We start from the raw sequence: 117,023 nt of genomic DNA, 5'->3' as shown, positions 1-117,023 counted from the left end.
ACATATATAGATAGACACACACACACATACACATGTATCTTAAAAATAACATCACATATACATTCTGTTTTAAAACTTGTGATTTTCCTCTCAGTAAATCACTGAAACATATATTTTAGGTAATATTGTAACACTCCAACCCACATGGAGATACTCAGACTTTCGTGGAAAAGAAATCAAACAAAATACATATATAAAAATACTAAAGACAAATCCAGGGAGAGACCATATGTAAGCTGTGAAAATGAGTTCAGAGTATTAGAAAATTACTTCCTTCTAATTCAAATTTTTTTACTCTGGTAAACTTTGAAAAATATTTTTCACACCATAAAATTTTTATAGGAACACAGCTAGGAAATTCTCCTATTGTCATGCAATCCTAAGCTTAAAGTTCGCAAAATCTAGTTTTTGCTTCTTCTTTTTCTTCTTCTTTTTTTATTTTAAGCCTTTTAATTTAACTTATTGACCCCAGTATTTTTGCTACATCCATTGCTAGGATCAAATCGTTATTCTTTTCAAAAGCATTTCTTTAACCTGAGGTCAAACGAATGTGAAATATGAGGAAGTTATAAATAGACTGAAATCTAGAACAACCATAACCTTGATGTACTTTATCTAAATTTTTATAACTTTGAAGTGCACCGAATACAGAAAGAATGCAGAGCTTTTCTTTTCCAGCCAGAGAAACCACACACACAAAAAGAATAAAAAATGATCTCTTTCTCATTTCTGTAGTCAATTTCTCAATCCAAAAAAAGAAAGTGGGGGAGGATTTAAGTCAATCCGACAAAAATAAACTGTTGCTACTGTTTATTGAGAAAATAATTCCTTGAGATTTCTTTTTCCCCAAAGAACTACAAAAAAAAAAAAAAACCAAAACCATAAAGAAGATCTCTGGCTTAGTTTATTTCCTAGAGGAAAAATTGTTTAACATCTGTTTATTTTGTAAAACCTACCAATAGCAAGTGGGCCCATAAAATTCCCCCCTTTTTTGTGTGTGGTGGGAAAGAAGCAGGGGGCAGGCTAAGTTTGGCCTGCAGTTGGAATATAGTTTGCTGTCTGGAATTGCCCAGTCTTGTTTGGTTTCTATAAGATTCCCAAGGTCCATGAACTCATGTGTCCCAGATGAATAGCCCAAAGGGAGGGGCTTGGGTTGGACGGTTGGAGTGAGACCAGACAGTGGAAGACTCCGAAATCCAGGCAGTAGAGTCTAGACTTGACTCTCTGTGCAGTGGATTGGGTTGACTCCAGTTCTCCCCCCTCTCTACATTTACACCTTTCCATAGGCTCAGAGTAGGTAGAGTATCTCTCCTTGTCCCTTGACTTTGCGCTTGGCCAATGATGACAGTGTATCAGTTCCAGCTCTAGGCCTTGTGAGGCCTCACATCTTTCTGCATCATTGTGAGAAGAGCACACCCTGGCAAAGCCCACCAGGAAGAGGAGGAGGGGGAGGAAGGACCTGTGGAACAGAGCTTCCCCACAGACCTGCAGTAGAAACAAAGCTGCCCCAGCAGAGAGCAGAGCCCCCAGCCCAGTCCAGACTGGCTGAACCTCAGCAGACACATAAACGCTTGCCAGTAATAAGTACCCATCGTGTGACACCCCTGAGTTTTGGAAGGCTCTGCTGTGCTGCATCATTGCACTAATACAAACTGATACACACCTTTAAACAAAATAAAAATCATTAAACATTTTTTTAAGAACCTGTACTTTAGGGAGTTTAATGTGTGGCTGTGTACAGGATGGACGAGATGGGGAAGAGATAGTATAGTAATCCGCATGTCAGGTGATGAGCCCAGAACACGTGTGGAGGCAGCAGGTACAGGATGAGGTCAGACACTGACAAAGGATTCACAGTTAGAGAAATGCATATTATGTAAAACGAGATTCCCCTTTACACCCACAACATAGGAAAAATTAGAAAGTCAGATGATAGCAATTGCTGAGAATGGTGTAGGGAGATGGAAATTAGCATGCAATGCAGATGGGAGTGTAGACTATGCTATCTTCCCGAGAGCAGCTCAGCAGAACTCAGTAAAATTCCTATGTGTACACCCCATGACCCAGCAATCCCATGCCTGGGTGCAACTCAGGAAGTTTACCCAGGTCCGTAAGAGGAGGTAGATAAGGATGCTCATCCCAGCAGTTTGTGGGAGCAGGTTGTTGGCGACAACCTAGTAATATCAAAGGGAAGGGCAGACAGCAGTTAGTAATGAACAAGAGGTACGTATAGCTGCATGGGTAGGTCATGCTGTGGAGGAGAGAAAAATGAAAAGAGAATAAGACCCATAGCCCAATACTGTATGTATGTACATATGTAGGGATGTATGTGTATATATATATATGTATATGTAAGTATATGCCTGTATTTTTCAGAATTATGTACATATGGACATATTCAAGGACATACACCAAACATATTACAGGAGGATGGAGTAAAGTGGGAATGGGAGCGAGGTTTGGAAATTAAGAAAAAAATAAGAGAAGGGTCTTACATATACAGATGATACTAGTGGAATTAGCTAAATTCTGGTACCTGAATTCCAAACATATGGATGTGAACTTTCATCAGAGAAAGTGGTGGCAGCTTCCAGACTGGAGGAGAACTTGAGTGAAGGGACAGGACTACAGATGGTTTGAGAGCTCTCCATAGAGTGTTACCACTGGAGCTCTAACATGAATGAACTTTCATTCGTATAAATATGTGACTTCACTGGTTCTTCCATTGCAGTATATCCCATTTGTGCCAGCTATCGATTTATTGCCTCAGGGCTCCAAATCCACCTTACTTTGCCCTGCCCTGTGACACTGGAGCTGGAACCCTGTAAACATGTCTCCTTTGCCTCCTGTCCCAATGGTAAGTTTTATCAGTAGCAGGGACGGGAAGGACACTGCAGGTGAAAGGGACTTTTTTTCCCCTAGTTTCAGTGTCTTTTTTCTTGTTGCTACAGCGTAAAAGCCAGTGGGGCCAGCGGGAGACCCAGTGACACACACAGAGTCTGAGAAGTTTCACTGTCACTCCAGCAGGTAGCCTCCCAGGGTATTTCACCAGCATCCCAACTGCTTTGCCAGGGGGACCCAAGCACCCCAGCAAAATGCTACCCCATCCAGTGGCCTCGGTCATACCCTCCCCAATAAGTTCTTAACCTGTATGTCTTCCTTGGATAATCTGCCTCTGCTCTAGAGGTAGTGCTTTCTCCCTACAGCTGTGATTCCTGTGTCTTCAGAGTTCTCTTTACAGTTAATTCTCTCTTACCAATTTAGTCATCTCTATGCTAAATTTTCCCTGTTCAAATTACTGGTGTGGTTTCTCTTCCGACTGGACCCTTCGAACAGTAAAGCAGGAAACAGCACAGCACAAGCCTTTCCATGCTTCTCACCCTTCACAGCTGACTCGCACTGTCTCCTCTGTTTGTCTTCTTGATTCATTGCAATCAGAAATTTCATTGATAAATTCCTAACCGTCCAAAAGTCATCATTCAGACCTTTTCTCTCTTAATTGCTTCTCCCTGATACCTACCATGTTTCAGACCATTCCTTTTGAATATACGGTAGCAAGAGCTAGCATGTTGGAGTTGGACAAAACTGCTTTGAAGTCTCAGCTCTGTCAGTTACAAGCCTGGTGACCGTAATCTTTGTGAGCCTTGGTCAGCCTTCTCATCTGTAAATTGGGGAATAATGATGTTGATACACAGGTCACAGATTATTTTAAAGAATAAATATGGTAATTTATGTAAAGCATCAAAGCATAGGGCCTGGCAAATAGTAGGCACTCAACAAATGCTGGTTCCCGTATGTTAATGGCCCTCCACCATCCCCTCCCCAGTGGATTCTAGGCTCCCTTCTACAGCACCTTCCTTGGGCAATGTTACCACACAGGAGACTCTAACTACCACCCACTTACTCGGTCATGCCTTCTAGATCTATCTTCCTCCGAGACCTCTCTTCTAACCCAGCGAGGGGTCTGACGTCACCTGAGCACCTAATCACACCTACAACCCCCTTGCGAACCCCCCAACACCAAGCACTTTCTCGCCTGCACCTCCATGTGTCCTGGTCACAGCTGACCAGCCAGGGACAGGCACTCCAGCAAGAGCTACACCTCGAGGCCGGCCACAGCAAGCCTCCACCCAAAGCTGGGGGTCTCTCTACTGACACAGTGACCCTGGAGACCCAGTAGTCCCTCTCTGTGGGCTCTTTTAGTGTGAGACAGAGAGGAACATGGTATGCGCAGCCAGAACTGAAAGAAAACAAGAAAAGCCAATTTGCAGATGCCTCATGGCGATCACGCCTAGGGGTAGGCAGTGGCATTGAAGAGAAGGAGAAAGAGTCACAGAAGAAGCAGAGATGTAGCAAAGCCCTGTCATCAGGAGTGGAGTTCCTACAGAGCCAGCAGCAAAGGACACCCCGTGCCGGGCAGCTGGAGCGGCTGGGAGCTCCTGCTTGTCGTGAAGAACATGCCAAGACTCCAGGGAGCCTAGATGCTGAGATGACTTCCCGTCTTTCCTACTTCCCATTGCTTCACTTCACTCATTCATTCTCTCTGTCTCTGTCACTCTCTCATAGAAATAGCTTCATATAGCTTTACATAGCTTTTCCCCCCCTGATTGTAGTAGGAGATGCTCATTATCATGGTCTTTACAATAAATGCTGCCACCTGAAAAAAACCTGAAAGCGTCTTTGCTCCTTACAACCTGAAGGGGCTTAACAACATCCCAACAGAGCTTCAGACTTGTCTAGATCCTTCTGCCAAACTGACCATAGGAGACCCTTTCCTGGATGTCTGAACGTGTGCATGAATGCATACACACACACACACATGCACGCACACGCACACACACACTAGCAGGGGGATACAGGAAGAGTGAGCCAGGATGGGACACAGTAAAGAAGCAGCTAGAAAGGCAGGTAAGTGCCTTAAGACAAGGCATTGAGCAGATGCCAGTAGATTCAAGCTCTGGTTCTCAGACATTAGGGGGCATCAGAATCACCTCAATGGCCTGTTCAACCTCATCTTGCTGGGTACCTCCCCAACCCCTGCAGAGTTTCTGATCCAGCAGGTCTGGGTCCGGGCCTGAAAATATGCAGTTCTAACAAGTTCTCAAGTGCTGCTGCTGTTGTTGACCGGGGAACCACACTGAGAGCCACCAGAGTTTCAAGAAGAAGCGAATGGCTAAGAAAATCGAATACCTCAGAGGCTTGGCGTGAAGTACTGGACAGATTGAGGAAATGTCTATGCTGTCAGTTCAGATAGTAATTTCCAGAGAACAGCAGATTGGTGGCTTCCTGTCCCCTGAAAAAATACCAAAAAAGCTATTCCTGTCCCCTGGGAATACCCCATTGTCAAAAGCTGCAGGCAGCGTGGGTGAGCCCTCTTCATTAAGGCTGTCATCAATCACACTGCCCCAGTGCCCAGCCCTGACTAGGACAGTCGCAGTGGGTTAGCGGGTCAGTCAGCATTTGTCACCCTCAGCATCCTGCACTTTTAACCAAACCCTCAGGTCAAAAGCCTTCAGTGCGATAAAGGCATTCGGGGTCTGAATCCACATTTCAATAGAACAGAAACTGAAAATAAGCAAAATCACTTTGAAAGGTGATTAAGAGACTCACCCCTTGAAAACAGCTATTATTTGTCCATCATGCAGGTTAGAGGTCAAAATAGGAACGAGGAAGCAAAGGCTCTAGAGCTCCCTCAGATGGACATTTTAATTTCAATTCTGTCCCCACTTTAGAGCACATTTCATTACTTGCTGAATACGGGAAGTTATTGGTTGCCTACCGTTTAGTTTCCTAGAGCTGCCGTAGCAAATTACCACAAAACAGGTGGCTTAAAACAACAGAGGGACTTCCCCGGCGGTCCAGTGGTTAGGACTCCATGCTTCCACCGCGGAGGGCCCAGGTTCGATCCCTGGTCGGGGAACTAAGATCCCGCAAGCTGTGCAGCACGGCCAAAACAAAACAAAACAAAGCCCAAATCAAGGCGTCAGTAGGGCCACACTCCCTCTGAAACATGTAGGGGAGGGTCTTTGCTCGCCTCTCCCAGCTTCTCGAGATTTGCTGGCTCACAGCAGACGTCATCACTCCAGTGGCTCCTAGTCATCACGTGGCATCTCCCTGTGTGTCTCTGCCCTCACATGGCGCTCTCCTCTTCTTTTGAGGACACCAGTCATACTGGATTAGGGCCCACCTAACGCCAGTATGTCCTCATCTTAACTAATTCCATCTGCAAGGACCCTCTTTCTAAATAAGGTCACATTCTGAGGTAGAGGGAAGGGGGAGGAGGGCGGGTAGGACTTCAACATATCTTTTCTGGGAGGACACAATTAACCCATATTATCTACCCAGGACCCTTTACTCTTTCCTGATGAAACCCAAGTTTTCCCAGGATTTCCCTGGCAGTCCAGTGGTTAAGACTCCGCGCTCCTAATGCAGGGGGCCCGGGTTCGATCCCTGCTCAGGGAACTAGATCCCACATGTTGCAACTAAAGATCCCACATGCCACAACTAAGGCCCGGCGCAGCCAAATTTATCTAAAACCAAAAACAAACAAAAAACCCAGGTTTTCCCAAAAGCATGTTAACTGATACAACTATGAACAAAAATATCCAAGCTGAGACTGGGAAGACCCTGCCCATGTGGCAATGGCTTGTCCCAACAAGTCATTCCTGTGTAAAAAATAGGTACCTGGGGTAACCCACAGACTATTCTCTCGAAGGGCTTACAGCTATGGGGACTCTGGGACAAAGTGACAAGCCTTTAAGAGATGGGCACATCAGAAGGCCATATATAGTCGTGGCACGTCTCAGATCATTAGTGTGCCAATTATCTGCTTTCCTGGATTTATCCCCGTTAGTTGGGGGAAGGTCGACCCTTAAAAAAAAAATCTATCTAAGCTCTTATAATAAAGCCTAACATATAATAGGCACTCAAACTGCATAAATGTTTCAAATATTGTTAAATATGTTTATTTTGCTAAATCCTTTTTCTGCCCCATTGTGAGCAGTTATCTGCCTATGCCACAGAACGAGTGAGAAAGTATTTTACTAAAGGAGCAGATATTGGTTTTCCCAACTCGGAACCGAGGAAGTGGATGCAGAGCCTGAGGGACAGCTGTGGGTGATCAGGCTGGGACCACGTTCAGTGTTTTTGCAAGTAGATTAAATAAGACAAAGTGGCAAATGCTGAGGCAGAAAATGCTGGAATGTTGGCAGAGAGTCTGTGTTTTTCCTCAGGCACCAAGTAATAGTGGGTCCCCAGGGATTTGGATGTGGCTCAAGTGGGGCTCAAGTGGCCTTGGAAGGAGGTCGGGTAATAGGATGACTTTAGCTCAGCCCAGGAAAGACAGCGTGGACCAGACCTGCAGGGGTTTGAGTTCAGGTGCAGTCAGGATTTAGTGACAGTTTCCTTCCCATCCATCCCTGACCCACAAAGTTGGGTGCAAACTCAAGGAGACTTCGATGGACCCACTTACACATTGCAAAACAGATGTGCTAGGAAAATTGTTAAAGATTTGGAAATGGGCAAAAAAGATTATTAGTATCCTTCCAATAAAATGCTGGGGTGTTTCCCCCTGACCATAAAGGAGTACCAGATCCTATAAGGTGTGTGCACCTCTGACTGTCTTTGATTGGACTAGTATACACTTCTGTAGAGACGGAAGGAAACTTGTAGAAAATGGATAGTCAGGCGAACGCTTCCTGTCTCTAGCACTGCCAGTGAGTCCTGTTCATAGTAACGCAAAAGAATCTTATCCAGTAGAGAATATAACTCCCTGTAAGTCTCAATCTCATTTGACCTGGTTATAACCTTACTTGTTCTTTCATTAATTAATAAGTTAAATAAAATCTTTAACACGCAAGCAGTTTATATTTGTCTGAGAGTCATATTTTTACCTTTCAGGATATTATACTTTAACAGGTAAAGAGGTAAATAGGAGTAAAGTGAGGATGGCATGGATGCCTGGAGTCTCAAAGTTTCAACACAGATGTAGTAACTATGGAGACAATCAAGCCGGTGTTGGGGAGGGATGAGAAAGGAACACGTTGGGGAAACAATTCAAAAGCGGTGAAGTCTGTCATTGGACCTTTCCGATGCTCTTTTCTCTAACCTCCTAACACCCTAACTTTCCTCATCTTGCTGACCCAAGGCTATATAAATCTCCTCTCTAGAGACCCCACCAGGGTCTGAACCCACCCCTCCATCCCCAAGATCCAAAATTCCTTCTTCCTTTCCCAGCAAGACCCTCTGCCTAACTAAGAGGTTGAAACTGAGTACAATTCCTCAAGGGTATTTTTTTCTTTCCTTTTTGAGAAAAAAAATTTTTAAGTTTAGATTTATGCCAAACTGGTGAAATTGTGGTAGAATATATAACACAATAGTTACCATTTTTTTTTTTAAATTTATTTATTTACTTTTGACTGTGTTGGGTCTTCGTTTCTGTGCGAGGGCTTTCTCTAGTTGCGGCGAGTGGGGGCCACTCTTCATCACAGTGCGCGGGCCTCTCACTGTCGCGGCCTCTCTTTTTGCGGAGCACAGGCTCCAGACGCGCAGGCTCAGTAGTTGTGGCTCACGGGCCCAGTCGCTCCGCGGCATGTGGGATCTTCCCAGACCAGGGCTCAAACCCGTGTCCCCTGCATTGGCAGGCAGATTCTCAACCACTGCACCACCAGGGAAGCCCGATAGTTACCATTTTTAAGAGTACACTTTAGTGGCGTTAAATACATTAATAATATTGTATAAATATCATCACTATCTCTACCTAAAATTTTTTCATCTTCCCAAACACCAACTCTGTAGCCATTAAACGATAACTCCCACCCCTGTAAGTCCTACCCTACTTCCTGTCTCTATGAATTTGACTACTCTAGGTACCTCATATTAATGAAATCATACAGTATTTGTCCTTCTGTGACAGGCTTATTTCACTGAACACAGTGTCTTCAAGGTCTATCCATGTGGTAGCATGTGTCTTAATTTCCTTCCTTTTTAACACTGAATATTCCATGGTATGAATATACCACATTCTGTTTATCTGTTCATCTGTTGGTGATCATTTAGGTTGTTTCCGCCTTTTGGCTAATGTGAATAATGCTGCTATGCATTTTTTCTCTTCTTTTTAAATTACTTGGCCAGAAGAAGTTTTAAAAGATCTCTCACTGGGGCAAGTGTGTGCAGTTTGAAGACTAGGAATTCCACTTTGCCTTGCCCTCATCTCCTCACAAACCAGGATCTGCAACCTGGCATCCCGCTGCTGAAAGCTGGCTGCCCTCCAGCACACTTTCCTGCAGCATATGCCAAGGAATGCTTGCTACCTCCCCTCGCTCCCCATCCTATTAGCTGGTATATTAGTTTTGTACGGCTGCCATAACAAAATATCACAAACTGGGTGGCTTATAAAATAGAAATTAATACCCTACAGTTTTGAGGCCATAAGTCCAAGATCAAGGTGTTGACAGGTTTGGTTTCTCCTGAGGCCTCTCTCCTTGGCTTCTAAATGACTGCCTTCCCTCTGTGTGTGTCTGTGTTCTCATCTCCTGTTCTTATAAGGACACCAGTTATATGGGCCCACCCTAATGACCTCATTTAACTTAATTACCTCTTTAAAGGTCCTATGTCCAAATACAGTCACATTCTGAGGTACTGGGGGTTAGAACTTCAACATATGAATTGGTGGGGGGGGGGCCATAAGTCAGCCCTAAACAGCTGGTTCAGAGTTGAACCAGATTGACAGCATATCACTCTCACACACCCTGAAAGTTTTTACTCTGCTGGTTTGATGAAATTGGGCTTATGGAATAGGTGCGCACTTTTATTGACATAGCCTGGAATCTGCTTAGTGGACAAAAGAACCACTTAAGACCAGACCGAAACTGCAGAAATCCCTGGAAGGAAATTTCATTAACTCACTGACTCAATTGCATCCCAGGACAGGGTTTTCTGGCTGCTTCCTAAGAAGAATGTCAGAATGCTACCAGCGAAGGTGGCACTGGGGGTGGGAAGGAAGCTGGCTGTGGACCTTGTGATTTGGGGTAACTTGCTTAACTTACCGGGGCTTCAGTTTCCTCCTCTGTGAGAGGGAGGGTCTCTTTAGGCCCTTCCTGAGTACTCAAACATGGGCCAGGAACTCCAGGCATCACCTGGAGCTGGTGAGATGTGCAGAATCTCTGGACCCATTCCAGGCCCGCTGGATCAGAACCTGCATCTTAAGATCTCCAGGTGATTCACAGGCACACGGAAATTTGAGAGGCACTGATTTAAGACTTGTTGGGTCTGGCAGCCACAGAGGGAGATCAAAGAGCCAGTCACTATGAAACAATTTCTCCCCTCCTTCGTTTCTTCCCCTCAGATAGCAGGTTGGAGGAAAGATGTTCATCCCTGCTTCTAAGCTGCTGTGAATACAGGTAGGAAAGGCTCCCATCCTATAGGCAACTGTCACCCCATTCAGAGCAGAAAATAAGGGTTCAAATGCAACGGCCCCCCGCCACTTGCTAATAATCCTTGGCTGCGAGATCCAGGGAATGAGCAAAGACCAACAGGATTACTGGGTTAATTTCGGAACTCCCCCCCACCCTGCCCCATCTCCACCCTGCAATCTGCCATAGATTCATGTTATAAAAAGGGAGAGCTGAACTCAACAGTAAAAAACAATCCAATTCGCAAATGGGCAATAGACATTTCACCAAAGATGGCAAATAAGCGCATGAAAAGATATCCATTATCAGTAGCCGTAAGGAAAATACCAATTAAAACCACAATAAGATGTCACTACATGGACTTCCCTGGTGGTCCAGTGGTAAAGAATCTGCCTTCCAACGCAGGGGACGCGGGTTCAATCCCTGGTCGGGGAACTAAGATCCCACATGCCGCGGGGCAACTAAGCCCGTGCGCCGCAACTACTGAGCTCACGTGTCTCAACAAGAGAGCCTGCGTGCCGCAAACTACAGAGCCCACATGCTCTGGAGCCCGTGCACAACTGCAGAACCCACATGCCCTGGAGCCCACGTGCCACAATTAGAGAGAGAAAACCCACACGTCACAACTAGAGAGAAGCCCGCGCACCACAATGAAGACCTGATGCAGCCAAAAAAATAAATAAAATAAATATAAAAAAAGATGTCACTACATACCTATCAGAACATAAAAAAAATAGTGACATCAGCAAATGCTGGTGAAAATGTGGAGAAACTGGATCTTTCATATGTTCCCAGTAGGAATGTAAAATGGTACAGCTACTCTGTAAAACAGTTTGGCAGCTTCTTATAACACTAAACCATTTGACCCTGCGATTTCATTCTTGGGCATTTATCCCAGAGAAATGAAAACTTATGTTCACAAAAAATCTGTATAAAAATGTTCAGAGAGGCTTTATTCATATTAGCCCCAAACTGGAAATAACCCCAATGTCCTTCAATGTGGGTAACAAACTCTGGAACATCCACCCTCTGGAACTTTCTCAGCGATAAAAGAGTGAACTGCTGATGCACAATACAACCAGGATGAATCTTCAGAGACTTATACGGAGTGAAGAGAGCCAGTCCCCAAGGTGACATACTGCTTGAGTCCATTTAAATGATATTCTTGAAATGACAGAATTGCAGAAATGGAGAATGGATTAATGGTGGGAGGAGGATGAGGGAGGTGAGGGTAGCTATACAAGGCCAACCCGAGGGATCCTTGTGGTGATGGAAATGTTCTATATCTTCATGTATCAATGTCATTGTCCTGATTTTGATATTGTGCTATGGGTTTTGCAAGATGTTATCACTGGGGGGGAACTGGGCAAAGGGTACGCAGGGTCCATCTGTGTTGTTTTTTACGATTGCATATAAATTTACAATTCTCTCAAAAGAGAGACAGAGAGAAAGAAAAAAGAAATTATTCTTTAAAAAAAAAAAAAAAAAGACATAGAGACCTGGGTCCTGGTCCTCATTAGAGAAATGTGCTTCAATTCTTTGCCCGCTGAGGAATTCTGGTGCTTCTGCTGGGTGTGAAGTGGGAAGGGAGGAGGTCAGAGAAGGGGAAAAGGAGGACTTTTTTTTTTTTTTTTTAAATAAATTTATTCTATTTATTTTTGGCTGTGTTGGGTCTTCGTTGCTGCCCCTGGGCTTTCTCTAGTTGCAGTGAGCGGGGGCTACTCTTCGTTGCGGTGCGCGGGCTTCTCATCGCGGTGGCTTCTCTTGTTGTGCAGCACAGGCCCTAGAGCGCGCGGGCTTCAGTAGTTGAAGTACACAGGCTCCAGTAGTTGTGGCTCGCGGGCTCTAGAGCACAGGCTCAGTAGTTGCGGTGCACGGGCTTAGTTGCTCCACGGCATGTGGGATCTTCCCGGACCAGGGCTCGAACCCGTGTCCCCTGCACTGGCAGGAGGATTCTTAACCACTGCGCCACGAGGGAAGGCCAAGGAGGACGTTTTATTTATTCTCTAGAGAGCCCTACATTTCTAGGCTAAGTAGACAAGTGCTTGGACCATCCTTCCTCAGGAAATAACTGGTTGCCAAAGCCCAGCCAAACCTCAGAACCCGCCAGAAATCCTAAGAAACCTACAAAACAGATCTTCTGTGCCCTCGTGGGCACCACATGTCAGAAGCCCTGTTTGTCAGCAGGATGGGCCCGGGGGACACTGCTCTGCAGCCTCCAGATGTGGGAGAAGTCTGTCTGGGGTGTTCCTTCCACCACACGCCACCAGGAGGCTAGGCCTGGCTCAGCTGTTCTTGCATCAAGGCCCTGGGCAGCTCCTAAGACCTGCCTTTGGCTGAGGGGCTCATCAAATTCCCCTTGAAGACAAGAGGGATTCTGTGGGACAGGTCATCTCCCTGACGACTGCCGGGTGCCCAGTCGGAGGGTTCTGTAACTTCCTCCCACCACATCCCTTGGCATCCCACCTACTTGAGTCTTGCCCCTTCAGTGTTTACCGGGTGCTCACAGACTAGTGGAACTTCAGCTTCCTGCCCTGCCCGGCGCAGACAAGGATAGTAAAGGCACGAACCAAGGGCGACACCTTGAGCCGCCCTGCAGTGCACAGGGCAAGCGGCGGGATGACGGGAGTCAGGTTCCATAAACGGAGAGCAAGTCACTGTCCTCCCTTTACCTCCCCACCTTTTTCTGTCTCAAAGACGGTGGCCGTTCAACTGCCACACCCTCGCCTGTATTTTATTCATGTTTTCTGTTCACCAGAAAGCCAGCAGACTGGGCTCCAGTCAATGCACATTGCTGGGTCAACCTCCAGTGGTTTCCACCACCATCCGTTGCCTTGACTCGAGGGGCCTGGGGCTCGCCTCCACCGCCCAGTCAGCAGCTTAAACCCTCAGAATGCACCACAGGTTAGCTCCTTCTTGCCGGGAGCAGGATCAGGGTGTATGGGGCTCCCCACCTCCCAGCAATTTCTCTCCTTCCGATAGCGGCCACGTTACGATTTTAAGAAAATAAAGAGTAATATGCTACTCTGGATAACGCACACATAGAACATCTAGAAAAGCTGGTGAAATCAGGATAAAGATTGCAATGCCAAACCATTGTGTTTGCGTAACTAGAACACTGAGAGGATCAGAAGGAACTGTGGCTTAATATAAAATGACATCCTGACCCAACTCCCGTTTAGCCTTTCGTCATTTGCTGACAGAATTTCACATACGTTTACTCACACATACCTCATAGCAGCCTGAAGATTAAATATCTGAATGTAAGTGCAAGTCAGATGGGATCAAAGTAGATTTTGCAGATTTTTCACAGCTCTGAAAGGTAGGCTGCATCTTCCAGTGGAAGAGGGCAGCTCACGGGCACTGTGTAGGGTCTGCGCTTCCTTCCCTCGGGGCGCATTTCACCAGCAGCACCTTGGGCTTTGGTTGGTGGGGGTCGCCACAGCCTCCTGGGACCATCCTAGGAGGCCAGGGCGCAGCAGGGTGAGCCTGGGGAATTGCCGGAACCTGGAGCCTGAGCCGGGAGTGTGTCTGAGGCACCCGTGCGCCTGGGCTTCCGGCCACAGCCTAGGACAGTGAGGGAGAACACGGGGAGTCCCTTCAAACCCCGGAGGGGCTGCTCCAGCGCGTGGAGTCAGCCACCTCGGGGGAGCAACGACGAGGTGCCGAGAAGGAACTACTCCCCAGCTGTTCACACCGATCCTTGGATTTTTTTTCCCCCGGGAAACAAAGCCCATTTCACTGTTACTCACATGGTTAAAAATGCAACCACCCTGACATGGATGTAAAAACAAATGAAATTCACACCTGAGGTAGAAATAAACCACATTGTGGCTTCTCCTGAAATTAAGCTTTGATAAGACTGGGTGGGGAGGGTAGGTGGAGAGAAAGCCGAGGAAGGGCACCCAGCTGCTGAGGCAAATGGTGCACGCGAGTGTGTGTGCACAAGTGCACATTTTAGCCAGGCTTCAGTTTGTTTTTAAGTCCCTTTTCCAGAGATCAGTAACAAGGGGGCACATTTCTGCACAGCAATTCGTGGAATCAGATGCTGCCTCCGTGAGCTGGGATCTTTTACTAGATCTCCTGTCATTGTGTGCTGTCTCTGGGCAGTCGAGCTGGAGCAACTAGCCAGCTATGGGACAAGAGAATTTTCTCTTCAAATTTCTTTCCCCAAACAGGTCCTAAGAGGTGGTCTATACCACTTTACAGATTTATTAAATGTCAATGAGGTGACTTTTATAACAGCGATGCTTTGTACTAATATACCAAACATACCCAGCCCAATAAAAATACAAACTCCACAGCTGCTTTCTTAAAACTCTCACACCAATTCTGAAACCAGATACTATTAATACTGTCAGTTATAGGAATCAAAAAAGAGGTTTCAAGTAGGTAAATTAAAAACGAAGTTTCAGTTTCTGGAAAGAAACCGTTAACAATGATTGTCTCCAGGGGAGAAAAGTCAGTGACTGAGGATGAAAGCAGACTTACTTTTCTCTATATTCTCTTGTCCATTTTGAACTGTTTACCATGTGCATGGATTACCTATTCCAAAGAAAAATTTAAATTAAAGTGAAAATTAAATATTCAGAATCTAAACTGAAACTGTGAATACAGACTATCCCTGTTAAAGTGCTTTTTCTTAAACCTTCAAAATAAAGGGAAACAAGCTCTGCTATTCAAAAAAGCCCTCCCTCCTGCACCCCCCCACATTTCAATCGCTGTGTATAATTCCTTTGAAGAGCAGAGTAACCATGTGTGGGAGTTAAAAATGCATTTAATCATTTCCCCCCAAATTTAACAGAAGTGTGGCAAGGAGGGCCATCTGTTTTATTTGAATGAGAAATGACCCAGCATTCTGATTTCAATTAGCCTCTTTGTAGCTTTACGTTTGAGCTGGTTCCATGGGTAACAGTTCAAACTAAGTGTAGAGAGAAGCTGGCCAAGTTCTGCCAGTGCTGATTTGTTTTAACAACTGTCAATGAACATAGAACAAGTGTACAAGACGATGTTGCTGGAAGCACATTAAAATGCAAAATTTTACAGAATCAAAACCCCACATTCTGGAACCTAAGAGCTAAACAAAATATTGAAATAGTGTCTTTATATCGTTATATCAAATAATTTAAATATTTAAAATCAATATCACTTATTTAAATTCTTAGTTTCAAACGACAAATATACGCCTACGACATGCAAAGTCCTGTTATGCCATGGGCCTGAACCGAAGATGATACAAGTAGTGGTTCCTGCCCTTGAGAAGTGTGTGATCTATTTGCAAGGATAAGCCTGCAAAGTTATACAATAATTTGAGTAATATTTAAGACAATAATAGAACTGTCAAACATCAGTACTGAAAAAATTATTATGAATTCTGAGGATGGAAAGGGAATACTTTAGTCAAGGGCTTTATATTGGAAGGGATCTGCTCATTAGTGGTAGAGCAGGGCTGAAACACACACACCCCATCTAACACCTGTGTCCCTTCCACATCACCTCTACTCCCTTTTTACACACAAGCGCACGCACACACACACACACACGGCAGGTTTACAAAGGTGGGTGCACTCCCTCTAGAATGGTCAAAGGTAACCCAATGATGCAACACTGCATTGGTGATGGTCCAAAGCCACTCCCATAGCTCTAGGGAAGCCAGCCTGAACCTCAGCTCCAGTTGTCACTGCCTCCCAGGGTGTGTTTGTCAAAAACACCAGATTCCTGGGCCCCCATCCTGCACAGGTTGACTGCCCAGTTCTCTGATAAATTCATGTAATGGGTCTCAAGGAAGTCATATGAATGGGGGAGGGGGAGAGTCATTTTTGATGGCAGCTAGTTTGTGCAATTACTGATGTGCAATTTACTGGAAGTGTAACTGATTCACACTTTCCCACGGCACTCAGGTGTTCCCAGTCCTTACCATCTGCTTTCTTGATGTCCTGAAAGAAGGTTCTGTGACCTCGGTTCTGCAGCTTCCACAGTTTCTCAACATGTCCCTCCTCAAGGAGTCGGCCAGTTCTCCAAAGCCACATCATCCAAGGCAGAGGAGTCATGGTGGTGATGGCCACTGAGAGGGGACCCTGTGGCAGGGCCCTGGGTCAGCGGCAGAACCATGGGATGGATTCTGAGTCCCCAGCTCCTTCCACCCGAGCACTGCTGAAGCAGGAAACAGGGAACTCTCCACAGTGCGGCTAACCCAGCCCCACCTGCTTAGTTTACTGCCATACATGAGACAGTCCCAGTCAACATGCTGCAACACGGTTATTTCTTAACTCTAGGAAATCCAAATTAAGACAATGTAATCATAAAGAAGAAGAATCGCTAGTCATTGTTAATGTACAGATCATAAAAACTGACTTTTTAAAAAAATAAAAAATACTGTATTTTGAAAAACAGGTAAAAAATATGAAATTCTTAATGGCAATGCAGTAAGGCTCATATTAACTACTATACTTACATAATTTATCTGGCTAGATCTGCATGATTAAAATTTCTGTTACTGCCCAATAGTGAAAAATTTTAGTTTTGTTACAAAGCCCAGGAGACTGGAATTTCATTTAGCTCAAAACTCAGAAAGTATTACATTAGCAAAAATCAGTAAAATCTGACATAATAGTATAAATCATTAAAAACACCACTGGTAAATGGATTTGTATTTACAGAATCTCCATGAATATGCAATGAAGACGTTTTTACAATATTTATTAAGATAAGAATTTTATAAATTGAAAGACTCAGAGGCACATAGTTTAAAAGGCCAATACCATGGGAATAATGACGTCAACACAGGAAAGAAGATATGAACAGTTACAACCAAGACAAGATTTTTTTAAAAGCCACATCCCCCCAATACATATCATACGAATTATCCTTCAAAATTACCATGATAAAAAGTTACTTCCTTCAAAGAAAAATAATTCTTTCCACCTACCAAGCCTAGAAAATCCTATTTACAATGAACTGTCCTGTATTTCATCAGTATTGTTTAATATGGCCTCTTCTACTTTGTCATTAGAGTACTGAAAATTTTATAGCTATTATATTTACAAATGCACATAATATTTAAATTTGCTCTTCACTGAGAACAACTGAAAATATACTTAATCAAATCACAATACAAATGTTTTAGTGTTGATAATACATTCTGTGGAGACAGGTGTATGGGGAGAGGTGTATTTAGAATTATGTTGTTTCTGAAGGATTACTAGGCCAATAAGTCTGATAAAACTCAAGGTAGTCACAAAAACAGGTCTTTGTTGATGAAGAATTTAATTTATTTCTGTTTTAACTGGACACACGGGGCTTCTTCAGTCAACCTTCACCACACTGTATATTTTGGTAACAAACCAAAAGCATGCAAAGAAGCCAATTGTTCCTATAAAAGAAAAAACAAAAATAAATCCCTTTTCAAAGGCAGCTTCATGATTTACACAAAAATACAGGCTTAAAATGATTGGTTCCTTAAAAAAAGCCACAAAACTATAAATCATTACTTAACAGGAATACACCATAGATCCGTGAACTTTTTTGAAAGATACAGAATTCAAGTCAAATTTCTTTCAGAAATTGATAGAAAAAAACTTTTTATGCTATAAGATTACTGAACGCTTTCCGTAATATAGTCTTTTTCTTATTACATGGAAAAGGCTAAAATTGAAGATGAAAAGGATGCCAATTTTACTTTTCTATTTAAGAATATTTTCATTTTTTTTCCCCACGTCTTTTTTGGGAGTATAATCGCTTTACAATGTTGCTGTATAACAAAGTGAATCAGCTATATGTATACATATATCCCCATATCCCCTCCCTCTTGCACCTCCCTCTCACCCTTCCTTAAAAAACTAAAAACAGAACTACCTTACGACCCAGCGCAGCAATACTACTACTGGGTATATACCCTGCGAAAACCATAATTCAAAAAGAGACATGTACCACAATGTCCACTGCAGCACTATTTACAATAGCCAGGACATGGAAGCAACCTAAGTGTCCATCGACAGATGAATGGATAAAGCAGATGTGGTACATATACAATGGAATATTACTCAGCCATAAAAAAGAAATGAAATTGAGTTATTTGTAGTGAGGGGGATGGACCTAGAGTCTGTCATACAGAGTGAAGTAAGTCAGAAAGAATATTTTCTTATCACAAAATGGAAAACTGCCATTTAATTAATTCAACATATGATATGAATGGCTTAAATATCAGAATATCAGATTCACAGAGTAATTAAATGGGGATATTTTCTAAGTACAGTTAGCGGGAATGATCAGTTTTCAAAGCATTACAATAAAATAACTCAAAAAGATTTTACAAAGTGTTGAAAGTGATATGATTAGAATAGTAACAAAGGCACACCCCCTCTGAAATGAGAGGTGGTGTGGTACTGGAGGACAGAGCAGCTCTGTCATGAGCTGTGTGTATCATCTTTGGATTAGACACCTGGACTCTCCAAGCCCATTTCTTTATCTTATTTAAGAGGGATAATTTTATCTGCCCTATCTCCATAGACCGTTATGTAGAGTAAATGAGATGATTCATGAAAAAAATACATGCCTTAATTTTCAGGTATTTTCATCCCTCTACATGCCAAAAAATCTGAATGCTAGACAGGTGACAAAAATGAGGCTCCAAGGAGTTACCTAACTGTCTAATGGCCTGTGGCTGGTAAGAAAGGCCAGAATTCAAATTCACTTTTTCTGACTTCAAGTGTAGCATTCTTATAAACTATACCATGCTTAGATTTACTAAACATAAATTCAGAGACTCTGTTTTAAGAGAATATATTCTAAATTGTGAAACTAACACATTTTTAAAGCTGAGGCATAGCTTTTTTCCCAAGATTACCCCCTGAGAAATAGTCACTAGGTAGGGGTGCAGAAGAATACAGAAGGAGATACATACATGCCCCTTGTGGAAGTTTTATCTTTAAAGTTCCAACAGTTTTCACCATTGTTTTAAATGTAATATAAACAGAAAGTGTTAAAGTAGATTTTCTAAGTCAAGAGACTATACATGGGCCATTACTACAGAAGTTATGAATGTTATTATTCTCACATCATACATGTACCGAGTACCTACTCTGTGCATGTCATGCACACTGCATGTGTTTTGGAGGACACACAAATACACCTTTTGGATATTCAAAGGGTCATTATTAAGACTTGGGAAGAGGTTGGGGTTAATTTCGGAAAAGTAATGGTGAAAACATAAATATATTTAAACAATCTTATGGTTAGCAAGAACTTCAAGATAATAAAAGGTTATTTTAAGATGAGAAAAAACATTTTATCATCATTCTAGCAACCCTAAGAAAGTTAAGTTTATTTTGTTCTTAACAAAATACTTCTAGTATTTTATTTTGTTCTTAACATTGAATAGATATAGTGTACATACTAAAAGTGGCATCTTTCCTTATGTGACAGAACAATTATTTTGTCTTGTATAATAGACTGACTTAAATAAAAGGTGTCAGTTCAGAGTCCTGAAATAAATATGGATATCCCCACTTCAGAAAAATTCAAGACACTGAAAGGGCTCAGCACTCCTATGTAGAGAACCTTTTCCACAAAGTGAAATACACTGAAAGTTACTGGCTTAACTGGTTGATTCAATTTGATGTGGCTCCAGAATTTAGATTACAAAATTTGTTTTACTCTAAATAAGTAAAAATATGACACTTTAAAAATCAAGAACAATAAAGTTCAGGTGATGGTTAAATTATCATTGTAACATATGCCTGGAAAAACAACAAGACATTCACCAAGATCATTATTTTTTGTGTGTAACAAGGAATAAATTACTCTATATATGCATGCATGGACACAGATACAGATGCACAAAAACAGTAATCCTTGTTTCACAGGCTATGACTGTTTTACAGACATTTATTAAGACTTATGGCTATGGACCTAAATCTATCACATAGCATCAAGATATGCACCCCCCAACTTCTACCCCACTATGTCTGACCAATGAATGACCTGCAGTACAGAATTGATGTAAGTGCCTAAAGCTTGTTACATACTGACATAGCAACAGGGGCACTTCAAAACTCTACCTAATTTTCTTAAATGTTAACAGATGAGTAAAAAATAGAAAAGTTCTAATTTTTTAGAAAGTTTTTTTCTGGGACTTCCCTGGAGGTCCAGTGGTTAAGACTCCGTGCTTCCAATGCAGGGGGCACGGGTTTGATCCCTGGTCGGGGAACTAAGATCCCACATGCCGTGCAGCCAAAAATAAATAAAAACTTAAAAAAAAATTTTTTTTTTAAAGTTTTTTTCTTTTTGACTCCTATATTTCCTGACATAGCATGCAACACAATCTTAGATAAAATTTTAGATGTACATTTTTTATGACAAAGAAAGGTCCCCCCAGTCTTTTTTTTTTTTTTTTTTTTGGTGTAGTCCTTCCACAAATGCTGACCAAGCACCCACAGGGCTCTGAGATACAGAAAACTTATCTAGGTGGACAGAGAAGATATACACATAGAAATACCAATATAAAGCACACTGTATCCCATTAGGTACTTGGATTTTAAAGTGGAGATATAAACCTGTAGTGTAAAACTTCTAGAATAAGGGATGTCCTATGATTATCTTTTCTTGATATCATTTATTCTCAATCTCATCTTGACTTCACCGCCTCAATTTCTACTTACTCCTAAACTTAGGTAGTTAGAGCTTTTTATGCTATTTCTGAAATGAGCAGAAGCAAGACTGTTCCATTAAGAGATTAACAGGGGGGGCTTCCCTGGTGGCGCAGTGGTTGAGAATCTGCCTGCCAATGCAGGGGACACGGGTTCTAGCCCTGGTCTGGGAGGATCCCGCATGCCGCGGAGCAACTAGGCCCGTGAGCCACGGTTACTGAGCCTGCGCTCCGCAACAAGAGAGGCCGCGATAGTGAGAGGCCCGCGCACCGCGATGAAGAGTGGCCCCCACTTGCCGCAACTAGAGAAAGCCCTCGCACAGAAACGAAGACCCAACACAGCCATAAATAAATAAATAAATAAAATAAAATAAAAAAAAAAGAGATTAACAGGGGAAAACCTTGAGAACTACTGGTTGAGATGCCCCTGTACTTGCAGCACAACAATGGACCCCGTTTAGTCTCCTCCCCTTAGAGAACGTTCTGTTTTCTCACCTTCGGTTTACTGATATTCACCTCACAGGGAGGCAGACCAAACTATGCTTAGCTGCGCTCAAAACTAAATACAGAAGCACTGAGTAGCACAAGCTTTCATGTAATTGTAATGTGCCTAAGAGCTTGTAATTTGGATGCAAGTTAAAATAATTGTAATCTGCCTAAAAACTTATTAACTAAAAATAACTCGTTCTAATTCTTACCTGTAAAAAGAAAGAAGATCAAAACCATTATCATGGTATAACCAAAGTACAGAATTGTACTTGCTGTTCCTGTGATTTGCAGTTTTGAAAAGAAGTAGTGTATTGCATATATTAAGAAATAAACTGCAGTAAAGCCACTGGTAAGGAATGAACGCCATTGCCAATGATAATCCTGGGTAGAAAAGAAAAAAATGAAAGATCAAGAATTACTTTCCAATTAATAGATAACGTGCAGTAGAATAAAGTTATAAAGCAAACACAGCTAAGTGAAATAGCGCCCCAAGCCTAATTTTTGCTATTGGTTCCAGTCTCTTTCTCACACTGAACTTTGCCAATTTCCCTCCTCACTAAAGGTGCTGAGAAGCACCCTCTAGCTTTGATGGAACTACTTAAAGACTGGCTAAAAACGTGTAGAAAAATCTTAAACAGTTTATGAATAATGAAGCATTAGGCTATATTTTAAAATGTATGTTTCCCAAAAAGAAAAGAAATATACGAAGAGCTTAGTTACATAATTCAAAATTAGTATTACTTATAGTCATCTCTATATTAGGAAGAAGATTATCCTCAAAAAAAAAAACCTGGTTGAAACCCATTTTTAGTTATTACTAACAATTTACATAAGGTAGGTTTTTAAATACAGCTTCTCTTACTTTTACATAAAGTGGCTTACAGCTTAGCAGGAGATCTTCTAAAAGATACTTCACTATCTTACCCTTTGGAATATGTAAAAAATATATATATATTTCAAAAGCACACCAAGATTAGAAAATCCTAAAGAATCCACACACGAAAACTACTACAACTAATAAATGAATTCAGCAAAGTTGCAGGGTACAAGATCAACATGAAAATCAGTGTTTTCATATACTGACAATGAACGATCCAGAAAAGGAAGTTTAAACAATTATTCCATTTACAGCAGCATCCAAAAGAAAAAAATACCTAGGAATAAATTTAACCAAGGAGGTGAAAGATTTGTACACTGAAAACTACAAAACACTGCTAAAAAAAAATTAAAGATGATTTAAATAAATGGAAAGCCATCTGTTTTCACGGATTAGAATACTTAATATTGTTAAGATGGCAACACTCTCCAAAGCAACCTACAGATTCAATGCAATCCCTATCAAAATTCCAACAACCTTCTTAGCAAAAATGAAAAAGCCAATCCTCAGAGTCATATGAAATTGCAAAGGGCCCTAAAGAGCCAACATAATCTTCAAAAAGAAGAACAAGGTTGGAAGACTTACCCTTCCCAATTTCAAAACTTAATACGAAGCCATGGTAATCAAAACAGTGTGGTGTTGGCATAAAAACAGCATATATACCACTGGAACAGAACTGAGACTCCAGAAATAAACCCACACATCTATGGGCCAATGTGTTTTCAACAAGGTTGCCAAGGCCATTTAATGAGGAAAGAATAATTTCTTCAACAAAAGGTGCTGGGAAAACTGGATAGCCACATGCAAAAGAATGAAGTTGGACCCCTAACTAATACCACATACAAAAATTAATTCAAAATGGATCAATGACCTAAAACTATACACTTGGAAGAAAACATGGGGGTAAATCTTCATGACCTTGGATTTAAGCAATGAATTCTTAGAAACAAAAGAAAAAAATAGATAAATCAGACCCTCAAAATTAAAAGTTTGGTGCAAAAGACATCATGAAGAAAGTGAAAAGACAGCCTACAGAATGGGAGAAAAAATTTACAAATCATATATCTGATAAAGGTCTAGTATCCAGAATATAGAAAGAACTCTAACAGTTAAACAAAAAGATAAACAACCCAACTTACAAATGGGCAAAGGAATTAGACATTTCACCAAACAAGATACCCAAGAAAATATGCTCATCATCATTAGTCATTGGGGAAATGAAAATCAAAACCACAATGAGATACCACTTCACACCTTCTAGGATGGCTATAATTTAAAAACCCAGAAAATAGCAGGTATTGGCAAGGATGTAGAGAAACTGGAACACTTGTGCATTGCTAGTAGGAATGTAAAATGGTGCAGCCACTGTGGAAAAAACAGTTTGATGGTTCCTCAAAAAGTTAAACAAAGAATTACCATATGACTCAGCAATACCACTCCAACATATATACCCCAAAGAACTGGAAACAGGTACCCAAATAAATATTTGTACACGAATGTTCATAGCAGCACTATTCACAATAACCAAAAGGTGGAAACAAGCCTAATGTCCATCAATGAATGAATGAATAAACAAACTGGAGTACATCTATCTATGCAATGGAATATTACTCGGCTATAAAAAGGAATGAAGCACTGATACATGCTACAGTGTGATGAACCTTAAAACATTCTGCTAAGTGAAGGAAGCCAGACACAAAAGGTCACACATAATGTATGATTCCATTTACATGAAATACCCAGAACAGATAACTCTGCAGAGACAGAAGCAGATTGGTGGTTGCCAGGGTCTGAAGGGGAGAGAAGAACGGGAAGTAACTACTTAATGGGTACGGGATTTTATTTAGGGTTGATGAAAATATTTTGAGACAGAGACAGTGGGTGCACAACACTGTATATGTAATAAGTGCCACTGAATTGTTCACTTTAAAATGGTTGATTTCATGTTATGTGAACTTAATCTCAATTTTTAAAAAAGCGTCTCAAGTTTAACAAAGTCAGATTTTATCTCCTGTATAGAAAACAACTATAAAAGAATGATTTAACACAATCTAAATCTTTAGAAGTGACCTAAGGACACCAACACACATCACCATGCTGCCAAGTATATAACTCATAACAATGTAATCTCTGAAATGTTTTAATAAATTTTTCCACTTAAAATGTTTATTTTCACTAAATTTTCAGTCTACAAGTGTCTGTATCACAAAAAAAGAATATTAATTTTAAAGTCAGACAGTTAAAGAATAAAAATTCAGCAAAATGTGTTATTCTCAGGAAATTAACATTTTAAAGTTAAGCTCTAAATAAATAAATATACTGAATTAGGATACTATCTTAATTCAATCTTAAAGAAGGCTACATTCGATTTAGGAATACAGGTCAATTTCTACCTTAATAACACATATTTACAGAAATTACTTCAATTACTGTTAAGTCCCCTACATATGAACCTTCAAGTTGAGAACTTTCAAAGATGCGAACGTGCATCTGGTTCCAGCAAGGAACCAGCACCTGTGCCATCAGCGTCAGGCGTGAGTGAAACTGCAGCTTGCCCTCCGTCTCCTACTGCTGACGATCCTTCAGCTCTACCATCTCCCACCAACTCTCCCTCCTCCAGTCAGTAACTCTTCTTGCCTGTTCACTCGATGCCAGTCCTTGTACCCCAATTGTTGTACTGTACTAGTGTACTTTTCAAGGTGCTGTACTGTAAGATTAAAAATGATTTTTTTGTTTTTTATGTATTATTTGTGTGAAAAGTATTATAAACCCATTACAGTACAGTACTATACAGCCGACTGTGTTAGTTGGGTACCTAGGCTAACTTTGTTGGACTTATGAACAAACTGGACTTACGAACGCGCTCCTGAAACAGGACTCGTTCGTATGTAGGGGTCTTACTGTAATAGTATTCAAAGTGGCCTTATGCCAAAATTATAAATACTGTCCACAAATTAACGTAATTGAATATTGCTAATACATACCTCTGCACATAGGTGGAAATAGCAAAGAAGTATAGTTGCTTCAGAACAGGTAATAACCAAAATGATAAACACCAGGAACAGGAAGCCAAACATGTAATACATCTGGTGTGACCTATAATCAAACATACCAAGATGAAGCTATAAATATTTCCTCTTTGACACAGAAAATGACAAAATCTTCTTCTCATTTTTCTTGAACTGAAAATGTTTGCTTTTTCTCCCAACTAATCAAAGACAAATTCTCGTAGATTTAGACAGTGATGGGGCGGGGATGGGGCAGGGGGAGGAAGGATGCAGCAGTGCTATTGGACTCTGCCTTCCTGTTCAGGGAGAACCTGAAACTCTTATTTATTCAAATATGCTTATTAGCCCATCTGTCTACTGGTGAGTCAGACAAATTTGATAAAATTAATGTGAAGACAGAGCCAAACTAAGAAAAGGTTACATTTGGTACATATTGTTTTCTATCATATATGATAAAAATCAGTTGAATTTGGAAAAAACACTAACAGTCAGGAATGAAAGACAAGTTCTAATCACTAAAAAGCTCCAATTTAGTTCTAACAATGCTACCTGGGACCTTGGTACTTTCTGTAACATATGTCAATGCGATCAAATAAGGATCATAATATACTGCAATGTACACACCCTAACAGTGAGGCTCAAAATTGCCACTAGGTGCTTTCCCATTCAAACAAGAAATCAGAGAGTGAAGGGATCTTGGGATAAGACACGACTTTGTAATTTTTTTTTCCCCCCTTTGGCTGTGCCATGCGGCTTGTGGGATCTTAGTTCCCTGGGCCCTCAGCAGTGAAAGTGCAGAGTCCTAACCACTGGACCACCAGGGAATGCCCAAGAAACGACTTTGAAGGCTGTCTAGCTCAACCCTTTCTCCAATGCTGGCTTGAATCCCCTCTATCAAGAGCTCAGAGTATCTTCTCTGAAGCACTACAGATGACTTATTAAAGAGCACAGGTTTGGAGAGATTTAGGTTAATTTTCTGTCATACAGAAAATGTAGCTGTGTGACACAGGCAAATTACTTAACCTCCAAAATCTCATTTTCACCTCTGTAAAATGGCATAATACCCACCTTACAGAGGTCTGAGAATTAAGTAAGAGTAAGAAATAGTAAGCCCTTGATTAATAATAACTTATCACAATTATTCTTTCTCACACTGAAAAGATAAAATAACCTTTTGTCTCTTAAGATTTCCGATAATTGGAGAATGGCTTACATTTATAAGGTATAAATAGTAATCCATATAAACAAAAAGAGAAAGCTAGTACTACATATAATGGGAATGGGAATAAGAGGACTTGACTTAGTCCTTAGCTTACCAAATACTATTCAGAATGAAGAAAAGCTGTATAAAGATGCACCCAAAGGGCAAAATCCCTCCCATGATAATACCAGGTAACGGCTTTGTGTAGAAGGACTGTTCAGGAATTTGACGTGGAATCTGATTGGTTCGAACTGGGTGTTCAATGGCCTTCAGAAAAAAAACAAAAGAAAGGATTCATAATTATATATCTATAATCTAGTACAGAGAGGAAAAAATTCTTCTCTGTACTAGATTATTTGCCTGCTTTTTCTCAGCTTCCATGCTGACACGAATGGCGATACAAGTCTACCTGAGTCATCCAAGTGACGTTTGTATTTAGAAGCAACAAACCAGATACCACCAGGTACAATATTCAGTCTGTCTTCTGGAACAAGCCACCACTGTTTCCAGCAGTGATCCAATGACTAATGGCTTTAGACAAAGTAAGAAACACACAGGAGGAGATAACAGAGTACTCAGAAAATAGTACTTAATAAAAAGGTAGAGTTAGGTTTTTCCTTTTAATTACATACTTGCTGTAAGAAATCAGCTGCTTCTGAAACTGTGGTCAATGTATTTTTTTGGAGATGGACAATGTCATCTTTATTAAAATTGCTCAATTTTACTAAGACTTAAGAACACGAAGAAGATAATAAATGGCTCTATGAAGCTTTATAATCCTAAGTTATTGGTGATGTTCTCAATTATTCTCTCTTTCGTAACACATTATATGGTAGTATAAAAACAAATGGAACCTAAAGTACCTAAACAGTTACATAAGAGGAAAAAAGAGTACATATGTAGAAATTCATTTCCTTGCAAAAAAGTTCAAAAACATACTTCTATAGTTTTTGTGATGACATATCAAAATTTAAAACTTGATATTCTCATTGAGATTATACTCCTGTGGACTAGATTATTTTACATGTAGGTATATGTGTATATAGGCAGAGAACCACTAAATCGTTCTTCAATTTTTATATTTTTAGAATTTTAAGTACTTAATCTATGTAATTAAAAAAAATTTCAAACCATATCAGTTTACTACTTATGCTATATAGATTTTAAGTCATAAGTTAAACAAAATGCCAAAGAACTGAAAAATCTTTTAGTAGCCTGGCATGGTAGGTGCAGTGGAGACTCTGAAGTCTCTTAAAAGTCAAGGTAGATAAGTTTCTTCCAGGGTTTTTTCAGGTCCCCTCACAAAGTGTACTACACTACGTAATTTCTCTTAACCTTGTGGAGATACTTTCAGAGGAGAGCAAAGATAGTGAAGTGGAATTAGAGGAGGACACTGAAGAATTCTCATTTTCCTCTTAGCCTGAGGGTAGAAAGGGGGCAGCAGAGGTGGAGACTGAAAGACTGAGGAACTGAGACTTGATTATATTATTTCTTAAAATCAAATATTAGCAGGTAAGCATAAAAAATTTATTCCAAAGCTACATTTTAAAAAAATTGCTACTCTTACTGTATAGTCACTTTTGTTACAGCTTCACTTCCTAACCCATACTCAGTTTTACCCAGTTTACTTAGTTAAGTAATATAGATTAGAAACACTTATGGCTAAGAAAAAAATGCATGTACTTTTTAGATTAAAAAAAAGTAATAATTTATTTTTAAATATATTCAAATTTTTCATTAAATTAGCATTTCACTTCCTATTAATCCATTTTAGTTTCCATTTCCATTTACTTACAAAACTTTGAAATCTAAGTTTACATCCATAACCTCTCTCTACCACACTCTTCTGAGTACTATTTTAAGAATGACTGCAATCAAACTAGGAAGTCATCAATTTTCTATGAAATCCAGATCCCACAGGACTAGTTTGTATCTTTTAGATACCTATGTCTTTTAAGGTGGCATATGCTAATTTCCACAGTTGAGATTCATTTGAATAAGTTAACACCTATAAACTTACATTCTTCTTAAAACCAAAGTATGCACCAATAAATGTTAGAGGCACAGATATGCAGAACCAAAGAGCCAATATGGCAACCAACGTCCCAAAAGGAATAGCTGCTGAAGATCCTTCTCCCCAGAGAATCAGATTCATTATAAAGAAGTCAGCAAACACAATCCTGAAAGACACAATAGGTTTTTGGGTAAAACCTGAGGTGGAAGCAAAATGATATAGTAGCAATCATATGTAGTTAATATCATGATTTCTGTGTTACACACAAGGAAAGTGGAACTGCTGAGTCAAAGGGTATGTGAATTTAAAACTTTAGTAGAAACTGCCAAATTGCTCTTCAGATTGGTTTTGCCTGGCTTGAATTCCTATCAGCAGCTTATGAAATTTACCTCTTTCCATATTTTCATCATGCTTGGGATTGTTAACTTTGTTGTTTTAATTTGCATTTCCTATTGACAACTGCAGCTGAGCATCCTTGTGTCTGTTGGCTTTCTAGGTTTTACCTTTGGTGACTTGCTGGTTATATTCACTGCTCATTTTTCATTTGGGTCGCAGGGCTTTTGCAAAGTCACATATGTGAGTTATTTATATACTCCAGCAAATAACTCCTTGTTAAATACCTTTCTCCTAGTTTATGACTTTTAAGAACCCAAACATATGAATGTGTGTACTTCGTCCCTTTCAGTCATTCTTCTATGAGTACATTTTTAAAACATGGCTGTAATAATACTATAATCACTTCTGTATACCCCCCCGCCACACACAGTTTTTAATGTTATCAAAGTGATCAATTTTTTCCTTTACCTTTTGTGTAACTTAAGAAAGCCTTTCCTAACCCGGGCTCGTAAAAACACTCTTCTAAATTTTTGTCTAACTGTTACACCCGTTATATTTAGGTTTTAATCCACCTGGAACTGATTTCATGTGTGTGAGGTAAGAAGAGAATTTTTCTCCCTTCATGTGGACAATCAATTGTCCCAGCATCATTTTACATTGTTCCTCTGGTTGGTGATGCCACGTCTAGCATGCTTCTGTGTATACATGGTCTACTTCTCTGTTCTCTGTCCTGGCAGCCATAGGACCTCTCCAAATGCCTTTGCAATACTTGGTCTTCTCCTCAGGTAATACGGTGAATTTGTATGTATCTCTAACAAGCTTTGTAGACTTGTCATATGGACTGTCCCTATTTTGAGAAGTTACTTCAGGTGTTGCAAAGTTTTTCTGTTGCTAATACTCCTGTGAATACAGTCTTTTCCCCATACAACTACCACTTCCATTAAGATGTTTCACTTGCTACTGGTGGTATTCATAATCTTGAAATATTAGCTGATATCTAGCCATTTTGCCAAACTCTTTTACTAATTCTACAAGTTTATAGCTCAAATTTATGTTCTCTGTATACAAATTATGTCACCAATAAATAATAATATAATCTCCACCTTTTTGTTTCATGTCTTAATGTAACTAGAACTTAAATAACTGAAGCCCTAAAAGTGATTTATGAAAATGTCTCTAGTGTTTCATCATTAAATGATGTTGGTTTTGAATTAGACATGAGATTTTTATTAATAGAAGGGAGCATTTCTCTCTCCATTAAATTCTTTTTAAATCTGGAAACAATCTTTAATATTATCAAATGCCATTTTGCTGTGCCTACTGCAATAATTATATGCAGGTGCTTATTTATAAAAAAAATTTTATGAATTGATTTCATATTATCAAATGATCCTTCTTTTCCTAGATGAACACCAATTCCCTGTGCCCTGGGGACTTGGGTTCTTGGCTCTTCTCCTTCTCTCTACTTACCTCATCATCCCCTGGTGAACACCTGTTTTTAAGGGTGGGATGAAGATGATAAATCAGAGAAGGTCTGATCAGAGATGTAAAAAAGTAGCATAGGATAATTTCTGTGACGGCAAAAAAGGAAGGAGTTTCAAGGAAAAGGTATTCCAATGTTACACAACGTAAAGAGGTAAAGACAGGGAAAATGGTTTCTAGATTTGAAAATGGGAACATCTTTGGTAACCTTAGACACATGTTCACTAAAGTGATGCGGGAAAAAGATTATGTGGGTTTACAATGTAAATATATGCTAAAAAATCAGAGTAAGGGAGTATAGACTATTTCTTCAAGGCATTTTGTTGAAAATTGAAAAGAAATAAAGACAGTAGACTAGAAGATGCTTATAGGAAGCTCTTTTTAGAATATGGGAAACGTAAGCATATTTGTAGGAAGAGATGAAACACATGACCAGAACACAGAGAAAGCGAGAAATGGATTATGTCAGAGATTGGGGGGATGTTTGAAAGGCAAGATTCCAAAGGAAATTGTGGCTGACAGTCTTGGTAAGGAGGGGCACTTCTTCAACTGACAGCAGAGGTAAAGAAGACAAAGGATATGGCTTGAGGAAAGCATAAAAATCTGAATAGAACATGAATGGCTGAGAGGCACGTGAATCTTCAATGGAGGTGAAAATCTGAGACTATTTAACCCAATCATGTATAAAAATGCCAGCTATTCTTTCATTTCTGGCCTGCAAATGGAACAGTCTTGGCTTCAAGATTTAACCCTTGGCCTACTTTATTGCTGCTGATTATTCAGAGGCCAGTTCTTGCCCTCCATTAATCTGTGAGCGGGGGATAAACTGGGTTCTATTTCTAGGACCAGACACACATCAGATACTTGATATCAGAAGCTATCTTCCAAAGCACCACAGATGTTCTGTTTTTTTATGTTGGTGGTTGTTTTTTTCATTTTTGGTATATGTTACTCTAATCTAATTAATGGAATATGCTTAAAAGTAGCTATACTTATGATAAAAATCCGAAAATGTATGCCTGCCTGAACGATCTTCAGGTGAGGATTCATTTCTGTGATTAGGTCAAAAACTTTATATGCAGCCTTACATGACAATATGCCAGACTAAGAAACAGACTTTTAAGAAAAGGAATATAAAAACTTCTCATGTCTAAAGGTACCCTTTCCAGATAAGACATGTAGTTGCCATTCTGCAAATGTTTATTAAATATTCACTTTTTAAAAATTAAATTCATTTTCTTGGGTACATAGAGACAGAAAAAGATTAGACTTACAGGACAGAAATTCTGGGAACTAAAATATGACTATGTCAAGCAAGTTATTATTGAAAAATTCACTTACCCAGGACAAAGAAATGATGTTAATAAAACGTTTGTTTTCCACTTCTCACCTCCAAAGGCTGCAGAAGAAAACAAAAGTGGCATTAACATAAAGATTTTTCTTCAAAGCAAACCAAATATCCATACCTCAGGTCTCGTATTGGACAAATTAACAGACAGCACTGGGTGCCTATTCCTAGAAAATGACACTAGCAAATGTCCTAATACTCCCTAATCAAATGATCCAAATCAGAGATGCATATCACAGGACTGCCCTGGATAAGTCCCGCTCTAAAGATTGTTTCAGCATAAAATAAATCTAGTGTCAAAGGAAAGTCATCCAAACCAGTTTTTCTTTTCTAATCTTTCTTTTAAACTTCAAAACAAAACAAACCCTTAAATTCTAACCCAGTTTTAATTAATGGGACTAGATGGAAAAAGGGTGCACTGCAGATTCTCGTTTATCTTGAGGTCAGTTTCAGAATTCGTTATAAAACTAGGAACCCTCAAGCCTGACATGCAACACACTTCAATGTCCATAGTAGGTCTGAGTCTCCAGGATGCCTCCAGCACTGTAGTTTCAGGTAGGCCGTGGGTGGCGGTGGGGAGACCAGTGTGTAGGATCAGGTGACCAAGAAGAGTAGACGGGTTACGGCCACTCGACAGAACAAATTTACTTACAAACTTTTTACTCTCCTTTGCCCCTCTCTAAATTTTTTCCCCACTTTATTTTATTTTACTTTTTAAAAATTTATTTATTTTTTATTTTATTTATTTTTGGCTGCGTTGGGTCTTCGTTGCTGCGCGTGGGGGCTACTCTTCGTTGCGGTATGCGGGCTACTCATTGCGGTGGCATCTCGTTGCAGAGCACGGGCTCTAGGCGCGGGCTTCAGCAGTTGTGGATCGCGGGCTCTAGAGCGCAGGCTCAGTAGTTGTGGCGCACGGGCTTAGTTGCTCCGCGGCATGTGGGATCTTCCCGGACTAGGGCTTGAACCCATGTCCCCTGAATTAGCAGGCAGATTCTTAACCACTGTGCCACCAGGGAAGCCCTCCCCACTTTAAAAAAACAATTAAAAACTTAAGTCTCTAGACTAAAAAAAAAAAATGAAAATACTCCTCTGCTCCTAGTTTAAAAGTTGGAGATAAAACCAGCTGAGATCTGAAAACCGCTTTGATTTTTAAAAAAAGTTTTAACAACTTATAAGCAAGTTTAAGTACCTCTTGCCCTAAAAGAAAACAACAAATTATATATATATGATTTGAATTCACAGCATTACTGATAGGCTATTGTGAAATTATGAATTTCGGGTTTAATACAACTCTACTCAAAATCCTAATATATTTTTTGAAACATTAAAAATGCTTCTATAAAATGAAGCATGTTTTGACTAGGGCCACGTGACAGTGTCTCTCAGAATGTTCTGCCTGATTAATCTGCAGCTAGGAGAAATGAAGGACGGAGAGAAGATGAAGGGGAGGTGTGTCTGTCGGGCAGAGAGTATGGATCAGAGCTCAAGCAGAGGGAACAGCATGTGGGAAGGCAGGTGCACAGGCTGACTGAGGAACTCAAAGAAACCCAGCGCACAGCAACAGTGAGAAAGGGGGAGCAGGCAGGGGTCCAAGTGTACCTCACATGTGTTAAAATACATCTGACCACCCTAATCCTATGTCTATTAGTAATGAATGAAAGAAAAAAAGAACTCTGACAAAATTCACAGAAATTAAACACACTCACACACACATACATGAATATAGAACTTCACATACTCTATGCATCTAGCAAAGTCTAATATTTCTATTTGGGGTTGAGTCTAGCCAACCACACCTTAAGGCCACCTGTGTAACCCTACCATGTTTTAGGGTTATTCCCTAAACCTTATGCCTATCAGAAGACCTTGGGCAACCCTAGCCCTGCGTCAGCATCTCCCTGGCATTTAAATTCACAGATTACCTACGGGACCGTCTCAACGGGACGACAGGATTCCTGAGCAGGACCCCGGCAAAGCTGCTTTCTAAGTCATCTAATCATATCCCCATCCTTACTCTGTGGCTCTGATCGTTTTTTTCACTGAACTTTATTTTACTTCTGGAAAGCAAGAATACAAGAGAATGCAACAAATCATGCTACAAAAGTAACTCACTTCAGGGCTCTTTAAAACAGTGAGATCTTAATTTACTTTAAGTACAGTTTACTTTTATAAATATTAAACTGATGTAAGTACGACCTCTCTCATATAAGGTATTCCTGTATATACTACTTGTCGGTTTTTTTTTTTAAAGTAGAGGGAAGGATTTTTAATTAATTAATTTTTTTATTTTTGGCTGTGTTGGGTCTTCGTTTCGTGAGAGGGCTTTCTCTAGTTGCGGCAAGCGGGGGCCACTCTTCATTGCGGTGCGCGGGCCTCTCACTATCGCGGCCTCTCTTGTTGCGGAGCACAGGCTCCAGACGCGCAGGCTCAGTAGTTGTGGCTCACGGGCCTAGTTGCTCCGCGGCATGTGGGATCTTCCCAGAACAGGGCTCGAACCCGTGTCCCCTGCATTAGCAGGCAGATTCTCAACCACTGCGCCACCAGGGAAGCCCCTACTTGTTGTTTTTTAAAACTTATTTATTTTTGGCTGCACTGGGTCTTCATTGCTGTGCCGCGGGCTTTCTCTACTTGCAGTGAGCGGGCTTCTCACCGCAGTGGCTTCTCTTGTTGCAGAGCACGGGCTCTAGGCGCACAGGGTCAGTAGTTGTGGCGCACGGGCTTAGCTGCTCCGCGGCATGTGGGATCTTCCCGGACCAGGGCTCGAACCTGTGTCCCCTGCACTGGCAGGCGGATTCTTAACCACCGCACCACCAGGCGGATTCTTAACCACTGCACCACCAGGGAAGCCCTATACTACTTGTTTTAATGAATAAATCAGTGATACTCACTCGTACACTTTTTCCTTTATTAGTCTAAATATGTTTCTATGAATGTAGCAAATCTAAGTTGTTCAGCCAAACCTGTGATGTCAAAACTTAAGAAGGAGAGATGGGATGATGGATAAGCAGCGCCCAAATTTGTTTAACCCACTGTTTAAAGCATGTTTGAACGAGCAAATCTAGGGACAGTCATCCCCTTCACAAGCTTCATGAAATAAGGATACACACCTATAACACGTATTGTTTAAAGAGCATCAACTACCAGACACAAAGGCCCAGACAACTGATGTAGCGGGTTAGACTCCTGATCTGAACACGCAGCAGGGCGGCTTTTACTTACACTTATAGAACCTGGCAGCGACGCAGCCTGCAGGAGTGCCCAGCAGCACCCACAAGACCACAGCACAGGTCATCAGCGCTCCTCTGTTGGCAGGTGACAAAAATCCCAGGCAAGCAAAAACTAAAAAGTAAAGTTATGAATTTCATTATGGTTTCCTTTGAAGTGATAGAAGACCCCTCTCATTTTTTAAACAATAAACTAAATACAACTTCATGAAAATACGCTCTCTTACCAGGCAACCACACTGAAACTTAGTAATGTTTAAGGCACTGTATCTATAGGATCACACATAAAGCAAGCTCCAATTTGGAAGTTTCCTGTCAGGGTCCATAAGACCCCACCTTTCCTGTTATCCGTGGAGGCTCGCTGGATGCTCATGAGTGCTTTCAGCTCTTCTGAGATTCAAGTACAGCTTTTAAAATTAACATCAATAAAAAATATTCCCACTATAAAATATTCTCACTTTTTGTTCCTTGTAAAAACAATACTGAGTCCTCTGGGGTGAAAAAAACCTTATAACATTAAAACATAAAGAGATAAGACAGAATCTAATCAAAGAACAAAACAGGGGAAAAAAGATTTCATAGTACTATTCGCTTTGTGAACACAAGTTACTGAAGGGCTTGGTCAATGACTTGGGAAATTCTGGTTCCTACCCTTATTCAGCTAGTTCGTTTTATTTGTTCTTCCCTATATAACCCTCCCAACTAATAAGAAAAGAAGTACTATCTTATATTTACAGCAATTCCTAGCTTTAAACTGCAAGTCAGAAGTTATGGTTTTCTCAGAAAGAAATCCAAGAACAGATGCAGGTGGCTTTCTAATCCCAGGAGCACCAAAGTTCCCAGTGTTTCCCCTGGGTGCACACAGCCAAGCACACACCACTGCACACCCTCTGATCAGCACCAACTGAAGAGGAGAAGCTCACGATCGATGACAGGAAACCAGACAGGGTAACTTTAGACGGTCTACTGGAATATCAGCTAAGGTGCACCCCCCACCCCCAATTCCTCCCAGGCCTGAGAAATGGATTGTTCTGAAGCAAAACAGTCCATATTCGAGCAGTAAAGGGAAACAATCCCTATCATTTTCTAACCTAGGCTCTCTGAAACGTTCCTTCCTTACAAGTTCACTTTCTAGCTGACCCCAACAAAGATCGGAGAGGGGCAGAAGGCAGCTCTCAATAAAATTTTAAAGCAGAATTTCACCCTCAAGCATCCATTCTGCTCTAACGCCACCTCAGCTCTCTGGGGATTCCGTGCAATCGCCTGTGTCCAAACCTCTTTCATGACCCGTTTTCCCAACGTACCCTCTTCAGTGTAAAATATACTTACAAATGCTAGTCTCACCCATCACACCGGCATCTCCTTATGTAAGTTGTTAGTAGATAAATATGTTCTAGTTAGTCTTCAAACAGAGCCGAAAGGTGCAAATCAGTAAACCCCAAACTTATTCAGGTGCCAGACATCTGGCATTGATAATTCTCTTCCCAAACATTTATGTGGTTAATTGCATCATAAAAACTTAGAACAATTTTACTAGCAGAAAATGATTATAGTATTAGGCATTTAATATGCAATCAAACATAAGAACAAATGTTTGCTAAAAAAAATTATTGAAAGGTCAGTGGTTTCTGAATTCTTCTAGTAACATTCACGTGCTACTGTTCATCAGTAGCACGCAACAATAAAGGAAACATGGGGAAATGAATGCATAATTCAGAAAATTCTTTTCATAAACATTTTTTTCTCTTGTAACTAGGAAAACTGAAAGACCATGGCATTAATATATTTCCAGAGAATAGTCTCGGAGCCACTCCAGCAGCTGATGAACACCTCTAAGGGATTTCTATTTTTAAAAAAAGAGAAGAAAAAGATTGTCCTAATTGACAAAACCTTAATAAAATTTCTGAAGATTTTCAGGTGGCACAAGGAAGAGAGACTTTTTGTGTAGGAAGATCTTTCCTGAACATCGCTAGAGAAAGAAAGAGGTCTTGCTTCCTAAATCCTGCCAAGGTGGAAAGGTCTACAAAGAGCTTCCTGTCCCATCCCCTTCTTCTTTCTCTCTCAGTGGAAGCCAAGAAATCTTACGCTCTGGTGGGACAGGACAGTCAACCTGCGTGACCCTGCTGCCAGGCTGCCCAGACTCAGACCCAGATGGTCTCTGAGGATCTAGTCATCTGCAGCCCAGATGGTCTCTGAGGATCTAGTCACCTGCAGCTGCAGTGCTCCCACAACAAAGGCCCGGTCTCTATGCGGCTGTGAGGGAGACATGAAGAGTCAACTTCTGGCACAGCGAACCTTGCCCCAGGTCACTTACGGCCAAAGATTCTGAGAACCAGATTCTGAGAACCAAAGGGACTCTCAGAAACAACCGAGCCTAGCTACAACTTAGGAAAACTGGATTTCAAATAATTATTTAGAGAAAGTAATTTCTACTTTGTAATTTTCACGGAACACTTACACAGAGTCACGAAAGTCATAATTAAAATCTGTGTCCCTGATCCCAGGAAGACTGACAGCAGCATCCCTTTTCTTGGAGGACGGAATATATCACCATGAACTAGCTTCCAGCCAAATTCTTCCTGGGCATCCTCCTAAAAAGGGAATAAAGTCGTTTAAGTGCCATGTGGTATCACCAAGAAAACTAGACAGTTTGTTCACTGTTGAATATGCGGATATGGAAATTAAAAAAAAAAACCTTACAAATGTTAGTATTTATTTCAGTTTTGAAGTATAAAGCTTGACTCATGGAGCTTTATAGCTTTCTTGAATTATTTTGAAAGGAATGTTGTGTGTTAAGGTCTATAAATATAGTTACTGAGAAACTTTAAGAAGAAACACAAAGATAATGTGATACCTAGTTCTAGTCTAATAAGTCAAGCTTTATGATCCAATTTGATGGCGATTTTAAGTCATACTCTATAGTCTTCTTTTTTTTTTTTTTTTTTTTTTATAGTCTTCTTAACCTACACTTACTAATCTCCAAAACAAGCAAATGGTATTAGGTCTCATAGCTACTTTGCTTGTATAGTAGGCTTGGCTGTGAAAATATTAATAAGCTTGTGTCACCAGCCCAAACTGCTCCCCTATGTCCAGACACACATACACACCTGCCTAATCAACAGCTCCACTGGGTTGTTTAATGGACACCTTGAACAGAGTTATCCACAGTGGAAGTGATTCTCTCTCCCCGCCTCTGCCTGCTCTACCTGCACTCTCCCTCAGTAGATAAAAGCTCTATCCTTCCAGTTGCTCAATCCCCAAAACCTTAGAGTCATCCTTGATGCCTCCTTTTGTTTTTTTCACACTTCACATACAATCCTTTAACAATTCTTACAGTTCTAGCTCTAAAATATATCCACAGGATCCACCACTAGCCCCTGGTTCAAACCATCCCTTCTCACCTGGCTCTCACGGACTTCACTAAACTAGTCTCTGTTTCTGCCCTTGTCTCCATTCCGTTGATTCTCAATACAGAACCAGAAAGATCCTTTTAACTAATCGGGTGGTTCAGACCAGAAGCGTGGGGTCATTCACTGGCTTCTCTCCCTCTTCCACCCTTTCCACAGTCAACTGGTCGATCAGAATTCCATCCCACCTCCTGAACACCCTCTGTATCTATCTCCCCACTTCCCTACTTCTTCCCTGCCACCATCCCCTATCTCTGCGAACTCTCTAACAGCCTCCTGACTGGTTTCTGTGCCTCCAGTCTTGCCCGGCTCCAAACGATTCTCCACATAATGTTCAAAGTGATTTTCCTAAAACATGAATCTGGCTATGTCACTGCTGTTTAATATTCTTCAACAGCTTCTCAATGACCTTCAGAATGCACAGCTTAGAAGCCCTTCAAAATTTGGTCCCTGGTATTTTTTAAGCCTCCTCACTTAACATTTCATCCAGGGTACATCTGTATCCCTCCCCCAAATTCCCAATCAAATTTCTATCTTTGCGAGCAGTAGACAAAATTTTAAAAATAACATTCTAGTATTTCATAGTTTCACATTTTCATTTAGATCATTAATCATTTCAATATAAGCAATAAAGTCGGAATCTACCTTATTTTTTTCTAGATGGCCACCCCCCTAATCCAAAAGTATTCATCAAATCTATTTTTTCTTTGTTGATACGCTTTTGTTAACCTCCAAATTTAGACTCATTATTATTATATATAGAAAATACTTACTTGGAATTTCTTTGTTCACCAATCCTCCTAAATCTCTCTTTAGGATTGTTATTTATTTATTTTCTACTAAAGTATTTCTATAGTAATTCCTTCAGGTCTGATAGACTGATTCACTGCTAAAGTATTTCTACAGACATTCCTTCAAGTGAAGGTCTGTTTGTGGTCAACTGGTTTTGTTAGTCTGAAAAAGGTATTTCATCTTCATTTTTGAAAGACAGCATCTCTGAGTACATGATTCTATGTAAATAGTTAATTTCTCTCACTGCTAATTTAAAAATACTATGTTTTGAGCTTCCATGGCCAATTTAATTGTTTTTCCTTTGCAGATGCTCACTCTTTTTCCCCTCTGGCTGATTCTAAGATCTCTTTTCTCTGGTGTTCTATGGTTTTGCCCAGTTGATCTAGGTGTGGATTTCATTTTATTTATTATACTTTGGATACATTGCGCATCCTTTATCTATGGATTCTTACCTTTCATCTGTGCTGGAAAATCGTAGCTGTTACTTTTTCATATATCTTATACTCTGTAATTAATAATCTTAACATCTGAAATCTTTGGGACCTGGTGTAAATTTGTTGTTTATTGTAAATTTTTGTGAATTTCTGATTAATAGATCATACTTTATTGACCTTAAATGGGGGGAATCCTGCAAATCCAAATTTGAGAGACTTTCCTTCAGAGTATTTCTACTCGATTCTGCTGAGAATCAGAAGGCATGTACTAACCTAGAACCATTTTGCTCCCCTTCAAGAATCCAGGCTTAATACATAGGAGATCGAGGTTCACCACTGACCCAAGGTTTAATGTCCCAATTGGTTAAAAACTTGATATAAGCACGGACCCAAAGGAGAACTTCAACTTCTCATGCTTGTACTGCTTCCTGCTCTGGCCTCACTCAATTTGGGGGGATGGGGTGGATTTGGGGAAGTCCTTGGATACCCATTTTTTTTTTTAACCTATCATAAGCCCAGCAATGCATCAAGTCTGGTACATCAAGGGCTAATTTGTTTATTCATTCATTCAACAAATATCTGTTGATCACCAACTATATGCTTGGCACTGTTTAAAACACCAGAGATACTACAGTGAGTATAACAGAAAAGTTCCTCTTCTCATGAGTACACCTTCTCATTGGAAAGGCAGACAATAAACAAAATAAGTAAAATATATAGTACTCTAAATGGTGATAAGAAGTATGGATGTGGGGTGTGGGTGGAGAGGATGTAATTTTAATGGGATGGTGAGGAAGGTCTCATTGGGAAGATCATATCTCAGCGAAGACCAGAAAGACGTGAGCGAGCTCTCTGAGGGATGAACACTTGAGCAAGACAGAAAAGCAACTGTAAAGGCCTGGAGATGGGAACCCGCCTGATGTGTCTGAGGAACACCAAGGCAACCAGCATGGCTGGAGCAGAGCTCCAAGAGCTACTGCAGAGCCTTATGGGTCACTGTAAAGACTATGGCTTCACTGAGTGCAGTGGAAGTCACTGGAGGGCTGTGATTGGGAGTGAAATGACCCTGAACAGATACGCTCTGACGGCTATGATAAGAGACTGGCAGGAGGGAAAGAATGGGAGCAAGACTGGAATAGGGTTTCCTGGCCTGTCCCCCAAAGCCACCTCTGTACAAATAAAGAAAAAAATTCCATTAACTCAGCAATTATTTGGAATTGCCAATTATGAACAAAGTATTGTGAAATTATTTTAATCAAATATTTAATAAGGCACACAATCAATAAAATCGTGGAAAAGAAACTGTGGAGTACAAGTGCTAAAAAGCTTCTAAACATTAATATGTTCTTTTTTCTAATTAGAACAGGATAGAGAGATGGGGGGAGCTAAGAAGCTGGGGAAGAGAAAACAATGAAAATCTGAGTTTTATGTATTCATTACAAGTAGTAATTCCTGTGGAAATTTTGTTAAAGAGCTGCTAGGAAATTAAAAGGTATAAAATATAAAACATTATGCAACTTAAAATGCGAATAAATGAAGTTGAGGCATTAATTACTTTGAATTCACCAAAAGGTTGAAATGATAAAAATTCAGTTTAAATTAATTTAAAAAAATTAAACATACACACATATAAAAATTGCTTGGGAGCTATTCTACTCAACTTTGCTGTTTCACAAACGGAATGTCTTCTGGAAATAGAGACTCTGACAGAGCTGATGGCACATAAGTGAAAAGAGGGCAGAGCTGGAGCTGTGCACCTGCACCCTTTCTGCACCCTCTACTGATGCAGACGAGGCCGTGAACAGTTCAGCTCTGAGAGCTGCGGTCACTAAATTTCTACAGAAAACCAATCCTTAAGGATCATTTCCTTATTTGAAAATGTGAATTCAGGGTAACTTTTGAGAAGAATGTTGTAAAAGCAGATTCTGTCTAAAGCTATTATTTAAATTTTTTTCAAAGAAAAAATAAAGACTGTCCTCGGCAGACCAAAGAACAGTTCAGATGTTTCACTCACCGTAGAATCCATCTGATTATATCTGGCAATATCTTTATGCAGCGTCCGTAGCATAATCATAGCCACCATTCCAGACAAGAAGAGGACAATGACCAAGGAATTCATGATGCTGCAGAAATAAGCATGTTAGGATTAATCTACAGCTTAATCTTCAGAACAGCAAAGCTCTTTAAAAACTATTTACTGAGTAACATTAAAACAGCATTAATCAAATTAAAAACTTGACCTAAAATCCAACAAATTCAATGAACTGTGTTCTGCTACACAGCCTTCTAGTGGATACGTAACTGATAACTGTATGTACTTATCATAATTTTGTGGTCTGTTGAGAACTAGAATTTTTTTTCTCCATGGTCAACATTAATAACTACTGTGCCCAAATTAGGGCAACATAAGCTGCAAGGATCAACAATGGACTGGTCTGTACCCTCAAGAAATCTACTGGAAAAACAAAGTTACTCAGTAAATTAATGAGTATCAAAAAAGATTAGTCAGTGAAGTAGGAAAAGGAGAGTGATGGCACCATGAACAGCTCTCTAGATAAAAGTTTTGAGTCATGCTTAGAAGAGAGAATAATAATAATAATAATAATAAACAGTCGTAACAGCCGCAGCGGCTTGTCTATTGAGCCCTCTTCCGTGCCAGGTAAGGTGCTCAAATGCTCTGTTTCATTACCTCCTTCAATCCTCAGAATAGTCCCATGAGACAGGTTATTTCTAAATAAAGAAATGGACTCTGAGAAACTGGGTGATCTAGCCTGACTCACAACCAGTGACTGAAAGCCAGGACTGAACCCAAGTCTATCTAATTCAAAAGCCCAGCCTTCTGAATAACTGGAGAATCAGAGTGAATGGGATGTTCAAAGGCAGAGAGAATAAAATAAGGACAGAGCATAAAGAAGATTAATTCTATACTCTTACCTAAACCACTGAATGTGGGTATGAGGCATAGATTCCAGAATGTAGTCCCATCTAGATGCCCATCTGATATTCTTATCTTCCTAGAGGGATTTAAAAACACACACACACACTCTTTAAATAAGAATTTGCCAATGAAGCATATCAGGAATCCAAAAATTTCCATTCACAGCTTAACATTCCAGTCAACAGATACAATTCCGCATTATCATAACTTGGGTTAGTCATGAGACTTATGGACCTAGATTTACTCAAGTCTCAGGAAAATTAGGATAAAATTAAGCAGTAAATAAAAAATAAGAGTTCCTAAAAGTATCTAGTTACTTGTATTTTTTTAAAGTCTTACTTTAAATCTTAATTAGCAAAGGCTTATTTTAAATGTCAAGATTTAGAGCTTTAGAGTATTTAATTATTTTCAGAAAACTGAGTGGAATAGCTTATTCTTTATTCTCTTTGATGCTATCTATCTATACCTATGAGACATCTAACCAGACCAGAGTCTAACCTAGGTACCCTGAGCATCTGGCAGGTGTCACCCACACTGAGCTCTTAATACCTAGAAAGAAATATGTACAATTTACTGCACCAGGCTTGCAAAATTACACAGTATTTAGGGACAGTAAACGTCACAACTATATTGGATTGCCAAGATAGTTTATTAAAAATAGAGGTGGAATATTGCCCAAGATTCTCATAAAATGAACTTTTACTTTCCTCCTAAGAAAACCCTCCCTTGAATTACCTAGGAACCTATATAGATCATCTACCATCAGGAAACTCTCCATTTAAGCTTACACTCAAATCCTGATTTTAAAAATGGTGTTGTTTGCCCAAATGCTTGTTGCATATCTTTGACACTTTCATACTATCCTTCATGCCTGATTTCTACCTTTTGCCTTGTTTGTACCTCTTATGGCTTAACACTTTAAATCAGGCTCAGTTCTCCAATTCCCCATACTTCTTATTTAAACGAAGACTTAGTTTTGAGTGCAATTATGTTGCCTGGTGCACTGACAAACTATTAACTCATTCCAAAAATTAACTCATTAAAAGCTTATCTATTTGACAAGCTAATCATATTTTTAATTAGTTTAAGTAATATGAATTTAAAATCAATTTCTGAGTTATACTAAAGATAAAAATCACACTCACCTGGAAGCTAACAGAATAAGTATAGGCGATTCTGATCTCCCCAGAAGCCTTGTTACTTATATCCATGGGGGGTCCAGAGCAGTCTGGTTTATCTATATGGGTGTGCTTGAAGCTGTGGGAAGAAACATTTTGGCAAGATGCTGATAAAATAGTTTTTTAAAATGGAGTAAAGGTTAGAGATTTTGTTCGTATTTCACAATGCTGCTGATAGTCAAAAGTGATTCATATCACACTGAATAGTACAAATATTTACTTCATATAAATAAACGGCTTAGTTATTATAAGTGTACAAAATTGTTACTCAAAATAAGAACCAAACTTTGGAAAACATTACTTGAAGAGCATTAAATAATCTTTAAAGAAATCAAAACAAACACTGAGGGAGTTTAAATTAACTGCCATCCTATTATGGCATGCATTGCTTTACCACTAGTGGCACAAGAAAATGGCTGTATCAGTTGGGTGGGGGGGTGGGGAGTCATGCAAAGAAAAGAATACTCAAAGAAGCATCTCACAAATAACTGAGGAGTACTTTCACACTAAAAGAGCTGACAATTTGAAGAGATGCCCTTTCAATGACTTATCACATACTGGCATCTAACATTGCATGGAAACTTTTGAAATGACACACTAATCAGCTCATTTGGGCCTCTGAAAGCTGCAAATATCTGAGGTAATGCTTTTCCACTGTAAAAGGGAACATGGTCCTAACCACTTATGCTCTCCATTCCAAGCTGACATAGAAAAGCTGTCAAAAACTGACTGAAAAACAAAACAAAAAGGCACCTTGGCTACTTACCATGACAGGCAAATAAATATTTGTATGGTTTCTCTGGGCAGCCCATAACTCAATAACAAATCATGCTAAAGGGAGTTTTAGTAAAATCAATTAAAATACCAAATTATATGCCAGAATACTGATTAAGGAAAAAGTTAATTGGTCCCAAAATATTTATTCTTTGGGTCTAAATTTCACTTACAGTTATTTATTTTTATCTCTTGTATAATTACCTTTTTGGTTCAAGTTTAGCAGCCACTAATCTTGCTCCCATGGATCCAGTTTCAACAACATGGTAGTGTATTTTGATGTCAACATGGTTAAAGATGTAAAATGTATCTCTTTCATGGAATTCTGACTGTGGAGCAGAACTTAAAGTTAGTGGTAGAAAATTGGCTATAAAAGAGTCAAAACGTAAAATTTTAAAATGAGCCAAAACAAGTAAGAAAATTTGAACTTGGACAGAATTTTAATCCTTCCCCATAAAAATGTGTAAGTTTTAAGTTTAAACTTTTTTTTTTTAATTGAAGTATAGTTTTTAATTGAAGTACAATGTTGTGCTAGTTCCTGGTGTACAGCAAAGTGATTCAGTTATATATATATTCTTTTCCATTGTAGGTTACTAAAAGATATTGAATATAGTTCCCTGTGCTATACAGTACAACCTTGTTATTTATTATATTTTATTTATAGTAGTTTGTATCAACGAATCCAAAACTCCTAATTTATCCTCCCCCTCTTCCCCTTTGGTAACCATAAGTTTGTTTTCTATGTCTGTGAATCTGTTTCTATTTTGTAAATAAGTTAACTTGTATCATTTTTTTAGATTCCACATGTAAGTGATACATATTTGACTTTCTCTGTCTGATGCATTTCACTTAGTATGATAATCTCTAGGTCCAACCACGTTGCTGCAAGAGGCATTATCTCATTCCTTTCTATGGAGGAGTAATATTCCACTGTGTGTGTGTATATACCACATCTTCTTTATCCACTCATCTGCTGATGGACATTTAGGTTGCTTCCATGTCTTGGCTATTATAAATAGTGCTGCTATGAATACTGGGGTGCATGGATCTTTCTGAATTAGTGTTTTTATCTTTTCCAGATACACGCTCAGGAGTGGGATTGCTGGATCATATGGTAACTCTATTTTTAGTTTCTTAAGGAACTTCCATACTGTCTTCCATAGTGGCTGCACCAACTTACATTCCCAGCAACAGTGTAGGAGGGTTCTCTTTTCTCCACACCCTCTCCAGCATTTATTATTTGTAGACTTTTTGATGATGGCCATTCTGACCGTTATGAGGTGATACCTCACTGTAGTATTTTGATTCTCATTTCTCTAATAACCAGTGATGTTAAACATCTTTTCACGTGCCTACTGGCCATCTGTATGTCTTGGGTGGAGAAATGTCTATTTAGGTCTTCTGCCCATTTTTTTGATTGTTTTTTTTTGTTGTTGTTGAGTTGTATGAGCTGTTCGTATATTTTGGAAATTAAGCCCTTGTCAGTTGCATCATTTGCATATATTTTCTCCCAATCTGTAGATTGTCTTTTCATTTTGCTTATGGTTTCCTTTGCTGTGCAAAAGCTTATAAGTTTGATTAGGTCCCATTTGTTTATTTTTGCTTTTATTTCTATTGCCTTGGAAGACTGACCTAAGAAAACATTACTATATGAGAAAACATGTCAGAAAATGTTTTGCCTATGTTCTCGTCTAGGAGTTTTATGGTGTCATGTCTCATATTTATAAAGTCTTTAAGCCACTTCGAGTTTATTTTTGTGTATGGTGTGAGGGAGAGTTCTAACTTCATTGATTTACATGTGGCTGTCCAGCTTTCCCAGCACCACTTGCTGAAGAGATTGTCTTTTCTCCATTGCATATTCCTGCCTCTTTGGTTGAATATTAATTGACCACAGGTGTGTGGGTTTATTTCTAGGCTCTCTATTCTGTTCCATTGATTCGTATGTCTGTTTTTCTACCAATACCATGCTGTTTGGATTTCTGTACCTTTGCAGTATTGTCTGAAGTCTGGGAGAGTTATGCCTCCATAAGCTTAAACTCTTTATAAGCCAAAATTAACTGGCAGAGGTACAAATTACACTTCTTTAATGTTTTAATTTTTACATAAAACTTTAAAAGTACCTGACAAGACATCTCTTACTGTCTAGCTTTTCCCTTAGAAAATAAAAAAAATAAAATTTTAAATATTATATGTTATGACCATGCTAAATGTTACACATTTTAACACTTTTCCTCCATGGAAGTTTAAAACTTCAGAATAAACCAATAACCTAAATTATTCAAGAGTCCTTGGTCAACTCTCACAAAAGCATTAACCAAATAACCAGTTTCATGATCGAGCTCATGCTAACTTCTACTACCAGGTCATATTTATTAAGAGATTAAATCAGGTTGACTTCATTATACAAAATTTAATATATATCCCCAATAATTTTGATTACTTTCTAAATTAATGTCTTCACTTTATTATTTTTTAAATTGTAAAAGAATGGCCTCAAAGATTAATACCTTTTAAAAAAGGTATAATACCAAACTTTTACAATACAATATTCTATGGACTTAAATTCGCAATACAAATTTCATGGACTTCTTATGAGGTCTTTTTGGCAGTCAACCATGAATTTTTTTTTAATATGTAAGACTTATGAATTTAACTTTTAACAGAGTCAGAACATACAAAGTCCTAGCCCATAGCATAGTGTTTAGCATATAAGAGACACTGCCAGTAAATGTTGAACTGAATCTGAATTATTTTAGTTCTAGAGTTATGAATTGTTAATCTGGCTTAAATTTAAAGACTAGGTATGGGAATTCCCTGGTGGTCCGGTGGTTAGGACTCAGCGCTTTCACTGCAGCAGCCCGGGTTCAATCCCTGGTTGGGGAGCTAAGATTCTGCAACCTGCACATCAGAGCCAAAAAAATAAAAAAAGGACCGAGTAGTTGTCCTTCAGAACATCTGAATTGCACTCATTCGATGAATATAACAATTTTTGTCCAGATAAAGATTGACGCCTTTTACCAAAAAGCCATATTTTAAAAAATAGTATAAGTTAGTTTATCACAAACTTACGTTAATAACACAGGCATCTTTTGCATGGCCTTTATCTGTAATGTAACAGCCAATAGGAAATCCAGGATTACAGAACCTCTGACCATCTTCAACATCATAACACCATGTTACCGGCATATTATCCACAATCCTATGCACAGAAATAAAAGTCAAGTTAGAAACCACCAAACATGACTAAGAATTACTTCCCAAATCTGTGTCAACACTTTGTAAAATTTAAATGTCTAAAAATGCCTTAAGGTGTCAAAACTACAATCAAAGAATTTTGATAAAATGTGGTACTTCGTAAGTAATAGTATTGTGCCAATATCTGACACACTGTAGTGGGAAAAAAAATCTCTATACCTTCTTTGAAAGGGAGTAAATTAAATAAATTAATTTACTGCAATCGCTAATATAACAATACCATTATCTAGACACCTAAGTATAATTTACCTTCAGTGAACACTCAAAAGCTCTGAATAGGTGCAAAGCAATATATTTAGTTCCTTGGGAAGAGTTTACGGAATAGTATAGAAACAAACGTCTTTTATTACTCAGGTAATTCAATAAAAAGGAGAAGAATATAACTGCAAGATATGGGGAAATATTCAACTTAAGGGCCACGCGAAAAAGTGAAAATTATAGTATCATCTATTAAAACCGTGTAAATCCAACTTATGTCTAAAAGAAATGCTGCTATAAAGTTAGAGAAATAAACCTTTCAAGTTCTATAGTGAAAAGAAACTTTTTTTAAAAAAAGGATAAAAGTAAAGAATAAAATTTTGTAGTCCTGTATAATTACATTAAAGTGCGAGCACGGGGTCCCCTACGCCCAAAACACATCACAGGATACAAATTTTAAAAATTACTAAAAATATACTAGCTGTATTACAGTCATAAGACAACACTCCAGGGCATGTTTTATTTGTGAATTAATGTATGCCTTAGGAAGTAAAATTATGATTCTATATTCACCCAGGGTGTACGTTAATGACCTAATAAAACACGTCTCGTCACACTTAAATGCTATTTAATAGTACCCAATGTACTAAATTTTAGAATCACCTACACTGTTAAGTTGCTTATTATTATAGCCAGCAGGCTAGTAGTTCCCATGAAAAGACTAAAATATCAGAAGCATGAAAACCATGTTATATAATATAAATAATTCAGATTTTCTGGAGGGCTCAAGAATCAGTTAATTGCTTTAATTTTTTAGATAGACAATGAAGTTCAATCAATGAATATATACTTGCAATATATTAATTTTAATATCTTTACACTATCATATCAGAGAGAGTACTACATAAAATTATAGTGCTAGTTACAAAATGAGAATTAAGGGGCAATTTAGGTTTTTTTTTAAAGGTGAATGTCCTAAATTTATCATTTATATAATGCCTTGACATAACCTTTGCCTGGCTGGAAACAAAAAAAACCCAACAAACCCTTGGAAGTAAATGTAAGAAAACTTAAAGAATATAATTTTCAATTACTGCCTTGCTAAATTGGGAAGTAGTAGCTATTGAAATTCATAACACCAAAAATATTTAAAAATTCTATTTTCAATCTGATACAGTGAAAAAGAGTATAAGAAGAGGACTCAAGAGGTTAAAGGTCGAATGACTGGCCCCAATTTTTTACCATTAAGGACTGCATTCCATTATTTCCCTCTACCCTCATGGGCTCCATCTGAAACACTTCTAGCAGTCAAGCTTCATTTATTAATAACTCAATTTTCCCAATAAATTAATTTCTAGAGTTTCTGATCAGAATGGAATAAACCATGTGGCCACAATACACTCAAAAAAAGTGCAGCCAAAAGCAAAGAAACTTGGCATTTAGGTTATTCCACATAGTTTTTTTTTTTTTTTCTTCACATAGTTTTAACATAAGTTAATTTACACTATCTAATTAGGGTTTTGAATTTTTGAAAATAGCACATCATTCCCCGTTGCCAGCCTACTGGGATCCAAGATTGGTAGTACTCACTGGACTAAAATATCTTCAAAGACCCCTCTCTGTCCAATAAGCCAGAGTCTGGTGGTTTTATGGTACTAAAAAAATTTAAATACTTTGATAACTAGTTAAATAAATTACACTTTTATAAATAAAATGTCACAAAGACTTGGAAACTTAGGCAAAAAGTATAATCACAAACCTTGCAGAGTACAGGGAATTCAAGTGTCTGCTGCTGGTATCAAAACATTATAGTCAGGGGACTTCCCTGGTAGTGCAATGGTTAAGGATCTGCCTGTCAATGCAGGGGACACAGGTTCAAGCCCTGGTCCGGGAAGACCCCACATGCCGCGGAGCAACTAAGCCCACGAGCCACAACTACTGAAGCCCGTGTACCTAGAGCCCATGCTCAGCAACAAGGGAGAAGCCACTGCAACGGGAAGCCTGTGCACTGCAGCGAAGGGTAGCTCCCGCTTGCCGCAACTAGAGAAAGCCTGCGTGCAGCAATGAAGACCCAAAGCAGCCAAAAATAAATAAGTAAATAAATTTATTAAAAAAAAAAAAATCAGTCAGCCTCAAGAATCAAGAAGTAGCTTAACGTTATTGACAGAGTAAGCCAAGAAGATCCTCAAATTACATTCTAAAGTCCCAAATAAGAATTAAAAGTATTCATCAATTTAGATATGAAAATTAACTATTGTTAATTAACTGACTGTTCTCTATAATGAGAACAATGAGTTGGTGCACTAACTAATAATCAGTCATTTTAATCGTTCAGAAGGTAGTGTGGTTAAAGTGTTATGGGGGAAGAACTACAGTTCATTCATGTGATGGAATGCTATACATTACAAAAAGAATGAGGTAGATATAGATCTATAGATGTGCTTTACATGGAAAAATGCCCATATTTTCTTAAACAAAGTGATCAATTTGCAGAATAATGTGTACAATAATTCCGTTGTTATTTTAAAAGGTACATACTCTTTTATATACCTACATGTGCATAGAAATCTGGAAACATACAGGAGAAATAATAGTGCTACCTCTGGGGAGCAGGATTAAAGAAGCTGAGAGTAATAGAAAATAATTTTTATAATCTTTCATATTTCTAAGGGTTCCTGCTATTTTATCTCTGTCAATTCTGCTATCTATGCTTAAAATCAAATTACATAGTAAAAATGTCTGAAGCCAGCCAAGGACAGAAATATACTCAACTAATGGTTCATATAAATTCATCAATATGAATCAAATATTTTCTAAATGTGTAATGAACTGATTTAAGGACTAAAGCCCATTGCCTAGAATTACCAGACTGTATATCTGTGATATGGCTTAGATTTTTTGTTAATGGATTCAGACCTGAAATCATAAACTTTTCTGATTCAACTACAAAAATCACTATCCACCAGCATTGTTCCAGTTTATTTTTTTAGGCAGAATTGTTTAAGTTTGCAACTATTTTAAATTATTCTTCTTGTTATTAAGCATCTTGGGATCAAAATAGTACCTATGTTAATTGCATCATAAATAAGTTAAAAATATTTCTAAGTACTTTATTGTCAGGAATCTACTGAAGAAGAGGTGCTTCTATTATCTTTAAGAGGAAGACTCTAAACAGGATTCTAAGAACAGAGGGTAGAAGAGAAAGCTAAAAATCACCCATAGTGGCCTAAAGAGTCATTCTTTCAATTCAGTCAACAAACGGCCAGCTGCCAGAGTAAATGGAGGTAGAAGGGGTGAAAATGAGCCTTAAGGCTCATAAGGACTGAGCCTTAAATATGATTTTGAAGGCCGGAAAGAACAATTTTAAGCAAAGAGAAAACACCAAGGGAAACTTTTCAATTACTGATGAATGAGAAATGTATCCCGAGTTACATTAACTCAGCAATTAAGTAGTATTCTCACAGTAGCTTACAGGAAAAAAGCTCTTGGCTTAGCAGAAACCAAAGAAATGAAGAGATGGAGGAGACTTTCAAGTTCCTGTTAGCACTGAGGGTCAGATGAGAAAGAAGCTGATGCAAGTGTAACGGGCACGTTTCCTTCCTTCTAACAGAGCCCTGCTATGGGAGACTCATTTCTGTGTAGTTCAGTTGTATTTTACCCAGGTCTAGACAATCAGAGTGAATCACCCTAATCACAGACTCGTTCATGAATGGGCATGTGACCCAGGGTTGCCCCTCTCTAGGACTTTTTTGTTCCACGTGTACAGAGGGGAGGATGGGGAGAAACCAAGGAGGCAAGAGGGAATGAGAGGTTCCAACAGTCCTACTGAGCCACAGGATCTGGTCATGTCCAAACTGAAATCAATGGTTCTCACCTCCCTAAGTGAGGGAAAACGGGTCAATCTGAGATAGTGACAGGACAAATATTCAAGAGGAAGTCTATGAAGATAGTCTTCCTGTTCACCACCTCCAGCACCTTACACTTTTTGGAAGAGGCAAAACATATGTAAACCATGACCACCATAGAACACAGGCATTTGCTGGCAAAATTATCTGGAAGAATAACAATTGGTTATATTTGAAAAGTTGGGTTTTCAAGACCCTTTTTTAATACTGTTTTAATATTGTATAGTAAGTAAATACTAATGGGGAAGCAAAAAAAAAGTTTTAAATGCTTTTTGATTATGATGCAAACTGGTAAAAACATTGTTAATGTTACATCATGTTTATAAAATAAAAAACAGATTACACAAATTACAAGTATTTTTATTGGAAGAAGATGCTATTTCTCAAATATCAAATGAAAGTTAAATTTTGTTTTCCTATGGTCTTTTTCACGGCCTGCAAATATAACAGTATTCTTCTAGAAGACTGATCCAGGTCCTTTCCCAAAGCATAAATATGCTCCTTTTAACTACGTATGAATAAAAGAAGTGCTCTAGGAAACAGGTCTGTGTACCTAAACAAGTACCAGATATTACAATAATCTAAGTGCAGAAAATGATGATACTTTAAGCTGTCAACCTTAGTAATCCTCTGGCAAATAAAAGTCACTGCTTCATATTACTAATAACAAAAAAAGGAAATAAATTAATTTGCTATTTTTATAGAGTCAATGAAGTATTTACACATTCAATGAAACAGAGGTTTCTTCTTGAAAAGGAAAAAGCCCAAAATCCCAAATCTTCACGTCTTACCAGTGATGTTGGTAATTCAGTAACATGCTTTTTTTCAAGAATTCTAACTTTTGTTTGTCTTCAGCTTTCTCTGTATGGTACGTTTTTGTACAAACAAGCTTACAGGTCTCCTCCTTATTAAATGTAAACTGTATTAAAATAAAGTGGAAAGCAAATTAAGAAAAAATATCCAGGTCCTTCATGCCTGTAACACAAATAGAGTAAAAGCACTGGTCTCCTTAAATTACCTAAGTGCATTAATAATAATAATAAACATACAGAAATTCCCCACAGATCAATCAGATTTAAATTTCAATCTTATTCATTTCTCTAAAAACCTAAGTCATCAATTTTTCTTTTAATAAGTAACAGTTTTTATTTTTATTTTTGATAATTTCAACCAACCCATCTCCTAAATATAAGTGAGCCCTAGGAGGGGAAAAAACCCACACGTAGAACAAAACAACATCAGTATCTCCATAATAATGTCCCCTGATAATGTTTTGGAAATTATGGATTTGAAGACTTTCTATTAATAAACAGGTAAGGTTTTATGTCTATGTATTCATTCAGTGGGTGTTTGTTAAGTGTCTCCTATGCACCAGGTGATGGAGGTTCAGCAGTGAACAATACAGACTGTGATGACACAAGAAGTCGTCAAATCTGGATGTCTAGAATCAGAATAAATGTGATTCTTTTTACTCACATTTGAAGATTGTCAATTTTTAGGATGTTATGTAATAACAAAGCTGAAACAAAAATTGATAATTTTTTAAACCGAAGTTTAAAAACTAAGGAGTCCTCCAATTCTGGAGTCTAGGACTTATTTCATGAGCATGAACACACACACATTATATTATTCACAACATATTATATAATGTAGGTTTACTTTACCAGGGTCTATTTACGTCTTAATTTTAAAAATCTATTTCCTAGTTTTCTTAAGGCTATAATTTATTAAACTAATTATATATACTCCATAATGTAACTATATATAGTCCAATACACCTTTTAATAAATTCAAACTTTATTACAGGGAGTAAAAAAAACCCCCAACTTGCGTGTGTTTCACTTCAACGTAGTCCATCCTTTTATACATTATTTATTAAAGTCCCTAAACCAGTTACTCTGCATCCTCTGACAAACCAATGTCTCAAGTGTAGTTCACTGCTGCCACCTGTCAGCCAACAGTTTCGCTCTCAAGGCATTGCTATTCTGTGAATACAGCAATATTTATGTAAATATTTAACAGTTTAAATCTTATATGAACCTTATAGGTTCCATCTAAAAGACTGGGAAATGAAAAAAACAAACGTATATATACTAAGGAATCAGAGGGATAAGTGTCAAACTTAAAGCAGAAGAGAGACATTATTAGTTACCACAAAAGTAGCAAATCTTACACCGCAGTCCGACGCTCACTGGGCTCAGGCAAGTCAACGGTGTGTTCAATTGTGAAGGAAAACAGCAACCCTAAAGATGACACTTAACCATCGTAATAAACGCTTATTACCTCATGTAACCCTCCCAACAGCCCTATGACGAAGTCTTCTTTGCTGACTCCTCCTCCGTCTTCCTCACCCATTAATACCAACTGCCCCAAGGCCGGGTCCTTGGAATTCTTCTCTTCACTATTTTTACCCACTCCCTTGGGGAGTTCATCAATTCCTGGCTTCAAATACCAACTACACACTAATGATTCTCAAATACAAGTATCTAGGCTGAACCCCTCCTCCAAACTGCAGACACGCATCTTCAACTGTTAACTCAACATCCCTACTTGTATGCCTACCAAACATCTCACGTCATGTCAAAACAAACTCTTCCCCATTCCCTCCAAACCTGCTCTACCCCCAGACTTTCCCATCTTAGAAAACAGAAACTCCACACCCCACATCCCACCTCTCGGCAAACTGTCGGCCCCAACTTCAAAACACAGCCAGTTTCTGAGATGCTGACCGCTTCACAACTCCCACCCTTACCCCAATGATCTGAGTCACCATCAAGTCAGGCATATTTTCAGGACTGATTGTGAGAGACTCCTAACTTGCCTCCTGGCTTCTCACTCTCCCACGGTCCATTCTCACTGCAACAGTCCTGGTGATCCTGTTAAAATCTAACCCTACCCAAAACCCTTCAATGCTAACCATCTTGCCCAGATGTACAGGTCAAAGTCTTTACAATGGCCTACGAGTGGGCTACACGATGTGGTCCTATTACTCCTTTGCCCTCATTTCCCACTATTCTCTGTCTTGCTCACCTGCTTGAGTCGCACCAGTTTTTCTCTGTACCTTGAATACATCGGGCGAGCGACATCTCAGGACCTTTGCTTTTGCTGCTTCCTTCACCACATCCTCCCCTCTCCCCACGTATTCACATGACTCACTCCCTTACTTGCTTCAAGTCTTTTGCTCACCTCTCAGGTGAGACTTTCTCTGGCCTATTTAAAATTGAAAATTCTCCATCCACCTTCCCTGATTTATCTTCAATAGTTCTTTCATCAGCAATTGACACACCATGTGTTCCAGTAATTAGTTTTGTTTCCTTCTCCCCATCAGAATACAAGTCCACGAGGACAGAGAATTTTTGGTTCACTGCGGTACCCCACAACTACCACAGTGCCAGGCACGTGAAAGACATTCAGCAGTTGTGTTAACTGACTGAATGAGTGAATATGAGTGGTTAGACTTGAGATTTTACAATCCTATGATAGGTGGCTCCAGCTTCACATAATGCACACGATATCTTGCACTGTTTTTTTCCTGACCTCAGCAAAAGTCATCGATAAAAGACGGCAAAGCAGATTTGGGGTTTTGTTTTGTTGCTGGTTGCTACCATTATTTTTACTGCAGATCTAAAATAAGGCAAAATTCTTTGAAAAGAAAGGACAAAGTATCAATACTGAAATCAATGCTGAAAAATACATCAATACATTTATGGTTGCCCTGGGGAAAAAAATCTGGTATCTTGGTCCCATGTTTCTGTTAACCTATGCCTTGATCTTAAGAAATGCTTGCTCTGTCTCTTTAAGCTTGGGGCTTAAAGAACTTGTTTTAGCACAAATCTTGATCCTAAAAAATTCTAGAAAACTCCGGGAAAATGTTAGGTGCACATTCTTTCTCCATTTTAAAACACTCCTTCTGTTCTTCTATTTTACCTCAACTCCTAGGACAAAATTAAATCTGAAAAGCACTAGGCCTGGGCTTCCCTGGTGGCACAGTGGTTAAGAATCCGCCTGCCAATGCAGGGGACACGGGTTCGAGCCCCGGTCCGGGAAGATCCCACATGCTGCGGAGCAACTGGGCCCGTGAGCCACAACTACTGAGTCCTGCATGCCTAGAGCCCATGCTCCACAACTAGAGAAGCCCGCACACCGCAACGAAGAGCAGTCCCCGCTCACCTCAACTAGAGAAGGCCTGCGCACAGCAACAAAGACCCAACGCAGCCAAAAAAAAAAAAAAAAAGCACTAGGCCTAAAAGAAGGGTCTTTTGCATAAGCAAGGCATAATCTTTACATAAAAATAAATGAACCCTGAGTAGAAGCCTACTAAAGAAGTAATTTGCCTTTAAAGTCTACACCAAAGGGACAAAACTTCTCTATGGATTTGCATATTTTGCTGTTTACTGTTAGAGACTCCTGTTGTCCCTCAAGTTCACTGAAGGTGTTACTGATGCTCTTCCCGCCTTCCAACATTTCTTAAGATCAAGGCATAAGTAAACAGAAAGATGGGACTGAGAGACCAAAGGAGTATTTTAAGGTAGTTATACAATTTAATAAATATGCTGAAAATCACCCTCTGCTATAAAAAGAATGCAACAATTTCCAAAGTAATCTTTCAAAATATCACATCAGGGAAATATTATACAATTAATATTCTTGCCCTACTCAATACCACCCATGTCCATATATCTTGAGTTCCTTCTTTCCCAGTGACTTCATCTCATTAGGCCTTCAAATCTACTGTCTTTGAAAAATTAAAAAAAAAAAACAAACTCTGGCATCTTTACGGTAGAAAATCTCAAATTAAAACATTTTAAGAGGACATATTTACGGCTGAAACTATGAACCTGTGAATTAAAGGTGTACAATATGTCTTCCCCCAGTGCTTCACGGTGTAGATACGGTGCTGGAGTAAGAGGGTTAATGGGACTAACCGAGGCTTTTTGGGGATTCGCTGGACAGATGCTCAACGTAGTAAGGGCCAAGGGAGACAGACGGTGGTGCTTAGTGAGAAAGCAGGCAAGGCAGCCAATCATGGGGTCACAGAAGAGACGGGTGTGACACCAAGAGAGGGAGCTGTTAGGCTGGGGTCAGGTTACAGTCACTGAAATGAGTGTGCCCACATGGACAGATGCCCACAGAGTTAAAGAAAAATGCACAGTGCAGGATAATATTTTAAAACATAAACACACACATTTAATTCTATTTATATATGCTTGTAAGTACATGGAAAATTTCAGGAAAGATTAACAAGAAACTGTGATGTGGAACAGGGCGGCGGGGGGAGAGAAACTTACTTTTCTTTTTATAGTCTGTACCATTTAGTTTTATATACGGTGATACATTATTATTATAAACTAGTTTAATTTTTCTAAAAGAGAGAGATATATTAGTCTTTGTGCAGCAGGAGAGCAGACGGAAAATGAACACGGGACTGTGAAATTCAGAAGGATAACAGGCTTAAAAGATAACAGATTTAAAAGGCAGAATAATTCTGGATGATGAAGTACATATATTGAAGAGAATATCTTATATTGTGCTTAGCTTGGTTCAACTGATGTCCTAAAAATGTATCAAAGATGTACCAAATATACTTCCACTGATCAAAACGGAAAGGTTAGCTTCCCCAAAACCCAACGGGAAAGCTGAAGTACTGCTGTATCTGCTAATAGGGAAATTCTAGGGAATCTGTCCCCAAATGAAGCTGCTGGGACAACTCTTCATAACCGAAAGCTGGGTTCCAGGTCCCTCTGTAAGGTGAGGCAGGGAGTCTGAGCACTTTTAGGCCACCATCGTATCATTTATTGATATAATACTGAAGGAATTATATCAATGTAGGAAATGCTCCTTTGAACAAACTTATTTATGACATATCGTGAGAAGGGGAGGGATCCTTCTAAACTGTGACTTTAAGAAATTTTTCCTGGATGCAAAAGAGAAATGAATTCCTTCTTAGCTAAGTTATCACAGGCTTTTCTACAAGGGGGGGAAAAAAAAAGAAAAAAGATGCAACTAAATAACTTTTATATAACACTGAATACAAACCTTATATGGTGACGGTTCAATTCTTTCCCCAAATAATACCTGACCTAGATTTTCAGATGGGCGTTTTCCTTCTGATGCTTGGCAAAAATCAAACCTGCGGGCAAGAATATTTAAGTTTTTAAGCATAAAAGGAAGCAATGAGGTATCAAACGCCTAGCCAACCTAGAGGACAGATTAGGTACTGATCACTCCAGCAGCTCTAGTAGATGAATAAGAAATATATTCCTACTGCAAGCTCCATGTACCACATCTCCCCAAAACAAAACAAAAAAAACACCTGAAAATTATGCCTTAGAATGCTTTGATTTTTCAATAATACTTTTATTAAGATGTAAATTATAGAATTTTAAAAATGGACACATTATAATTTATTGTTCATTTCAATGATAAAATTATTTACACCCTAGTCTTCGAGGGAATTTTGCATAACTCACCTCCTTTTATCTTTCTAATTCAAATATTTACTTAATGCCATTTCAAGAAGATGTATCAACTACATGGGTTTCCGTCTCATCCCGATATACTGGCCAACATGAAAAGCAGGCTAGACAGACCCTCCGAGAACATGGAGCTGTGGAGGGGCCATAACCAGGCAGCTGTAAGCTTCTCTCTGTGCTATAATTTCCTTGTATTACTAACCAAATTTTCATAAAGTTTTGTTTGAACGTTACAGCCTAATTTCAGCCTTGCTATAGAATATTAAAGGGCAGTTCTGTGCTCACCATGGTCACCATGGTTGAGACCAGCACAGTGATGGCTACAGACTAGTTAGATCCCTAAGAGGAAGATGAATCTTGGGTGATAAAAAACTGGGGCTGGGAAGTCCCCAAATGAAGATTCTCCATCTACTGGATATAAGAGATTCACTGAGTTTTCCCAAGAATAGCCACAAAGATTTAAGAAGAGAGATTTGTTTATTTAACAAAACAAAAACTAGAAAAAGTCTCCAATAGTTACATAAATTATGGTCCATTCATTCATGAAATTTGTATTCTCTTCTTACACATGTTTAGGCACATGGATTCTTGTAGGATAGTCAAACTTTTTGTGTGTGTTTTCTACAGTAAACATATTTTCTTTCAAAACTCTTAGATACCAGAGAAATTTAGAAGCCAACTAAAATTTAGGAACATATTTTATACCCAATATGGCATATGGTGCTCAAATGAACAAAGGATATTTATGCAGCATTTTTTATAATATCAAAAAATGGAAATAATGAAATGCTCATAAATAGAGAATTAGTGAAACAAATCATACACAGACTCTATACGATCTCTACAAAGGGATAATAAACAGCTACTAAAAAGACTGAGGTAGCTGTGTATTAACATAGAAAAGATGTCCACATAGATTCAGTGAGAAAAACAAGGTGCAAATAAAATATATAAACCTACGTTCATTTAAAACAAAAATGTATAAATGTGGTTGTGTATGTTATAATAAGCAGAGAAAAAATGCAGGGAGCAGACAACAAAGCAGTTATTTCTGGGGATTGATTATGTGGGACATGTGGATTTTGTTTAAAACTATGTGGGTTTTTTTATAATCAAAAAAATTAAAACAAAATGGCCATTTGTCCAGTCAGGTAAAAGAGGAAATCCACTGTTTTAGTTGGTGCTTCTGTTGCATTGCAAAGTGACATCAACAGATCACATTTCACATTTTAATCCTACCTTAGAACTAAACAATACCCCTTTTAAAAATGTTTTCAGGCCCTGTACATTTTTTAAATGCATATGAATTTATCCATAACTGTGGAGAAAGTAAAGTTCTAAATGTACAAAATTCTGATGAGTCATAAAATTTCATATAAAAACCAAGCTGAAAAACTTACGCTGTATATTCATAAGGGAGAACAGATTCCACTGAGTCAAGCCTGTTCACAAATAGTTCTATTTCAGCCTGAAAATGAAGAAACACAGAATTAGAATATAAACAACTAGAGACCAAAACTTAGGTCATGCCTAGAATTAAAAAGGAATTTGACTTTTGAAATGAGAAATTTTATGATATCCAACTCACTTTAAAAAATTACTTATAAATCCATTTACTGAGTAGATTTATATGCATTTAAATTACAATAAAATAATTTTCACTTGCAAATGTCTCCAATAGTTTCTAAATGCTTTAAGTTCTAAAAATTTCTAAAAAATTAAATAAGTATTTAAATTAAAGAAGGTATCATTCACTACATCAATATAGATTGTTTTTAAAAATCTGGTTTTCAAATTCAGTATTTCATTCTGCAGCACAAAGATAATTTTTATTTTTAAACAGTTTTATAAAAACATTCTCGGGGCTTCCCTGGTGGCGCAGTGGTTAAGAATCTGCCTGCCGGGACTTCCCTGGTGGTCCAGTGGTTAAGACTCCACGCTCCCAATGCAGGGGGGCCTGGGTTTGATCCCTGGTCAGGGAACTAGATCCCACATGCCACAACTAAGACCTGGTGCAGCCAAATAAATAAATAAATAAATAAATAAATAAATAAATAAATAAAAAAGGATCTGCCTGCCAATGCAGGGGACACGGGTTCGAGCCCTGGTCCAGGAAGATCCCACATGCCGTGAAGCAACTAAGACTGTGCGCCACAACTACTGAAGCCTGGGCGCCTAGAGCCCATGCTCCACAGCAAGAGAAGCCACCGCAATGAGAAGCCCGCACACGGCAACAAAGAGTAGCCCCTGCTCGCTGCAACTACAGAAAGCCCGTGTGCAGCAACGAAGACCCAATGCAGCCAAAAATAAATAAATAAAATAAATAAATTTTTTAAAAAACACAAAACATTCTCACAGCATTCAAGGAAAGCTGTCAACAAGAAGAAAAAAAGAAATGGATGCATCCAAGAAATATTTTGAAAATAAATTTGATAGGACTGATGGGTTTTATGTGAGAGTAAAGATAACACACGCCTTAAGTTTAAAGACGAGAGATGCTTTAATTTTCTCATTTTGACAAGTTACAAAAGGGACACTGGAAGAGGATTAGGTCTGAGGGGAGAGTTCACGAGTTTGTCTTTAGACATGTTTTGTTTGAAGTGCCTTTGAGATACCTAAGTATAGAAGGATAAACAGTCATGGCATTCAGAAAAAAAATCTGGAGATATGAATTTGAGACACATCTGCAATTAAATTCAATATGAGACCACTAAACTTTGGCTAAAAGTTTTCAAAAGCTATAACACCTGTGGCTCTTTGAAATGTGAAGTGGTTACAGCCTTTGGAAAGCAAAATACATATATTCTTGCACCCAGCAATCCTACTTATGAGAACTTATCTCCTAGGAATAAAATCATGTGTGCACAAGAGATCATGTATAAGAATGTACACTGCAGACTTGTTCATTAAAAAACTAGAAACATATTGTAGTATGCCTGTTGATAGTAAATTAGCTATTAAAATAAACACCATGGGACCATTAAAAAAAAAAAAAGAAATGTTGCCAGGTAGGTAAGAAATTTCTAGATCAATTGTACTAGAAACACAATCTCATGCTCTTAAGCAGACAGGAGACAGACAATGACGACATGGTTTAATTCTGGAGGACTGCTTTGATCAATTTGAGAATGCTTAACTACAAAGGTGGTAACAGAGAAGAAATTCATAAAGACCAAATCAAGTTCAGCAACAGCGGAGAGGGAGAACAGCTGTACCAACTTCCTAGGAAATATGGGCTAACTCAAAGCCACACCTTCCTACTGAAGCTCCCAGGATTTCTTCAACGTATATTTGAAGTTCCAAAGGAACTTGTACCCATGTACCCACTCTCCCAATAGGGGCTCATTGCTACTCAATACAGAATTCTTTAGTTGAAAATGTCAGTAAGCAATCTGTGCCCTGAAGTACTTTTGGTACTAACCAAAAACAATTAAATAGGAGCTGCTAACCTGTATTTTATAGGGTTAGATCACTGTGGCTGCCTCTGGACTCTGATCTGAGGCTACCTGGAAGGGCATTAAAGCCACACTTGCCATTTTGATCTCATTTACTAGGTGCTGTCAGCAGTCCGCTATACCTGTTAATAACCCAAAAGTGAGACAAGATGTTCAATGTACAAAAACTAATAATACACTGTCATTGGAAAGACAGCAAAACACAGTGGGCAAAAGTAGACCTCTGGGGCCAGTTTGCCTGGGTTCAAATCCCAGCTCTACCACTTATACTTGGTCAAATTATTTAACATCTCTGTTTCCTCATGGGCGCTTCAGTTTCTTTATCTGCAAAATGGGGATAACAGTAACTACCTCACAGAGGTATGAGGATTAAATGAGTTAACACTTATAAAGTATGTCAAACAGTGCCTAATACATGAAGTGCTATGTATTTGTTAAGTAAAGAAAACCAAATAAATTTAATGATATTCAGAATAGGGAATGCCTAAACTACACTGCTCATCCACTAAAATGCTCATCCAATATTCATGATATACAATGGAAGACATTAGCCTTTGTACACGGTACTGAAAACAAACATAAAACCCCTAAAACCGTACTCAAATAAAATGACAACTCAACGGTAACACTGTCTCAAACACAAAAATAGTTTAACTGTGTCTCCTTGTACAAAATATTCAAGACTATATCACTGGTCTTTTTGGCTAAGAAGATAATGGGACATGATATTTAAGCTTACAGAATGCTTGAGTAATTACCACAAATTTATGTAACTGTTGTGAAGGCAAAATTCCCCGTTGATAGCTTACTCTGCCAAAATAATTTTCACTAATTATAAGGGGTCAACACTGCTATGAAGAGACACCAGAATCCAAGCGCTCTATTTAATGTATCTTAATGAAGACTGAAAGTTTCTAAAAAGCTAATCCAGTTCACATCTTTAGATTTCTTTCTAGGGAGGAATGCAGCTATTATATTCTACACAACTTTCTATGTTTTGAGTCTCAAAATCCACAGATGCACATTTTCATCACATAAGCTAACTCCCTTGTGCCACAATTAAGCATATTCCTTACTCTCAGTACAAAGAGATTAAGAACACAAACTCTGAAGCTAGGCTGCCTGGGTTTAAATCCTGGCTCTGACATTTACTAGCTATGTGATCTTGGGGAAGTTTCTTCACTTCCCTGTGCCTTGGTTTTCTCATTTGTAGAATGGAGGTAATAATAATCCCTGTTGCAACTGGTTTTTAGAAGATTCGAGAACAGTGCCTGTCACAAAGTACTAGGTAAGTATTTACTATTATGCAGCAACGTCCAATAGAACTTTAAGCAATGATGAAAATACTCTTTATCTGCTCTGTCAAATACAGTAGCCACTAGCCACACGGGGCCATTGGTCACTTGAAACGTGGTCAGTGTGGCTGAAGATCTGAGTTTAAATTTCTATTTAATTTTACATTTAAAAAGTCACAGGAGGGGGCTTCCCTGGTGGCGCAGTGGTTGAGAATCTGCCTGCCAATGCAGGGGACATGGGTTCGAGCCCTGGTCTGGGAGGATCCCACATGCCGCGGAGCAACTAAGCCCGTGAGCCACAACTACTGAGCCTGCGCGTTTGGAGCCTGTGCTCCGCAACGGGAGAGGCCGCGACAGTGAGAGGCCCGCGCACCGCGATGAAGAGTGGCCGTCGCTCGCCGCAACTGGAGAAAGCCCTCACACAGAAACGAGGACCCAACACAGCCAAAAATAAAATAAAATAAATAAATAAATAAACTTAAAAAAAAAAAAAAAAGGTCACAGGAGGACTTCCCTGGTGGCGCAGTGGTTAAGAATACGCCTGCCAATGCAGGGGACACGGGTTCGAGCTCTGGTCTGGTAAGATCCCACATGCCGCGGAGCAACTAAGCCCGTGTGCCACAACTACTGAGCCTGCACTGTGGAGCCCACAAGCCACAACTACTGAGCCCGCGTGCCACAACTACTGAAGCCTGCAAGCCTAGAGCCTGTGCTCTGCAACAAGGGAAGCCACTGCAATGAGAAGCCCACACACCGCAAGGAAGAGTAGCCCCCGCTCGCCGTAACCAGAGAAAGCCCACACGCAGCAACGAAGACCCAATGCGGCCAAAAATAAATAAATAAAATAAATAAATTTATTAAAAAAAAAAGTCACAGGCGTCTAATGGCTTCTATATGGGACAGCACAGTAATGGAAAAGAATAAAATGCTGCTTAGTACCCTTTATATACCCTCTTCATATACTTAATATTTTACCCTAGTCATTGCAATCTTCCTTTTACTTGGAAAAATAACTCGAATGTTAGTCTATCCCAGAGGTTGGCAAATTTTTTTCTTAAAGGGCCAGAGAGTAAATATGTTAGGCTTTGCTGGACAAGCAGTCTCTGCCGTTGTAGTACAAAAGCAGCCACAAACATTACATAAGTGAATGAGCCCAGCTGCAGCCCAATAAAACTATTTACGGGGATTGAAATTTGATTTTCATGTAATTTTCACTCATCCCTAAATATTCTTTTTCTTCTAATTTTTTTCTAATCACTTAAAAATGTAAACACAGTTCTTAGATTGAGGACCCTACAAAACAGACAGCAAGCTGGATTGGACTCCTAGTTCATCCTTGAGCTCTGTTTACTAGGTATTTTTCAATGTTCTTTAAATTCATATCTTAGGAAACCCAAAACAGGGCAAGAGGTTCAGAGATCTGATGCCATTTAAAAAAAATTTTTAGGACACTGTTGAAGAGCATATAAATTTAGGGTAAAAGTTTCTTCCATTTCTACCCAACGGATGAGGCAAGAATTTATGCTTAGCCTATGATGTTCTCTCTGAAGTTTCATGGTACATCTCTTAGCTACAGGATTATAAGATTGAAGGGAAACCTTATTCTCATTTTCTGACTTCTCTCATCTCTCCTTTGAGTCTTAATCTTTCAAAACGGAAAGGTCTTAATCTTTTGAATCATCTATCTCCTTGATCATGCCAGCTGCTTTTCTCGGGACCTTGCCCTACTCTCACATCTTTCTTAAAAGGTATAGCACTGAGAATTACAGGCAGAATTCAAGGTATAGACATCAAAGCTTCATATATGTATAGAATGACATTGTTACTTTTCATTAGCCTTTTTGGCCAAAAGCATAAATTCTTCAATGACACTCTTCATCTCTTTCCAATGTTCTGTAACTCATAGTTTAAAGCTCATCACCTCAAATATATAATTGTTACCTGTTTTTCTTCAAATATACTTTAACTTGTCCATGACCAAATTAATTTAGTACCTTTTGTTCTCTCATATAACTTTAAGAGAGCTTCTGGAAGTATATTCCCAGTGGCTTTATATTATGTTGATACAAGAGTTTAATACTACTAGCTAATTAAAACATTTCACATTCATTCTTTTTGCTAAATTTAAGATCCAAATTAGCCTCCGGGACTTCTGGAAGTCTGTCTCCATTTTTACTATTCCCCATGGTTTACTCCCTACCCCTGCTCGCCCTTCAGCTAACCCACACCACTTGAAATTCCAATTTAACCTTTTTAAAAAACAATCTCGTCAAAACTTCAGACATCGAATTCACTGGCTCCCTCTAAGTCTACTTTAAGTCTCTGAAGCAAACTCCAGAAGCCAGGAAAAGTTCTCGTTTAGACACCATGCTAGTCTTCTGCTTATGTAACTTAGTACCATTTAAACTGATTAGTACCACACTTATTCCATTTCAGTCTAGAGCCCAAAGACCCACACGCCCTCCCTATTTTCTTATTTGCACATTGTTAATTTTTATCCATCTCACACTTGGCATTTTGTCTACTATCAACTCCCCATTAAATTTACCTTATCTATCAACTTTTCCTGATCTGGTGAAGTAGCTTCAAATTCTACTCCAATAACAAAAATGTTAACGTCACCGAAGAAGCATGTTTCAGCCTTGCTGTGTGATTCATAAGGATGTCTACAATTATCAAGGTCTGTCCACAAAATTTTCCAAACTATTGAGAGCAAAATTCAAAAACAATTCTTCTCACAAATCTTTCACCTAAAAACAAAACTAATTTTAACACACAGCATATAAATAGGGAACACAACTTCAGTTTGGAGGGAGAACAGAGTCAGACTGCTGGGTTCATTTCAAATCCTAGGTCTATTGCTAATAAATATGTGCTTATGGGCAAGTAATTCTGAATGTGAGGAATGAATGACGTAATAATAAAACAGAAAACGATATAGAAGCTGGTTTATAGTTGGCACACAATAAGTTAAATGTTTAACTATAAGCTAGATAAAGATAGCTATTATTACCTATTATTTTAGAGAAGCTGGACCTTCCTCAATCCAAATATGTATTAGTATAAGGATAACCTTGAGGGTTTCTGTGAGAGGCCCTCCTTCCTCCCTCCCATTAAAGGACACTAAGGATAGTGGCTTCTGATCTACTGTTTATGCCTCTTCATTACTCCCTTCTTGGCCATCAGTCTAGGGAAGGGGAAGATAATTATCAAGCTCAATTCTCATAATAGCCTTATGAGCTAGGAATTACTTGCTCTACTTTAAGACAAATAAGTTCAAAAACTGGACTGCTGGCTCAAAAAAGTGAGTAAACTCAACTGCTGCTACCATTTTTAATTTTTGCTGCTCTCAGTCCTCCACTTTTCTTCCTTCTAGTCTCTTCTGACACTTTTCCACACTTACTTTTACAGGAAAGTTGGTCCATCATAGATATCACCACTAAATTATGGACCTTTTTCCGTCGCTGGGTGAACTAATCAAAACACACCTTGGATACTCAGTTCATTTTGGCTATTTCTGTAGCACTTTCATTCATTCTTCCTTTTTTAAACTGTGAGAATTTGAAAATTTAAGAGTTATCTCATTTAAAACATGCTAAGAATTGTAAATTTAAACTGATACATTTAACACAGAATAGAGCAATTTACAACATATTTGTAAATAATGCTACATTTACAACACTCTATTTTAAATATTGACCCTTATAGTGAAACAGGAAAATTTCAAAAATATTATAAGTATTATAAGAATAATATTACGAGATCCTCGTAATATGACAGTAGGACAAATGTTAAAAACAAGAAAGGAGAAAGGAAATGAGACTGCTAGTGAGTTTATGTGGTTTCATGAGGGGCAAAAGTATGTTACAAACACGACATTCGTCCCTAAAAAATATAAATATACACACAGATAAAACAAATAGAAGAAAATATAAACAACTGTTGGCTCTAAGGGTCTAGGTGGATATACAGGTGATCATTATACTATTCTTTCAACTTTTTTGAATTTTGAAAATTGTCACAATTAAAAGTTGGAAAAAGAAAAGGCTTTAAAGATGAGAGTAGACTTTAGTCATACTATGAAGTGACAGAAGCCAAATCAAAGCAATAAGAAATAAAGACTAAAGAGTAAAGTTTAGTGTGGGAAGATGTTAGAAGCAGGAAAGATGACTTCAAAAGAAGTAATAAATAGGGGGAAATAGTAGAATTTGCAATATATGTGAAAACTCAAGAACATTCACAACAACAAACCCTGAAAAACCATGAGAAATTCATTCAATCAACACATTTATTCAAAGCCCATTACGTCCTGTACTAGACACCGTGAATGCCATAATAATATAAAACCCATGAATGGTTGCCTTTCAAAGAATTTATAATCCAGATGGGGAGATAGGGCACGCATTCAAGGAAGTAAAAGAAAAAAGTGGCAAAGCTATTTATGTGTTCTTAGGGTAGCTAGTGGAATTTAGTTTTCTTATTAAAATAGCAATCACTGTAAGAGGGCAATATTTGATTAATTTTAAGGTTATTTTCCATTCTAAACATCTTCTTTATTACCCACCCAAGAGTTAATTATGTGCATCTCCTTCTGGAGATAGCCAACTCCAAGATATCACTTACATGACTCAAAAGAGCCTTAAAGGTTACTTTCTTCACATTCCCACTTTCAAACTGTCCCAAAATGAGTTATTACAAGCATGAAAAGTTGTGACAACATTAACCATTTTAAGAAAGGTACAGATTAATCCTAAAGCAAGACTGTAAATTCTAAAGCAAGACATAGACAAAACAAGACTGATTACCACCCTAAGAAATCTTTTATGGAAATGCTTTTATTTAATTTAGAGCTCTATCATCTCCCTTTTACATCCTTTTCCTCACAAACGTACAATTTTATTTCTAGTCCCTATCTGCCCACTCTACTTCTGATCCCAACTTTGGTCACAACTACACCCTATTTTATTACTTCAAAGCATGCCATGCTATAGGACTGCATTTCCCCCCTATTTCCTTGTTCCTTTGTTTTGATTCTGCTTGTACAACTGCCATCATGTATGTCCCACCCGACACCTACAACTGTTTTTCAAGGTAGAAAGAAATCTCAGTGAAGAAATATGACTTTGTACAATGATCAAAGCAAGTGACTAGTCACAAAAGTGTCTGAGATACCAAGGTACAACCATAGAAAAGGAAAACTATGGAAGCTTCAATTACTTTAATATTGGAGAAGCCCACAGTGGGAAAAAGTCTGAAGAAGGAAAACCTTGGCTCAGATATAATTTTAAAATCCCAATAGAAATGCTGGAACTCACAAATGGATGTTCATGAGCTTTGAGTTACCTGACCAACAATGCCCAGAAGCTGATCTCCTAGATACTAAGGTTCTTCCTCCACTTCCCATCAAAAAATAAAATTTCAACTTTAAACTGTATCAAAGAAAGGAATAAACATAAAATGTGACTGGTTAAAAACTGATGACATAGGTAAAGAGCTTTTTGTTGTAACTGCAATAACTGTGGAAGTCCAGGATTACAAGCAGCCCAGGATCTGCAGGGCAGGGCAGGAGAAGAGGTACAGTGCTCAGCCTAAAAGACCCAGAAGTATCCCAATGTGGTGAAGAGCCTAGACTTCGGACTCAGGCACTCCTGGAGTTGCATCTTAGCTTTGCTACTTATGAGGTATGTTTGCTTGAGAGGGTACTGCATCCTACCCAGCTTCAGTTTCCCCATCTAAAAACCACAGGATTGTTTGGAGGATTAACTAAGATTAATATATAACTGGCACACATAAAATACACGAATTGTAGTTTCTATCATTGTTATTAGCAAAGGGCACTAAATAGGTATGAAAGGTGAGAGTAAGAAGAACAAAGAAAAATATATTTCACAAATTTCTTACAAAGCCTTTCATCAAAACTTAGTTAATTTTCATGGCAACAGACAATGGCCTTGTAGAGTACATATATTTAGGTAGCTACAGTTAACTACAGTACAACACTATGAGGACACTGCCATAGAAAACTGCAAGGAAGAATAGAAGTAGGGGGTTGGGGAACTGGGCTCTAAGGCTGACTGAGCTCAGACCAGTTTCTAGAACTTATGTGTGTCTGCATGTGGAGCACGTGTCTGTGGTTTTGTTTCAGATGTTCAAGAACACACCTCTTGAAAAAGGCTTCCCTTTGTAGAGAGCAGCAGGACAGTATTTTATCTGTATCAACAACGCTTGCTTTCCTAATCCTAGCTCTCACATCCACTATAATGAACGATCAGTTTTAAAATAGTTTTATTCAAAAATTTAATTTCTGAACACAAACCTTCTCAGTTCCATGTACTTTTTCACAGGAACAAAGAACAATCGTTGGAATGTGAATTTATCCAAAGTCATTCTTTCCAATGCCAGATTTCAGATGTGAAACAATATCAGTAACCCTCACACACTGATTAGTTTCCAGTAGCTAAGAATCAATGCTCTTCTTCCAGAAAAAAACTATGAAAACATAAAACTAAATATCGATAAATATATACTGATTATATTGTTAGGTACACATGTAAATTATATTTTTTCTTTAAATATTTCAAAATCTTCAAAATCTCTATGGTCAAGTTAAAACAGGTAAATAATACATTCATTCTTGTGTTTGTTCAGAGCAACGTTGAGAACTGTTTTCTTAAATTTGACTAATTCCATATTTATAGGCAACTGCTCCCAAAATAACAGACACAGAATTTATTAAAAGCTTCTAAAAGTAACTACTGAGAAAGGAAATTTAAAAGTGTGATTCTGATTTTTTTATTAAAAAGTTGTTAAACTAATCCATTTAAACTTTTTTTTTTTTTTTTTTAAACACCAGGGAGGTATATTTGGTCATTTTTCCTTACTGGACAGGAAAGAAAATCTTACTCTTTCATCTAAGAACATGATCTGTTTGTGCACACACATCATCAAACAGTAAAAAAGTGGCAAATGTTTTCTAGAGTTAGTTGTTCATGTTGACAGGCCATTAAATAATTGCTTGAAAGTTAAAAGCAGCAAGGGTGAACTGCTCACTAACCTTCAGTTATCAGCCATTAGAATGCCACTCAGCACACTTAAGACTCAATCTAAAGGTAACTTCACATTTATCTATTCACTTCTGACCAGGGCTTATTCTACTTACTGCAGTCAACATATTATCCCCTGAGCTTAAGAAAGCAAAATGCTAGCAGAAAGGAATACCATGGTTCAATTCTTTAATACTGTGGTTTGAAAAACTAACAAAATAAGACAAATAAGAGAAGAGAATTGAAAGACAGAGAAACCTCAACAGCAACAAAAGCAATGCAGCATTAAAAAATGTTTTAGGTACCATCACATAGCTATTAAATTGATAAATAAAAACTATAAAATACTGTGAAGACACATGGAATCATTTAGCTAATGGCACTGTAAATCAAACCTACCTTTCTTCAAAGAAACCTGGTGATATTAAATAGAGCTATAAAATTGCTTCTTGCCTTTGACCTAGTAATTTGTGAATATGCAATGAATTCCTGCTAAATACATTCTAGCAAAGTTACTTACAATAGAGAAAAATCGGGACCAATCTAAATGCCCTACAAGCAAGAAACAGCTAAGCAAACCATAGTATTGTAATACTACAATGAAATACTGTATAGTCAATGAAAATGTGCACTATGTTGATATTCAAATGTACCTGTAATGATAGCAAGCTAAAAAAAAAAAAAAAAAAAAGGCACCGAACACACACTATTTATAAAGGCTAATGAAGATCATAAATCAGAAGTTAGAGGAATATGAATATGACTGGACTCCTGTTTCTATGCCAGTAAGTTGAACATAAAATAATTTTGAGAGGAGAAAATGACCAAATCCTCAGGGCTCTTTTGATTGTCTCTCGATATACATAGTGAGCTAAATACAGGACATGGACTTCACAGGATATGTAAAGACTCTACTCCATAAATTACATTTATGCTGAAGATAAACTTGGTTCATCTCTACACTTATGAATATTGTATAATATTGCAACAATGATAAATATTGTACTTTCCCTCCAGGAAAGGCAAAATATCTTTCAAGGGGAATATATAGTAAGCAAATATGATTATCTCTATCTTACAGATGGAAGAACTGATAGAAACAGTATCAATGACTACCCAGTTCATCCAACTGCTGATTCCCTAACCTAAAAGCATCTCTGGAAATAATTATTCCCATTTCACAACTCCCATTTCCAATTTTTAAAATAAGTCCTTTCAACTTTTCTGACAGCGTAGACAAGACTGTCTTCCTTAACAAATATGGAATGGATGAGAAAAAAAGTATTAATACCCCAATTGAAGTAATGAAAATTTAAACTGTTTACTGTTTTTCTCCTTTGAGAAGCAAAGAGAAGAAATATTAAAGTGTACTTCAAACTCCCTACACCAGTTAGTCAAATTCTAGGGAAAAACTGCTAAAAGTGCCTCTTTCTACTGGTCTAAGATCTGTTTCCACCGACCAAGATGTGAAAGCAGCTGGCAACAAAGACGAAATCCAAACATTTCAGAAAAATGATCTGTCTTGCCTGTTTTATCCCTATACCTGTGAAAACTAAAAATCCAAAAGGACTCCCTGAAATTAATAAAAAGTTAACTAAAAAGTAACTACCTAAAGAAGGACCTGCTGAGGAAACAAAATTATCTAACTAGCAGACCACCTGTAAATTTCACTCATACTCATGTCTGAAGTCCATCTCAAATGTCACTTCCTCTCCGTAGCTTTCCCTGAAGACTCCAATCCGCAGATGTTTCCTCATTTGTGTTTTAGAGCACTTTGGACAGCCATCTTTTATAACATATTAGATTTTGATAATCTGTCATAAGCTTATGACCTCTGAGGTTCCTAGGAGACAGGAATATCTTTTTTGTGTCTAAGGCACGAGTTAGACAATATACGATTGCTGTTAAATTTAAAGACCAAATACTAAGTTTTAAAGGCTGATTACGAAAATATTTAATGGAAAAACCTGTGTGCTTGTGAGACTAGCTCTCTCTTCCACTTGGAAGTACTATTTTCTTTCAGTCAGAACTCTCAAAGAGTGAAAATTTCTTGCACTGCAAGGTACGAGAGTTACAGTATTCAAGCACTAACTGTTGATGTGAGTACACCTAAAAGATCCTTAGACATTTTTAGAGATCCAAGTTTTTAAACAGAAACTGTAAAATGCCATGAAAAGTTTAATAGCTTCTTCAGTGCCCTAAAATAAGCTCAAAATTCAAAACTATAGTAAAGCTAGCAGTAATAAACACCAGCTTAAAAAAACCAAGCTTAGTAAATAAAACTACTCATAGACTGTAAAAGTTTGCTGAATGATTATTTGAACTGTTAAAAGTATTAACGGTTTCAAAGAGTTTCTTGCGCCCCAAAGGGTAAGTTTTAGCAACCTAAAATAACTGTGTATGTATACTTTCCTGCCCTCTACCTAATAACCTAAAAGCAGGGTACTTTACCTACGTCTCTTTTACTAGTGGTTAAACTGAAAACCTTGAGTTTAAGGTGGTAAGAGATCAAAGTTTTCAAGATCAGCCCTAGGAAGAAAACGCCGGTTTCTCCTGTTGTCTGCTCCTTTTAAGTGTTTAAAACAATCTCAGAGAAACTAGTGGGATCTTACATATTTTTTGCATATTAAAATTCTTTTTTACACTTAAATGGTAGACATTAACTGTCTCAACCATCACAGCAACTCCTTATTAATGCAGTTTACGCGGTTCTGGGTGTTAAATCCCACAAACAAGGAAGCGACTGCTAACCGTGAGGTTAAAACACCGAAGTCCTAGAAAGAACAAGTCCTCATAACCAACCAGGGTTCCATAAAAGTAGAAAACGGGAAGCAATGAAAGTACAAGTTACTGGAAGACCTGGCCGTCCCCTTCCTTGGAGGCGGGACACGGGGCTGTGAGCGGACACTCGCCCGTGGAACGCTCGCTGACCTGCACGCCTCCAACGCCAAGCGAGCGCCGTACACACACAGTCCCTGTTCCGGGAAAACTGAACCCACCTGCTCGTGCTACCTGGCCCGCCGAGTCCGCCAGAATCTACCCCGCTACGGAGGCCGTTCCAGAGCCTGCGCCCCACAGCGCGGCCAACCCCACGCGCTTCTGGGGACACCCGACCGCACCCACTGCTACGCCCCCTTCCCCTGGGACGCCGGCTCCCCCGGCAGGGGGAGGCTTCCTCTTCCGACTGTGCACCGGGGGGTCCGCCAGGCCGCACCCACCTTGCACTCGTCGCTCTTTTTTTCTTCCTCGCAGAAGTTGACGGGCGCCAGGCCGGGCAAGTAGAAGGCGGCGCTCCGACGCGGGCCCGGGGCCGCCCCCAGCAGGAGCAGCGACAGCAGCAACTGCCACCGAGGTGGAGACGGCGCCGAGAGCCTCGCGCTCATAACGGCTGTTTCGGGGAAAGGGCAGCAGAGCCGCGGGGGGTGAAAAGGGAAGGAGGGACGGGGAGGCTCAGCGACAACAACCAGGCCGCCGGAGCTGAGCCAGGCCGGCCCCGCGACGGATAGTTCCGGTTGCGCTAGGAGACACCGCGGCTTCCGCAACAGACTCCAAAGCGGACCTCGACGGAGCATGCGCAGCACCGCCTGCACATGCTCAGTGAGAGCGGCCGCAAGCGCCCCGAGGAGTTTCCGGGAGGGAGAGTGGAGGAAATCCACTTGCCAGGTTTTCAGCGGGTCGGCTGGGGTGTTTGCCGCGGGAGAGGGTCCAGCGCTCACGTTCCTGTTCCAAATTCCGATCTAGAGCCCCCTTGGGGCGTCGTGGAGCGTCTCACTTGCCCAGCGCCCTGTGCTTGCTGCCTTGCCCCGGTTTTCCACGGTTTCCTCACTACAGTGCCCAAGGCACACCAGCCCCTATTACAGAGGTGGTGCTCCAAAACGTACTTGCTGATGGAGGCTGAGTTGGTGGAGGGAAGAAGTTTGGGAGACGGTTGGGTGCAGGATAAGGAAACCAATAGGGAGGAACTAGCCACAAATCTTCAAATAGACAGCTACTCAGAGGTGTGTGCACGGACAGGTTCCCAGCATTGGATGCGGTGGCTCATTCTTGCGTGGGACAGTGATTGTTTGCATAGACTAAACAAGATCTCTTTAAAGAGGTGAGTGGAAATGAGGTGGGGGGAAAAATGGGAGTAGACAAATAGGAGAAGGGAGTGTTGACATTTCTTTGCAAAGGAAGACAGGAGCACACCCGAGAGCCCAGTGAGAAACGTAGTTCCAGCAAAATAGAAATCTGGTATGATCATCCCTGGGCAAGTTTCTGTCACTTTTCCTATTGAAGTGATGCGATGTCCGTTTGTATATGCACAGACGTACTTGTGTGTGTTTGTGTGGTGCATTTTGAGTATTTTTCAAGGAGAAACTTGCTTTTCGTGACAAAGAAAAACACACGACATAAAAGATGTGAGTTAAATTTTATTCGGGGACTTTACTGAGGACCATAGCACAGGAGACCGCCTCTCAGATAGCTCTGAGGAACTGTTCTGAAGAGGTAAGGGAGGAGCCAGGATATATAGGAGTTTTTGGCTGGAAAAAAACAGGTAGGCCAACATCAAAAGGTTACTGCTAAACACAGAGAACAGACATCTCAAGTTAAAGGTTTTAGTGCTTTTTTATGTATGAGAAGATGCAAGAATCTGAGTTCACTGAAATTATTCCTTAGATATGCATCTTAGCTATCCAGGGCCAGTGTATAAAGCACAGAATATTCCTGTTTTTTCTCCATCCTGAATTCCCCTCAGGGTGCACTGTTGGTGCACGACTGCAGTAGCGAATAGCTTGATCCTTGTAGAACTGGACTGGGGGGGCAACAGTCTTTATAAAGTCAATTCCTTTGAGCTTTAGAGTTCAATCGAATCTGCCGAACAGGGCACGAACTTAGAGTACATAAGCAAGGAATCATAACCCAAAAGTACCTCCTGCTCAGAATTCAAGAATTGGCAAGTCAGGACTTCCCTGGTGGCACAGTGGTTAAGAATCTGCCTGCCAATGCAGGGGACACAGGGTTGATTCCTGGTCCGGGAAGATCCCACATGCCGCAGAGCAACTAAGCCCGAGCACCACAACTACTGAGCCTGTGCTCTAAGCCCGTGAGCCGCAACTACTGAGCCTGCGTGCCACAACTACTGAAGCCTGTGCGCCTAGAGCCTGTGCTCGGCCACAAGAGAAGCCACTGCAATGAGAAGCCCGCGCACCGCAATGAAGAGTAGCCCCTGCTCGCCGCAGCTAGAGAAAGCCCATGTGTAGCAACGAAGACCCAATGCAGCCAAAAATAAATAAATAAATAAAAATAAATAAATAAAACTAAACTTTCATAAAGTTATTTTAAAAAAAAGAATTAGCAAGTTTGCTAAGTGGACAATTCAGAAAAATATGGAGACGCATGCAATCCTATCTAAATTCTTGCGGGGATCTGCACATTTCCCCCCCGGAAAGTTTATAACATTTATTAAATTTTCAAAGGAATCTATGACCCTTTAAAAAAAAAAAGGCTAAAACCCACTGTTCTATACTGTGGGATAACCAGAACAATGAAGGAATTCTTCCTTGCAAAGGTAGTTTGCACTATGAACTCCAGCTTTGGAACACTACTGTCTAGTTATGTGGACGTTGAGCAAGTTAAGACACCAAGTCCCAGATAATAGGGGAGAACTGGGAAGTAGAGAGAAAGGGATGTCCATCTTCTTTAGTTTGTTGTGAAGTTTAGGGGGGGGCGGAATGCACATTAAGTGCTGGGCAGAGGAAAGGCAGCCATTTTTATAACCCAAACGGGGGTAAGGGTGGGTAGGCAGGTGAGGGGGGCCTGAGCAGTGGGATCGTGTCTAGGTCACTTCTCCCTCGAGCAAATCAATTAGCATATGTGTTGAACTTACTTGGGCCAGGGAAAATAATTTATAATATCCTATACTTGAAGTCATAGAGATTTCCAACATAATAAGTAAGAAGAAGCAGTGTTCTCTCCATTTAGAAAGGAAAGGGGCAAGACAATTTTTGTTCGCTATCTTCTAGTTATCTGGTGCCACTAAATACTTATCTTCACTATCTCACCGCTCCCATCCCAACCTTTTCCTCCTCCAGTGTTCCACAAAGCAGGAAATGGGCACCGCTGCCCACCTGCTTCTCAGGCCAAAAACCTGGGAGGTAACCTAAATTTCTCTTTCCCTCACTCCCCACATACAGTCCTTCAACAAGCTGTGCTCGCTGGGCCGCTAAACTAGACTAAATCCTTTCAATACTTTCCATGTCCACAGCTACCCCCTAGTCCAAGCCAAAATCTTAGTTCTCTTGCACTAGTACTTACTGCTATTAGCCTCTCAGGTTCCACTCTTGACAACAGCGATCTCATAAAATCTTTATATCCCTCAATTCCACTCTTTTGCTTAACCCTGGCACCCCACAGTACTTATCACTACCTGGAATTAACGTGGTTATTTGTTTACTGTCTCACTCCCTGTTTACACGTAAACCCCATGGGACTAAGGACCTCTTCTCTACAACCCCAAGCCTAGAGCAGCGTCTGGCACATAAAGGAAGGGCAAGTAACCGCAAAGCACTACAGGACTGGTACTGGCCGGACCCCATAAATTCTAGATCTGAATTTAGACTCTCGGACTTTCAGCGCCGAAGTAAACCTGAGGTTTTCCACACGCGTTTAACCGCCTCTATTCACAGAGGAAAGAAGGGGGACTGATTGCCCGCAGTCAAACGGCCACTCATTGAGACCGAGCCCGCTGCAGTGGGGATGTCTAAGGGCGGGTGGTCCCTAACCTTCTTCCTTCCAAACCAAGCCACCACCTCTATCTGCCGAGCTCAGCATCAGCAAAAACCCGGAGAAATGGAGTCTTCCTCAATAAAAATGGTCACCGGACTCCAGGCGCAATCCGGTCCGCCCATTGCGCGAATCGCGCGTGCGCACGGCCAACCAGCCGCACCTCGCCAGCCCCTACCCCGGCGACCTCTTCCCCGCTTCCGCCTCCAGAGTTCAGACACGTCATCCCGCAAGGCCGGGCCTAGTGGGAGGGGCCGCGGGGCGGGGCTCGGCCGCGGGGCGGAGCGAGCTCCTTACTTCCGGATCCGGCCTGGCCCCGGGTTCTCTCGGTTACCTGGCGCCGCTGTCTGCCAGGTATCCCGGAACTGTCGTGGGAAAATCGCCGCGCTCCTCAGTCAGGCCGCAAAATGGAATCCCTTCTTTGTGGGCGCTTTTACCCTGGGCGCTGCCACGCAGAAAGGCTGAGTGGGGATTCTAGTTCCAAACTAGGAAGAAATGAAGTTTTGCTTCCATCCTCCCCTTGACTGTGACGCTCCCTTTCTCCCAGTACTAATACTTCTGACTCGGCTGTAAAACTTGAGGGATTGGATTTTCTCCTTTCCTCTGCTACAGGTAGCATTTGCCGGCTCCGATTTAAGGCTGTTAACAATCTGGCGTTTGTTTCTTCCACCCCTTTACGCCAAAGTTATTTGGACAGTGTGTTTTTCCGCATTTCCCACGTCTTCTGTGTCTTTACTCGCAAATGAAATATAGGATGCTCAGTTAAATTTTAATTTCAGGTGAACAATGAATAATTTTTTAGTCTTTGTACGTCCCAAATATTCCATGGGACATGCATATATTTAATCTGGCAACCCTACTTCTGTGTCACATTGTAGGAAGGGCAGCTGTACTCTGCTCGTTGTGTGCCTGTAGTGATTTTTTCAGAAGATAAAAATCACCTCATTGCCATTCTATTCCTGATATAAAATTGTGATAGTCCAAGGGACAAAAAGTCAACCATTTTCCTCTTCCCTCCCATTCTAAACACTGAAACTTGCAAATAAAATTGGCCCTGAGGCTGTAAACACAACTCATGGTAGTTCAGAGCCAAGGTATCTTAAGTTTTAAGATGAAAAATGGTTCCAGGACAACATGATTTATAGGCTAAAAGTAGGAGTTGTAACCAGAAGAGGGATTATTTGGCCAGCAGAACCTGGGAAAATGAAAGCCACTGAGGCAAACACTAAAGTATAAAGACTCCACATCTGCCGTGGTTGTAGCTCTGTGATGTAAATGGAGGTATTCTAATCATATAGCCAATTCGACTTGCTCTGAATTTATGTCCCAACCAACTTTCTGCTTACAATGTACTTGTCATGTAGTTTGATTACAGAGAGAGAATGTTTGCTGGATTCATGTAGCTGGTCTCCCCTGGAATTGTTGTTTTAACAACTATATTGAGGTATAATTTATATACCATGTGATTCACTCACTTTAAGTATACAATTCAATGAGTTTTAGCAAATTGACTGAGTTACGCAGCCATCGCCATAATACGGTTTAGAACATCACCCCAAATAAGAGGACTTAACATTTATCCCCCTTTCCACATACAGCTCCAGGGACCACTAATCTACTTTTGGTCTCTATAAAGGTGCTTTTTTCTGACTCCTCTGGGTTTCTTTAAAATTATTAATTAATTATTTTATTTATCCATCATTTCAGTGTCTGTGGCTAGTATAAATTCACCCTAGAGACAGGTCTCTTTTTAGTGTCCTGACAAGTAAATAGTCGCAGGCTGTTGGATTATCCTGAGTTCCCCAATGTCAATGCCCTCCAACCAAAGAACACCAGGAACACACCAGGAACCACTTGACTAGTGGTTAGGTATATCACTAGTCGACTTTATTGCTTGATACAGTGAGGGAGGATGCACGCCCTGGGGAACCATGGGGTGTCTCAGTAAGAGGGTGTTAGAAGGAGACTCATTATAGGATTTGGGGCTTGTGCTGCATGATCTGGGGGAGTGTTTACAGAAGTGGAGCTTTGCTCTGGGTTGGATGCTGCCAGGAAGCAGTGGTAATTCTTAAGACTGGATATCTTAATAAGTCTTATCTAGAAGGAGGGCAGACTAGACTGAGGCTAAAGTTATATAACTGGTAAAGAAACAGCAGGCATTACTCTTAGCCAGAGTAGGGGGATGTTTGGTCATTCTGTGGTTTGGACAATGTTCAGGGTTTTGCCTGTTGTTTAGACATAATTACAGAGGGCTCCTGTTTTGTCTTGAACATGATCAGAGAGGCCTTGCTGATGTTCATGTTCTGTGAAATTGTTTATACTCAACAAGGCCTACCTGTGATTACCAGGCCAACTCCTCCTGTCAGGGGCTGCTTTGCACTTTTTCACCAAGATAATGCCATCTAGTGGGCACTTTGTCTGGATAAACTAGCCACCCATTCACTCCTCTGTGTCATTAGATATATTTGCCTTTTTCCTGAAACTTCTGTGAAAAATATTAGGCCACTGGGTAAACCCCAACCTCAAACTCAGATTGTGATAATTTTTATGGATTTTTAAATAGTTCACCTTCATCTCATAAGTGAGGCAAGTGAACAATATTAGTGCTCTAGTTGTTTGCTTCTTTCATGACCCTGCATCTTTTAAATGCAATTTAGCAATAGTTGCTATGCATATAACCAACAAAAGTTTCCTATCCAGTACATAAAAACTCTTATGAAAGACAACTAAGTAGAAAAATGGGCAAGAGATAAAACAGATACATCAGAAGAATAGATAGCGAATGGTCAACAAAAATGAAAACATGTCCAACCTCATTAATCATGAGGAAATTGCAAATTAAACCCCAATGAGATAGGCTACATCCACAGCAGAAGAGCTAAAATTTAAAAACCGACAATATCAAGTGTTGACAGGGTTGTGGAACAACTGAAATGCTCATCCACTGCCAGTGGGCATGCAAACTGGTGGAAAGTTGTTTTGCACACATATTCTATAACCCAGAAATTTCACTCCTAGATCTAAATGCCTATTTACATTCACCAAAAGATGTGTTCACCAAGATAGAACTCTAATGTCCATCTACAGTAGAATGGATAAACACATTGTAGTATAGTTCTACCATAGAATACTACACAGCAATGAAGACAAATCACTGTTAAACACAACAAGGTGTTTTAATCTCAGAAACATATTAAGTAAAAGAAAGACAATGAGAATACTTGTATGATTCCATTTATATAAAGTTCAAAAACAGGTAAAACTAATCTATGATGCTAAAAGTCAGGGTAGTGGTTACCTTTTGGGATCTATAAAGAGGTAGTGATTAGGTAGGCATGTGGTAGCGCTGCTGCAGTGCTGGTAACGTTCTATAGCCTCACCTGGGTGGTGGTTACCTGGGTGCAGTCACCTTGTAATAGTTCATAGAGCTACACAGTTATGATCTGTGCACTTTTCTGTATGTTATACTTGAAAAAAAGCTTATTAAAAGATATAATTATTGTGGACTTCCCTGGTGGCAGTGATTAAGAATCCGCCTGCCAATACAGGGGACACAGGTTTGATCCCTGGTCCGGGAAGATCCCACATGCCGCAGAGCAACTAAGCCTGCACGCCACAACTACTGAGCCTGCGCTCTAGGGCCTGCAAGCCACCACTGCTGAGCCTGCGTGCCACAACTACTGAAGCCACGAACCTAGAGCCCATGCTCTGCAACAAGAGAAGCCATCGCAATGAGAAGCCCGCACACCTCAGTGAAGAGTAGCCTCCGCTCGCCACAACTAGAGAAAGCCCATGTGCAGCAACAAAGACCCAACACGGAAAAAAAAAAAAAAAGAAAAAAAGATATCATTATTGTGTGCTCGCTTCAGCAGCACATATACTAAAATTGGAAGATATCATTATTGTGAATAATATCATTATTGTGAATAATATTGTGAAAAAGTTGGTAATCATTGAAGTTGGGTGTTGGGCACAGGAGGGTACCCTTCTCTCTATTTTATGCATTTCAAATTTTCCATGATAAAAAGTTAAATATATATGTATACATATACATATGTTTCTGTGTATGTATATTTGTGTACCTATATATTTATGTATGTGTATATATTTATTTGTAAATGTTTGAGTTGCTCCTTGGCTTGCCAATCTCTTCAAAAGTGAATAAGATTTTCCAGAAACCATAGCAATATGAGAAGAGCTATGTAATTCTTTTATACCGTGTTGGATTTGGAAATTGGCATTAAAGAAGTTCAGCGTATTTAGACAGTATTTTTTTTTTAATTTTTTATTTTATTTATTTATTTATGGCTGTGCTGGGTCTTCATTTCTGTGCGAGGGTCTTCTCTAGTTGCGGCAAGCGGGGGCCACTCCTCATCGCGGTGCGCGGGCCTCTCACTATCGCAGCCTCTCTTGTTGCGGAGCACAGGCTCCAGACACGCAGGCTCAGTAATTGTGGCTCACGGGCCCAGCTGCTCGGTGGCATGTGGGATCTTCCCAGACCAGGGCTCGAACCCGTGTCCCCTGCATTGGCAGGCAGACTCTCAACCACTGCGCCACCAGGGAAGCCCTATTTAGACAGTATTAACCAATGAAACCAATATATCTAATATGTGAAACAACCTGAGTGAACATTTTTATACACGTATTAATGGAAATATGTTGAATATATATTATATGTATATTATAGATATACATATAAATGAAGAGAACAGGAGACAATATGACAATGTCTTTTACTACAGGTCAAATCCTATTAAAATGAACTTTGGCAAGGATTACAAATTTTTTATTTCATCGGAATGTTTTAAGTATGCTAGAAATAAATGAGATTTGAATGTCATTTGTGAATTGTGTTTGAGAGAAATAAATACATCATTCTGTTCATTTTGCTTTGGACTCCTGACTAATGATTGATCTGAAACTTCTGAGTATCACTAGGTATAGTTCCCTAAAATAAAATGTTGGACAAAGTTTTCAGAAAAAATGTCCAGAAAGGGAAATAAAGAGAAAGGGTGCAGGAAGCAGGACATGATTGCCTAACAAACCATATGCGGCCTGTCACCATGGTTATTCTTAAGTAGCTGCTGAATGATCCAAAATGTACAAGTTCCCCCACAAGAAAAATATTTGAGTAACTTGGGGTGAGAATGTTTACGGAAAATAAAATGTGGACTGAGGGAGTTGGGGAGTGTGGATTGAAGGGTAACTGTATAAAAACAATTCAATGGAGTCACAGTGTGGTCATGTTTTCTTGAGCACTAACTTTAGAACATAATACCCATGTGGGATGAACCTCACTATTGAATCTTGTTGAACCACCACAACTGCCAATAACCACTTGTTTAAACATTTTAGAAGACTGATACAAAACAGAAAAAGCCTGTAGGCAGACAGGAACACTTTAACATCCTCCCCTTTTTCCTCCCCATACCTACTGACACAAGAGGGAAATGGTTTTAATGACCAGCCATCTGCCCAGGGACTTTTCTCCTGTTCCTGAGAGGTTCTTAATGTCACGGAGCATAAGAATTACCACATAAGGTAGAAGGCAATACTCCATGCATTCTGAACTTTGAGAGCTAATTAAAGGACTTTTAAAGGCACTTTCATCCTTATACAATTTTTGCCAATTGTGCTGACTTTAGAACCCAACACCCAATTCAGCCATGTTGCATGCAGTTTTGACTCTTAGCTAGGGTTGCAGGTAAGATACAGGGTGCCCAGTTACCTTTATACTTCAGATAGTTTTTAGTGTAAGTACATATGTCCCATGTCTATCTGGAGCATATTTATTTAAAAAGTATTTGTTGTTTGTTTTTATTTGTCAAATCCAGTGACCCTAACACTGATGGATCTTTGATTTACAAGGATTTGAACAAGGACTCAAAAGGGGCCTGCACAATTAAGGTACATTGAAATAAAACGGGGGGAAAACATTTGCAATAAAATATAGTTATTATAGAATAATAAGAAAAAGCTGAACTACCCCTATATAAAAGTATACATGAAGAGACACTTCACACACACACACAAAGATATACAAACAGCAAAAAGCATTTAAATAAATATTCAGCATTATTTGTAATGAAAGAATAACATATTAGAAAAAGACATACTTTTTTTTTAAGCTACCAAGGAAGCAAAGTTAAAAAGCAATGATAGTGCCCCATGTGATTTCATATCTGATCATGAGACTTAAATATCCTTTTTGGAGGACAGTTTGCATTGTGTATTTTTTTAAAGCCTTAAAAATGTATATAATATGAAAGAACAATTCTGCTTCTCAGGATCTGTCCTAGAGAAATACTTAGAATGTGAAAAGATTTAGCTCTAAGTATGTTCACCAGTGTAATGTTTTTAAAAGTAAAAAATTTAAAAACAACCTAAATGTTCAACAGAAGAGTTTGTTAAATAAATTACAGTAGTACACCCATGCAAGGGAATACTCTACAGCCATAAAAGTTATATTGAGAAGAAGTAATAACATGGAATGATGTTTAAGATACATTGCTAAATGAAAAAAGTATATTATAAAACAGCATGCACCTTCTGATTTCAGTTTTGTTTTTAGAAAATATATACACACTGTTAACAGAATGAAAAGACAGACTGTCGACTGGGAGAAAATATTTGTAAATCACCTGGCCAGCAAAGGACTTGATTTCAATATAAAGAACTCTCCAAACTCAACAGGAAGAAAACAAACAACCCAATTAAAAAATGATGAAAGGCTTGAACAGAAACTATCAAAGAGGGTGTGTGGCTTGCAAATAAGCACATGCGTTCAACGTCAGTATCCAATAGGAAAATGCAAATTAAAACCATGGTGAGATACCACTATGCACCTATCAGAATGGCTAAAATTAAATGCACTGGTAATACCAACTGTTGACAAGGGTGTAGAACATCTGGAAACCTCATATATTGCTGTTGGGAATGCAAAATGATACAGCCACTATGGAAAACAGTTTGGCAGTTTCTTACAAAGTAAACATACACTTACCATATGACTCAGGAATCCCACTCCTAGGTGTTTAAAGTCTAGAGAAATGAAAACTTTTGTTCACACAAAAATTTGTACACAAATATCTATAACAGCTCTATTCACAATCACCAGAATTAGAAACAACCAAATGTCTTTCAGTCTGTAAATGCATAAACAAACCATGGTGCATTCGTACAACGGAATACTATTTAGGAATAAAAAGTAATGCGCTGTTGATACGTACGACACCTTGGATAGATCTTATACACACTGAGTGAAGGAAGCCGGTCTCAAAAGGTTACAGGCTCTATGATTCCATTTATATGACATTTCCCCAAACCCAAAGCTATAGTGACAGACAAGTGCTTGCTAGTTCCAGGGATTAGGGGTGAGGGAAGGTATGATTACAAAGGGATAATGAGGGAATTTGGGGAGTGATAATATTGTGTACCCTGATTTTGGTGGGGGTAACACAATATATGCATGTGTTAAAACTCATAGAAATAGGTGTTCAAAAATGGGGAAAAAAATCGCTTATATGTGGAATCTAAAAAAGTGGTACAAGTGAACTTTTTTACAAAACAGAAATAGTCACAGATGTAGAAAACAAACTTATGTTTGCCAGGGGTGTAAGGGGTGGGGAGGGATAAATTGGGAGACTGGGACTGACATATACACAGTACTATATATAAGAGAGATAACTAATAAAAACCTACTGTATAGCACAGGGAACTCCACTTAATACTCTGTAATCACCTATACGGGAAAAGAATCTAAAAAAGAGTGACTATATGAATATGTATAACTGATTCACTTTGCTGTACAGCAGAAACTAGTACAGCATTGTAAACCAACTATACTCCAGTCAAAATTAAATAACTAAATAAAAATGGAGAAAAATATATAAACAGAAAAAAAGAATGGAAGGACACACATGAAAATTCTTAAGAGTGGGTTATTTCTATGCAGTCAGATGCAGGTGATCTCCTCCCTCTCAGTTCTGCAGTATTTCCATTTTTAAAAATAACGAACATATGTTTCATCTGTAAAAATATTTTATATAGACAGGTTATATGTATTTAAACACATAAATATATATATTTTATATATTTACATATATATGTAGAAAGGTTTTTTTTATAGGAAAACTTGAGTGATACCTGCCATTATTTCTTTTTGGTTCAGCCTTTTGTGGGCAAAGAAACTTCACCGTGCTATTGGAAAAATATCTTTCAGATGAGATGTTTCTTTCACTTATGAAAGCACTGGCAGTGCTCTCATCTTCCCATAAGTCTTGTGCTCTGCCCTGGGCCATAGCACAGTGTCCTGGCCTCTGCTGCACCGTTAGGTTTGTCATTAGCATCCGTTAACCAACAACTTCCACTTTGTGGTATGAGGCCAGAATTCCTTCCGAAATGGAAAAATGTTGGTGTGATGATGCGATCATAAGGTACAGTACTTAAATACATAAGTACTGTATTTGTTTCCCTTTCACATCATTCTAGTGTGTCTTACAAATGGATCAGAGTTCTTATCAAGAATTAAGCATTAGGAAGCTGCCAGGCATTGCAATAGCACTTGGCTTATTTGATTTTGCTCTACAAAAGTAACCAAGTTATGCTAGGTGAAGTTTTTATTTTTTATTTATTTTATTCTTTTATTTGTATTTTTTTATTTTTTAAAGTTTACCTTTTTTTTAAACTTTGGGTTTATTTATTTATTTATTTATTTTTGGCTGTGTTGGGTCTTCGTTTCTGTGCGAGGGCTTTCTCTAGTTGTGGCAAGCGGGGGCCACTCTTCATCGCGGTGCGCGGGCCTCTCATTATCGCGGCCTCTCTTGTTGCGGAGCACAGGCTCCAGACGCGCAGCCTCAGTAATTGTGGCTCACAGGCCTAGTTGCTCCGCGGCATGTGGGATCTTCCCAGACCAGGGCTCGAACCTGTGTCCCCTGCATTAGCAGACAGATTCTCAACCACTGTGCCACCAGGGAAGCCCTAGGTGAAGTTTTTAAATGGCTTTATCCAAAAATCTAGAGAGAAGGACTTAAACCAAGTGCATGAGGCAGTCATTATTTACCTCATCCAGGACAGAAGCCCGAGATTTTGACCGCAGACTGAGCAGCAGACCCCTACAGGGCTGTGGCAATCAACATTCTAACCACTCCTTGAGGGATCCCAGCCTCCCTCATTTATTCCGACCATGGCCACCAGCAGGAAGTGAGGCCACAGGCATCCCACAGGCCAACTTGTTTCTCAAAAATCCACAGCTGTTATCGGACACTGAGCCTCTGTTTGACAGCTTGACCATGAGCAATTGGCTGTCTTGAGAGCTATACCACGTAGGGCAAGGATATTCCAAAAGGCTAGGACAGGCAGGTTATAACTTTTTAGAGGTTTGGTCTTGATTCCCATTAACAGTTCTAGAACTCAAACCAGGACCAAAAATTCTGTATATTTCCACTGCTACTCAAACATATAGGTACATGCATAGAAAATGATCTGGAAGTAACAATAGTAAGCTTGAGGTGGGTGGGGGGACTTTAACTTTGTCTGTAACTATCGAAGTTTTTACAACTTATATTATCTATGTAATTTAAAGTAATTTAAGTCCTAGAATTCTTCTGGGGCGGGTGGGGTGGAGAAAGATTGATAAATTCACCACTTTGTCATTTTATAAGAGCAGTTGTTCTGAAGGAGTTAAGGACAGGAGAATTTGAGAGAAGTGAGGGTCTTGCATTCTCTCCTTAACTATGGAAATCTGGAAGCGAACATAGCACCTGAAGAAGGAATTAGGCTCTGAGTAACTCTGAATAGGGAAGGTAGCTTCGTAGTGGGGGAAAGAAGCTTCGAGAAATGGGGTTTGACGGTCTACTGATCCAACAGTTCTCACATTGGATTATATCTGTTCTAACTGCTGAGTGAATGAGAAGTGGAAAAAGATCCAGAACAAAGAGTGACCACATGAATGAAGGAAAGAGATGACATCTGGAAGGGTGGACATACACTGGACAGTCCATGGAGGCAGGAAGGCAAGCTGGGGACGAGGGGCAGGGGATAGGTGCCGAACCGTCCACCACCATATTTTCTTGCTAGTTGCATTGGCATAAATATTGTTCATTTTGCAGATTCAAGATCTTTCAGGTTGCAAGGAAGAGGGGCACATTCAATGGTAACTCAGGTAATAGGGAATGCACCATGTAGATTTCATGCAAACACCCTGAGAGCCAGGTGAGACCTTTAAGAAAGAACTTCACGGAATCTGTGTGCCAGCCTGAGAGGAAGATGGCAGCATTTTACTGGTAGAAAGTGAAAAGAAAGGGCACCGTCAGGCTTTCACTGACTCCCCACTGAGGGAATATGTCAAAGGTTCGTGTCCTTGAAGAGCTCACTGTTTAGTGAGGAAGCCAATGATGGTAATTCAGTGGACAGGTTCCGTAAAGAAGTGCAAAGTGAGGAGGGAACGGAGGGGAGATTGTGACAAAATTATCTGGGCAAATTTTCTGAGGATTTGCTAACTGGGTTGGTGCGTGCAGGATAAGTGTGACTGAGGGGCGCTGAGGATTCAGCCCCAGTAGGACCAGAACCAGGACCACCAGGATCAAAGATTCAGACCTGGTAACAGAGAGGGTTGTAGAGGTTCAGCATAACAAAGAATAGACTGAGGTCTGCTTAGAGGAACATCGTAAGAGGTACTGTGTATGAAGTTAATAACTCCTGCAGAACAGGCTTCCCTGGTGGCACAGTGGTTAAGAATCTGCCTGCCAATCCAGGGGACATGGGTTCGAGCCCTGGTCCGGGAAGATCCCACATGCTGCGGAGCAACTAAGCCCGTGCGCCACAACTACTGAGCCTGCGCTCTAGAGCCCGCGAGCCACAACTACTGAGCCCATGTGCCACAACTACTGAAGCCTGCGCTCCTAGAGCTGATGCTCCACAACAAGAGAAGCCATCGCAGTGAGAAGCCCGCGAACTGCAACGAAGAGTAGCCCCTGCTCGCCGCAACTAGAGAAAGCCCGCACGCAGCAACAAAGACCTAACACAGCCAAAAAAAACCTTTAAAAATAACTCCCACAGAAGAGACTGAATTAAAGAATCAATCTCACAAGAAAGCTGGAGAGTTGAGTCACTGTTTAGCATTTTGAGAAGCTCGCTTCTGAACTGGTTCAAAGGTGCTAACAGCAGCCAGGCAGCAGGGGGCTTCTTTCTTTTCTCCTTCCTTCCCTCCCTCCCTCCCTTCCTCCATTCCTCCCTTTTTTCCTTCCTCCTTTCTTTCCCTCCTTGCTTCCTTCTTTCCATCATTAAGGAATTCTTTTTCAGGAGAATCAAGAATGAGAATATTTCATGACCTGTTATTAGGAAATTGCAGTCAGTGATTCAGTGCAGGAGAATGAGGTACTATGTTAAGCTAAAGGCAATAGAAGTTCACAGGAGTAACAGGGGCAAATGTTCCACCAGGGAGAAAGCAAGTCACTAAAATAAAATACCATAGCTATTAAATACATCGCACTTGTAAGTATTCAGAATTTCCAAGTAAGAAAATTAGACTCCTTGATGATGCCCTTAAATTCTATTATTTTTACTTTGGGTACAATCTGACATGTCTAATAAGAAAAAAGTAATGGAATAATTAATATGCTCCTATTTTTTATACATATAATTGTATTTTTCGCTTTATTAAATCTTAAGATATTATTGTTAAAGACATTACTAAAATTACATGTATATACTCAGTGTCTCTCAGAAAATAGAGTTCCAAGAATAATGGTGGGTCATTCTATATTTGAAGAAAAACATCTGTTTTTAGAGAAAACTTTCTTCCCTAATGCATTTATTCATTTAGTTCATTTGTTCTTTCCAGTTCTTTGCATGATTCTCTTTAGTAATACAGTGAAGGCAATTTACTCAAAGATTAATATTTTCTTGCTAGTTGCAGTGGCATAAATATTGTTCATTTTGCAGATTCAAGATCTTTCAGGTTGCAAGGAACAAGGGCACACTCAGAGTAGCTCGAGTGCTAGGGAATGCACAATTAGGATGAGGGAAATGTCTCAATATCAAAGCCAGTAGGTTTCAAAGGAAATCAAAGCAGTACGAAAATCATTTGATAGGAGCTCAGAAGACACGGAAGTTGAGAGTCTGTTGCCCCCTAGGTTAGGGCCCTGTCCCCATGAATACTCATCAGCGTCTCCTCATCCACTGCTCCCGTCACTATTGATCAGTCGACTCATTGAGCCTTGTCATTCTAACTCCCTCGAGAGGACTGAACTGATTTAGCAATCGCTGTCCACTAGAGGGCTCTTGTGGTAGTCAGAGTTCTTGGTTGCATGTAATAAACTGCGTCATTTTCTAGGGCTGCCCTGGCAAAGTACTACAATCTAGGTGGCGTAAGTAACAGAAATGCATTATCTCACAGTTCTGGAGACTAGAAGTCTGAGATCAAGGTATCGTCAGGGGTGGTTCCTTCTGAGGGCGCTAGGGAAGAATCTATTCCAAGCCTCTCTCCTTGTCTTGCAGATGGCCATATTCATGTTCACATGGCACTCTTCTTATATGTGCCTGTGACTGAATTTCCCCCTTTTATAAAGACACCAGTCCTAATGGATTAGAGCCCACCCTAATGACCTCATCTTAACTAATTACATCTGCAGTGATCTTATTTCCAAATAAAGTCACATTCTGAGGTACTGGAGCCTAGGGCTTCAAAATATGAATTTTGGGTGGACACAATTCAACTGATAACACAAATCCAGATCAAAACAGTTTAAGTTAAAAGGGGATATTACTGCAGATCTTCAGGAAGGACAGGGGCTCAGGAACAGTGGAAACCAGAGCCTGGAGGACCACCTTGACTCTGGTCTTTACTTCTCTGTAACAGCTTCGTTTACTTCTCTTTCATACAGTTTACATCCACAGGGCGGGGGATGTGATGATTGACAGCTCCAGAGATCCACATTTCCATCATCAGAGAAGAGATGAATAATAGATTCTCTGGCTGCAAATTAAAACATTTCAGGATAAGGGCTGTGTTGTTCTGATGTGGTTTCAGAGCCCACCCCTAGACTAACTGCCGTGGTCACAGTTCTTTCCAAACATGTGCCACATGGTCAGAAGGAATGTTTCTCAGAAGAAGGAGGATATTTTTCTTGGTGGAATAAACAAAAGGTACCTATTATCTTGTCCCTGGTGGGTAGAGTTCTCACAAAAGACCATCTCCAAAACTGCTTCCTGCCATTGGACCAGGTCCCTAATAATCATCTAATCAGTGTGGCTATGGTCATGGTGCGCTGTGAAACCACCTGGTACCAAGCATGGCATCCTACATACAGGGATCTCTTTAGTAGGGATATATGGACAATGTAAGCTTTTTTTGTTTTTTTGGCTGCGCCGGGTTCTAGTTGCGGTACGCAGGATCTTTGCTGTCACGTGCAGGATTTTTAGTTGCAGCATGAGAACTCTTAGTTGCAGCATGTGGGATCTAGTTCCCTGACCAGGGATCGAACCTGGGCCCCCTGCATTGGAAGCATGGTGTCTTAGCCACTGGACCATGAGGGAAGTCCCAAGGCAAGCATTCTAAGATATCTCAAAATTGCACAATGTAGCAAGAAAGCCCATCATATAGATGAATTTTATAAAGCCAGTTTATAATAAATTGTTTTCTTATATATTTGCGCTCTCTACTTAAAGTCAAATGCAGAGGAAAATATCCTAGTTAATTGAGCACTGTACATGTAAAATTCTCCGGTTCATTCAGGTTTTACCATGTTTTACTTATTCTGAAGTGTTCTGGTGACTAGAGATCATGTGTCAGGTAAAAGAAAAACCGAACACTACATTTCCAGAAAACTTCTGTCCACACAAAAACCTGCACACAAATGTCTACAGCAGCTTTAGTCACAGTTGCCAAAACTTGGAAGCAGCCAAAATATCCTACAACGGGTGAAAGGATAAACAAACTGTGGTCCACCCAGACAATGTAATATCATTTGGTACTAAAACGAAATGAGCTGTCAGGCCATGAAAGGACATGGAGGGACCTCAAATGTGTATTGCTAAGTGAAGGATGCCAGTCTGAAAAGGTTGCATACTGTGTGTTCTAGCTATATGACACAGTGGAAAAGGCAAAACTATGGAGATAGTAAAAAGATGAGTGATGTGAAAGATAAACAAAGCCTGATGCTAGTTCAAGTGATAAGGATTCTGGTCAGTTGCAAAAGGGAAAAGAACCCAGCGTGGACTGAATTCAACCTTGATCCGTGCTGAGGTGACTGGGTGTTTAAAGGGAGAATGAAGGTGGGGGGAGGGGGAAGCGGGGACTTGAGAAGAGTCAGGGAAGTGAACAATTACAAAAAGTGGGAAATGGGGTGGGTCCACGTGAAACCATCTGGGTTTGCTAAGTTAGGCTTCTTCCCTCCCACAGAGGCTGGGAGAAGGGGGCCCTATCTTCAGGCGTTGGCTGGAACAGTCACTTCTTTGGGCAGCCTTGAGTTTTCTCAGGCAGGCACTTTAAGGGGGGAGGGGGGGTTAGGGTCATCCCAGGGATACGAACTTGAGATGTTAGAAACCATGCTAGTGTTTGACCAAGTCTTCATGGGCCAAGGTTGAGGCCTGGTGGAGAAGAGGGCTCAGAGGAGCCTGGGTAGAATTTGGAGAGAATTACTGTCAGTGGTTACCAGAAGTTTGGTGGAGCACAGGGGACTTCAGGGGTAGTGAAATTATTCTGCATAATACTATCATGGTGGATACATGTCATTATACTTTGTCAAAACCCACAGAATGTACAACACCAAGAGTGAAACTTGGGGCTTCCCTGGTGGCACAGTGGTTAAAAATCCACCTGCCGGACTTCCCTAGCGGCGCAGCGGTTAAGAATCCACCTGGCAACACAGGGGACACGGATTCGATCCCTGGTCCGGGAAGATCCCACATGCCGCGGAGCAACTAAGCCCGTGAGCCACAATTACTGAGGCTTTGTGCCACAACTACTGAAGCCTGCGCACCTAGAGCCCGTGCTCCGCAACAAGAGAAGCCACTGTAATGAGAAGCCCGCACACCGCAACGAAGAGTAGCCCCCGCTCGCCATAACTAGAGAAAGCCTGCGGGCAGCAACAAAGACCCAAGGCAGCCAAAAATAAAGAAAAAAAAAAAAAAAAAAGAATCCTCCTGCCAATGCAGGGACACGGGTTTGAGCCCTGGTCTGGGAATTTCCCACATGCTGTGGAGCAACTAAGCCTGCAAGCCACAACTACTGAGCCTGCGCTCTAGAGCCCGTGAGCCACAACTACTGAGCCCCTGTGCCACAACTACTGAAGCCTGCGTTCCTAGAGCTGATGCTCCACAACAAGAGAAGCCATCGCAATGAGAAGCCCACGCACTGCAAGGAAGAGTAGCCCCCACTCGCCGCAACTAGAGAAAGCCCGTGTGCAGCAATGAAGACCCAACACAGCCAAAAATAAAATTAATTAATTAATTACACACACAAAAAAGAGTGAACCCTAGTGTAAACTACGGACTTTTGTTAATAATAATGTATCGACATCAGCTCATCCATTGTAACAAGTATGGCACATTAATGCAGGATGTTAATAATAGGGAAAATATGTATGGTGAAGAGGGGGGTATATGTGGACTCTGTATTTTCTGCTAATTTTTTTCTGTAAAACTAAAACTGCCCTAAAATAGTCTATTTGTTTTAAAATGGAATTTTCAGGTTTTTTTCATTATGTTTGAGTGGAATCATTAAATTTGAAGTGAATAACGCTAGTTGTTATTTTAATATAATATGTTACAGACTTGAAGATAACTTCAGCATGCTATGTGTAAAGGAAAAGTTACGATTGAAAAGTTGATTGCTTCAAAAGTATTGCATAATGTTAAAAATGTTTAAAATAAAAGGTAGCTTCCTACTCCACCCAGGTGACTTCTCTTAGGAGTTTGAAATCTCCCCGCAACTACCCTCATTATTTTGGTCCTCACAAAATCTTTTTTTGTGTGTGACAGCAGGGAAGCTGTTATAGTTCCTGCTCTGAGTCAGTGAGACAGTTTTCAGAGTTTGGTTTCCATGAGAAAACACCTATTCAGTGCCTGGCACAGAGGTCCTAAAGAAATAATATTTTCCCTCTCTATTGGAAAAGGTACCTCTTTATTTGAGGTAAAGCATTTTAAAACATGCTCAAACAAAAAGACTGAGGCTCTAAAAGAAAAAAGTTTTTCCAAAAACTGAGACAGAATGCTGAGGAGCTGGGAGACTTCCTTCTTTATTTCCAGGGACTACTAACTTTATTAAGGCATTAGCACACCCAGTCCCAGGAAGGCATAGCCTTTTGATTGAAAATACCCAGTATTTGGTGAACATCGAGAAGGGCGCCCTATTTGGGTAATGACTCAGATTAGATATCCAGCTGTCAGTAATTGTAGCGTTTGCTTGGTTTTATGAAATCTTTTATTGACTTAGGCATTCTGGTTCAGGTTTTGTTTTTTCCTTCTCCACCTGTTTGTGGATAGATTTTTATGAGTGCTGTGGAATTCCTTATTTTACACATTTACTTACATTTCATGCTAGATATTTGATGAAGGAAATTGAGCTGTTCTTTCTATTGCCTTATGAGCAGGAGATCCTGGGGTAAACATTGCTGTGTGGCAAACCAGGACCAGTAGGAGTACTACGGAAACAAGCTTTGAAAAGAGAGGTAATTACCTAAAATTAGATCAAGTGAAAACTGCTCTATTAGGTAAATCCTGTTGCTAAATTGCTTACAGCAAGCGAAGCACGGGATAATACTGTGTTGGATGAAAAAAAAATTTTTTTTAAGCCTTAGCAACAGGAAAATGTGTCAAATACCTAGTGTTATCAAGTTCTCTCTTACTTTTCTTTCTTACTTTTCCAACTTGAAAGAAGACATGGGGAATTATATATAGACAACCGATTCAGGGCATGGGGGTGGATGACCCTGTTTTAAAAAATGTTTGAAAATAAGCAAGTTAGTCACTTTGAGATCAAGTGATATTGCTGAGAAATTAGTGATCTTTTTCTAGAACTTAATGGACAGACTGTTTTCAAAACTAACCATTTGTTCTAGTTGCCCTACTTTCATTAGGGCATTATGAAAGGCTTTGAGGCATCATGGGGATTGAACTTCCTCAAGAAAAGGGCCATAACACAAGTAAGGGACCGGAGAACTGGGTATCTTGGCAAAGTTGCAATTACAGCTGTTTGTGATTTCTACAGGAGTTCCTTCTCCAGGGCTATGAATTCAGCCCAGTAGGAGAACTTTGAGCTATTGGTACATACTCTGTCTAGCTATCTCATGCCTGTTGGGGAAATCTACAGGCTGCAGGAGGTCCCAGTAAGTGGGGAGACAGTACATTGTATCGTTCTTTTCTCTCTCCCTCCTGCACCCACCACTTATAGCATAGTCATCTGACTTAAATCAAAGTAAGAGCTGATAAATCATTAAAATCATAATTTTGAAACCTATGTATAAATTTGGGAAAATGCTTATGACATCATATTACACAAAAGAAGCAAGACACAAAAATGAACTTTGCTCTACACCACTGTAAAGCAATTATACTCCAAAAAAGATGTTTAAAAAAGGAAACTTTGCTGTGATTACGACTGTGTAATAGTTACGGATACATATGAACGTGGTCTCCAAGACAGCAGGACAAAATGAAAAACATCTGGTTTCTGGGGAGATTTTTTTAAAAGATCTTTGAGTTGGGTTTGCTTTAATCTTGCTGTAGTTGGTACAAAAAGAAAAAGAAAGGCAGAGTGACATTAAAAATATTGAATAACTGGTATTTTACACCACGGAGGCCACTCCAACAAGCAGCTCCCATAATTACAGAGCGAGCCAGATGGTGGCAGGTAAACACAGCCTTGCAAAGCCAGGTTGCACTGGGCATTTCCCATGGGTCTGGGGGTTGGGAGTTGTTGCAGTCCCAGTGGGATGCTAGTGGGTAGATGCCCCCCAGCGATGCCTTTTCTGGAGCCAGAGCAGTGGGTGGGGTGTGTGTGAAGCACCGGGTGGACTCCGCCATCACCTAGTAACCATCCAGCACTGTACCATTTCCACACTTTGGCAACCGGTACAGCTGTACCAGTGCCTGCAAGCAGATAGGACTCCTGATTAAGAACTATCCTGAAAGAGAGAATGAGATGATGCTTTTAAAGCCCTTACTGACTATAATGCCCCGCACCTGGTAAATACTCCACACACACTGGCTGTTGTAATAGTGCTGCATTCCTGATTTCACTTTTATTCTTATTAATAAGCAAAAAAGCACACAGCCTAGGGGTCCCACCAGGAGAGTATGGAAGTAGGGTGTGCCCATCACACCTTTTTTTTTTTTTTTTCACAGAAAGAGGTTTATTATCCCTTAATTTCGCTGTCCCTGTCCCCCAGATCTTCCCATCAGGTGTTGCCTAGTTCAGCAGCCCTCTGGTCTTCGGTGTGGAGACGGGGACAGAGAAGAAGAAACAGCAAGGACTTGAACCTGGGAAACGCTGCTTAATGTCAGCACTATCCTTCCAAACAACATTCATGGAAACACATTTCCCTACACAATCCGGACAGGGACTGGGAGTTAGGAAACTCCAATAACGGTGCCACGTACACACCAGAAAAGAAGACACAGTGCTACAGCTGATCTTCTAACCTTCTCATTTTATACATGAGAAAACTTAAGCTCCAAGAGAGTAAGTACCTTCCTCAACTTGGTAAGTTACTTTTTTTGTGGTAAATGCATTTTTTTGTGTGTCTTGTTCATTTTACTTTATAAACACAGATACCTACTTCCAGGTATCAAGAATGTGTTAAGAAACACAGCTGAGGGCTTCCCTGGTGGCGCAGCGGTTGAGAATCTGCCTGCCAATGCAGGGGACACGGGTTCGAGCCCTGGTCTGGGAAGATCCCACATGCCGCGGAGCAACTGGGCCCGTGAGCCACAACTACTGAGCCTGCGCGACTGGAGCTTGTGCTCCGCAACAAGAGAGGACACGACAGTGAGAGGCCCGTGCACCATGATGAAGAGTGGCCCCCGCTCGCCGCTACTAGAGAAAGCCCTTGCACAGAAATGAAGACCCAACACAGCCAAAAAAAAAAAAAAAAAAAAAAAATTAATTAATTAAAAAAAAAAAAGAAACACAGCTGAAAAGCACAAAAAAGGATCAACAAGGGTCTGTCATTACCCATAGTGCACAGAATGATTAGCGTTCAAACACGTTCTGGAGGGGAACAGGCAGCCTAGGGATCCCCTCTAGCTATGGCAGGCCCAGTGTCTGCTGGTAGAGGAAGCCAATGCCTGTTACTCATGATCATCCATCTCACCCACCATGGGGAGTGGGGCGTTTCCATTACAAGCCCTGTGTGGCTCATCCTCTTCTTCTTCCCAGGAAAAGGAGCCTTGTGAAGATGCCCACAGAGTCACGAGCACTGCAGCCTCGTCAACACTCACACCTGTGGGTTTTCTCCCTACAACACCATCATTTCCAACAGAAAGCTGTGCTCTTTCTAGTGGCTGACATTTAGTGCATGTTTATTATGTGCCAGGCATTGTACTAAGCAGTTCGTATGGATTACTTCATCCTATCCTGTTAGGAAGATATTCTTATTATGTGCATTTGCAGATGGGGAAACTGAGGCTCTGGATGGGTGGATAAATGGTGGGTAAAGCTGAGGTTCAAACCCATTCTTAACCATAAAATTGCCTTTATGAATGATGGTCTAAAATAAGGTAAATTCAAACTTCTTCAAATCTAGGGATCAATAAATGATAGATGTAAAATAATGATATCTAACACTTATAACAAGCTTATGAAATAGGTGCTATCATTACCTCTGGTTTATAGAAATGCCTAAAGTACTTCAGGCTCTTTTGATAAAACCACATCCAGAAGAAGGAGAAACACACATAGATACAAGCACAAGACATAAGCAAATACACACGCATTTAGACTTGGATGAAGAACTATACTCATAGGCAGAAGCATATTGTCTTCGTCAGCTTGGGCTGCTATAGCAAAATACCGCAGACTGGAGGGCTTAAACAACAGACATTTATTTCTCACGGTTCTGGAGGCTGGGAGTCCCAGATCAAGGTACTGGCAGATGCGGTTCTTTGTTAAGGCTCTTTCCTGGCTGGCAGATGGCTGGCTTCTCCCTGTGTGCTCACAAGGCCTTTCCTTGGTACCTGCAGGAGGAGAGAGACAGCTCCAGAGTCTCTTCTTATAAGGGCACTAATCCCATCACAAGGGTTCTGCCCTTATGCACTAATCTAAACCCAAATACTCTTGAGAGTTACCTCAGTAACCAGAGGGGGAAAAAAATTCCCATTATAAACAGGTATTTGTTTTGCAGACAAAAGAGTATTTTCCTTGCAACCCCTTACTAAGACACAATTCCATGAGAGAGGTATCATTAATCCCATATTACAGATAAAGAAACCGAGAATCAGAAAGTTAAGTAATTTACTCAGTTGTTCTAAATGCTTGCCAAGTTCGGGGGACCCTCTTCTATGGAATAGGCATACTTTGATTCCCTCTCTCTCTCCTAAACTTTTTATTATGGAAAAATTCAAATTACACATAAATTGGGAGAAAGTAGAAGAAGCCTCCACGTACCCATCACCCAGCTACAACAGTCACCAACTCATGCTATCTCTTGTTTCAACTATGATTGTTTTTAACACTCAACGAGATGGAAATTTCTGCACAATGATAAGTAGCAACCAGACAAATGGGTAGTGTATTTTGCCTTTTATTTTCTCTCTCACAAAATCTGTTCAACAAAATCTAGGCAATATCTCTATAACTCTCCAGCCCCTTGCTGTGAGATGAATTTTTCAAATGTCTAAGCACTGGGAATTCCCTGCCATCCAGTGGTTAGGACTCTGTGCTTCCATTGCAGGGTGCATGGGTTCAATCTCTGGTTGGGGAACTAAGATCCAACATGCCTTGTGGTGTGGCTAAAAAAAAAAAAAAGTCTAAGCACTTCAGGGATTCTTCTTACTTGTTCTTAGGGACAGATACAGAAATGCTGCTTGTGACCCACAGCCAAGCTCTGTGGGGAGGGCAAGGTGCCAGCTTCAAAAAGGGGAAGGACTCAATTCCCTTTGATGACCTATCTTGGGGCAGTAAAGATGGGTCATGTGACAGCCAGTCATAATTCTAAATGAGTATTTCAAGCATTTTTGGGGGACACTTCCTTATTTATTCTTTAACACAAACGTTAAACAGTAAGAAAGTAATTTTTAGACATAATTTGGTATAGGAATTTGGTGAATATTATCCAATCTCTTTTCTTACTATAATACGTATAATTTATCTTCTGAAAAAGATGTATTACTGTGACTTAATACCAACATACAGCAGTCACAATTTGTTCATCCTATTTGTTCTTCACAAGAAGGAAAAAAATCATTAGCTGTATTTAATTTATAAGCCTATAAAGGAGCATTTGACCAAAGGTCTTCCAGACCATGAGCTTCACTCAGCAAGCAAATGACACAGACACAATTGGAAGCCAAGGCCCATCTGTCTCATCTGTGTATCATTCAGCTTTGCATAGTAACAAATGGCCCCTGTAGAGGAGGAAAAACTTTTCTTCTACCCTCTTATTTCTGTCCCTGTGGCATATGAATTAAACTGACAAAAAATAGATTAATAGGAGGAAAACAGTAGTTTACCTATATGTGTAACACAAAGGATTGCTTAGAATTTGGGGCTTATATACCACATTAATAGGTGAAATAGAGGGGATGAAATGCACGTATGGGAAAGCAAATGACTTTTTGGAAAGATGAAGAGTTTTCAGGAGAACAAACAGGAGATAAAATATTGGTGATAATGTTTGTCTATACACGCATGAGTGGTCTTTCCTTCTCCTGCAGGGCCATAAAACTCCCCTGGAAAAGGGATTTGGGGAAGGTTTTTTGTTTGTTGGTTTTTGATAAATTTATTTATTTTTATTTATTTTATTTTTGGCTGTGGTGGGTCTTCATTAATGCACATGGGCTTTCTCTAGTTGCAGCGAGTGGGGGCTACTCTTTGTTGTGGTGTGTGGGCTTCTCATTGCGGTGGCTTCTCTTGTTGCAGAGCACAGGCTCTAGGTGCGCAGGCTTCAGTAGTTGTGGCATGCAGGCTCAGTAGTTGTGGCTCACGGGCTCTAGAACGCAGGCTCAGTAGTTGTGGCTCACGGGTTTAGTTGCTCCATGGCATGTGGGATCTTCCTGGACCAGGGATCGAAACTGTGTCCCCTGCATTGGCAGGCGGATTCTTAACCACTGCGCCACCAGGGAAACCCTGAGAGCTTCCATTTGAAACAGGCGTTTGTGACTACTGCTCACAATCCATTGGCCAAAGCAAGCCATACAGCCAAGCTGGAGGATAACGAGACAGGGAGAGCACACTCTTCCTACAGGGAGGCCGCTGAGAGTCACAGGGCAACTGGAAAGGGACTCTCAGTGATAAGGGGAGTGAATAATTAGGAACAATACTACTCATACAGTTTTTCAGTCTCTAAGATATACTCTTTCCACTCCGTTCTGCTTAGAAAAGTTTCAAAGAGAAAGTAAGACTTGAGTTGGATTTTCAAGGATGGTTCTAGGCAGGGGTGAAGCAGATGCTAAGGCAGGAATATTTGGAAACAATAAATATATGAAAAAATGCCTAACCTCCATGTTACTATCTTTCACGAAACAAGATATTTTTTGCCCGTCAGACTGGCAAAAATTTTTTAAATTGATAATATTCAGGATTTGTGGGAGTGCTATGCACTTATAAACTGCTGGCGGGAGTATACGTGGTTTAGCTCGTGTGAACAGCAATATCGCAGTATCTACTGAAAATAAAAACGCAAATACCTTTTTTTAAATTAATTTTTATTGGAGTATAGTTGCTTTACAATACACACAAATACCTTTTGATCCACTGATTTCCACTTCTAGGAATCTCTCCTATAAAAATATTTGTTCATGTGCACAAACATATATGTACAAAGGATGCTCAATGAACTGGAGAGCCAAATGCATGTCCATCAAGGTGAAAACTGTAAAATAAGCTATAGCACTGGAATACTATGCAACAATTAAAAGATATATATACACATAAAGATACATATATACATTAAAAGGTATATATGTATATATATGTGTATATTACATAGGTATGTATGTATATATCTGTATGTATACATATATGTGTGCATAGATATATGTATGTATGTATATATATACACACACACATATATATACATATACACATTTAAAGATCATCCAAACTTTTTTAAGCACAAAAGGCAAGTCACAACATATAATATAATCAAAATGCATAACATAATACCATGGAAACTACATATAACTGTAAAAAAAGTCTTAGCAGGATGCTCATTAAATTGTCACAGTTCTTACAGCTGCAGCAAAATTAGTTGGGATCAGTGGTGACAGTAGCAGTGTAGGACTTTACTTTTTACTCTAAACACTTTTGGGTTGTTTGAATTTTTTACGAATAGAATATATTCCTGTATTGTTTAGCATAACATAATTAAACAAATTAAAATGCCTACAATTAAAATAAAATAATACCAATTTATTTTGTAATAGTCATAAAATTCAGAGAAGTAAAAAAGATCATAAAAATCACCACTAGGGTCGTTTGAAAATGACTCTAAAGGCAAACTCATTTGAAAGACTGGTCATATACAGGATTCTCTTGTTCTGCTAAGCTTCATTCTGAAAATCAGATACCCATAAGATAATATTTCATGAAACCCACCTCCAGATAGCTTTAATCAGTTGACTTAATTTTGCTGGCAGCTAATAAAGTCCCATCTCAAAACACTTCTAGTAACCACAGCTGATTGCAAAAGTACTGAGGGAACATTGTGATAGAAAGCTGAGCTGAGAGATGTCTAACGCAAGAGAAATTTCTCGACTGGTATTTAAAAGAGAGTTTGACTAAAACTGATGACTGTACAGCCTGATTCAACCAATCACGTGCGGCGTTCCTGCCAAGTTTATTACCTGCTTAAATCAAATCAATAATCTTGGTTATATAAAGCACGGTTCAGTGGTTTCAATTTTCTTTTGTCATCAGAAGGACTGAATAGGAGCTGGAGTAACTAATGGAAATTCCTTTCATTCTTCATCAAGCTGAGTTAGAGGTTTCCTGAAGCCAGATTTTCTACCAACTGTATAAACTGTTAAAAGCCTCGCACCCAGAAAGCTATTCACTGCCATTTTCTTCCTTGATGCACTTTTCCTTAGACCTGCACTGTCCTCTTCTTTGTTAGCACTGTTACATTATTCATTTTAAAAGTCCCATTCGTTTTATAAGTGCCCTGGGGCTGCTTCTCCAATGCATTTTTGTTTGGACGGCTATCCTATTACCATATTTAGGCCTCATAATGCCAAGAAATCATCCTTAATGGCACCAGGTAACAAATCCAATACTATCTGCTAGGTACTTCTGTGATCTTTAGAAAACACCCAGCACTGTCCACATGAAGGAAAGGAAGCCCAGCGAGACTGGGTAACTTATCCAGCTCATGGCAGTCAATGTCTGATGGATCTCCAACTTCAAAGTAATTTTGCCTCAGCACCACCTGGTTTCTGGTTCAGGGCAGCATGATGCCTGGTATGCAGTGACAAAGGATGGAGGCTGGCTCTGAATCCAGGCACCCGAGGCAGTTTTCAGTCTCTCTACACCATTGACTAAAAACAACTTTATTAAGGTATAATTTACACACCATAAAATTCACTAATTTTTAGTGTATGATTCAATGATCTTTAAAACTTTTACAGAGTTGTGCAGACATCACCACAATCCAATCTGAGAACACATCCATCAAAAAAAGCCCCCCAGCCCATTTATAGTCACTCTCTGGTTCCCCGCCCCCATTACCAGCCCCAGGCAACCACGAATCTGCCTTCGGTCTCTATAGATTTGCCTTTCCTGGACATCTCATGTAAATAGATTCTCACAATACGTGGTCATCATTTTTGTCTTTCTGACCTCACAATGTTCAGATCATCATTTTGACGTGGCAGTGTATTCCGCTGACTGCTCTCTCTTTCTGCCACGTAGTCACATCTTGCCTTGTTGAGACTTAAGCTCCCTGTGGGTAGGTAGGCACAATTTCATAGCCCCTGTAGGACACTCTCTCAGCGTCCTGTCTCTTTCTCCTTGTTCAAACCATTTCAGTGCATGCCAGCCCAAGTTCAAACTGCTGGAAACTTCCTGTTTCCTTTTTAAGTGGAGGGCTGTTGGGCTATTTTTATGGCAGGGGCAAGGAATTAACTTCCCCTGGGAGCAGCCCTAACCAATGGCTGACTGGACACAGTGTATAAATACCCCAACTCTCTCACTTCTCAGGAGCCCTTGGAGGTATGTGTTCTGTACTGACTCTCAAAGAGTTTCCCTAGAGAGACCAAGCTCTCCTTGTCCACAGTAGCTCCTGGCTTGATTGCTGACCCCATACTGGCTGCCTTGCCTTCTGGGTCTCCCTCCCCTACTCCTCTTCTAGTGTTTTCTTTTCCCTGAAAATAAACTACTTGCACTGGGACCTTTGTCTCAGTGTCTGATTCTGAGGGAACCCAAATTCAGACACTCCCCGCCATGTGCTCAATACATACTGAGCCCAGGGTAGATGTCTGTTCCACCCCAAGCTTTCTATTTCGCTACTTCCATCAATTCATCCCTGTTACATAATGGCCAACTGGTATAGGGTGGCTACAATAAAAAACAGATAATAACAAGTGTTGGCAAGGATGTGGAGAAATTGGAGCCCGTATATACCTGTGGGAATATAAAATGATGCAGCCACTGTGGAAAACAGTCTGACAGTTCCTGAAAAGATTCAACATAGAATTACCATATGACCCAACAATTCCAATCCTAGGTACAAACCCCAGAAAAATGAAAACATATATCCACACAAAAACTTGTACATGCATGTTCATAGCAGCATTATTCACAATAGTATGAAAGTGAAAACAATCCAAATATCCATCAACTGATAAATGGACAAATGAAACGTATTATATCCATACAATGGAATATTAGCTATTAAAAAAAATGAAGTACTGATTCATGGAAGTACAAATGGATGAACCTTGAAAACAGTATACTAAGTGAAAGAAGCTAGTCAGAAAAAGCCATACATTTATGGTTCCATTTATAGGAAATATCCAGAATGGGCAAATCTATAGAGACAGAGAGTAGCTTAATGGTGGCCTAGGGTAGAGGGAGTGCAGATAGAGGGTTTGGGAAATGCCAACTAAAGGGTATTGTGTTTCTTTGCGGGGTGATGAAAATGTTCTAAAATTGATTGTGGTGATGGTTGCACAACTGTGTGACTATAGTAAATTCACATTGAATTGTAATACTTTAAATGGATAAATCTTATAGTATGTGAATTATATCTCAATAAAGCTTTTACTTTTTTAAAGAAATGCTAAGAAGTGTGGTTATTTAGGAAATCGCTCAGGTCACCCTCCACTTACGTTCACAAACATGCCTTTGTATCTTGGCCCTCAGATTTCTGGCATCAAGATAAGATGGCAAATAGGTACATGAAAAGATGTTTCACATCATTAGTTGTTATTGAAATGCAGATTAAACCGTAATGAGATATTACTACACACCTATTCAAATGTCTAAATTTAAAAGACTGACCATACCAAGCGCTGACAAGGATGTGGAGGAACTACAGCACTCATGCACTGCTAGTGGGAATGTAATACGGTATAGCAAGTTTGGAAGCACTTTGGGAATTTCTTAAAAAGTTAAACGGACACCAGTCATATTATCTAGCCATTCCATGCACAGCTATTTACCCAAGAGAAAAGGAAATATATGTCTATACAAAGATTTGTACATGAATGTTCATAGCACCTTTGTAAGAGCCCCAAACAGGAAATAGCATTTTATGTACTGCATGTCTGTATACCCACAAAATTCATATGTTGGAACCCCAATCCCAATGGGATAGTGTTAAGAGGTGAGGCCTTTGGGAAGTTATTAGGTTTAGATGAGGGCACGAATATGGAGCCCCCATCATGGGATTAGTGCCCCTATATGAAGAGAAAGAGAAGAGAGCTTCCTCTCTCTGCCCTGTGAGGAGAGAGGGAGCTCTCTCCAGAAGAAGAGAGCTCTCACCAGAATCAGGCCATGTTGGCACCCTGACCTCAGACTCCCAGACTCCAGAACCATGAGAAGTAAAGGGCTTGTTGTTTAAGCCACCCAGTCTATGGTATTTTGTTACAGCAGCTGGACTGACTAAGACACAGCCCAATGGATAACAAATGGGTTAACAAGTCATGGTACAGCCATACAATGGAATGCTACCCGGGAATAAAAAGGAATGAACTACTGATACCCACAACAACATGGATGAATCTCAGAAAAATTATGCTGAATGGAAGAAGCTAGACAAAGAAAAAGTACAACGATATGATTCCACTTATATAAAACTAGAAAATGCAAACTAATCTATAGTGACAGCTGATCAGTGGTTGTCTAGGGAGGGGGGTTAGGACGAGAGGCAGAGATTACAAAGGGGCATCATGAGAAGACCTTGGGTGTGATGGAGATGGTCACCATCTTGACTGCAGTGAGGGTTTCAGGGATACACACACACACACACACACACACACACACACAAACTTAAACTGTACACTTCAAATATGTGCAGTTTATTGTATGCCAATTATATCTCAGTTTAAAAAAAGACATAATCTCCAAGCTCTGGGTAGTTTACTAGAAAATGTGCTAATCATAATCCTAGATTTCCATATTCCATTTTTCAGGATGAATTTAACTATATTGTTAAAAAAACAGAAAACCAACCTTTTAAAAAAATTTCTCAATGTTTTTTCTCTATTTTTGATTTTTAGATGACTATATGCACAGATTTCCCATGGTTTGCTATACTTAAATAACAAAACAGGGTATAGAAGAGAATATGAGTGAGCTAAAAACCATGCAAGGAAATACAAAGGTCATCTAATTTGAGGAACTATTCAGTTCATAAAAGTTTATTTTAACATTCCACCAAATGGTCATTTCAACTGTGCTTAAATTTTAAAAGATGAGGAACTCACCTTTTCCTGAGACAGTCTATTCCATTTGGACAGTTTTATATTAAAATGTTATCTACATATTGAGCTGAAATCTGTCTTTCTCTTTTTATTTTTGGCTGCACCAGCATGCCATGCAGGATCTTAGTTCCCCAACTAGGGATGGAACCCGTGCCAGAAAACCAACCTTCGATACCTACATTTTTTTTTTTTTTTTACTGGCTTAAAATTTTTATTTTGGAAATACACAATTTTCTCTTTTTTTTTCTATTGTCAAAAACCATTTGCATTATTTTTATTTTTTTTTATTTTTTTGATACCTACATTTTTAAATCTTCAACTTCCCGCCTGGCTCTTGGGTCTGCTAGCCCCTCTGACTTCGGCATCTGTTGCAGCCACAGGTAGGAGATTCCCTTTCCTAATCTGAGCCCCAGAAGAGCTCCACCAGCTGGGCTACTGCTCAGTCTCCTGCAAAGAGCTTCCAGGCTAGAAAGGGAGCAGACTGGTGGTTACAACACAGGTAACAAATACAATGATAGAGCTCTGGGGCGCAAAGCCTAGGCCCTGACTCACCCTACAGGCCTGGAGGAAGGCTCTGAAGAGGAAGTGTTGTCAGAACTGAAGAGTAGGAACTGGTGAGGGAGGAGGCTGGAGAGCTACATGGGGTGCAACATAGCCAGAGGAGAGAGGAAGCCCAGTGGGTTTGGGGGAGCTCAGGCAGTGGTTGAGAATGGTTGACAGAAAAGAGAGAGATGGGATGGGTGGGTGACAACGGGGAGAAGGAAGCCGTGGCAGGAAGAGAGGAGGCTGGGGAGCTGAACGCCCTGGATCCGAGGGGTACCGGGGACCCACTGAAGATCTTTATTTAGGGGAGAGCTATGATCAGAGTTTCAGCTTAGAAGCCAACTTTGATGTAGGCAAATGCTAGGATGGTATAAATAATTCCAGCTGAAACTACCTGGTCTTACATCTCTGTATCCTTCATCACTGCTTGTATTAGTGTTCTGTTGCTGCGTAACAAATTGCCATATACATCATGGCTTCAAACAACACACGCACTTATTAGCTCACAGTTTCTGAGTCCAGGCTGGCTTAGCTGGGTCCTTCGCTTAGGGTCTCACAAGGCTACGCTGAAGGTGTCTGCCGGGCTGTGTTTCCACCTAAAGCCTCCACTGCAGGAGAATCCACTTCCAACTCATTCAGGTTGTTGGCAGAATTCATTTCCTTACAGGTATAGGACTGAGGTCCCTGGCTTTTGCTGGCTGTCAGCTCAGGTCCTAGAGGTTACTTGCAGTTCCCTGCCCCATGGACTTCCTCAGCAGGGCTTCTCCCTTCATCAAACCATCAAGGACAACCTCTGTAGTTCATGCTGGCAAGATAACACCTTATGTGTTATATAGAATTCTAGGCTGAAAATAACTTTCCTTTCTAATTACCTTATGTGTGTGTGTATATATATATATCTGTATATACAGTGATATAATTGTACAATGTATATCATAAAGTAATCATGGGAGTGATGCCCTACCCCTTTTACCATATAACATAACCTAATCAAGTGTGGTATTGGTTAGAAGCAAGTCAAAGACCCTGCCCACCATTCATCAAGTGAAAGGGATTACACATGGCTTGAACTTGGGGGACCCCCTGGAATCTGTCTGCTGCACGGCCCAAATGTAAGGACTTCCAGCCTCAGGCTCCTCGCCCAGCACACAGCTCAGCGGGGAGAGAAGTATATATCTTCATAGTTCTTTGCTGCCACTTCCAGACCTTGCTCCTCCACCCTCCAATAAGAATATTGCTCCTTCAAACTCCACCATTTGTCTCTGTCCATCCTCTTTTTTTTTTTTTTAATATTTATTTATTTATTTGGCTGTGCCGAGTCTTAGTTGAGGCATGCAGGATCTTCGTTGTGGTCTGCGGCATCCTTAGTTGTGGCATGTGGGATCTAGTTTCCTGACCAGGGATAGAACCCAGGCCCCCTGCATTGAGAGTGCAGAGTCTTAACCACTGGACCACCAGGGAAGTCCCTGTCTCTGTCCATCCTTATTCTCTCTATTACCCACAGACCTCCAGCCAAGTGTGGGTCCCAAGTCCACTGTGGGCAGCCCTGGGGTTGCAGAGGGAAGCTCTGAGCACTTCCTCTTCCATAGAGGAGAAGCAATTCTGTACCTGAAGTATCTTTACAAAGAGGGAATGGAAACCACCAGGTGAAAAACAGGGGGTGGCTGGAGAGAAATGTCCATTGGTATAAACTCAGGCTTCCTATTTATGTTTTGGACCCAGTTTCCCGAGTGGATCTTGTATCTGCTCATCCTGTTTTAGCTTTTTTCCCCCTGCTTTCCGTACTTCTAAATAATATCCTATTGCTTTTCCTTGATTTTTCCACTTTAGAAATTATCTATCGACTTCTTAGTATAGCAGGTGAGGGTTTGGCTTCTTCATACACTCTTTCCAACCCTTCCTCCTCACTCCCCAAGTAGCTACATCATGATTTTTGGTTAGGTTGTTAGAATTTACTAATCTTTATTGAAAGACATTTAATAAACAGAAAGCTACCTGTACTCAATGTAAAGATGGCACCTAATCATAGTGCAACCTGGTTTTTTCTTGTATAAATTTTAATTTTCTTAAATTTAATAATTGTTTTTGTTTTCATAATGTACCTATCACAAGTTCACCTCCATATTTCATATCAGAAATGTAAGTCTTTTGTTAATTATTCAAACAGATTAAGTATTTTCAATTCGCTCTTATTGGGGCCTCCTGTTTGCTGCACAGATGTTGTCCTAGAAGTTCCCTTCATCATCATTCTGGATCCATGTTTTACTCTCTGTTTTGGTGAAGTACATCCTCCAGGAGCTTCTGAAAGGGGGTGCGTGGAAAGTACATTTCTTGAGACCTTGCACATTTGAAATAGTTTTTATTGTACCATTACATTTGAATGCCAGCACATCTGGATATAGAATTCTAGGCTGAAAATAACTTTCCTTTAAGATTTTGAGGACATTTTGGTCACATTTCCTAACTTCCAGAGTTGCTGCTGAGAAATCCAATGCCATTCTGACCTTTAAGCCTTTGTGTGTAATCCGTTCTTGCTTCATAAATGCAATGTCTTCTCTTAACTCTCCCAGGATATGTATCTATCTGTCTGTCTGTCTGTCTGTCTATCTATCTATCTATCTATCTATCTATCCATCAATCCATCCATCCATCTATTTAAGACTTCCTTCTCCCAGCATCTCCCTCAGCTTCTCTCCCATTTTTCTCCTTTGTTTTGATCTCTTCCTTTCCCACTGGAAGCTTTCCTCAACTGTCTGGTGATCCCTAGCAGTCCTACAATATTTAAGGGTGGAGCCCTAAAACATGGATGGAGCTCTGTAGTGGGTGGAGTTTGTTGACTGACAGCCTTCACTCTAGGGGTATCTGGCTGCCTGATTCACTGGGGCTCCCTGGAGAGGTTTAGAGAAGATACTGTGCTTTTCCAGTCATACAACCAGGAAGTGATAGAGCTACTAGAAAAACCCAGAGTTGCCCACAGAAGCTCTTTCTGTCTCATTACCCTGTCTCCCAGCTTCCCTCCTTTCCTTCTTTCTTTCTTATCTCTTAATGAGTTAGATAGTAATAATAACAAAAATATTAATAGTGTAGGGGAGGAAAAATAATTTTCCCCTACCCTTCCTAGTTCTCAGCTGGGACCTCACCTGTAACAAAAGACAAATTAACAAGAGAAAAACAGAAGTTTATTAACCAGTATACCTCATGTATACATGGGAGACACCCAGGGGAAAATGATTAGCTCTCAGAGGTGGTTTAGAACTCAAGCTTAAATACTGTCTTCAACTAAAGACAAAAGAGAGAAGAGTGTGGAGGAGGCCAGTCATGGGGAAGTGACCAGGAAAGGCACGGTAAATATGAGTAAGGTTTGTTATGTAGAGTTAAGTTGGTGCCTTCTCCATTGATAAGGGCTTAAAGTTGTCTCTGGGGATTAACCTTTGTCCTTCCTGTTAGAGAAGGGAGGAGGGACAACTTTATAAATTTATGTCCTGCTTTTAGGCAAATAGGGGAGGACAGAGAGCTTTTCTTATAGCTGTTTCTTCTCAATTGCCTTCAGCTCAACATAATTCTTATGCCAAAGTGGCATATTTTGGGGTGGCATATTTTTTGGTAGCATATTCTGCCACCGTTCAATAGCTACAAGTCATTAAATATCAAAAAGTCCTGTGCTATGCTAGGGGCATGACATATATTAGATGCCCTTGAGAGCAGAAACTCTTCTGTGTCATATTATCACACCCTAGGTGATATCAGGGCTTCAGAAAAAAATAAAAGCACATAGTTGTCCTTACATAAACATTGGAGACTTTTGCCAGACAGGACTGGGGTGTGGTCTAATACATGTCATTGAGGACAGTAAACTTTGTTTACTTAGAGTCAAATCCTTAACATTTTCTACTCATTAAAGGACAAGGGAAAATAGTAAGTACAAGATCCCTAACTTGGGAGCGGGTGACCCACATTTACCATGGTAGACACTAAATGTATATATTACTTCATATACTTTTTCTAATTACTTTTAAATTTCTAAAACTATCTTGAAAAATTTCAAAAATATAGCAAAGTTGAAAGAATTTTACAGTGAACACCTATATACCTATCACCTAGTTTATACTACTAATATTTTATTATATTTTATCAATATCTATCCCTTTATTCTTTCCTCGACCCATTTACAACCTATTCTATTTAATTATTTTTTGGGGACAAAGTAAATTGCAAACATCAGTACACTTTCCCTTAAGTATTTAATTAAGCAGAGTTCAATATCTGTTTAGTTTTTTTATTTTAGTGTAAAATTTACTTTCAATGAAATGCAAATCTTAAGTGTACATACACTGTTTTGAAAATGCACATTTAGGGGTGGGATAGGGAGGATGCGAGGGAGACGCAAGAGGGAGGAGATATGGGGATATATGTATATGTATAGCTGATTCACTTTGTTATAAAGCAGAAACTAACACACCATTGTAAAGCAATTGTACTCCAATAAAGATGTTAAAAAATAAAAAGAAAATGCACATTTACCTCTGAGAGCCTAGAGTCTTAAGCACCAGCGGGGCAAAGATTAAGGTGCTACTTGCCTGATTTGCTTTTATTTAGGCTAGGTGGCAGGGCCAGGACTCACCCTCAGGGTCCTGCATGTAAAGTTGGATCCTCTTTTTATTTAAAATTTTTACATTTTGTTCATCATGGATTTTTTTGCATTGATTTCGGTTTCCTAAAATTGTATTAAAATATTATTTATCTGAATTATGGAATTTTTTGCACGCTGGCGCCCCTTAAATTTTGCAGTAGGAGCGAATGCCTCACTCACCTACCCTGCTAAGTAGGAAGTCCGAAGGGAGGACCTGTTTGGAGCAGAAAAAGTCTGGAACAGGAGCTGAATCCACTTGCTATTCAACACAGAAGCCAGGTGGTTCAATCAATAAAAACCATGGTTCCGGATCACTTCCCTTGCGTACTTAATTACTAACCCCGAGTGATAAGCAAGGCACGATCTGGCGATGACAGTCACAGGCCAAATGCCCATCCACTGGCAACGTTCAGCAGCCACCTTAGGACTAACATTTCCCCGAGCTCAGGAATGGAAGTGGGAGGGTCCCAAATTAGGTGGCGTGGCCTTCTGGTGAGTCTCAAGAATTGGAGAAGACGTTGTGGAAAGAATTGGTTTTGTATTAGTAAGCAGACCACCGGAGGTAGAAACTGGGAGCTAGTGGCGGCGCTCTGCTGGGCGGAGTGCCTTACCTGAGCAGCCCGCTGGGCGTGAAATTGACTCGGAGCCGGCCACACAGGTCAACTTCCCTGCCAGCGGGCGAAGGGCTGCGGCTTCCCGTAGGGCGATACCGCGCGCAGCCCACCTGCCCCGGCTGCAGCCCGGACGCGGGAGACGGGCTCTGGGGGCCTGAGGGGCTGTGCGCTGCTGGGACTTTGTTGCAACGCACCGATTCTTAGCAAACGGCTTTGTTCGCCTCTGGAGCCCATAGCTTCTCTGTTCCAGGATCCGGGACCTTGATTTTTAGTGATTTCACAACCTGGGCCATAGCAGGGTAGTTTCTGTATGATCTAATTCTAGGAAGTACGAAATAAAAACGGAGCCCATTACTGCTGCACAGACCTTCAGCGGTAGGGGAAAAATAGTGTATTCTAACGGAAAACGAGGCATTGTCTATTAACATACCCTCTGTCTTAGCGGATTCTGATTTTTTACTTCTGATTCTGATTCTGAGCTATCTGACAACTCGAAGGGCAGCAGATAACTGGTAGCCATGTAAATTCCATCCTAACTGGAAGAGGTCCAGCTGACTCACCCTCCTCAGCTGGTGGAAAAAAAACAGCTTTGCTTCCTTTACTATTCATTTCAACTTTTCTTTTACTCCATGTATATTTGTGCTTCTTGACTTCTGCATTGAAACAGTTATAAAATCTGCCTGATTCCCTCACTGAATGAGGAACTAAATAGTATCTTTGACACGTGTCCGGTTTTTTATATTTGAATGAGAGTCATGAGTTTATCTTCTCCTGAAATTAATCTTTAACAGCCTCCACTTTCTAAGTCTCTCTAGGATGATAAAGTAACACTCAAGTTGGTTTGTGCAGCCCCTCCAAGGGGAAAGCATGCGTTTTGGGGAAGCAGGAAGGGATGGGGGCTCACACTGACTGAATATGTTCTGTGCATCTGCTACTTTACAAACAAAATTGAATTGAATATGCACAACCCCAGGAAACAGCAATTGCTACTCCATTTTATGGAGAAGACAACTCATGTTCAGAGATAATTTCAGAGATAAATACTATTCAGAGATAAGTAACATTGGAGATAACTATTATTCAGAGAGTAGTTCAAAGATAAGTAATTTGACCAATATCACTTAAGATTTGCAATTAAGATTTGAAGTCATATCCGTCTAAGCCCCAAATTATGCCACACGGTTGCCATCCGGTGTGAGAAGGTGGCCCTGCCATGTGTAGAGTTTTTAGGTTTGAGGGATATTTCTCTGCCATGTCCTGGGTCACAGGGATACTCAGGATACGGGTCTGGCACACTGAGGAGACAGTTGTTAATTTGTTCAACAGAGGAGAGGCCTTACCAACGTCAAAAGGAGAAATAGGTGGGGTCCACCGGTTACCGCATTTCCCTCATTCTCTGATCCTGCTCCACCAGGAAAACCGGGCAGAAAGCTGTCTGTGAAGTTTGCTGTCTGTGAAGTTTGCTGTCTGTGAAGGGCCGTGAGTTGGGGGTTAGACTACTGATGGGAGAAAGAGAAGGGCAAACAGGTCTTGCCTTCAAACTGGCCTCCCTGTCAAAACTGTTCTGGGGGGCTTCCCTGGTGGTGCAGTGGTTGAGAATCTGCCTGCCAATGCAGGGGACACGGGTTCTAGCCCTGGTCTGGGGAGATCCCACATGCCACGGAGCAACTGGGCCCGTGAGCCACAACTACTGAGCCTGCGCGTCTGGAGCCTGTGCTCCGCAACAAGAGAGGCCGCAATAGTGAGAGGCCCGCGCACCGTGATGAACAGTGGCCCCCGCTCGCCGCAACTGGAGAAAGCCCTCACACAGAAATGAAGACCCAACACAGCCAAAAATAAATAAAATAAATAAATAAATTAAAAAAAAAAACTTCTAAAAAAAAAACTGTTCTGTAAAATAGGCAATTGAATAGCCCAGCATGCAGTTTGTTGGGATAATTTAACAAATATCAGGGTGATCAGACTCTCCGAGAAAAGACAGTTGGAAAGGGTTTCTTTCGCTAAGAAAAAAATGACTACATTACGTACACTAGGAAGCCTTTAGATAATGTTCTAGCTGGGTTGGCCAAAGACCTAGACGGCCCTTCCATACCGTGATCACTATGGATCACAGTATTTGGTATTTTGTATATATTTGTATTTGTAATGTGGTCAGGTTATTCTTTATATTAATTTCCATTTTATGCTCATTGCATTCTTTCATACAGGACATAGAAATTTCAAAGTAGCTCCAACTATAAGATACAGTTTAAAAATAACTTTAGTACCAACTGTTCATTTAAGCATTTAAAAAATGGTATGGAAATTCTACGAGTCAACAAAGAAATGGGACAGCAGGCCTGTAAGTATTTCCATATTCTGACCGCTGTGCATACATTACTACTATTCTAAAAATAATATGAATTTAAAGGACATTTTTGTTTCTCCGATGGGGGAAAATAACAGTAAAACAGGCAGCATTGTATGTGCAGCTTTGCATAAGTGCTCTAGTGTCTTCTGCTGGACACAGCTGAGTACTGCAGGTGAGGCTGAACTATTGGGCCATGGACTCCTTTGGCATTCTGCTCATGCCTACGAACTCTTTCTCAGGATAATGTTTTCAAATGCATAAAACAAACTAAAGAGAATAACAAAGGAAATAATTATATTGAGTAAATCAACTATAATTCCATTAAGAAATTAAATTAAAAATAATTATATTGAAATATAGTGGTGAGAATATAAAAATAGCTTAAGATTAATTTATAAGTTATTTCTTACTCAATTAAATAAAAATATCCAGCTTTGGGTTTAATTACTGTAATTTCAAAATAGTGATGCGCTTAAGCAATATTTTGAGATATCTTTAGCAAACATAACCTTGCATGAAAATATCTGTGATTTCTATTGGTGACAAAGTTTTAGGTAGTGTGTGTATTCACTTCCTAGGGCTGCCTTAATGAAGTACCACACACTGGGTGGCTTAAGCAACAGAAATTTTTTGTCTCACAGTTCTGATGGCTAAACATCCAAAATCAAGGTGTCAGCAGGGCCATGTTCCTTCTGAAGCCTCTAGGAGAGGATCCTTCTTCGCCTCTCCCAGCTTGTGGTGGCCCCAGCCTTTCCTTGACTGATGGCAATGTCACTCCAACATCTGCCTCTGTCTTCACATGACCATTTTCCCTCTGTGGCCATGGGAATCTCTCTCTTCGTATGAGGACATCAGTAATATAATTAATATAATATGATATAATATAATAGATCAGTCTAATTCAGGACACCCTGAATTCTATCCATGGGACATAGGTTAAGAACCTCTAAAAGTTATTTCCAGTTAATACATATTTATCATGTTCATACTTTGTTCCCAGGAGAGTCTTAAGTGGTGAGAAGAACATGAAAGATGTCCCAGCTTCCTAGAAGGGATAAGACTTATACCTGTAGGTCAACCAGAAAGCAATATTGGGCAGTGGGAAACATTGTGGGATGAATTTCATACTTTATGGGCTCAGAGACTGAGAACTGGGAGAGGTCACATGGATGGGACAGCTGGGCAAGTTTTACTGAGAACTTGGGACTTGATGTGGGTTTAGGATGGCCGCAAGATGTGAATCATCAGGACAGGTGTCAGACCATGGAAACGGTATGAGCTAAAATAAAACCTCAAGAAAGAAAGCCAGACACCCCAAAAAGATTTAATAGTCAACTAGCCTAAAAATTAAGTTTGGAAAAGCTTACCAATTATAAAAACTTATCATTATAATCAAAAGTATTAATTGAATTCCCAGAAATAAAATTGCCTGGTGTGATCAATTAGAGTTGACCCTTGAACAGCTAAGGTTTGAACTGCATGTGTCCACTTGTATGTAGATATTTTTCAATAGTAAATACTACAGTACTACATGATCTGTGGTTGGCTGAATCCAAGGATGTAGCAGAACCTCGGATACGGAGGGCTGACCATAAGTTACATGTGGATTAACAATGAACTATTTACAAAATTAAGTAAAAAGTTTCTGCTGAGATGATTTGCAATATCTATTTCATCATTGACATATCCCGTGCAACGTCTTAATTTTCCTAATCTATAAAGAGCTCTACAAGCCAATAAGAAAAAAGAACAAGAAAAATGGTCAAAGAAGACTTAACTGTACACAGATAGGAAATACAAAAGCCTCTTAAACATATACTAAGACGTTCAACCTCACCCTTATAAGAAACATTCAAATTAAGTTATATTGAAATGCCATTTCCATCTCTCAGATTGACCCAGATCAAAACATTGGATAATATGCTCTGTTGGTAACAGTGTGGGGGGATAGACATTCTTATAATATAAGAATAGGGCTTCCCTGGTGGCGCAGTGGTTGAGAATCTGCCTGCCAATGCAGGGGACATAGGTTCGAGCCCTGGTCTGGGAAGATCCCACATGCCGCGGAGCAACTGGGCCCGTGAGCCACAATTACTGAGCCTGCGCGTCTGGAGCCTGTGCTCCGCAACAAGAGAGGCCACGATAGTGAGAGGCCCGTGCACCGCGATGAAGAGTGGCCCCCACTTGCCACAACTAGAGAAAGCCCTTGCACAGAAACGAAGACCCAACACAGCCATAAATAAATAAATAAATTAATTAATTAAAAAAAAATATTGGAATAATATCTTATACCAGTGTAAGTTGGTGTAATCTTTGTGGAGGTCAGTTCGGCAATATTTTATAAACGCTGTTAGCACACTTACCTTTTGACCCAGAAGTTCCACTTCTTTATCTTACAGATGTTTGCAAGAAATTACTTTTGTGAAATTACTTTTGTGAAAGGTTATTAACTGCTCCATTGTTTGCAAGAGATTGGACATGATAGGAATGTCCATTAACAGAGCACGTTAAATAACCTCTGGCACAGAGCTACACAACGAGATGCTAGGCAACTTCATAAGACAAAAGAATGAGAGTTCCTTAAAAACTACTATGTAATGATTTCCAAGATACGGTGAAATGGAAAAAGCAATGATGTGTGCACATTTTGGCTCATCTATGCATAAAATATTCTGCAAGGACACACATGGGGCAGACAGCTCTGGTTGCCTCTACAGCAACTGGGGGGTGGGGGGGCGTGCATCTTTCTGCACCTTGTGAATTTCCAACTCTGTGGGTGCATGACCTATGCAACAAGCAGACTGCATTTTGGTAAGATTTTCAAATGACAAGTGTTGATATTAACTTACTTTTGCTTATCCATTCATTCTATTCATTCTGCCAGTAGTTATATGCAGGAACATAAGCACGGTGGGAAGGCCCCGTGCTCTCCTGGGAGAGCTGCTTCCAATCCACAGGTCTTTAGAGCTTCAGGCGTCTCAGGGTGGACATCCCACTGGAAACCCTTCCCTGACTCACGGTGACCAACTCTCAACAGTGCAACCTCAGTAAGTTACGATGCTGTCAGTCTCCTCTGTGTCTCTCTCTGTCTCTGTATCTCTCTATCTCTGTCAGTCTCTCGTGTCTTCAAATGTCCCCTCCCCATAAGCAGGGGACTAAAAAAAGCAGGGGTTGTGGTGCAAAGTGCCATCCCAGTGCAGCACCATGAACCACTGAAGGGCCTGACCGGGGTGGGGCGTGGGCAGATTTGATTTTTGGAGATAAAGTTCTCTAGGGTGGAGCACGTGAGGGCAGGGATACGAGGTAGGTACCTACTGCAATTTTTCCAGTAACGTTCCACATGAGTGAAAAGCAAGCACATGTAGAAAAAGATGACCGAGGTGTTATCCCAGGTTCTCTTCATTACGCATCCCTGGACGGGGATATGTGAAACTGCTCTCCCACAGAAATAAATCAAGCAGATGCCACAACACCTGGAAAACATTCACCAGCACTGAAACATAATTGCAGAATTCCCCAGGCCTGCAGCGACTTGCCTGCACCGTCATCCTGCCAGGTCTGGTCTGTCGGTCAGAGGTGTCCACTTGGTTCCATCAGACGCCTTTTGCCCTGGTGATGTCGGCCTCACCTCTGCTTCCAGCCCCAGGGAAGGTGAGCAGCTCTGCTCGGCCCTGATGGGTCTCACCTGCAGCAAGCGAGGCTTGCCTCTTGCTTCTCAGCTGTGGTCGGCTGAAAAATGGCCCCCAAAGATCTCTCCATGTTGCAGTCCCCGGAGCCTGTAAATGTCCCCTTCTTTGGGAAAAGAGTCGTTGCAGTTGTGACTAAGGATCTTGAGATGAGGAGGATGACCTAGGTGGG

At 40.0% G+C, this 117,023-nt stretch overlaps 1 protein-coding gene across 1 annotated transcript; it reads right to left on the bottom strand.

Annotated features, from left to right (window-relative positions):
• Nucleotides 1–17,094: 17,094 nt before the first annotated feature.
• TM9SF2 (transmembrane 9 superfamily member 2) lies at nt 17,095–73,749 on the bottom strand. Its single transcript, XM_036831533.1, has 17 exons — nt 73,402–73,749; nt 59,791–59,858; nt 57,954–58,047; nt 52,709–52,836; nt 47,629–47,758; nt 44,764–44,888; nt 43,753–43,864; nt 42,604–42,683; nt 41,684–41,792; nt 37,495–37,627; nt 35,032–35,151; nt 31,806–31,863; nt 28,653–28,812; nt 26,748–26,899; nt 25,408–25,519; nt 21,756–21,927; nt 17,095–17,784 (listed from the first exon to the last, which is right to left on the bottom strand). The coding sequence occupies exons 1-17, from the start codon at nt 73,564–73,566 to the stop codon at nt 17,717–17,719; spliced, it is 1,986 nt and encodes a 661-aa protein (XP_036687428.1). The 5' UTR covers nt 73,567–73,749; the 3' UTR covers nt 17,095–17,716.
• Between the last annotated feature and the right edge of the window lie 43,274 nt (nt 73,750–117,023).

This window comes from Balaenoptera musculus, chromosome 18 (assembly GCF_009873245.2).
Source record: "Balaenoptera musculus isolate JJ_BM4_2016_0621 chromosome 18, mBalMus1.pri.v3, whole genome shotgun sequence".
Lineage (NCBI taxonomy): Eukaryota > Metazoa > Chordata > Mammalia > Artiodactyla > Balaenopteridae > Balaenoptera > Balaenoptera musculus.
This window is presented reverse-complemented; position numbering and strand designations above follow the sequence as displayed.

Bases quoted from the DNA above. Each gene is read 5' to 3' on its own strand.
- TM9SF2 (XM_036831533.1), bottom strand. From the start codon at position 73,566: ATGAGCGCGAGGCTCTCGGCGCCGTCTCCACCTCGGTGGCAGTTGCTG. The intron at 26,900-28,652 runs GTAAGTTTATAG...TTTTTTCTGAAG, and splicing joins ACTTTGGTTTTAAGAAGAAT to GCCATTGAACACCCAGTTCG. The intron at 21,928-25,407 runs GTATGTATTAGC...TTTTCTACCCAG, and splicing joins ATTTCCACCTATGTGCAGAG to GATTATCATTGGCAATGGCG.